General features: G+C 43.2%; 4 protein-coding genes and 1 non-coding gene across 6 annotated transcripts; 3 read left to right on the top strand and 2 right to left on the bottom strand.

Annotated features, from left to right (window-relative positions):
* Positions 1–42330: 42330 nt before the first annotated feature.
* LOC123728339 (U7 small nuclear RNA) lies at positions 42331–42385 on the bottom strand. The gene has a single exon (XR_006760225.1). It is a non-coding gene; the product is annotated as a U7 small nuclear RNA (small nuclear RNA).
* A 1762-nt stretch (positions 42386–44147) lies between these two features.
* LOC106575200 (cAMP-dependent protein kinase catalytic subunit PRKX-like) lies at positions 44148–65000 on the top strand. Its single transcript, XM_014151536.2, has 8 exons — positions 44148–44894; positions 49586–49754; positions 50295–50558; positions 52631–52750; positions 58148–58243; positions 61133–61190; positions 62698–62775; positions 62955–65000. Exons 1-8 carry the CDS (start codon positions 44735–44737, stop codon positions 63078–63080), a joined length of 1071 nt encoding a protein of 356 aa, XP_014007011.1. The 5' UTR covers positions 44148–44734; the 3' UTR covers positions 63081–65000.
* Positions 65001–87067: 22067 nt separating this feature from the next.
* LOC106575240 (immunoglobulin superfamily member 10) lies at positions 87068–104135 on the top strand. The gene is made up of 11 exons (XM_045698811.1): positions 87068–87693; positions 87892–88114; positions 88686–88815; positions 90487–90725; positions 91028–91179; positions 91394–91877; positions 94267–98129; positions 98383–99340; positions 101015–101201; positions 101476–101618; positions 101788–104135. Exons 2-11 carry the CDS (start codon positions 87921–87923, stop codon positions 103379–103381), a joined length of 7944 nt encoding a protein of 2647 aa, XP_045554767.1. The 5' UTR covers positions 87068–87693; positions 87892–87920; the 3' UTR covers positions 103382–104135.
* Positions 104136–114504: 10369 nt separating this feature from the next.
* Positions 114505–119099, top strand: cssa17h10orf53 (chromosome ssa17 C10orf53 homolog). Its single transcript, XM_014151548.2, has 3 exons — positions 114505–114919; positions 115089–115208; positions 118160–119099. The coding sequence occupies exons 1-3, from the start codon at positions 114826–114828 to the stop codon at positions 118222–118224; spliced, it is 279 nt and encodes a 92-aa protein (XP_014007023.1). The 5' UTR covers positions 114505–114825; the 3' UTR covers positions 118225–119099.
* A 527-nt stretch (positions 119100–119626) lies between these two features.
* On the bottom strand, positions 119627–143924 carry cd99 (CD99 molecule). Of its 2 annotated transcripts, XM_014151544.2 has the most exons (12): positions 143428–143924; positions 137422–137451; positions 136950–137003; positions 135995–136039; positions 135745–135780; positions 133802–133852; positions 133554–133643; positions 132744–132779; positions 132555–132587; positions 128360–128482; positions 128096–128149; positions 126309–127668 (listed from the first exon to the last, which is right to left on the bottom strand). In XM_014151544.2, the coding sequence occupies exons 1-12, from the start codon at positions 143486–143488 to the stop codon at positions 127640–127642; spliced, it is 642 nt and encodes a 213-aa protein (XP_014007019.2). In that variant the 5' UTR covers positions 143489–143924; the 3' UTR covers positions 126309–127639. The 2 variants fall into 2 exon arrangements, with proteins under 2 accessions (XP_045554766.1, XP_014007019.2); XM_045698810.1 differs by lacking the exons at positions 128096–128149; positions 128360–128482; positions 132555–132587; ... (6 more) ...; positions 137422–137451; positions 143428–143924 and adding exons at positions 119627–120648; positions 121618–121764; positions 122314–122946; ... (4 more) ...; positions 125231–125369; positions 127767–127796 and having other exon boundaries at positions 125614–127668.
* Positions 143925–144179: the final 255 nt, after the last annotated feature.

The raw sequence follows: 144179 nt of genomic DNA, 5'->3' as shown, positions 1-144179 counted from the left end.
TCGCTTCTACGATGAGTCCCAATAGCTTGTGAGTCCTTGCTGGTACACAGAGATGACGGCTCTTGTAATTGTGCCAAGGCAACACGGTGTACAATCTGACTCATGTCATTGAGAGTGGGTAGTGGGTATGTACAGTACTACAAATGCAGGGGTAAGCTGCTTAATTGGAAGTCTAAGGTGAGAGAAAGAATTAGAGCAAGACAGAGAAGGAGGGAGGACGAGAGGAAGAAAGAGGGAAAGCGAGAGGGAGAAACAGAGAAGGACAGAAAGGGAGAAAGAGACAGAGAGAAAGAGAGAGAGAGACACGTAGAGACCTGGCCACTGCAGCTAACTCTGTACAGTAAAAACAGTGGTTTCAGTCCACTGCTCTTCAAAAACATTCCCTGGCTGCTTGATATTCCACTTGATTTATGTGCCTGTCACGGATGACATGCATCGACCCCTGAGCACGCCGATTCAATATTCATATCTTTGTTGGGCACACCAGCGTACGTCATTGCATCTGTCCTGACTATTTGCCTCTCCGTGAAATGTTGACTTCCCTCGCTCTCTTTTATTGTTTACAATAAATAAATAGCACACCGGCCGCAGACCAATGTCCTGTTGGAAATAGATGTCCAAAAGCTTTGTTGAGAAATCACAATAGCCCATGGTTTTTGGACACAATGTAATGTGTTTAAATTAAGCCCCATTTGGTGTGCAGGAATAATAATCTTATGGTTCTAATTAGAAACGATTAACAAAACTCAAAAGTCAAGGCTATGTTAAATGTGTTTGAAGGAAGGTAAGGGATCAAATAATAACCGACATTTTGATTATTATACACTATATACTGCATCAACTGAACATAATGTTCCCTCAGAAATGTGTTGGTCAGAGACTAATTATGATAAGTGATGTGATCATTTTCTTCTACTGTAAAGAGCAATCACTAATGTGCAGATACAATGATCAGGGGTATAGTGGACCAGCCATGTGTTAGATAAACTAAATGTATTTTTAACATTTTTTTTTAAAGAATCTATTAAATAAGCTGAGTACCATGTATTTCATTCCCACTGTTTAATAACTGGAACTACAGAACCTCATCTGATATCCATCTGCCTCATTACATCTACCATAGCTAAATGTATCAGTCTGGTAACGCGAGTTCACTTATTTACACTTCAGTAAATAGACATTACAGAGTCAGATCTTTGTTGCTGCATCTTTTATCAGAGAGATGAATTGCCTTGTCATAAGTGGATCATTTCATTGGCTAAGGGGGCCAAAATAAAAGAAAGAGAAAATGGAAGAAAGAAAGAGAGAACTGAAGAAAAAAACTCAATTTAACTATTGAACAAACAGCATGACACTTACAAAGTGTTTAAACCACTAGATTTAATTAATTACTTTAAAAAAGCATAGGGGGATTTGGAACTATGACACATGGCTAATGCCTGGAGTAAAGGGAACTTGTGTTAGCCAGATTACATGACAATGTGAGTGTATTTTTTTCCACCCTAAATGTAATCTATTCTATAGTATACTTTCCTTGCCAGCCGCCAGGGCACAAAGGTTTAACACACTAACATGGAATTACACACACCGCCACTGCTGTCTTAACAAGTAGAATTTCTGACCTGTCGCTCCACATGGTTTGCCAATGTGACCCCCCCCCCCCGCTTTCCAGTGGGGTAGGACAACTGTATATTAATAGCGTTTCAAAGGCATTGTAGAGGTGTGTGTGGGTGTGTGTATATGTGCGTGCCATGTAATTGTGTATACGTGTGTGTGTGTGTCCATGTGATTAAGGGTGGACATAGACAGAGAGAGAGAAAGAGAGAGGGAGAGGGACCAGGAGAGAGAGAGAGAGAGAGAGAGAGAGAGAGAGAGAGAGAGAGAGAAGGGAGCAAGAGAGAGCGAGAGCAAGAGAGAGAAAGAGGTAGAGAGAGAGCAAGAGAGAGAGAGAGAGAGAAAGGGAGAGGGACTAGGAGAGAGAGGGAGAGAGAGAGCAAGAGAGCAAGAGAGAGAAAGAGCAAGAGAGAGAAAGAGAGAGAGAGAGAGAGAGAGAGAGAGAGAGAGAGAGAGAGAGAGAAAGGGTGATTAATAGGACCATAAAATAAACTCAAGGGGAATGTTGAGTTGTGAAGGCTCTCCTTGAGAAATGGCATGAAAGATACATAAGGACAACATCAACCCATCATCAATCACCAGACTAAGACTTGAACATACATTTACACAAAGCCAGGCCTCTCAAGCAATCCATGGATAAAGCCGGTTCCTCTTGCATTCAAGGTGTTAGGATTTATGGCTCAGAAAGACTAGTCATCGACAAGTTATGAAAATGCACCCTATTGCCTTTATGGTGCACTACTTTTGACCGGGGGCTGATAGGGCTCTGCTCAAAAGAAATGCATTATATAGGGAATAGGGTGCTATTTGGGATGTATCCTTCACCTACCAATCAACAAGAGTTGTATTTATTGTGAGGAGATGGAAATGAACGTTCCAGGCCTCCACTCCCCCTCCCTCTGTCCATCTGCATACTGCCTGTCATTTGAAGCATGATGGTGAGTGCTGGACTGTACAGTATGTGGTCCCACAGGGCCTTTGCATGAGCATTATAACAATAATAATGGTCTTATCTAATTACCATCAACAATCCCAGTTCCCAGGCCTGTCTGACCTACACTGGGCTATACGTCACTGTCAAGCATCCAGCCGCAGCAATTAACATGAACAGAGCTCTCGCTCTCTTTCTCTCTATCTCTGCTTTCCCTCTCTCTCTCTGCTCTCTCTCTCTGCTCTCCCTCCTGCTCTCCGTCTCTCTCTCTGTCTCTGCTCTCCGTCTCCGTCTCTTTCTCTCTGCTCTCACTCACTCACACACTCTCTCTCTCTGCGCTCCCTCTCTGCTCTCCCTCTCTGCTCTCCGTCTCTCTCTCTGTCTCTGCTCTCCGTCTCCGTCTCTTTCTCTCTGCTCTCACTCACTCACACACTCTCTCTCTCTGCTCTCCCTCTCTGCTCTCCCTCTCTGCTCTCCGTCTATGCTCTCCGTCTCTTTCTCTCTGCTCTCACTCACTCACTCACTCACTCACTCACTCACTCACTCACTCACTCACTCACTCACTCACTCACTCTCTCTCTGCTCTCTCTTTCTCTCTTGCTTGAATGTTGCTGATGTCTGCGTATGTAACACAACATATTAAAGGTGTAGGGTATGAGTCTATTTTGAGAGAAGCATCAAAGCATGTGTCTCGTGTGTGTCCTTGCATGTAGTTCTGTGTGTGTGCCTGCCTGCTTGCCTATGTACATGTGTGTGTGTGGGACACGTACAAACACACTTGACTTGCTGTGTGTGTGTGTGTGTGTGTGTGCCCATTTAATTTTTTCTGGGGAACCTGTGCCCTTATTTAACATTCCGAGCAGAGGTAGTACATATCAGGGATCAAGGTAAGTCCCAGATGCAGACTGTCAAAGTAACAATGTTTATTGTAGCAATAGGGGCAGGCAAAGACAGATCAAGGCAGGCAGTGGTCAAAAATCCAGGGTAAGGCAAAGGTACGGGACGGCAGGCGGACTCAGGGTCAGGGACAGACAGAGTTCAGTAAACCAGAGGTGGTGCAAAGGTACAGGACGGCAGGCAGGCTCAGGGTCGGACAGAGAGGTCAGGCGGGCGGGTACAGGGTCAGGACAGGCAAAGGTCGAAAACCAGGAGGACGAGGAAAGAGAGGCTGGGAAACGATAGGAGCTGACAGGGAAACCACTGGTAAGCTTGAACGAACGAGACAAACTGGCAACAAACAGACAGAGAACACAGGTATAAATACACAGGGGATAATTGGGAAGGTTGGGCGACACTTGGAGGGGGGTGGAGACAAGCACAAGGACAGGTGAAACAGATCAGGGCGTGACAGTACATGAGTGTTGGTCTCTGGTTGTCACCCTGTACACTGGTCACTCTGCTAATAGTGAATTATATAGTAGCCTATTATCAAGAACAGATGCTACTGGTGAGAGGCCCAGAAAACACTTAGTGTTTGTCCCAAAAGGCACACTATTTCATTTATAGTGCACTACTTCTGACCAGGGCCCTGATCAAAAGTAGTGCACTATTAAGGGAATAGGGTGCCATTTGGGACACCCCCCTTACACACTAGACCCACTCCTTATGTGCTGTGTTTCTGAAGGTCACGGTTAATTAATTTGTACTGCAAGTTCAAAAGAAACTGATTAATGGCACCATTTCAATTCAGAAATAATGTCAGGATGTAAGCATTGTCCACTGCACTTGGCTTTAACCGTTTTCTACACAATGGTAAGATTTATACTCATGAGAACAGTCCATTGCCATTACCTTATTAAGGCTTGAAGATGAATGTAATTGTTAACAGTTGTCCTAACTAACAATGTACCATATGAACAGTTCCCTCTAAAACAAAGAGTCGAACACAATGGGCTTATGTGATAGTGCTACTGTAATGAATAACCGTGATGCTCCTGTATCTCCCTCACACTGTGTCGTGTGGCTGATGTTTTCACTGATGTGCCACTTATCTTACTTCCACCCACGTTATACAATTAGCATCTGCTTGTGTATTTTGAAATATATTTTGTACATTTTGGTCTAGTGATATTTTTCAGTGTGTAGAGAGCTCTTTGAACTGCTGTATGAAAAGTGATATACAGATAAAGTTCTTACTAATATTATAAACAAAAGGCTTAGGTTTACAGGATAGTTTTAGTTCAATATATTACAGATCCTCAATTACCCACGTTAGGCGGAGTACTGTATATCATTTTTTTTTATACATTCCCAACAACATATTTATAGAAAGAAACAAAAATTCACGAGGGAAACGTTGTACTGTATTTCCTGTCATAGTGGCATCCCATGACCACCTGGTAAGAGATTAAATGACAGCAATACACTGCTATTGAGTTAGTATAGTCTAAGCAGACACCATTGAAAACCACAATATTTACAATGCTTTGAGCTGAGGTGGCATCGCTCTCTCTTCTCTCTCTCTTCTCTCTCTCTTCTCTCTCTCTTCTCTCTCTCTTCTCAGCTCCCTCTCATTCTCCCATGGTTTCAGTCAGGAGAAGAGGAGGATGGCTGGAATCGATAAAAACGTTTCTCCCAGAGTCCTCCAGTAACTGACTTGGCTTTCTCTGTGCTGTGCAGACAGACATTCAATCTCGGTGGCACTTTACGAAAAGAACTCTCATGCTCTCCCTGCCTTCCTTTAGAAGCGCTGAATGTCAGGAGGCTTTATTACACGATTGTGGGGGATCTCCAAGCGGGTCCAGGATTCTTCCTGGTCCTCCCCTTCCCTTCAGCTAACTTCTAAGTGACATATCAGTGTGTGGTGTAAGGCGAGCCAGTGGCAAGAGGAGGTAATTTCGCACCGTGCTAGCTATCGACCTCTACTGAACTTTAAACCAGCTTCACTTACACTGTGGGCAGGTTGTTTCATTTGAGGGACCAGGTCTTCTAAAGTGCTTCCCTATTCCCAAACTATTCTCTTTATTAGTTCCTCTTCACAGATGGAATAGCAAATAGCCTGCCAGTTGCCCTAGTTGTGCTCGCCAGTCCAATTGCCTTCTAAAGTCTATTCTGGTCCTGCGGTCTCATCTTGAGGTGTGATGAAAAAGCCTAAAAAAGCCTATCTGTGTAGATATCAGTGAGTAATATATCATATCATCACCCACTGTTAGTTTGCTAAATCATTTGAGACATACGTAACTAGCTGATGATAACTGTTGGGATATGTATTTAATGAATGTATCATATGAATGTTTTGATTTCGATACAGGATCGCCTTTATACAGTACGCAAAAAAACACTTTCTAGACTCAAAGCTCGGTTTTGAAGCACAGGCAATTCCACAACAAAAACAAAACAAAGAAATCCCTCTTAAGATAAAAAGTCATTACAATCTGCCATGGTGGTTCTTCAATCACTTAGAGGCAACGCTCCAAGCACCCTAACACTACACATTTCCAATGTATTTAACATTCATGCGAGCACATGAATATGATCATCCAGTTAGCTCTCCCATGACTGAGTGAGTTATACATTTTCATGAGCAGATCACAGGGAAAGCATATCATAGAACATGCAATATTACCAGCGCCAATGAATTCTCAAACCCTCTCTCACATTAACATTTAATGGAGGATCTCAAGATGAAATGTGACTAGCAAAGCCTTACTCACACTATTCTCAATAGGCAAGCAATAGGCCTGTACATTAGAATTGGAATTTCAAAACCGCTATTTATACCAGTGATCTACCCACTAATTGATAACACCAAGCTCCTTATGTTAAATCAATGTACCTCTGTTTGGTATAGCTGTTACCCTGACATTACGTCTAGCATTCAAACACTGTTTATTTTTCAGAATGGTACATCGTTATCCTCGTCCTCCTTAAAACCTACAAGAGCCTAATGAATTAGGGATCTAACAATCACAATTTGAGTCAATTGGGGATATTTTCCCTTGAACTATGTAGCAATATTAAAGCTTCATACCCATGTTTTCACGCAATATCACAGTTGTGTGCCATGGGCAGTTTGATACATTTGTATGAGGCATAGATGCACGTAGAAAGAAACCAATTACCGGCCACGCTTTGCAAATGAAATTTGATATGTTCTGTACAACCTCAGAGTACTGAGTGAGAACATTGTAAAATGTATTAGCTAGTGGGCCATCTATAAAGTGAGACACCACTGCTTACTGCAGATTGCTGCGCATGGTGGTGACTATGCATCAGTCAACAATAAAGCAGAAGCAACATTTAGCATCCATATTCTGGGCCCTGGGCCATGTAACACCTGGCCGCATCCCGAACGGCACCCTATTCCCCATATAGTGCACTACTTTTGACCAGGGCCATATGGGCTTTGGTCAAAAATAGTGCACTATGTAGGGAATAGGGTGCCAGTTGGGGGCACAACCCCGGAGAATGGATAAATAATCCCTCCTCGGACTTTGGAGAGGTTCGTATTTACAGTCGGTGGACAGCTAATTCAGGAATGTATGCTACAGCCCATCAGTGGAGGTCAGTCCAGCAGTGCCTTATTAAATGTCATCGCACTGCACACAATATTGTGTGTGAGTGCGTGCGTGTGTGTGTGTGTTACAAACAAACTGACGGAAGGAAGGAAGGAAGGAAGGAAGGAAGGAAGGAAGGAAGGAAGGAAGGAAGGAAGGAAGGAAGGAAGGAAGGAAGGAAGGAAGGAAGGAAGGAAGGAAGGAAGGAAGGAAGGAAGGAAGGAAGGAAGGAAGGAAGGAGTGAAGCACAGCTGTTCTGATGTGTGTCGGTACCATCTACAGTACGTCCATTGGTCAGGCAGGCAGGCTCAATATTTTGGCTCTTGCCGAGACGGCTGTAGAAATCTGGCCCAGATTTCAAGCCAAACAGTGAGCACCATTTCACTCTCCATTCCAAAGTTGCCGCAATGCATATTTCATGAACCCTCTGAATTAAGAGGCAATGATTAGATATTTGATGACAGATCATCTGAGTCAAGAACATTGCATAGCTGAATGATGTAGTACATGAAGGACTCTTCTCCCTAGGGTTTCCCTTCCACTGCAAGATCTGTAGAAACAGAATAAATGAAGTTCTGTCAATAACACAGGAATCTCTAGGAATCTCAGTTGCATTTATAGTTGCCATAAGTTTGATCTATATGGCCATGGACACAGAACCAATCTATGTTATCCTTCTACGTAACGTCACTCTAACTTTGGTACATTATTGTGAGTGTAGCGAAATGCTTGTGCTTCTAGTTCTGACCGTGCAGCAATATCTAAGTAATATCTAACAATTCCACAGCAACTACCTAATACACACACATCTAAGTAAAGGAATGGAATAAGAATATAAACATATAAATATATCCAATTATACTGTAATACTCTATATGCAAACCCCATACATTATCATTCGCCTCTACACCCCTCCTGATTTAATTGCACCTGTAGGGCTCCTGCTGGATGCTCACTCCTCTGAAATGTCTCCACTGATCTCTTCATCTCCTGGCAGGCTGAAGGATCTGCTCTTCATTCAGGAGAGGATGGAGATACCAGGGAATGAGGATTTCAGTTGCACAGCTCCTTCTCAGAAAGGCAGAGGGAAAGCTTGCAGTATCCAAAAACAAGTGTATAATCCACAGACTACAAAAGATAGTCTTGACTTTAGTTCTATTTATTCTTTGCTGTTTCATTTTTTGTTTTTACTAAATCTGACCAAAAGGAGTGCCAATCAATTACTAAATACAACACTATGGTCTTTGTTTTGCTCAATATATGACTTCCTTGGATACATACTATTTTGTACCCGATCTGATGCAAGAAACATCCTTTGTTGTATCAGTGGCAAAACTAGAGATTATATATTTCCAAATAGAAATAGAAAACACCTGTCACGACTTCTGCCGGAGTCGGTCCCTCTCCTTGTTCGAGCGGCGCTCGGCGGTCGACGTCTCCGGCCTTCTAGCCATTGCCAATCCACTTTCCATTTGTTTTGTCTTTGTTTTCTACACACCTGGTTTCAATTCCCCCATTACATGTTCATTATTTAACCCTCTGGTTTCCCCCATGTTTGTGTGCGTGTTTGTTCTATTGTTCAGGCTGTTACTGACGGCTGGTAGTTTGTTGCCGGGTTTTGTTATTACGCCCGTTTATTTTCGTGGTACCGGTATTTTTTACGCACCGCAGTATTGTGTTTATACTGGTGTTATCTTGTATTAATTACCTTGTCCACGCATCTCAGCTCTCCTGCGCATGACTCCTTTCACCAATTACCCACAGCCTTGACAACACCTGTTAGTTTGGTTACTGCCAGTACTGTCGGCTGCAAGGGCAACACAAATAACAGAACAGGAATGGTGGACCAATTAGAAGAAAGTGCAAGTCATCTTTTCTGATGTCTAAAGTAATACAATAGAATGAGAACTAAATGAACCAGACACTTCGTATTAGCCAAATCAGTCTAGTAATAATGATTTATTTACCTGATTATAAATTCAGCTGATCATTCCGTGACTGGATACTGAATTGCCACAGACACGATCAATAGCATTATATAATATCAATTTGAAAAAGAGAGTGGGAAGGAGAGAGAGAGAGAGAGAAGCAGATATAGAGATAAGTAGAGAGAGAAAGGCTATATCCCTTTCCTTGTCCTTCCTTTACTTTGCTCTTGTCCTTCAATAGGAAGCCCGTCCCATGAGACATACTGTAGGTGCAACTGAAACACAGTCGGGCACACAGGTCCACCAAGGCCTCACTAGCTTGTAATCTCAGAGGTTGCCAAGATAGCACAGCATCCTACTCTTCCACAAACCTTCTCCTCCTCCAACCCTCATCTCCATCCTCCCTGCCTCCCCTCCTCCTCCCCCACACCATACTCCCCATGGTTTTGAACAGATTTTTACTCCTAAGATCTTGAGAGCCAATAAAAAAAAAATCTATGGACATGCAGGCTTTTGTTTCTGTTGGTTGTGCTTTCAGCACTAATTTATCACAGGAAGTATCGTAATGATAGTTTCTGTCATGTCATTACAATGTGTCAGCCACAATTTTCCTCATCACGCCGCAGCCCACGTGGAAAACACCCCATAATAGCCCACTTAGCATACGAGATGAGTTTGCTCTCCAAAGGTACGGTAACTTCAAATTTAACGTACGTCATTCAACCACAACACTTACAATCTGAGTTGTGGTGGACATGCTTCCAATACAACTGCAGTTGCACTATTTTGAGGAGAAGTGAGTGGATTTGGTCTGAAACACGACATTGTTATGTATTGCTGATATTAACCGGTGGTGCCTGGATATGTTTGTGTTTTTAACCACACAGTGAGATGAGATGGTCTGGCTGTCAGGCCTGCTTTGGCTGCACTATTCCACCTTCTATTTACAGCAGTGAGTGCAATCTGTCTGCCACATCATCCGGGAAAAACACACTGTCAACTTTACACAACGCTGCTGCATGGTGTGTGTGTGTGTGTGTGTGTGTGTGTGTGTGTGTGTGTGTGTGTGTGTGTGTGTGTGTGTGTGTGTGTGTGTGTGTGTGTGTGTGTGTGTGTGTGTGTGTGTGTGTGTGTGTGTGTGTTTAGGTGGCGGGCGGCATCAGCAGGGAAAAAGCATATACAGTATATTATACGACAGGTCTCTCCTGAGCCGTCAATGGCAATATTGATAATCTGGATTCATTTCCTGTTTGCCTGAACGTCAGGAGGACTTAAGTGAAGGCTCGCTGCCTGCCGGAGTGTTTCTTACCAACGCATACCGACGTCAAAAAAGATAAACCTAATGCAGTGGCACTTTGGAGAAAATGTGTGTACATATGATTTATTGATTTACCCTTGTGGAAACACAATTGAATGTCGAAATTCATAGAAGCACAGATGATATGTTTATTGGGTGCGAACACACACACACACATCCTACTATATGCCAAGACAGGTTGAGTTCAAAATACATTTCCTGGGTGATGTCCAGTGAAGGCAGCCATTGTGGAAACGGTAGAAAGTAAAAAGCTGTCTGAACTGAGCTTTAGCTTCTGTACCAACTCTCTGAGGTATGACACAGTAACACACACCCTTTCTGAGTTTCAAACTCATTAGTGTAACACTTCGACAGTCAGAGGAGTCCTCCCCACCATGACTCAGAGACTCACAGTCCTGCAGTGCCTTTATCCTTGAGCTTGTGTGTGTGTGTGTGTGTGTGTGTGTGTGTGTGTGTGTGTGTGTGTGTGTGTGTGTGTGTGTGTGTGTGTGTGTGTGTGTGTGTGTGTGTGTGTGTGTGGGGTTTCAAAGCTAGCGGTAATTTACCAAAGTTACTTTCATTTTCATGTAATGATTATTGTAATCTATGGTAACTTTGGTAAAGTATACTTGAATAAAAAAAATGCATTCATATATATTTATTCATTTGTTATATTGAAAATAGCCTAATGCAGTTTTTTTAAAAGCATCTAATCAGCAATGGCATTATATTGAATTAACTTTTCCAACTATTGACCTTTTTACAACTGCCACCAGTTTGGTGTCAAAACATTAACAAAGACATATTGTCACGTCCTGACCAGTAAAAGGGGTTGTTTGTTATTGTAGTTTGGTCAGGGCGTGGCAGGGGGTGTTTGTTTTGTGTGTTTCGGGGTTTTTGGTGTATGTTCTATATTTTCTATTTCTATGTGTTTATCTGGGTTTTCTATTTCTATGTTGGGGTTTTGGAACGACCTCCAATTAGATGCAGCTGGTTGTCGTTGCCTCTAATTGGAGGCCATATTTAAGTGGGTTAATTTTCTCTTGTGTTTGTGGGTGGTTGTTTCCGTGTATAGTCTGAGCACCTTACAGGACTGTTTTCGTCGATTGTTGTGTGTAAGTGTTTGGCTTTTCTTCAATAAAAGGAAGATGAGCATTCACATACCTGCTGCGTTTTGGTCTACATATGACACATATTGGCATAGACAAATAAATAAAAGTATGTAAACAAAATATATAAAGGATATGTCATGCTGAAACCTTCATATTAACACCAATGGTATTCATTAAGTTGATGGTTTATATTTAGTATAATGGTTTACAGCTTTTTATCGTCTTATTTTATTATTTTCTTTATTGTCACGTAATAGGCTACACAGAGGGACAGAGATAATTACAGACACCTGTGATAATCTGTACCAAAAACTGTCATTAAATGTCATCTTATAAAATTCCTCCCAAAAACTTGAAAGCTACCAAAATTCTGGTAGTTTACTGGTAAACTTTGAACATTTCCAGTAATATATCCTCCCTTTGCAATGTATGTGTGCGCGTGTGCGTGCATGCGTGTGTGTGCACTCGTGTGTGTATCCTGTGTACTGAAGTGTCAGACAGACTGCCATTATTGTGAGTGCTAGCTAGGACTCTAGGATGCGGGGGCAGTGTGAGGGAGTGTGATCCTGAATTTGAACTGGGCTCAATTTAAATGGATTTGTGAGTATTCACTGAGTGCAAGTGTAGGTTACAGGGAATAGCCTTCAAAATAGGACAGGTGCATGTGATGTCAGATGTAGTAAAACAAGGCATGTCCTACGTGTGAGGGTTAAAAGACCACGTTTGCATCCCAAATGGCCCCCTACTTCCTATATAGTACACTTATTTTGACCAGAGCCCTATGGGGGATAGGCTGCAATTTGGGATGCATATCCTGAGTGTGTCGAAAAAGGTGCAGTTAGACCAGTGATATGATTAGTTGGAAGCCTACAGGTTAATAATACCCTTCACTGATCTGTCTTAGGGCCTGCCATTAACTCCGTGTAAATATATTTCGCTGGTCTCACACAAAAAAAAGACGGTGAAGAGAGAAGGTTCGCTGACTGGTTCAATCACAGTAATTAAGGTGAGGCATTCCACTGACTATTTGCATAAATGAGCTCTTCTTCGATCATCGTTCACAGGATTTGTCCGTGCTCAACGGTGGGGGGGAAACTTCCTCTGCAGCATTTTTTGACAAGCCCCGAAATCAAAGACTCGGCAGCGATTTACAAAAATCTATAATACTTTGAAGGCTTCTTGCCACTGGTTGTGTCCCAAATGGCAACCTATTCCCTATATATAGTGCACCACTTTTGACCAGACCCCAATGTGCCCTGGCCAAAAGTAGCGCACTACAAATGGAATAGTGTGTCATTTGGTGCCCTCTGATTCCTAATTAGGATGACAGTGTTACCCTATCCCACTCAATAATGTGTCTAAGTGTGCATACAAATGTGCGGTGGTGTGTGAGATCGTTTGGGTCTAATGAGACTGCAACATATAGTAATTAAAAGGACCAAAGGTAGGATCTGATGGATAAATATCATGGCCTCAGGTCATGTAAAAACCACACAAATCACTAATAATGATACGGCACGTTTAGACAGCTCTGTCAGATCAGTCTCATAATATACTAGAATGTAACAGACGTTGTGGGGTTAAACAATAATTACTGGAACTACCAGCAAAGTCCATCTTTCTTGCTGTCTTCTTGCTAGCAATGTTATTCTCAGTATAGTGGAACATGGCGTGAATCTTGTGTTGTGAGTGGGGGTGGTCACAAATGGCTAACTCCTTCCACGACTGGTGCCAGAGATTAGAGAGAGCAGACCTGTCCCAAGATCAAAGCTGAAGCTTTATCTCCGATCCCAGATCTGGGCTCAACACTTCTCCCAAACCTTCGTCAATGAGATAGGGATCTTAAATGCTCTCTGAGTGTTCTCCTTTAATCTGGAACAGCCACTAATATGCCTCATTACTCCAGCAGTCTGGCGAGAAGAAAAAGATAAATGGATTGGAGGGGACCGACCCTTCCGGTATTCCTTTTGAACCATCTTGCCTTTTGTTTTCAATGATTAAACAAGTCAAAGATGGTATCAGGGTCAGAGATATGTGGTGTATCATGACAGCAAGATAAGCTTGGTTGTGGGCTAGAGGGGCCCGCAACAGTAGTCTGGTGGTACCTTGCTCCGGTAGCCTAGACATAGAAAAAAACTGCTTGGCTCACGGAAGTGGTAGGCTAGAGGAGAACATCGTACCGGTGGTGACAAAGGAGGCGGGGAGAAGCAGTAGAAAGAAAGAACTTACACGTCTGTTCCAAGTGTATTCCAAATGTTTTCTTTGTGAGCGAGCTCACTCCCGGGGGACTCTGAGAGACTCTCTCACCTTGGCGCGTCCCAGGGGGGTGTTGGAGATGGAGGGGAGCATCACTTCGACAGGTGCAAAAGCTTGTTTCACACCACGGTGCACAGCTAATAGGCATACTGGAGTTGGGTGTGTGTGCTATGCTGGACATGAACTGATGGCACGCAAAATGTAGTACAGTCCCCATCCCCCATTCCACTCCACGGCTGAACAACAGATGGTACGGTAGCCTATGGGAACCTGTAATTCACCGTTCATCAGAGGATGCAGGGCAGAGCAGGCAGGCCAGCCCATCCTTTAAAAAAAAACTAGATTGAAGCTCTTAAGCTATAATAAACTGCAAAATAAAAAATACAGGCGACACCATGGACTGGAACTGTTGTCGTTTGGCATTCAAAGAAACTCATTTGTTCGATCATAAATAAATCATTCATTGTCCTCTACGAGAGCTTCTAAATTGCTACGGTCTATCTCCTACCATTATTTAAACAAACCCTTGCAACTAGGAGTAGGACAGTAAAAAAGGTATAAAATATTGCCTAAAATGGAGCATTTAAAATGGAGCGTTTGCTTCCTATGTTAGCAAAGGAAGAAAAGCCATACCTGATGCCACTAGGCCTGTGTTTGCTGGAGCATATATATTTTCTGCATACAAACTAAAATAATAAAATGGACTGCTGAACCCATGCATGACCTTGAGTCTGAGCCCTGGCACCTAGCTTCTTGCCTTTGAGTGAGAAACCCATTAAAATGTAGCTGTCTTCTGAAAATAAATGTTGTTTCAAGGTGCTAATGCATCACTAGACAGGTGTTAGGGTGGCTCCCCGAGGTCAAATCTACAATGCTAATGTCTTCAAAAACAACAAACTGGTCTTGTGGGTCCTTTTGGAGGCTGCAGCCTGTTTATCCCATGTTGGTTCCAAAAGAACCCAGCAGAGGTTTGGTCGGTAATAGCTGCAATCAATAATTGAAGGTACATCTCCCTCTATGTGAGCACCAGGCTCTGGCACACCAGCACAGAGGCAGACAACACGATTACTGACTGCGTCGCAAGACTTGTTTTCCATCTGCTGCAGCGAAAGAAAGTAGTACAGAGGAAACAAGAGAGATTTATGCTGTCATGGCTGTGCCGTATTTGGCATATATATAGCTGATGTATCACTTATGACTTGAGCTCGCTAGTTTTGATGACGAGGGACCTCTTGTAATTAATCTCAGTTACAGGAGATACGCTCCGATAAGTTAACTGTTCGCGAACATCAGGCTTTATGTAGTGAAGATGAAACGGAGCTATCACAGGTCACTGGACCGGAGAGAGAGACATTAACTGTAATTTTACAACACTATGTCTCTATGACGAGTTGTCAAAATGAAGAACATGTGAATTGTAAACAGATTTTTCAAATGGTACAATTTCAATGGCTGTTTGTACGGCTCTGCTAACAATACAGTTGACTTAAGGCACCCAGATAACTGACAATGGCTCAACCCAATACTGTAGACCTTGTCCTTGGTAACCTGAAAGAACAATGATAGGTTAATAGAAGAGCATGTAAACGCTTAGAATAAAAGGTTCTATCTAGAACCAAAAAGGGTTCATCGGATAACCCTTTGAACAACCCCTTTTGAGTTCCATGTAGAACCCTTCCACAGAGGGTTCTACATTGGGACCCAAAAGAGTTCTACCTGGAACCAAAAAGCTTTCTCCTATGGGGACACCCGCAGAACCCTTTTGGAGCCCCTTTTTCTAAGAGTGTAGAAAAACAACATATGTTTTTGAAAACTGGACACACACTGTCACACATGCACGCACACACATATATATATATATATATATATATATATATATATATATATATATATATATATATATATATACACACACACACACACACACACACACACACACACACACACACACACACACACACACACACACACACACACAAAGACTTCAGACACGCACACACCTTTCTGCCCCCCTCAAGGTCATCCTCAGCAATAGCTTAGCACTCATAAAAACAGAACACGTGAACTTGGTTGCATCAGCAGCAGAGCTCTGATAATCACGGCCCTGGGTATTCTCTTACAATCTGACTGACTGTCCACCATCCACTTACACACCATCTGTAGTCAATACGCATCTGAAAGCTCACTCTACTCGAAAGACCTTTCTGAATGTCTGTGCTTCTTTAGCCAGTCAATGACAGGTGGGCGTAGCTTTCCACGACGCTAATGGGTTGTGGTGTTCTAAAAATGATCTAGGGCTTGTATGAGTCACTCTCAGAGAAGGGGTACGAAGAAGAAGAAGAAAAAAAACTCATTTATATGGAACGCATAAACAAATTAAAATGAAAGAGAGGACTAACATCAACATTTGTTTTTACATTTTAGTTGTTTTGCAGATGCTCTTATCCAGAGTGACATACAGTAGTGAGTCCATATATTTTTATATATTTTTTGTACTGGTCCCCCGTGGGAATCGATCCCATAACCCTGGTGTTGCATTTGCCATCCTCTACCAACTGAGCCACATGGGACATATTAACATCCCGACTCCTATCCCCCCTCTCTATAACAGCTATAGTGAGAGGACTAGCTAACATCCCCCTTCTCCGATCTCTAATTCCCTCTTTTCTATAGCAGTCATTTATCCACCAAGGCAGTCAGCCATCATGCAGTATTGAACTGTAATTTGGTAAATACTGTTGTGGGAGTATTGTCTTGTTTAGTTTTTTTTATTGTCAAATTAGATAATATCCACTAGTAGCCTATATAACCGCTGTTTAACACATAAATACAAGTTAATATACACCCAATCTTCTGTGACTGTTTTCAATAAAGATGAGATTACATCCAAAAGTATAGTGGAACCCACTCTCTCCCACAGTGATGTGCAACAAGCAAGGCTTTATTCTAACTAGTCGCTCTACAGTAGGAATTACCAAACTGGGGGTACGTGCAATGCCGTCGGCGGCACGCCAAATAAAAATGTGATACACATTTTCAAACAGTCCATTTAGATTTTCCAACAGGGCTATACATTTGGGTGAGGTTTTTTTCTCGCCTGAGTAGCCTCATTTCACTGCCCAAAATAAAATGAAACCATCTAGTGTTCAGCAAAATAACAACACAATGTCAAATACAGGTAGCCTAGTCAAATAATTAACATCCAATCACATTAACCGTTACTGTCTCGCGGGAATGCCACTAACGGTCCGTATGTAGCCAAACGTAGCTGCTGCTCATGTTGGTATCTGTACTGATGATGCAAAAGCCATGACAGGGAGACATAGTGGAGTGGTAACGCGCGTGCAAGCAGTTGCTCTCGACGCCACTTGGGTACACTGCAGCATCCACCGAGAGGCTCTTGCTGCCAAGGGAATGCCTGACATCTTGAATGATGTTTTGGATACTACAGTGAAAATTGTTAACTTTGTTAAAGCAAGGCCCCTGAACTCTCGTGTATTTTCTGCACTATGGAATGATATGGGCAGCGACCATGTAATGCTTTTACAACATACAGAAGTGTGCTGGTTATCAAGGGGCAAAGTATTGTCCATTTTTTTTCAATTGAGAGACGAGCCTAAAGTTTTCTTTACTGACCATAATTTTCACTTGTCTGACCGCTTGCATGATGACGAGTTTCTCACACGACTGGCCTATCTGGGTGATGTGTTTTCTCGACTGAATGATCTGAATCTAGGATTACAGGGTCTCTCCGCAACTATATTCAATGTGCGGGACAAAATTGAGGCTATGATTAAGAAGTTGGAGCTCTTCTCTGTCTGCATTAAAAAGGACAACACACAGGTCTTTCCATCATTGTATGTTTTTTTGTGTGCAAATGAACTCAAGCTTACAGACAATGTCAAATGTGATATAGCGAAGCACCTGAGTGAGTTGAGTGAGCAATTATGCAGGTACTTTCCCGAAAAGGATGACACAAACAACTGGATTCTTTATTCCTTTCATGCACTGCCCCCAGTCCACTTAACGATATCTGAACAAGAGAGCCTCATCAAAATTGCAACAAGCGGTTCTGAGAAAATTGAATTTAATCAGAAGCTACTGCCAGATTTCTGGATTGGGCTGCACTCAAAGTATCCTGCCTTGGCAAATCGCGCTGTTACGACACTGATGCACTTTGCAACCACTTACCTAAAGTCAGCAAAAAAAGAAACGTCCCTTTTCAGGACCCTGTCTTTCAAAGAAAATTCGTAAAAAATAAACTTCACAGATCTTCATTTTAAAGGGTTTAAACACTGTTTCCAATGCTTGTTCAATGAACCATAAACAATTAGTGAACATGCACATGTGGAACGGTCGTTAAGACACTAACAGCTTACAGACGGTAGGCAATTAAGGTCACAGTTATGAAAACTTAGGACACAAAAGAGGCCTTTCTACTGACTCTGAAAAACACCAAAAGAAAGATGCCCAGAGTCCGTGCTCATCTGCGTGAACGTGCCTTAGGCATGCTGCAAGGATGCATGAGGACAGGGCAATAAATTGACGGACAGCTGATTGTCCTCGCAGTGGCAGACCACGTGTAACAACACCTGCACAGGATCGGTCCATCCGAACATCACACCTGCGGGACAGGTACAGGATGGCAACAACAACTGCCCGAGTTACACCAGGAACGCACAATCCTTCCATCAGTGCTCAGACTGTCCGCAATAGGCTGAGAGAGGCTGGACTGAGGGTTTGTAGGCCTGTTGTAAGGCAGGTCCTCACCAGACATCACCGGCAACAACGTCGCCTATGGGCACAAACCCACCATCTCTGCACCAGACAGGACTGGCAAAAAGTGCTCCCCACTGACGAGTTGCAGTTTTGTCTCACCAGTGGTGATGGTTGGATTCGCGTTTATCGTCGAAGGAATGAGCGTTACACCGAGGCTTGTACTCTGGAGCGTGATAGATTTGGAGGTGGAGGGTCCATCGTGGTCTGGGGCAGTGTGTCACAGCATCATCGGACTGAGCTTGTTGTCATTGCAGGCAATCTCAACGCTGTGTGTTACAGGGAAGACATCCTCCTCCCTCATGTGGTACCCTTCCTGCAGGCTCATCCTGACATGACCCTCCAGCATGACAATGCCACCAGCCATACTGCTCGTTCTGTGCATGATTTCCTGCAAGACAGGAATGTCAGTGTTCTGCCATGGCCAGGGAAAAGCCCGGATCTCAATCCCATTGAGCACGTCTGGGACCTGTGATGGCTAGGGCCATTCCCCCCCAAGAAATGTCTGAGAACTTGCAGGTGCCTTGGTGGAAGAGTGGGGTATCATCACACAGCAAGAACTGGCAAATCTGATGCAGTCCACGAGCAGGAGATGCACTGCAGTACTTAATGCAGCTGGTGGCCACACCAGATACTGACTGTTACTTTTGACCCCTCCCCCCCTTTGTTCAGGGACACATTATTCCATTTCTGTTAGTCACATGTCTGTGGAACTTGTTCAGTTTATGTCTCAGTTGTTGAATCTTGTTATGTTCATACAAATATTTACACGTTAAGTTTGCTGAAAATAAATGCAGTTGACAGTGAGAGGACGTTTCTTTTTTTGCTGAGTTTATGTGAGAGTGGATTCTCGGCCCTAACTAGCATGAAAACTAAATACAGGCACAGACTGTGTGTGGAGAATTATTTAAGACTGAGACTCTCTCCAATACAACGCAACATTGCAGAGTTATGTGCATCCTTTCAAGCACAACCTTCTCATTAACCTGTGGTGAGTTATTCACAATTTTTGATGAACAAATAAGGTTTCATATGTAAGATGGTTAAATAAAGAGCAAAACTATTGATTATTATTATATTATTGTTTGTACCCTGGTCCTATAAGAGCTCTTTGTCACTTCCCACGAGCCGGTTTGTGACTGAAACTCACACTCATTCTTATGTTTAATAAATGTATCGTATAGTGTGTGTGGCTGGCTTACAATGATGGCAAAAAACATCATTTGAGAGTTCGCTGACCCTGGTGCTAGAGAGAGTACGCAGCTGGAGGTTGAATGTTTGAAGGGGTACGGGACTATAAAAAGTTTGAGCACCACTGCTCTACAGGAACACCTAAAAGAGATTTTAGAGAGATAGTCAATTCCCCCCATAGGGTAATTTTGGGAACACCACAGTAATCAATGCATTTGCCTTAGGGCATGTAATCAGGTATTAAGATGCAGCATGTAAAATATATTTTTTATTCTATTTTAAACCCCCTCTTGCCAACTGTAGTCTCTGGATGATTAGGACCAGAATAACTATGCTAATTGTTCAATAAGAGCACTTTGCTCCGCTTCAAAGCAGAAGATTTTTGCATAACATTTCCCTGCAAGTTCAAAGCTATCGTTATGCCGAACAAATGGCCTTGACTATGGGGGCTGGTTTAAACGACGCACCGAAGAGAGGGAAGGCGGTTGTGAGGCGTCCATGTAATTGCGTACTTAAAACAAGGCTATCATAGAGTAGACCATTTTGTTATATATTTGTTGTAAAAGGCAATACTACGTGCTTTCTAACTGATCTTAATTGGGTATTCGTGTCAAGTGTTTAAGCGCTATCTCATGTTGTGTCAAAATATGGTAGGCCTATTAGCGCAATTTTGTGAGCAGGACTTTCAAAGCAAAAGCACTGCTTTTCCATATAGTCAGGCACTTTCAATGTGTGTCACCAGACCAGCCTGTCACGCCCTGACCTGAGAGAGACGGTTTATTTCTCTTTTTGTTAGGTCAGGGTGTGGGGTGGGCATTCTATGTTTTGTATTTCTTTGTGTTGGGCCGAGTATGGTTCCTAATCAGAGGCAGCTGTCTATCGTTGTCTCTGATTAGGAATCATACTTAGGCAGCCTTTTCCCACCTGTGTTTTGTGGGTAGTTATTTTCTGTTTTGTCTTCGTTACCTGGCGGAACTGTTTGGCTTTTCGGTTTGTTTCTTTGTTCTAGTGTTTTCATTGTTTAAATAAATATAATGAACACTTACCACGCTGTGCTTTGGTCCCCTCTCTACGATAGTCGTAACACAGTCCTTCAAACCTTTCCAGTACGGCAGATTCCCTCAAGGAGGTAAAGGCCTTTCCTTTCCTAAAAGTTTGTTTGAACAGAGTCCCTAAACTTAGCTGTATGTGGTGGGCTTGGCATTTTGCTGAAAAAACTAATCCAAGATTGTGTCACGTTCGTTGTTAGAAATGGACCAAGGCGCAGCGTGAGTAGCGTTCCACATCTTTAATATATAGTGAAACTAAGCAAAATACAAAAAACTAAGAATAAACGAAACGTGACGACAATGCAACTACACATAAACAATATCCCATAACCCACAGGTGGAAAAACATGCTACTTAGTATGATCCCCAATTAGAGACAGTGATTACCAGCTGCCTCTAATTGGGAATCATACACAATCACCAACATAGAAAAACAAACCTAGAACCCCACATAGAAATAATAAACTACACTAACCCCCCAGTCACACCCTGACCTACTCTACCATAGAAAATAAGGACTCTCTATGGTCAGGACGTGACAGATTGTCGCTTTAATTAAGGTTGAATCTATCGTTCCAGGATGACATGTCACATCAACGCCTCAAAGTTCTGCTGGCCAAGTTTCAGTCAATCCAAACAGTCTTCTGTCATAGAGCACTACAACGTGCTCTCTCCGATCCCCAGAGTCTGACAGACAGACAGCTACATGAAGCAGCCCAGGAAGGAAGCAGGATTTGAGTCTGACAGACACGGCTAAGGCCCTACCTAAGAAGCAATAACCCCTCCGAGGGCCGAGTGGAATGGCAGTCAGTCGGCAAGGTCATGATAGCAAAAGGGGGCTGCGTGCCTCCCAGCACTGCATTAATCCATCCACAATGTCACCGAGCTGCCTCACCGAGTCACTGCCACCTCAATCACCACCACCACTCCTGACATTTTCGCTGTGTGTGAAGCTCAGTTGTATCACACATCTGTTGTACATTTGATCAATTATTTGTTTGGTTTATTACTGTATTATTTCATTGAAAAGACCTGAATACATTTTATTGAATATTTTTGTATAAATATATATATATATATGTCCACGTTGTCTTGGCTTTACAGACTGTGGGAAGACAGGCTTGATCTTACTGCCGATCAAATCAGGTTCACTGAAGGTTATTTGGATGTAAAGAGAATTTAACGTTATCCCAGATTGCTTCGATTTGGGATTTATCTTGCATTGTATAATATGTATCTGGTACAACTTGGTTGGTGCCAAAATCGTTAGCATTTTCTGGAACAAATCAGCAATGAATGTGGTATGCGGTATGTGATCCTGGACGTGGTGGATGTGGAATGTTGTGATAAAGAGAGCTGCATACTAGACGGGTTATTCCATGAAAGAGTGCCTTTTTGCGTCCATTGATTTTTTTAAGTTGAAATTGTGCACCAATATCTAATTTTAACAGCCTGTTATATTAAATGAAGACAGCAGGTGTTCAAACTGTAGAACCCAGTTCCTACATTTGAATATAAAAATAGATTTTATCAAACAAAACTATGCTATCTTTTATCTCTGGGACCCTCAGGATGACAAATCAGAGCAAGATTACTGAATGCAAGTACATTATTTCCCTTCAGAGGTGAATGTATCAAACCAGTTGCCGTGATAAAGTTGTTTTGTTGTTGTGCACTCTCCTCAAACAATAGCATGGCATTTTTCATTGTAATAGATACTGTAAATTGGACAGTGCAGTTATATTAACAAGAATTTAAGCTTCCTGCCCATATAAGACATGTCTATGTCCTGGAAAGTTGGCTGTTACTTACAACGTCATTCTAGTCACATTAGCGCAAGTTAGCAACAACCGTCCCGGTTAAGGGACACCGATCCCATAGAGGTGAAGAACACCTGCTCTTTCCATGATGTAGACTGACCAAGCTATGATCCCTTACGGATGTCACTTTTTAAATCCACTTCAATCCTTGACACAATTGAGACATGGATTGTGTATGTGTGCCATTCAGGAGGGTGAATGGGCAAGACAAAAGATTTATGGTAGGAGGTAACAGGCGCACAGGTTTGTGTCAAGAACTTCTGCTGGGTTACTCACACTCAACAGTTTCCTGTGTGTATCAAGAATGGTCCACCACCCAAAGGACATCCAGCCAACTTTACACAACTTTGGAAAGCATTGGAGTCAACATTGGCCAGCATCACTGCGGAACGCTTCCGGCACCTTGTAGAGTCAATGCCACGACAAATTGAGGCTGTTCTTTGGGCAAAAGGGTGGGGGGTGCAACTAAATAGGAAGATGTTCTTTGTACACTCAGTGTAGATCTGGCTATCAAGGTATGTAGCACATCACTCTTACTTTGGTACATTAACACCCTCTTGCACACTCTATCTCTCAATTTCTCTCTCTCTAGCTCCCTCGTCTCTTTCCATGTCTTGTTCTTTCTCTCTCTCCTCTCTCTCCGTGTCTTGCTATTTCACTCCCCCTCCTCTCTCACTAGCTTCAATGTTTAATGTTTAATTTATACCATCACTGCAAAGTAAAATCAACAGGGGGCTGCATGCTGTGTGGAGCAGAGACAGTTCCACAGTGCCCCCAACTGGTTATCTGGGGGAAGTGTCTCATTGATGGGCGCAGCATTACAGAGCTTTCAAAGGCAACATCAGGCTGTTTATTAAAGCAGACAGAGCTCAGCCATATAGCCAAAGGTGTTTTGCTATGTTTAGCTAAAATACAGAGCCTCAGAAGATATTATGTAAGCCTTCCTTCATAACATACTCCATCCATTTCACAGAAAGCTAGCATATAAACGTACTGTCAGTTGGGTTGGGTAAGTTATTTTCTAAATGTTATCATTTACAGTTACCTGTCCAAAATTGTCATCAATAATGTAACTTTTGGATTATCAAAAGTAATCTGATTACTTTCAGTTACTTTCAAATTACTTTCCTGTTAAGAGACATTAGAAGAAGACAAAAAGGATACATCAAACACATTTGGTGTGTCATCATAGTGGTCTCTGACTTGTGGTCAGACTCGTTCAGGTGGAACAAACCTAAACTTGAGGCTTATTCAATGCTGAATTGAATGACACGGAGAAAACAGAAAGGTGATGTGTTTTTTTGCAAACATCCTTTCTGAACTTAAAAGTAATCCAAGAGGAAATCATCTAGTTTTTCAAAAGTATCTGTAATCTGATGACAATATTTTAGCTGGTAACGTAACTGATTACAGTTACTGTGTTTTGTAATCGCATTACATGCAACTGATTACATGTAGTCAATTACTCCCCACCCCAAGAAATAGCAGAGACAGACAGAGAGACGTTATTCTTTGCCTTTGTCATGGTTAGAGAGAAAGAGAGAGACTGGTTAGCCTACTTCTGCGTGGAATGATGTCAGTGCCTTTGTGGTCTAGTAAGACAGGCACAGCCTGACAAACAAGTCTTTTTCACGGTTACATTTTCTGGAGATTGTCTCTTATATATATATTTTTAAATTGTACCTCCTTTTTTCCCCCAATTTCATGATTACAATCTTGCCTCATCACTGTAGCTACCCAACGGGCTCAGGAAAGGTGAAGGTCAAGTCCTCTGCGCCCTCTGAAACATGACTCGCCAACGCTCGCTTCTTAACACCCAGTCACTTAACCCAGAAGCCAGCTGCACCAATGTGTCAGAGGAAACACCGTTCAACTGATGACCAAAGTCAGCCTGGAGGCACCCGGCCCGCCACAAGAGTGCGATGAGCCAAGTATAGCCCCCCGGCCAAAGCCTCCCCTAACCCGGACGATGCTTGACCAATTGTGCGCCGCCCTATGGTACTCCCAGTCACGGTAGGTTGTGACACAGCCTGGGATCGAACCCCAGGCTGTAGTGACGCCGCAACACTGCGATGCAGTGCCTTAGACCACTGCGCCACTCGGGAGGCTGATTGTCTCTTATTTTATCCCCAATTAGTTTGGAACACTTTACTTGACACCCAGTAAACACTTTACTTGACACCCATAACCATGTCATAACAGCTGACATAACTTGTCCTAACCTTTCGTATGGTCATAACACTATAATGACCCATATATTTACACAATGTGACAATATCAAGAAGCATTATGCCCATCATAATCATATAGCCAGATAGGCCTATCATGTACATGCCCTCATATCAGTCATCAGTCAAAGAGAGGGTGTCTTGTCCTGCTCCTGAAATCTGCTCCTGCATTCATCCCAGTCATCAGCAACAGAGCATTGGTGTAGGTCCATGTCTAACATCAATATGTGCACAATTACAATGACAATTTAGTATGGTCAATTTACGTACTGTTGACACGTAGGCTTTTCCCAAAACACGTATGTTTTGCCTTGTGTGGTAGGTTTTGTGGGTTTTGACACTCATACTTTCAGGCTCCCGAGTGGCGCAGTGGTTTAAGGCACAGCATATCAGTGCTATATTTGTCACTACAGACACCCTGGTTTGAATCCAGGCTGTATCCCAACCGGCCGTGATTGGGAGTCCCATAGGGCAGCGCACAATTGGCCCAGTGTCGTCTGGGTTTGGCCGGTGTAGGCCGTCATTGTAAAGAGGAACTTGTGTTGTTTTATATTATAAAAACACTACACCGTAAATGAGATTGAGGTTACAACTCGAGTATAAGATTCTGTTTCGTTACAGAAAGCAGATGCTAATTAACGAGAGGGCAGTTTAGGTCTCTCTCCTTTATGGAGAACCAAAAAAATAGTTTGTTTGTGTACAGTGAAACTGTATTTTTGCCTACTAAGGGCTTGTAAGTAAGCATTTCACAGTAAGGTCTACACATGTTGCATTTGGCGCATGTGACAAATAAAGTATTTTACTTCTGTTTCCATTATCAAACCGTTTATAACTTGTTATCTCAATGACACACAATGCAGCTGATAAGCACAGTAGTCATGACAAAGACTTGTTATTCTTTGACAAATAGATTTTGTACAAACATAGGTCAATTTTATCGAAGAGTGTCTCTTCCATGGGAGATTAAGGATTAAAAAAAGAACATCAAGGCCCATAACCCATAACGCTCCCTATCACTTAGAACAAGCATCAGAGGCTGAGTAGAATTCAATAATCTAGAATAAGGAAGTCATACAAAGTAGCAGGACATACACACAAGGCATGCGTACTCCTGCTCCCCTCTTAGCTTTTCAGTTACATTTTGTCTCGGTGGACGCTGGTCAGTGGAAAGTCTTTCAGGGCACTCTGGGGTCTACATCTTATCAGTTAGACCTGCCACCAAATAATGGAGGGAAAAAAGCTCTCTGTTTGAGATTGATAAAGGCAGGAAGACCGTTTACCCATCAAACGCTCAGGCTTATCAGTAATGCCAGTCTCGAGAGGTCGTCTGCGCTGCACTTGTGTGCTCTGAAGAGCATATGTGTCTGTGACTGCGTCCAAATTGGTACCATATTCTACAGACCCTGGTCAAAAGTAGTGCACTAAATAGCGAATAGGGACACAGTCTCCGGAGCCTTCTATCCCAGCTTTATGACTCTGTTTATTGATGCATCTTGGATTGTTTTCATTAATACCAGAAGTATCTTGATTGAAGATATGCCTATCAATTTTGTTTGCTCATAGTGTTTTATGACAATATATCTGTTTTTTGTTTGTTTGTACGTACGTGTGTGTGTACAAGTGTATGTGAGCGCATGTACGAGTGCGTGCGTGCATCTGTCTGTCTGTGTCGGTCTGTTTGTGGGTGCCGGTGCATGCATGCAAGCGTGCATACGTGTGTTTGCCATAAGGTCAGATGGTCTCCATTTTCTCATGTCACAATACTGTGGTGCAAAGTTTTCTACAATACCTCAGTGTCTTTCCCCATTTCAAACACCGGCCAAACAGCTGCGGAGCTCTCTCTATGCAGCCCTGACACCCCAGTCATGTTGTGTCTACAGAGTGACAGAAACACAGGCCATCATTGTGTAACATGCTGCAATTTGAGTTCCTGGTGGCAGTGAGCCTGCCAGTGTTTCCAACTATCAAATAAAATCAAAGTTTATTTGTCACGTGCGCCGAATACAACAGGTGTAGACCTTACAGTGAAATGCTTACTTACAGGCTCTAACCAACAGTGCAAAAAAAGGTATTAGGTGAACAATAGGTAAGTAAAGAAATAAAAACAACAGTACAAAGACAGTGAAAAATAACAGTAGCGAGGCTATATACAGTAGCGAGGCTATAACAGTAGCGAGGCTACATACAGGAACCAGTTAGTCGGGCTGATTGAGGTAGTATGTACATGTAGATATGGTTAAAGTGACTATGCATATATGATGAACAGAGAGTAGCAGTAGCGTAAAAGAGGGGTTGGTGGGTGGCGGGACACAATGCAGATAGCCCGGTTAGCCAATGTGTGAGGGCACTGGTTGGTTGGGCCAAATGAGGTAGTATGTACATGAATGTATAGTTAAAGTGACTATGCATATATGATAAACAGAGAGTAGCAGCAGCATAAAAGAGGGGTTGGGGGGACACACAATGCAAATTGTCCGGGTAGCCATTTGATTACCTGTTAAGGAGTCTTATGGCTTGGTGTAAAAACTGTTGAGAAGCCTTTTTGTCCTAGACTTGGCACTCCTGTACCGCTTGCCATGCAGTAGTAGAGAGAACAGTCTGTGGCTGGGGTCTTTGACAATTTGAGGGCCTTCCTCTGACACTGCCTGGTGTAGAGGTCCTGGATGGCAGGCAGCTTAGCCCCAGTGATGCACCGGGCCGTACGCACTACCCCCTGTAGTGCCTTGCGGTCGGAGGCCGAGCAATTGCCGTACCAGGCAGTGATGCAACCAGTCAGGATGCTCTCGATGTTGCAGTTGTAGAAACTTTTGAGGATCTGAGGACCTATGCCAAATCTTTTTAGTTTCCTGAAGGGGAATAGGCTTTGTCGTGCCCTCTTCACAACTGTCTTGGTGTGTTTGGACCATGATAGTTTGTTGGTGATGTGGACACCAATAAACTTGAAGCTTTCAACCTGCTCCACTACAGCCCCGTCGATGAGAATGGGGGCGTGCTCGGTCCTCCTTTTCCTGTAGTCCACAATCACCTCCTTAGTCTTGGTTACGTTGAGGGATAGGTTGTTATTCTGGCACCACCCGGCCAGGTCTCTGACCTCCTCCCTATAGGCTGTCTCGTCGTTGTCGGTGATCAGGCCTACCACTGTTGTGTCGTCTGCAAACTTAATGATGGTGTTGGAGTGGTGCCTGGCCATAGAGTCGTGGGTGAAAAGGGAGTACAGGGGACTGAGCACGCACCCCTGGGGGGCTCCAGTGTTGAGGATCAGCGTTGCAGATGTGTTGTACCTACCCTCACCACGTGGGGACAGCCCGTCAGGAAGTCCAGGATCCAATTGCAGAGGGAGGTGTTTAGTCCCAGGATCCTTAGCTTAGTGATGAGCTTTGAGGGTACTATGGTGTTGAACGCTGAGCTGTAGTCAATGAATAGCATTCTCACATAGGTGTTCCTTTTGTCCAGGTGGGAAAGGGCAGTGTGGAGTGCAATAGAGATTAAGTAATCTGTGGATCTGTTTGGGTGGTATGCAAATTGGAGTGGGTCTAGGGTTTCTGGGATAATGGTGTTGATGTGAGCCATTACCAGCCTTTCAAAGCACTTCATGGCTACGGACGTGAGTGCTACGGGTCTGTAGTCATTTAGGCAGGTTGCCTTTGTGTTCTTGGGCACAGGGACTATGGTGGTCTGCTTGAAACATGTTGGTATTATAGACTCAATCAGGGACATGTTGAAAATGTCAGTGAAGACACCTGCCATTTGGTCAGCACATGCCCTGGTAATCGGTCTGGCCCCGCAGCCTTGTGAAATGTTGATCTGTTTAAAGGTCTTACTCACGTCAGCTATGGAGAGCATGACTCGAAGCGAGCATAGAAGTGATTTAGCTCGTCTGCTAGGCTCGTGTCACTGGGCAGCTTGTGGCTGTGTTTCCCTTTGTAGTCTGTAATAGTTTGCAAGCCCTGCCACAAAGACGAGCGTCAGAGCCGGTGTAGTACGATTCAATCTTATCCCTGTATTGATGCTTTGCCTGCTTGATGTTTCATCGCAGGGCGGAGCAGGATTTCTTATAAGCTTCCGGGTTAGAGTCCCGCACCTTGAAAGCGGCAGCTCTACCCTTTAGCTCAGTGCAAATGTTGCCTGTAATCCATGGCTTCTGATTGGGGTATGTACGTACTGTCACTGTGGGGACGACGTGTTGAGCTGTAGCCTATGTCACTGTGTTGGTGTTTGTCTGCAGTCTATTGCAGACAGAGAGCAGAGTTGCCACTGCCACACCCACATAGTGGGCACGGCAGAGGGAGAGAAGTGGGGAGGTGTGGTACTGTAGTAACCAAGCATACGTAAGGGAAGAACTGAGACAAAATGTTTATGATTTTGCATTGTGTTTTGATTAAAGGGACGTGTATGTTCTATTGTCTCCTGCTCTTATAGCATATGAATATAGAAGTTGGAATGCACTGTGCCTAATCAGGTCACAGTGAATAGGCTATGTTATGCAAACGTCATCAGCCTACATTGTAAAGTGCATGTGGAAGGTCAAAAGCTAATGTGGCCAGACTTGTGGCTTGGACTTCAACCTTCAATACTAATGCTCATCCTAAACCCTTGGTTATAAGCAAATGTTGAACTCTACGTGAGCCCAGTGTAGTAAAGTCAACATCTTTACCTTCTGCAAACACTGAGCACACAGCACCAGTCCATTGGCAAATGTTTATTACCCATTAACCTTCAATGATAGAAGACCTTTTGGCTGTAACGTACATATCAGCCTCACTGACTACTTAGTCTACTGAGGTTGAACCGCCAATGATAATTTGGTTGAATTTACTACAAGTGAAAGGAGTGAATGTTGCAAGGTGATGCTATGTATGACACACACACACATACACACACACACACACACACACACAAATATGAGGGATCTGACGTTGCATATTACACATAATCACATGAATAAGATGTCTTCCGAAGCTTGAAATACACCATATGGGACTCTTTCCTTCTGACTAGAGCATATACAGTCAGAGAGAGTGCATGAAGCTTTCTCCATTCTATCAGTTCCAGCCACTGGTTGCAGCAACCAATCATAACCTCAGGAGGTCTATGGGGAGATAAGAAGACAGACTGGTTTGGTACGCATTGTTTCTACAGACAGACTGGTGTCTTATGGGGGGGCAGGCAAGGTGAACTAGAGGTAGAAGTGCTGCAGGTAACTCTAACACTGCGGCCAATACAGACACATAGTTGGACATTTTTGTCTCAGATCAATGCTTGATTATATTGGATGAAAAGAGTAGCACATTACTGCAGTTTCTAATATTCCATCTAGGGGGCAACAGTATTAACAACAACACAAGTTACATAACTAAACTAACATATGACTTCTTCCAGACACAACCAAGTCTGAAGAATCCAGGAGACACTCTCATAAGACGCTTAATCTCTCTCGCTCACACACACACATTCACAATCACACACACAAAGACTCGCGCACAAAGACTCACACACACAGACTCACACACAGACTTACAGCAAGCTAGTTTAAGATGACAAACGACACATTCGATTGGCTATATTATCAGTGAGAGGGATTTGAGAGAGGAGGGATAATTGCAGTAATTTTAAACACTGGTGGCTGTCCTAAAAATCACTTTAGGAATATTATAGTGAATCTTATGGGTATTTATGGGAGCTTTCAATACAAACCCACAAGTTGTTCTTAGTGCTAGTATTGGTCAGAGTAGGAGTGCTGATCTAGGATCAGGTCCCCCTGTTCATGCAATCTTATTTGTTATGAAAAACTGATCCCAAATCAGCACTCTTACTCTAAGATGATTTGTATATGCAGCCCCTGTTCTACTGTATGGTGACCTTTTGTTTTGGAAAAAAGCTCTATTCCCTGCAGGATATTAGGCCCTGAAGAGAAGGGAGATCCCAGCTCGCTCTAGTTACCTTAGATGCAGCTCACTACTGTTGACTGTAACAGACTGTTGTCAACATGTGTTCCTCTCTTAATAAGATTCATCAGGTGAAGATATCTCTAACAACTACTGTTATCGGGCGAAGTGGTTCTCCTCTGCTTCCTTGTACTTGCAGGAGTCTTTTTACAAACCTCAATCGTGACAGTACAGGAGATCATTTTCCTGCTGGTTAGCTCCCTTTCTAGACATGCAAGGTCGTTCCTTTACCCTACTTGTATTTTTCCACCAGTTTTTGATCCTATAAAGTTTTACACTGTGTTTGTTTATCTATAAAATTCCTGTCTATGCTTGCATGTTTGAAGGCTACCTACTGTAGCATTCCGCTCTCCATTCCAGAGCCCAGTCGACATGTCATTGTTGTTATACAATAACACAGTGTGCTGTCTTGCTATGCACTGTATATTTCCAGTCCCTGAAGGGTGAAAATTACTCAATGATGACAGGGTCTCTCTGTTAGCTCCAGCATGACCTCACCATGCACTTTTACGATGCAATTGTTGTTACATTGTTGCTTTTACTACACCAATGCAAACACACTGGGGAATACAGTAATGTGTCACGACTTCTACCGAAGTTGGGTCCTCTCCTTGTTCGGGCGGCGCTCGGTGGTCAGCGTCGCCGGTCTTCTAGCCATCATCGATCCCCTTTTCATTTTCCATGTATTTTGTCTTGTTTTTCCTCACACCTGGTTTCAATACCCTCAATTACTTGTTGTGTATTTAACCCTCTGTTCCCCCCCATGTCTCCCCCCACACACACAGGGAAACACCACGATCTTGGTCGTTGTGGATCGGTTCTCTAAGTCCGGCTGTCTCCTCCCTCTGCCCGGTCTCCCTACGGCCCTACAGACTGCGGAGGCCTTGTTTACGCACGTCTTCCGGCACTACGGGGTGCCTGAGGATATAGTGTCTGATCGAGGTCCCCAGTTCACTTCGAGGGTCTGGAAGGCGTTCAAGGAACGTCTGGGGGTCTCGATCAGCCTTACCTCGGGGTTTCATCCCGAGAGTAATGGGCAGGTGGAGAGAGTGAACCAGGATGTGGGCAGGTTTCTGCGGTCGTATTGCCAGGATCAGCCGGGGGACTGGGCAGCGTTCGTGCCCTGGGCCGAGATGGCTCAGAACTCGCTCCGCTACTCCTCGCACCGGGGGACCGGGTCTGGCTCTTGACCCGGAACCTGCCACGCCGCCTGCCCTGCCGGAAGCTGGGTCCGTGGTTTGTGGGGCCATTTAAAGTCCTGAGGAGAGTGAACGAGGTTTGTTATAGGTTACAGCTTCCTCCTGATTACCGTATTAACCCCTCGTTCCATGTGTCTCTCCTCAGGCCGGTGGTGGTTGGCCCGCTCCAGGAGTCTGAGGTGCGGGAGGTTCCTCCGCCCCTTCTGGACATCGAGGGGGCCCTGGCGTACTCCGTTCGCTCTATACTGGATTCGAGGCGTCGGGCGAGGGGCCTTCAGTACCTCGTGGAGTGAGAGGGGTATGGTCTGGAGGAGAGGTGCTGGGTTCCGGTGGAGGACGTGTTGGACCCTTCAATGCTGCGGGAGTTCCACCGTCTCCGTCCGGATCGCCCTGCGCCTCGCCCTCTGGGTCGTCCCCGAGGCCGGCGTCGGCACGCTGCTGGAGCCGCGCGTCAAGGGGGGGTACTGTCACGACTTCCGCCGAAGTCGGGTCCTCTCCTTGTTCGGGCGGTGCTCAGCAGTCGGCGTCGCCGGTCTTCTAGCCATCATCGATCCACTTTTCATTTTCCATATGTTTTGTCTTGTTTTTCCTCACACCTGGTTTCAATACCCTTAATTACTTGTTGTGTATTTAACCCTCTGTTCCCCCCATGTCTTTGTGTGAGATTGTTTATTTTATTGTAAGTGCTTGTGCACATGTTGACTGGTGCGCGACAGTTTTTGTACCCATGTCCTGTTACTTTTTATGCCGTTGGTTTTTGCTATTAAACTACTTCGGCTATTACTTAGTTCTGCTCTCCTGCGTCTGACTTCCCTGCCACCGGTTACGCACCCCTTACATAATGTCTATTGTCCCCTTTCGTTTGTATCTGCGTATTAGTATGAGGAAGGAAAGCCTGTAGGCTGTCAGAAAATAGGTCTGTCAGAGAGCCAATAGTTTAATGTGTTGGACAAATATGACAACTGTTTGTTTCTCATGTACCAAGTTACCTGGATGTTATCCTGATGCTGTTGCAGGGTATACTAAATTAATAGAACTTCTTACACTGATCTGTGGTCAGTTTAGCATTGTCACGTCCTGATCCTAGTAAGATGTCATTTTCTATAGTAGAGTAGGTCAGGGCGTGACAGGGGGTGTTTTTGTGTTTTTCTATGTTTTCTATTTCTATGTTTAAGTTCTAGTTTTTCTAATCCTATGTTGGGATTGTTTGGGTTGATCTCTAATTGGAGGCAGCTGACCCTCGTTGCCTCTGATTAGAGATCATATTTAAGTAGGGGTTTTTCTTCCTGGGTTTTGTGAGTAGTTGTTTTCTGTTTAGTGTATGTTCACCTGACGGAACTGTTGTCGGTTGTTTTGTTCTAGTGTCTTCATAATAAAAGTGAATATGAGCACTATACACGCTGCGCCTTGGTCCCCTTTATACGACCCGCATTACAAGCATTTCCCGTTTAATGGTTAAGTTTGGGATTGGGGAGGGAAAGCTGATCTGAACTGTGTTGATTCTTTGTTTTTTTTGGCGTTTTTTCTTTGTTTGTTTTGTGTGTTTTAGGTATTAGTACTATCATTGTAGAGGCCACTGATGTTGGCCTATCATTATTACATCATCTAGAATGTTGGCATATTGATATTTGCTCAAGACCGTGCTTTTCAGAAAAGCTTTCAAGAACCTCTGCTAATTCTGTTCTCATGTCCTCTGGATCTGGTGACACCTGTCTACAGCTTTGATTGTTGTCTGTTCTGTGTTTTGAATTATTATTTTCTATGTATTTACTTTGCACCTTGGGTCTGCGAAAAGCTCTTTACAAATTAAATGAATGATTATTATTATTTGCAATTCCAGAACTGTGATGACGTCACAGATATAAATCTATCCTGATTTACCTCTGTGACATGACCATTTAAATTGGCAAGGGATGGTGTAAACATTCCAATGTTACTGCTACCAAAACTATCTACTACTATTTGCGAATGCCTGCAAAGTATTCAAATCTAATTTGATTTGTCACTTGCTTCGTAAACAACAGGTAGACTAAGAGTGAAATACTTACTTACGGGCCCTTCCCAACAATGCAGAGAGATGTTATTTTTAATAATAGAAAAATAATAACACAAGGAATAAATACACAATGAGTAACGATAACTTGGTACCGAGTCGATGAGCAGGTAGATTGAGGTAGATACAGTATGTACTGTACAGGTAGGGATAAAGTGACTAGGCAACTAGACAAAATATTTAAGTGCCTTTGAACGGGGTATGGTAGTAGGTGTCAGGCGCACCGGGTTGAGTGCGTCAAAAACTGCAAAGCTGCTGAGTTTAACACTCAACAGTTTCCGTGTGTATCAAGTATGGTCCACCACCCAAAGGACATCCAGCCAACTTTACACAACTGTGGGAATCATTGGAGTCAACATGGGCCAGCATCCCTGCAGAACACTTTCGAAACCTTGTAGAGTCCATGCCCCAACTAATTGAGGCTGTTCTGAGTGCAAAGGGTGTTCCTAATCTTTTGTGCACTCAGTGTTTATCGTTTGTATGGTATTATTTCTTGACCATGAAGGGGAGGTCGTGGAGGCAGACAGTCTAAAGTCAGTGTCAAGTTTCTGTATTTTACTTTATGTTTTCTACTTTGTGTATTTAGTTTCTAAACTGTTAGTTAAAACTACTCCATTATATTATTAGACCAGGTATTCCCAAACTGGGGTACACACAATGCCGTCGGGGGTACGCCAAATAGAAATGTGATTCACATGTAAAAAATATTTATATTTTCAAATAGTCCATTTGAGGTTTTTTTCTCGCCTGAGTAGCCTTGTTTCTATCAGGTGTGAAGGTAAGACCCAGATGCAGACAACGTCGAATTAACAATGTTTTAATGATCCAACAGGGGCAGGCAATATACAGGTCAGGGTAGGCAGAGCTCAATAATCTAGAGGTGGCGCAAAGGTACAGGTCGGCAGACAGGCTCAGGGTCAGGCAGAGTGGTCAGGCAGGTGGGCTCAGAGTCAAGGCAGGCAAGGGTCAAAACCAGGACGGCGAGAAAAAAGAGAGACTGGGAAAAGCAGGAGCTGAGACACAAAAACGCTGGATGACTTGACAAACAAGACGAACTGGAAACAAACAAACAGAGAACACAGGTATAAATACACAGGGGATAATGGGGAAGATGGGCGACACCTGGAGGGGGGTGGAGACAATCACAAAGACAGGTGAAACAGATCAGGGTGTGACAGTTTCACTGCCAAAAATAAAATTAAACCATCAAGTGTTCAGTGAAATAACATCACAATGTCAAATACAGGTAGCCTAGTCAAATAATTAACATCCAATCACATTAACTGTTACTCTCTCGTGGGAATTCCATTCCATTCGCTCAAAAATTGATAAAAGGTTGAAAAAAGTAAGGCCAGCGTCCATAGAGACACATACCAGCTCTACTGGTAGTACTGCTACTACCAGCAGTACTACACCTGCACCCAGGGGCGCCGGCAGGGATTTTGGGCCCCGTGAAAAGATAACACATTGAGACCCACCACCACAGGCCACACCAACCCTGCACAATTGCTGTAACCACATACCTCCAGAACCCAATCGACCCATTCAAAGCTTTAATAACTCTACCTTTGCAGGCTTGCAACTCTCTTGCAGTCCAATATTTACTGTACGATATTTATTGACAGTGAGCTGTGGAAATTTAACACTGTGCAGACATGCATGCAGCATTCTGCATACAGTGGAATGTGGAAAGACTGATGCCCTCTATAAGAAATGTGCTAAAGGTCATTTTTTACAGTCTAAATGTAATTTTAATTATACAATTCTTGAATAGAAAATGTATGAATAACTTAAAATAAATATAACTTAAATATACATTAACCTCTTCAATTAAAATACATGTACATTATCATCTATAGAATGATATAACAAATAAAATAATCAAATCAGCAGCAGATTTTTGAACAAAGTATACATACCAACTAGAAAATAAGCAGCTGTAAAAGTGGAAATGGAAAATGGAAAACAAAATGGAAATGGAAATGAAAAGAACTGTTGGTGGCGCTAGAGGAAAGGTCAAGTGGTCACCAAATCAATAGGTTTCTTCCACTTGGGGTCTTGATTGTGCACAACAAATTATATGGCAATCCAGCCATTACTTTGAGATATATCTTGTTCTCAGTCTGTTCTCAGTCTTGTTCTCAGCCTGTGGGCATCATGTGTGTAGTGATCCAAAATCCATAGCCATGTCATTTAACAGTTATCACTGGCCCTTGCTCAGCCTTACTCACCAAGAGCCCAGCGCTGAGTTTTCTTGCTAGCAAAGTCACTGATCAAGTCTTTGAAGTCCAGCTTTCCAGCTAACTGACTGCAACGCCTATCCTGGGACATAGTGGACCTCAAATAGTTTTAGCTTACTGAAAGCTCTCTCGCAACCAGCAACAGTCACAGGCAGTGTGCAAAATATATGTAAAGCAATGCACACTTCTCCAAAAATGCTTTGCAGCTACATCTTACAAACTGCATTCAGGAGACCAAGAGGGGACAAGTTAGGGGGGAAAGTGGCAACATATACAGTGTTCAGGTGTCTAACTTCATTTTGAAACACAGGTGTAGGATCTCTGGAATACTTCATGTAACTGACAATTAACCTATCAGTCTGTGTCATTGTTTTTTGTTTTAATTGTTTATGCATTCGCTAAGCGAGGGAAATTGTAAGACAAGCGGAACTACGTGGCTAAGAACTGTTGTAAAGGGGAGCATTTAGTGATGGGTCGTTCGTGAACGAGTCGGCTCTAAGAGCCAAGCCAACTCAGTCACAGTCAGAATTTGTGTAGAATTTGCCAAAACAAAATCTCATATAAAGCCGGTTCTACACACAACCTACACCGGCATATGCGAACTGTGCACCCAACTGTGAAGCTAGCTGTAGCGGAGCTTCGAGAAACCAGCGGGCCTGCTAGTGATAGTGGTGGAGCCAGCACCTCCACACATGGAGCTGTATCCACTCAGTTAAGTAGGCCTACTCTGCGACCCACAGCAACGCAGTCGTCTATGGACCAGTTTATGCCAAAGTCTGTCTGTAGCAAAACAAGGCCAAATTGATATTGCATTGGCTAAAATGATTTCCACCAATTTCCAGCCATTTTTGATCGTGGAGGACAGAGGTTTTAGAAATTATAACAATAGTCTAAATCCAATGTACACAATTCCAAGCAGGAAAATTTTAAAATGGACCCATCATCCATGTCTTGCCCACGCAATCAACCTGATTTGTAAGAGATGCTCTGAAGGTGATGAAGCTCACTGTGGACAAAGTGAAAGCAGCTGTGGAATACTTCCACTGGAGCACAGTAGGTGCTGAAAAACTAAAGTCTACACAACGCCAGATGGGGATGCCTGAGCTAAGGCCTAAACAAGACTGCATTACAAGGTGGAATTCCTTTTTATATGTTGAAGCAGTTTCTTGAGTCAAAGGATGCCATCATCGCTACCCTGGCTATTGTCAATGCACCTGTTGATGCTCTGACCCAAGAGGAATGGGAGGCGGTGGAGGAGGTGTGCAGAGTCCTGGTGTGCAGGTCACTGTGGAGATCAGTGGAGAGATGTACAGTAAGCAGTTATTACTACATCACTATTTAATCCAGTATTATATATGTATATGAGCAGCAGATGAGAATGTAGTATATAGAGGCTCTCTGCATGTTTACTTTTTGCCAAAAACAAGAAAAGAAAAATAAACTTTTGGTTTTATTAGTACATTGTAAATCAAATATTATATTAATAATGAAAGGTTAATAATTGAATATTGAAAAACGTGTACCTAATGTTCTAATAATTTTTTAGGGCCCCATCGGTCACAGGCCCTTAGAATCGGTCTAACTTTTCCCCCCCATACGGCGCCCCTGCCTGCACCTGTTGACGACACAAGTTGTTCTGCTTCCTCGAGCACATCCAATGCTAGCATCAGTAATTCTACATTTGTTGTTAGCCAAACTTGCATGGACACTGACAGTTGGGAATTTGATGCAGCCGAAGAGCTACTGCCTCCTTACCCGGGAAAGCTCCGAACAACAGACAGGGATGATCGAAGAGGCGCAAATATGATGAGAACTACATTCATTTGGGGTTCACTTATATTGGGAGTAGTACCTTTCCTCAGCCACAGTGTGTTATATGTGCAAAAGTACAAAATCTCACAACTCGATGAAACCTTCACTCTTGCGCAGACATTTAGAAACAAAACATTCCAATTTGAAAATAAGCCACGGGAGTTTTTGGAGCAAGAATTAAGACTTTTGAGTAGTAAGACATGTATAAAAGAAACAGATACCATTAATAAGAAGGGGCTATAAGCATCTTATATGGTGAGCTACCAAGTGGCTAGGACAGGCAAGCCACATACTATTGTGGAGGACTTCATTCTTTCTGCTACCACGGATATGGCTGGGACTGGGGCCCAAAAAAACTATACAGATAATGCCTCCATCAAACAACACTGTTTCACAATGCATCAGTGACATGGCAGGAGATGTTTTGAAACAATTACTGCTTCGCATACAAGCCAGTGAATTCTATGCATTACATGCTGACCACACCACTCACGTCCTGTGCGCAAGCGTCGCAAAATAAATGTACACATACATGTTATTCAATCATTGCACCCACACTGCTCACACGTGCCAACGAACGTCTGCATTGCCAAGCGCTAAAATAGAAGTCAGTTCTATTTGTGACTCTGAACACAGTGCATGTTCTGCCTCTCCCATCTCCTCATTGGTTTATAGAAGCAGATACCGATGTGCCATCTCCTCATTGGTTATACCGACGTGGGTAATTGAAAGATTAACTGAGGTCGGTCGGTCATGGTAATACACGTTATTATGAAAGTTAGATGCCAATCGCCATAAAAAGTTCAAAGACGAAAAGGCCTGGAAGGAGAAGAGATGACTAGAAACAATTCGGTTGACCGTTTTATGTGTGGATTAATTGTCGGAGTACAGGACCTTGTGCATTTCAGGTAAAATAGCAACTCAACGTTTATATCCCAGGACAGATTAACTAGCAACAGCAAGCTAGCTAAATAGGACAAATTAGCTAGCAACTGCAAGCTAGCTAGCTAAATTGCCATAAATGTTTAATGCTTTTCGACCTGTCCCCAAATCAATGTAATTGGTTCAGAGAATGTTTTGGTATTTCAATCTGCGTGTCGTGATCGCATTTGGTGTGAGGGGACAAAATCAATTTGCACACGATGGCGCACGTGCAAGTTCGTTTTGGGCATGGTGTCACAGCTGGATGAGTCAACAGACTTGACGGGCCTGGCACAGCTCCTGGTATATGTCCGTTACGTTTTTGGGGGGTCAATTAAGGAAGACATCTTCTTCTGCAAACCACTGGAAACCAGGACAACAGGAGAGGATCTTTTTAAAGTACTGGACAGCTTTGTGACATCAAATGGACTTTGGTGGTCAAGATGTGTTGGTATCTCTACTGATGGTGCAAAAGCCATGACAGGGAGACATAGTGGAGTGGTAACGTGCGTGCAAGCTCCCGACGCCACTTGGGTACACTGCAGCATCCACCGAGAGGCTCTTGATGCCAAAGGAATGCCTGACAGCTTGAAAAACGTTTTGGACACTACAGTGAAAATTGTTAACTTTGTTAAAGCAAGGCCCCTGAACTCTCGTGTATTTTCTGCACTATGCAATGATATGGGCAGCGACCATGTAACGCTTTTATAACATACAGAACTGCACTAGTTATCAAGGGGCAAAGTATTGACATGTATTTTTTAATTGAGAGACGAGCTTAAAGTTTTCTTTACTGACCATCATTTTCACTTCTCTGACCACTTGCATGATGACGAGTTTCTCACACGACTGGCCTATCTGGGTGATGTGTTTTCTCACCTGAATGATCTGAATCTAGGATTACATTACTCTGCGCAACTATATTCAATGTGTGGGACAAAATTGAGGCTATGGTTAAGAAGTTGGAGCTCTTCTCTGTCTGCATTAACATGGACAACACACAGGTCTTTCCATCATTTAATGATTTTTTTGTGTGCAAATGACCTCAAGCTTACAGATAATGTCAAACGTGATATAGCGAAGCACCTGAGTGAGTTGGGTGCGCAATAATGCAGGTACTTTCCTGAAATGGATGACACAAACAACTGGATTCGTTATCCATTTCATGCCTTGCCTCTAGTCCACTTACTGATATCTAAACAGGTGAGCCTCATCGAAATTGCAACAAGCGGTTCTGAGAAAATTTAATTTAATCAGAAGCCACAGCCAGATTTCTGGATTGGGCTGCACTCAGAGTATCCTGCCTTGGCAAATCACACTGTTAAGATACTGATGCCCTTTGCAACCACTTACCTATGTGAGAGTGGATTCTCGGCCCTCACTAGCATGACAACTAAGTACAGGCACAGACTGTGTGTGGAAAGTGAGACTCTCTCCAATATAACCCAACATTGCAGAGTTATGTGCATCCTTTCAAGCACAACCTTCTCATTAACCTGTGGTGAGTTATTCACAATTTTCAATGAACAAATAAGGTTTTATATATAAGATGGTTAAATAAAGAGCTAAATTATTGATTATTATTATACTATTACTTGTGCCCTGGTCCTATAAGAGCTCTTTGTCACTTCCCACAAGCAGGGTTGTGACAAAAACACACTCATTCTTATGTTTAATAAATGTATCGCATAGTGTGTGTGGCAGGCTTACAATGATGGTAAAAAACAACATTTGAGAGCGCGCTGACCCTGGTGCTAGAGGGGATACGCAGCTGGAGGTTGAATGTTTGAAGGGGTACGGGACTATAAAAAGTTTGGGAACCACTGTATTAGACTAATGGTGGCATGTTCCTCATCATGGAAGCATGTTGGTAGCAGACCTGGGTTAAAATAGGCCTAATATTTGAAATCTTTCAAAAAGCGTTTACTTCAGCCTGTCTGGAGTGCCAGATGGGTGGAATTTGCGCTTCTGTGACTATTTAATTTGTTCCAATGGGCCAGGCAAGCTTAATCAAGCACAGATTTGAACCCAGGTCAGATTGTTACATAGAATTAGAATGTTTCATTCTACGGGTTCTTTTCTTTTTAATTATATATTCTATCCCACTACAATCAACCCATAGAATTAGCATAGTTCATTACATGGGTTCTATTCATTACAATTCTATATTATATCCCACTACAACTATCAACCCATAGAATTAGAAGGGTTCATACTGTAGGGCGGCAGGTAGCCTAGCGGTTAACAGTGTTGGGACAGTAACTGAAAGCTCGCTGGTTTGAATCCCCGAGCCAGCTAGGTGAAAAATTGGTCGATGTGCCCTTTAGCAGGGCACTCAACCCTAGTAGCTCTGGATAAGAGTGTCTTCTAAATGGAAAAAATGTATGGGTTCTATTCATTCTTATTCTATGGGTTGTTAGATGTAGTGGGTTTAAATACTCATTTCATATACTGGCTGAGGAGAGGAAGGAGGCGTCATTTGATATAAAGAAGGTGGAGGAGGACAGGAGGGAGATTGAGAAGAGGGAGGTGCAGGTGGAGAGGAGGGAGAAGACTGTGGGAAGAAAAGAGAAGATTATAAGGAGAGAGATCAGATCGTTCTGAAAAGCGAATGACTGATGGAAGAGAGAATGGCTGTCAGGGAGGAGAATGAGAATGTTCAGATCTAGGGGGGAAAGGAGGTGGAGAAGGTGAGAGTGCAGCTAGAAAAAGAGAAGGAGAATCAGAGGCTGAGGGCCGGAGTCCATGTTGAGGAGACTGAGAGAAGAGGACGCTCTTGCAAAACTCCTGGACATAAACAGAGGAGAGATAGAGAAGCTGATCAAAGACAAGGAGTGGCTGAGGCAGGAGTTGGAGAGGAGGAAGGAGGAGTAAGAGGCGTTGGTGAAAGAAAGACAGAGACTGGTGAGTAGGATGGTCGAGAATTAAAGAGACATAAAACTGTACAGACAGTCGCTACGTAGCATTAAGGTCAGGAGTAGAACATTTTATAGCCCTAACCCAACACATAATCAATATATTCTAACTGTAACCCCTCACCTTTGACCCCAGTATTAACTGTAACCCCCATATGTCCTGTTTTTATTTTGTTGCAGCTCTCAATTGGTTGTTCTACCACCTTCCTCTTCACCCTTAGGTCCCCAAGGGGACCCACCTCCAGCAACTGTAAAACCAACAGCCAACTACCTCTCCTCTCCTCTTCTCTCCTCACCTCTCCTCTCCTATGCCCATCTCTTCTCCCCTCTCCAAAAATAAACATTTATATTTACATAGAAAATGTTGTTTGTGATTGCTTTTGAAATAAATAGGTGGTCTAGATAGATCTACTGTATGTTCTAGTTCGATGTCTACTAAGTTGGTCTAGATTCTAGAACTTGAGATAGCAAGCTAACAAGCTTGTGAGTGCAAAGCCGCACCAGAATTAAAAACACATATTACCATTTTGTAAATATATCTTTTTTTAAATGCTTTCTATTTCAGAAAACATCCTGGATAAATACTAAAAGAGCATATTTTCCATAAGATGTAGGTAGAACTGTGGTCTAAATGGATAGTTCAGAGCTTCTGCACTTGTCTATAACCTATAGGAAACAATATATGGTCTATACTTGACTGGGGGTTTCTCACTTTCGGGTGACACAAATTGCAATATGGAGGAGGGGAATTGGCAGGTATATGCACATTTAATAGTGTAGTATTTACTACAGGTAAAAAGTGTAGTGTTTTTGCAGACATTACTGTAGTATTTACTATAGTATTCTACAGATACTACAGTTTACTATATAATTATATAGGAAGTACTGTAGTATTCTATAGTAAACTGTAGCATTATATAGTAAACTGTAGTATTCTATAGTAAACTGTAGTATTCTATAGTAAACTGTAAATCAAATCAAATGTTATTGGTCACATACACATGGTTAGTAAATGTTATTGTAAGTGTAGTGAAAGGCTTGTGCTTCTAGTTCCAACAGTGCAGCAATATCTAACATGTAATCTAACAATTCCACAACAACTACCTAATACACACAAATCTAAGTAAAGGAATGGAATAAGAATATATACATACATATGAGATGAGTGATGCAAGATATGTAAACATTTTTAAAGTGGCATTATTAAAGTGACTAGTAATCCATTTATTAAAGTGGCCAATGATTTCAAGTCTGTATGTAGGCAGCAGCCTCTCTCTGTGTTAGTGATGGCTGTTTAACAGTCTGATGGCCTTGAGATAGAAGATGTTTTTCAGTCTCTCAGTCCCAGCTTTGATGCACCTGTACTGACCTCGCCTTCTGGATGGCAGCATTGTGAACAGGCCATGGCTCGGGTGGTTGTTATCCTTGATTATCTTTTTGGCCTTCCTGTGACATCGGGTGCTGTAGGTGTTCTGGAGGGCAGGCAGTTTGCCCCCGGTGATGTGTTGTGCAGACTGCACCACCCTCTGGAGAACCTTGCGGTTGTGGGTGGTGCAGTTGCCGTACCAGGCGGTGATACAGCCTGACAGGATGCTCTCAATTGTGCATCTGTAAAAGTATTTTAGGCGACAGGATTTTAGGTGACAAGCCAAATTTCTTCAGCCTCCAGTAGTATTTTATATTAAACTGCAGTGTTCTATAGTAAACTGTAGTATTTTTTATGTGGGGGAAAAAGTAGGTGCAGACACTTATTGCTTCTATGATACTTGTGGGTAGAGGTAGAGGTGTATCATACATAACTGTGTGTGTGTGTGTGTGTGTGTGTGTAGTAATCTGAAGCCCGGAAACAGCTGTTCTCATTTGGGTATTTTGACAGTAGGTCATTAGCAAACATGTCTTGGGTTTTCCTCTGAAAATTGAGAAGGCAGTGAGGCACTCCACCAGTCTCTCTCCACACCCCAGCATCTCATCCCCACCCTCCCCACCACAGCCCATGAGTAAATATTACACACCCCATTACTCAGAGCTTTCAGTTTTTACTGTATCAAGGGTTTACAGAGAGAGTGGAGTTCAGTCCGCTATCTAAAACCTCGCCATTTGATATTAGGCTACATTTAGCTGGTGCTGTGTACTGGCACTCTTTACTGTCTGTATCAATTCAATCTCACAGTGGAAAGCAGACCGTGTTTCATTTGATTGGCATGTCTTCAAACTGTACATGTGGAAAGAACAGTTACGGCTATTTTCCAGCTGTCTGTCAAACGGGTCTCCGCCCCTTTAATCATACCATTGGTCAATATGCACATGGGGTGTTTACTCATTGGTCGTTTTTTTGTCAACACAAAGCATTCCCCACCTCTCCTTTGCCCTGTATGTGTGTTGTTGAACTGGGTGAGGTTCTGCTTGCGAACGAAGCGGAGAAGTAAATAATTTAAATGTCTCATATCTTTCTTGCTAGCCAACTAGCTTCCTATGAGGGGAGTTCAACTAGCGAGATAACACGAGACCCCCTAGCTGCTCAAGCGGAAATGGGCAGTATCCGTTTGTAGTTTGACATTAGCTAGCTATAGGTGGTTGGTCATTCATTCAGTCGCTAGCGGTGGGATGGTTTTCTTTTGTGTTCGCTATATATTGCTAGCTACTCTGTTTGCTATGGCTAGCTAGCTTCTGCATTTGACAGCAGTGACCGCTCGAGATACATCATGCGATTCCGCAAGGATACGATCGTCACCTGTTTTCTAGCTATCAAGACAAGATGCTCGCTTGTCCAAGGGAAGTAGCAACATTTGATTTAAAACCATAGTTGGTATTAGGGAATAAGGCGGATACTGATCTTGAGAATTGGCTACTGTAGCCGTCATTGGCTATCTATCCTCGGCGAAACCGGTTTGGTAGCTAACTAGTTGGCTAAAGTGATTGCTAGCATAGCTACATTTGGATGCATACGGAAAATGGCATCGGCAAAGGTTGGGATAATTAATGAAAGCAACTCCATTCGTGAGAGTGCCAAGACCTGCGCGAGCAGTCCCATGTTATTGGCCGGAGCAGCATCGTTAACGTTGAATAACAGGACATACTCACTCGATGACCTGGACACCATTGCCACAGTTGGTAAGTTTAGGCAGCAAGCCAGTATGTTGCAGTACACACACTGGTGAAACTGGTCTGTCTATCACAGGGCTTCTCACACCATCCTGCCTATCAACTAGGCTATATTGGGCATAGGCTACTACTACTGGTACATGTTTGGCTCGTGCACAACAGCACAAGCAATGAAAGCCAAGGCGACTATGTGATCAGCCATTCCATGGGATATGAGATCATGACGTGGTGATGTGCTGAACATGAAACATCATTCAACTATGGAGTCAGAAGATAGCAGTCTGCTACTTCATCTGTCAGCCGGATGGGGACAAAGACGTTCTCCATTTCAGTCATGCCCACCCAAAGGTTTAAAGTCCACCCTGTGGCCCAATCATTGAGGAATTCATCATCCCACACAGTTGCTGGGATGGTCAACATTTTCTTGACATGACAATAGGGGAAATATCTGTGTACATCTCAGGGATCAAGCAGGAGAAATGGCCACGTTGCAAACATGAAATAACCAGCTTGAGAAGTGAAAGCTTAATGGAGGAAACGTTTACTTCCCTCATTATCAGAATTTTGCAACATTGAAACCCTTTCGACTAGTTCAGAGAGGATGAGTATAAATTATTTGTAAAAAAATAATAATAAAGGAAATGGCTTTATTAGTAATGCAGGTGTCAGATGTTCCTGTTATTGTGAGCAGTGCCCTGTGAATGTCAAAGGAATGTCAAAGTTCGCGTTTGGCTCTGCTCACTCTTGTATGGGCATGTAAGGCCTTTCACTGCATGGGTAATGTGTCAGCAGGCTCAGCTGTTGAACAGTGTGTTTTTTTCACATGGGTGGAGTCCTCTGTGGTGAGTCTAATGCCAGAAACCAAGAATGTTAAACAACATGCGCTACTTCAACACTGAACACAGGCTACTGATCACGAAAACCACTTCATCTTTTACAGCGCTCTCATATTTCATTCATGACAAGGAGGACACTTAGCTAATAGAGAATTCCCATCATTCTAAGCCCACGCGATCAGGGAAAGGATGAAGCTTATAGGCCGAAGATAAAATCATCCAATTTGCAAAACCTTTTGTTAGATGATGATGATGATGATGATGAGAGGGATTTACTTCTTATGACAAATCAGTTGTATGTCTTGAGGACTGCTTTTGTCTAATGGTCATTGAAATAATGAGGCACCTTGCTCTCACGTGACATTTGAAGCTTACAGTCATTACAGGCATTTTGCCCGTCTTTCATGCATAGGAAACGTTTTTTGTTGATGAGGCAAAAATGGTGGGGCCTGAGCCTACATCAAGATACGTGGCCACTGGCCAAGTGCATTGAGTAGCCAACAAGCTAGGCTCTTATCAGTCCACGTCTGGCCTTGTTCCGTCAAATATGTAGTGTCAGTCAAATAAAAACACGGGCCTATCTATGTCTGCTCCCACAAAATTAGAACAAGAAGCATTCTGTAGTCTATTCAAATACATGTAGGCTAGCATCCAGCAAACCAAGAATCTGACCAAATAACACACCTTAAGTGTCGCTGGGAAAACAGGTGTCACTGTTTCTCACTCTAATGGATTCAGTTCAGTTGTGGAGCAAAAATAGGTCAGTCATTTCCCCTTCACTTTTCCAAGTGATCTAGACCTCTGGTTTGCTTCCATGCAAAATACCTCACATTGTTGTTGAGAGAAACATCCATTTTGTGCCATTTATTATCATAAAGCCTAGCTGTTTGAATTTTTTTTGGAAACACTATTCAGTACACCATGCAAGTATTCAGTGCAGTATTTGGTGCATATCCCTTTGCCTCAGGCGTTGCTGTATTGGAGAGAAAAGGAGAAACCAGGCTTGACCCACTTGCAGGGGTAAACCTATGTCACATTGCCAAATTAAATCACGGGACATTTCTGGTGGTAATCACTCAATATAATGAAAATAGTATATACAGTTGAAGTCGGAAGTTTACATACACTTAGGTTGGAGTCATTAAAACTCATTTTTCAACCACTACAAATTTCTTGTTAACAAACTATAGTTTTGTCAAGTTGGTTAGAACATCTACTTTGTGCATGACACAAGTAATTTTTACAATTGTTTACAAACAGATTATTTCACTTATAATTCACTGTATCACAATTCCAGTGGGTCAGAAGTTTATATACACTAAGTTGACTGTGCCTTTAAACAGCTTGGAAAACTCCCGAAAATTATGTCATGGCTTTAGAAGCTTCTGATAGGCTAATTGACATCATTTGAGTCAATTGGAGGTGTACCTGTGGATATATTTCAAGGCCTACCTTCAAACTTAGTGCCTCTTTGCTTGACATCATGGGAAAATCAAAAGAAATTAGCCAAGACCTCAGAAAAACAACTGTAGACCTCCACAAGTCTGGTTCATCCTTGGGAGCAATTTCCAAATGCCTGAAGGTACTACGTTCATCTGTACAAACAATAGTACGCAAGTATAAACACCATGGGACCACGCAGCCGTCATACCGCTCAGGAAGGATACGCGTTCTGTCTCCTAGAGATTAACGTACTTTGGTGCGAAAAGTGCAAATCAATCCCAGAACAACAGCAAAGGACCTTGTGAAGATGCTGGAGGAAACGGGTACAAAAGTATCTATATCCACAGTGAAACAAGTCCTATATCGACTTAACCTGAAAGGCCGCTCAGCAAGGAAGAAGCCACTGCTCCAAAACTGCCATAAAAAAGCCAGACTACGGTTTGCAACTGCACATGGGGACAAAGATTGTACTTTTTGGAGAAATGTCCTCTGTTCTGATGAAACAAAAATAGAACTGTTTGGCCATAATGACCATCATTATGTTTGGAGGAAAAAGGGGGAGGCTTGCAAGCCGACGAACACCATCCCAACCGTGAAGCACGGGGGTGGCAGCATCATGTTGTGGGGGTACTTTGCTGCATGAGGGACTGGTGCACTTCACAAAATAGATGGCATCTTGAGGAAGGAAAATTATCTGGATATATTGAAGCAACATCCCAAGACATCAGTCAGGAAGATAAAGCTTGATCGCAAATGAGTCTTCCAAATAGACAATGACCCCAAGCATACTTCCAAAGTTGTGGCAAAATGGCTTAAGGACAACAAAGTCAAGGTATTGGAGTGGCCATCACAAAGCCCTGACCTCAATCCCATAGAAAATGTGTGGGCAGAACTGAAAAGGCGTGTGTGAGCAAGGAGACCTACAAACCTGACTCAGTTACACCAGCTCTGTCAGGAGGAATGGGCCAAAATTCACCCAACCTATTGTGAGAAGCTTGTGGAAGGCTACCCAAAACGTTTGACCCAAGTAAACTGGGAATGTGTTGAAAGAAATAAAAGCTGAAATAAATCATTCTCTCTACTATTATTCTGACATTTCACATTCTTAAAATAAAGTGGTGACCTAAGACAGGGAATTTTTACTCGGATTAAATGTCAGGAATTGTGAAAAACTGAGTTTAAATGTATTTGGCTAAGGTGTATGTAAACTTCCGACTTCAACTGTACATGCACACATCTAAAAATGCAACAGGAGCTACAAAATCAGCGGAAGAAAAATGTCAGTTTGCTGCGTCCACAAGAAGATTAGGCTACTTGAGGGAGCAACAAACGGTGATTGGAAAAGTACATTACCGTATGTCTTTACTGTGCCGACAGGTACTAGGCCTAACCTCCCTAGACGGTTGGCTTCTGCAGCAGATTCCTTCTGAATACAAACAAAATATTGATTGAGCTGTTGCCTAAAGACTACACACATGTCATTATTAGTTCACTTATATTGAGCAAGGTGCTCACTATGTTTGCCAAAAGATTTTCTCTTGCTGTTTTTGTGCTTTAGTAGTGTATGCCTGAAGCCTGCTTGTTGGGAATCTCTAGATAAGTAGTACAAGGCCCACTAGGAGAGGACAAACATTTGTAGAATATCCATCTGATTGTGCTGACCTTACAAGAACACATCTGCCTTGAGGCGAAATGTTTTCAGGTATAGTTGTACAGTTGAGCTCAGAGTCAAACCTGACAGTTATCTAACCTCTGTCTTATGATATGATGAAGAAGACAAAGGAAGGGTTTGGGCTTTGTTTGCTTGCTCCTATTAGATTACTATGGAGACTGAGAACAGGGAAGGACAAAGATCCCTTGTATGAGGTAAGCCCAAACGTGCTAGAAGCCAACATTCCATGACTCTATCGGGGATTGTGAGTCCATCTCTCGGTTCTCTCTGTTTGTCTACTCCCTCTCTCCTTACTCTCAGTGAAATATGACTAAACATAGGGTGTTATTTTGTACTCCTCTTGACCTGGGGATGGGAATAGAGAAACAATCTGAATTGTTGACCGAAATAATGAGCTCAGACTTGTAAAAGAGTGAGAAGACAACTCAAGAAATCTTGGACAGTTCTTCCAGGTTCAACCTCTTTAATTGTTGGAAGGGTGGAAGACATGTCAAAAATAAATATGGCATTCTGATTTCATGAAATAACTTGATCCAGAGATCTATTCCTGATTATCAAATGTTATTTGTCACATATGCCGAATACAACAGGTGTAGACCTTACAGTGAATGCTTACTTACAAAAAAATAATGGTGGTTGATTTGTAGCAGAAATAATCTGAATTTAATGTTGCTCTATGACCTTTGGGGGGGTGAGAGAGAACTTAACGCCTTGTCTAATGACTGTTCCTCTCTCTCTCGCTGCTTCAGGCACAGGGACTTTTGGCAGGGTGTTCCTGGTGAAAGACAAGAAGAGCAGGGCGTTCTACGCTCTGAAAGCTATGAAGATCCCCGACGTGATCCGGCTGAAGCAGGAGCAGCACGTCCACAACGAGAAGGAAGTCCTGACCGAAGTCAACCACCCCTTCCTCATCAGACTGTGAGTGTCTGATCACCTCAACGACACATAACGTAACAAAACATAGCCGAACATGGCTGTCATAACATCAAGAGAAGGAAGTCCTGATCGAAGTCCACCTCCCCTTCCTCATCAGACTGTTATTGTCTGATCACCTCAACACCACCGCCATCGTCAGCCACAGATCTGTTGGAAGTGGATTTAATATATAAATAATATATGCCATTAAGCAGAAGTCTTTATCCAAGGTGACCTCCCCTACAGTGAGTCTATACGTTTCTAGAATATGTATGTGATTAGGTGTGTTGAAACCCACGACCTTGGTCTTGCTAGCACCGCGCTCCTACCGACTAAGCCACACAGGGCCACTTTCCACTTGTCCTCCACAACCGTTTTGACAAGGCCCATGCCACATACTGTAAGCTGAGCAAACACTGACCAGACTACTGTGTGGTCCAACTCTCTACATCCAACCACTGTTACCCGACCAATATTTGCGTTTGGCTAGAGTCACCTTGTTCAAATGTACCGGTGTGTTTATTTCCTGTTTATACCTTCCAGGTTCTGGACCCACCATGACGATCGTTTACTGTACATGCTGATGGACTACGTTCAAGGCGGGGAGCTGTTCAGTTACCTCCGTAGCCGCGGGCGCTTCAGCAACACCACGGGCCTCTTCTACTCCACGGAGATCGTGTGTGCCATCGAGTACCTCCACTCCAAAGAGATCGTCTACCGAGACCTGAAGCCGGAGAATATACTGCTGGACAGCGAGGGACACATCCGCCTCACGGACTTCGGCTTCGCTAAGAAGCTCTCGGACAGGTACGATGTAATGCCGTCGAGTACAACTTTATTGTCCTTTCGAGAAACGGAAATGTGTCTTTGGACTGTGTTATTACGTTTCCAACTTTCCTGAGACCACACACACACACACACACACACACACACACACCCTTGAGACTAGAAGCAGCACTGGGTCAGCCGCAGAGCAGCGTCCCAGTATGAGCTGTTCGTCCCCACAGGTATCATCCCATCTGGGAGCAGGTGTACTGCACAGCTAGGACATCCTTAATTGTTAGACATTAGGCCCCCTAACAAGTCATTACCAGGATATTATTAGACTGCCATGTTAATTGTGGGAGTGAATGCTGTTTGTTTTTCTGTCTCATTGTAAGACTGTAACACGTTTAGGAATTGTAGCCGTACAGACACATTTGCCTGCTTGGTACAGTAGGGATATAGATATCCTTCCTGAAGTTGTCATTTTACACGTCCATATAATATTCAGAGTGTATGGAGGGGAATCCTCGCTCTATCTAAGATGGAATCCAAAAACATGAGAAAGAATGCAAAGATGAGATGGAAATTGCCATTATTTTGTTTTTATATTAGCGTTCCAAGTAGCTAGTCCTCTTCAGTAACCTCCGTATAGGATTGGAAAGCTGCAGCACTGCAGTAGTGTAGTGATACTGCAGTAGCACTAGTGTTTTGCAGGGAGCCTCGCTGAACACAAACCTGACCCACTGACATGTAAACAAAATGGACTAAGATTACATTTTCTCTGGCCGGGAGAGTAAAACAGATTTGGAGTAGATGTGTCTCTGATGTGCAACTTGTGACCCACTTAAAGAAATGGAAGGCAAAAGGAATTGCCTCGACTGCGGCGTGGGTGTGAAGAACAAACGAATGAGCGAGTTGGCTGGTGGTGTTCCTCGTCTGTGCGCGTGCTTGCCTGTGCGCGTGCTTGCCTGTGCGCGTGATCACTTTAGAAGGTGAACCACACTGTTGATGCTTCCACAGTGCCACCTAATGGCAAAATGGACCCGCTTTGGTTCTAGGATGTGCTCGGAGGTTACCGGTTTATTAGACTAGCTTTGCCAGTCGTAGAGCAGCACTCTGTTCAGAGAGTACTCTTGAGTCTGAGGTAGATATGCCTATCAGATAAAGGTTGCATGCCACAAAGAAATATACAACTACAACGCAAGCGGCGTTTTCCGCGTTGCGACCGGTGTCCCGTTGTCGTTCACATCAAAATCTATACCAATGGTGGAAATGTACGAATGAAATCAGGGACCTCGAGCCTGCTCCTTAAACAGAGTAACCATTTGCATACAAATGAACCATCACCACGGCAACTGACCAAGTTATTTTCCAAAGGGCCAGTTTTTTTCCTTCTTCAGAACATAAAAAAAAAATCTGATTTAAAAATGACCATTTGTTGTGTCATATTCTGTTCCCCACTTCAGATACCCTCCCTGCTTGCCTGAGAATAGTGATCCAGGGTTGTGTATGTCCTCCGAACAGTGTTAATCAGCTGTACTATTGAACCAAAGACATTGATCTACCAATAACACAACCAGAACCAATACTTCCAGCAAACTAAAGCTCTGTCACTCTGTTGGATCCATATACCACCCGTTAGTACTGTGAGGCTACACACGCCGTATTAGTTACACCACGTCAGTGTACATACTACTGTGAGATCAGCCTGCGTAGGCTACACTACCACTGACTGAAGGACCAGTCGACTGACAGCTGATACTATTGTGAGAGCGACCTACATACAGGACACTACTATAAACAGCAGGGTGATTACTTTAACAAGACTGGGGTTGTCTTTCCCTGTATGTAACGGAAGTCTCTTCTCTAGGGGTAAGTTCATTGGAATGTGCAGTGTGTGCTGCGTACAGGGTGACCCTTGGGGAAACCTAGGCTTGGAAGGATCGTCCGTCAGTTATTATTGGCTACACATCCAAAATAAACGTTGTACATGTGTGCATGTTCCTGTGTTCTGTTGTAGTAACGTAACATCTCTAATGTAAATGGTTCAAACCTAATATTGTTTCTCTTTAATGTCTCTTTCTCCTTCGGTCTCTCTCCATCGCTCCATTCAGGACGTGGACTCTGTGTGGAACCCCAGAGTACCTGGCCCCAGAGGTCATCCAGAGCAAAGGTCATGGCCGGGCGGTGGACTGGTGGGCCCTGGGGATCCTCGTCTTTGAGATGCTGGCTGGGTGAGTAGTCGTGTCCTGTCGTCTGACTGAATGGGAAGGACTGGTTTTGAGCTGAACGCTAGTGTCATGAGTCCTGACTGGGCAGGGGTTTAACTGAATACTGTAATGTCTCCTGACAGGGCAGGGTTGAACACCAGGGGGCCCCAGTCCACCAGAGGACAAGATGACTGTGTGGTAGTAGCAGGGGTTGGGGTCAATTTCATTTATATTCAGAAAGTAAACTAACATTCCAATTCTCATTGATTTTATTGGAATCGGAATTCCAGTTTACTTCCTGAATTGAAATAGAATTGATCCCTTGCTAGTGTAGTAGTATGTATGAAGAGTGGCTATCCTCTATGGACAGTGGGCTCTGTCTATGAACAGTGGGTAGTATCAAGCAGAATGTCTGTGGCGAGTCAATGGAGAGACAAGTGTGCTGTTATTCAGAGAGTTGACCTTATGAGGTTACGTCACTCTGTAGTGGGCTTAATTCCAAGACCAGTCTGCCTTGTGTTTCTGTGATGACAGAGGTGGACGGTCTTAAGGATGAAAGGAAGGTTACAGATTGAAGAAAGGTCAAAGGTAACTTATTCTGACACATTCCCACCTGTGTGTGATCTGTGGAGACCAAGGTTTCATAATAACAAACTCTGGTGGCTTTAAGCTATGCTCTCTCGTCTGAGAACCCCGCTCAGTCACTCATTAATTCAAGGCCTACAGAAGCACTGCTGAAATAGGATTTCTATAGACAGGCCGTAGTTGTACCATAGCTTAACGACGCCTGTTCTGTGTTCCAAATGGCACCCTATTCCCTATGTAGTGCACTACTTTTGAACAGAATCCTGGTCAAAAGTAGTGCACTACGTAGGGAATAGGGTGCCATTTGGAAGACAGACAGTGCCGCCGGGCCGTTTAGCTATGGTACATCTGCGGCCTGATGTCTATAGAAATCTTATTTCAGCAGTGCTTCTGTAGAGTACACTGGCCTTGAATGAATGATTCACTGACTGAGTGGATGTCTGCTAGCAACATATAGCATCACTCACGTGGCCGGCTGCTCTTCCGCTCCTCTTTGAGATGAGGAAACCAAGTTAAATGATTTGGTCTACATAGCCCAGCCTACACATGAGTTAAGTGCTTGCTTTTTGCTTATAATCCACATGCATTTCTGCAGGCGTCACATAGGCTACACCCTACATATTTAGCCTATGTATGTATGCATTCACTGAACTGTGAGTCGATCAAAGTGTCTGCCAAGTGCCATATTACTAAGCAATAAGGCACGAGGGGGTGTGGTATATGTCCAATATACCACGGCTAAGGGCTGTTCTTAGCCATAACACAACGCGGAGTGCCTGGATACAGCTCTTAGCCGTGGTATATTGCCCATATATCACAAACCCCTGAGGTGCCTTATTGCTATCATAAACTTGTTACCAACATAATTAGAGTAGTAAAAATAAATGTTTTGTCATACCCGTGGTATACAGTCTGATATACCACAGCTGTCAGCAAATCAGCATTCAGGGCTCGAACCACCCAGTTTATAATATTACATAGACAATGCATTGGCTCACACAATCCATGGAAGCAAGAGAGAAGGGCTCTGATAGTGTACTGAACATAACGCTATCACAGAGGTTCCCAACCAGGGGTACTTGGCCTATCCACGGGGGGGTACTTGGCCTATCCACGGGGGGTACTTGGCCTATCCACGGGGGGGTACTTGGCCTATCCACGGGGGGGTACTTGGCCTATCCGCAGGGGGTACTTGGCCTATCCGCAGGGGGTACTTGGCCTATCCGCGGGGGGTACTTGGCCTATCCGCAGGGGGGTACTTGGCCTATCCGCAGGGGTGTACTTGGCCTATCCGCAGGGGTGTACTTGGCCTATCCGCGGGGTGTACTTGGCCTATCCGCAGGGGTGTACTTGAGAAGACTCATGAGTCCATAGGCCTACTGGTAAAATACTCATGAGGGGGTAAATCAGGGGTACTCCAGGCCGAGCAACATTCAGTTGGTGGTAAAGTAACCGAATAAAGTTTGGGAACCACTGCCTAGCATGTGAATTAGCCGCCGCTAGAGGGCACTAGTTATTAGAACCTCAGGACAGTACACAGGGTGGGTTTGGGTGTGTATTGTTTGTTGTAAAATCAGAGATTTGACTTCATATCTATGCCTTTTGAATAAAATGAACATTGATAGACCTAGTATTTAGCAGCTAGACGTTTAAAACAATCACTCTGCTTTTCTTCACTACATGGCTGAACAGTTGGGAAAATATCATCTGTAACATGAACTCGATTTATTTTCATTTTTTTATTTGCTAAATTATTTTTGGTATTTACCATATTGATTAAATCTGTATGAATATAGAACCGTGCGTGGTAGTGAAGTTGTCAGCGAATCAAAAGTCTTTCTGTACGTGCCTCCTCACATCACCCTAGTATATTCATGTCCCAGTGGGGAATTCAGTGGCCTTGGGCTTCTAGTGAAGCAAAATTTGACCTTCTTCTTAGCATCCATCACACTGGTCTTTGAAGTGTGCGCGCACACTCCGCGCTCCAGGAGACAGAAGATCCCTTCAGAACAACACGCCCTAAAGGTTGCCTGCCGGGTAACTGTTTTGTCAAAGGTCCTGTATCTTCCGTAGTGGAAGGATGCAGAGGGGGGGCTACTGAAAGTTCCGTGGTGTGGTAGGTTTACACACTCAGACATCCATCCGCCCCAGGGTCCTTCCTGACTTCTGGGAATAATCATGACGAGGTCACCTGTGCACTGAGCTCCACACACACTCAGTCCAGCCCAGTCCGCCTCTATCTTACACACACACACTGACACACACACACTAACACACACACACACAGACAGTCCAGTAGGCTTGTATCATCCTGTATCTAATCCTTCCTAGAGGGGGAGCCTGCTCTCCTTAATGAAAACCGCCCTGTGTGTGTGTGTGTGTGTGTGTGTGTGTGTGTGTGTGTGTGTGTGTGTGTGTGTGTGTGTGTGTGTGTGGTCCTCCCTCCCACTCACGTCACATCTTCTCTGGTCAATGTAGCCTATTCCAGTTCCAAGCTAACCAGAAACCGTTTTAATTTCTGTTTTCTCTGCAATATGTGGAAGATGAGTGTTCTTGTCGATTGTTACTGTAGCTGTGCTAGTTTTAAATCTACTCCTAAACACCTAGGCCTACTCCTGCATACAGACGATCCTAACTCCTACTGCTAAACATGTTAGTAGTTCCCTGTTTTGATTTATCCTGTTTTCACCATTTCCTTCATCCGTTCCGCTCCCCGTCCTCCTTCCCTGTGGAATCTTGGCGACACCTCAGGTGTTACGTAAACCGTAGGTTAGTGTTACATAAGAGGAGCCGAGTCTCTAGTCTCTCACTTTTCATCACTGGGGACCTAGACTAATCTACCGGCAGGCTGGCGGGGGTGCCTGGGGGAGCGGGGTGGGTAGCCTGCACTTGGCCTCCCTCTTTACCATCCAGTAAGAGGAGGACCCATCAGGAAAGCAGCTCTCCGTTGATTCATCCTTTGGCTCCCCTCGTATTCTACCAACGCCCAGACTCTTCCTCTTTTTCCCCCTCCCTTCTGCTCTGACATTCACTGCAGAGACCTGTCCCTGCTAAAGACATTACATTCCCCTTGGAAACCAGCTTTTCTGAAGGACTTTATTCTGATCTCAGGCCATGACCAAAAATCATTACCGGGCATTATTTCTCCCTTCCTTATCCTGTCCGTCTTAGTCATTTCAGTCTATTGACAGGTTTTGACTGATGTGTGCCGTCATCCACTGATGCCGTTCTTGTTTTGATAGTGGTCTTATCTGGCTTTCGTCTGACCGTCTGACTTGAATTAATCTATTACACAATTCTCTGACCTTTTACATAAAAGAATATTGGTCTGTGTTACACATCTAACAGCCTCCAGGCCTCCATTCCACAGTCAAGAGGTTTCTGTCTCCATTTTGACTGGCTCAGCTCGGCAGCCCCTGTGACAAACTGGTGTGATTATCCGGCTCTCTGCTGCATGTGTAATGCGTTTAGCTAGGCTGGCCTGGCCCATTTATGTAAAGCAGCCTGCACGGTTAATGGTTTGTCCAGGCTGGAGCAGTGCTGGGAAAGGGCTCACCATTAAACCATCGGAGTCACCAGAATGCAGCTGACTGGTCTGAGGAGCTAAAGCTTTGTACTACACAGAGACGTGTAGGCGAGTGTGTTCACACACATGCATGTGCGCAGACACACGCACAGAGTCAAACAGGACACACAGGTCACCAGATGAGTTATTTAAACTGTAGGGTCATGTGTTTCACTGCGTTGTGTTGTCGTTTACTTTACTGCAGCCCTTTCAATTTCCTGTTTTATAGCTAGGTTTACATCCATCAAAAATCTGCATAAAAATATGTGCATTTTCCCACCACAGATGTGTTTCCATCAAAAATGATTTGTTGCGCATAAAAAGCTGTGCTTTTATCAAAAACCTTTTGTGGTTAAATTCCCATGTACCGAAAAATAAATACTAGTAAATGGGTTTCCATCGCATTTTCAACTCTACTGATGGTTTTGTCACAAAAAAATTGTGTTTTATATAGCAAATGTGCCCACTCTGGTCTTGGCACCTGGCCCCTAGTCAACAGCTCTCAGATACAGTGTGGGTAGACTACCTACATTTATGAGATTATTATGGATCGAAAAGCGAGATGATTTGTCAAACAGCAGCCATGCATTGATCATCATGTCACCATCATGTTCATCAGCGTGCACTTTCACCACCCTGTGATGTTCATCACAACTTATTTCATCTGTAGCCTAATAAACTGCATGCTTTCCCATGTCGTAGTGGGAGGACGTTTTACATAATTTAGCAGACGATCCAGAGCGACTTACAGTAGTGAGTGCGTACGTTTTCATACTGGACCTCCGTGGGAATCAAACCCACAACCCTGGCATTACAAGCGCCCCATGCTCTTCCAACTGGGCTATGCAGGACCACACAAAATATAATTGTGTGACACTAAGTTTACTTCAATATAATGGTTGTCAATATTTGCGCATGAAAGGCATTTCTACTGCCATTTCTTGCATTATCAATTTTACATAGACAAAAAGATCCCCATTTTGTATAGTGTATTTTTCTTGGCGGGCAAATGTCCGTTTAAAATATAAAAAAATTAAAAAAATAAAGTTTACCGACAAACTTGCTGTTTCCATCATGCCTGTCGTGCCATTTTAATCCGACGTGCTTGGCTCACATAAATAGGTTGGATGGAAACCTGGTTTCTGAATCTATTTTTACACGGTGATTTCATTTTATTAGTGTTTGCTAATAGGAACAAACATTTTGAAGGAAATCACCGGTTGAGGAGAGATGACTGTTTTTCTGACGTGTTTTTTTATTTTTCCCTCCAGGTACCCACCGTTTTTTGATGACAATCCCTTTGGTATTTATCAGAAGATCCTCGCCGGGAAGCTGGAATTCCCGCGGCATCTGGATTTTTATGTAAAGTAGGTTGTACACACACACACACACACACACACACACACACACACACACACACACACACACCCAAGCACAGGGGATTGTGGGTGAAATAATGGAGGGAAAGTCTCCAAAGTCTACCACTAACTCGGCACAAACGTATTCCATTATGATACATAATATATGATAAGCCATCTTATAACATTTTGACTTGTGAGGAGAATGTATGGATGTTGGTTTTCACATCACATTTCAATCTGATTTTTAGATTTAGGTCTTGATGTGCAGGAAATCAAATGTTCCTGAGATAAGTCCTCCAGACTGTTATTGGAAACACAACCGCATCCACCTCCACACTCTCTACCCATAACAAACATAGTGTGTTTTGGAAATGCATTACCAATACTCATGATTAGGACCTGACAATTGGAATTTGGCAGGGCTGCATTGTGAATACCTTTTAGTTGTGTATGTGCATCTAGGAATGTACCAAAACCAATATTTAACCTATCTCTCCAGTGCGTGCATGTGTGTGTGTGACCACCGCATGTGTGTGCCTGCCTGCGCACGCAGACAATGTGCGTGCGCGTGCGCGCTAACGGCTGCGTCACACAGTGTAACCATCCTCCCAAACGGCAGGGTCAGGGTCAATCAGCCTCCCGTGCAGAAGATGAAGAGCTAGCTACGCTGAATGTCGGATGCGGGCCCTCGCTAATGACACACTCTGCTGAGTTGGAACTCGTCCTTTAAAACCATCACAACCATCACACTGCTCCTCAGAACAGCTGGAGGCTGGAGTAATGTTAGGAGATTACCGGCTTTAGAAGGAGAGGAGGACCTGGGCTGCACTCAATCAGCCCTGACACACTGGCCCAGCCGGATACCTGGGAGAGGCCACACACATACAGTGTTACCTAACGCACGCGCACACACAGTCCCGCTGCTACATAACACACTAACAATAGAGCCCCAAACACTTAAGCCATCTATCTTTTGGCCCCAGACAGACAGAAGGGTTTTCTTTTTAAAAATATTCCCTCCAGCTATATCACTGTCACTTTGACCCACTCCCATCCATCAGAACTGATGGGTAGAACCTGAGTTGTCTGTCTCTGGCCCTGTCCGTGTTTGTCTCTCCATTGCAGTAACTCTTTTCTATCGCAGAGAAGACGTGTTACAGTATTACTGAACAGGTGTAAGACCAACTTGTTGTAAAGTGTTATATGCCATTCAAATAGGGGGCGGCAGGTAGCCTAGTGGTTAGAGCGTTGCGCCAGTAACCGAAAGGTTGCTTGATCGAATCTCCGAGCTGACAAGGTAAAAATCTGTGGTTCTGCCCCTGAACAAGGCAGTTAACCCACCGTCATTGTAAATAAGTTGTTCTTAACTGACTTGCCTAGTTATTTTTATTTATTTTTTTATAAGTATGCCATTCAGAATATACTGTATTTAGTAACGTCGCTGTGCAGGGCTTTCTGCATAGAAAAGTCTCGGGGGTCTGCCTTAGTCCAAACAGAAAGAAAGAAAAGTTAAACAACTAAACCAGATATAAACTATGAAGAAAAGATAATGGGCCTTTGTCATGGCGTTGGGCCCCGCAGATTTTTTTTTTAGGTTTGAGTCACTCCGATAGCATAAAGACATGCATAAGTCATGGCAAAATGTGTAGATTTGCAGGAAATGTGCTTTAAAAAAATAAATAAATAATGATCTCCACCAAAAGGCAAAATATGTAGAATTCCACAAAAATGTTGGTTGGTGACTTCACCATTGGCCACGCCCCTGCCATTCCCACCACCCCATTTTGATCCAGAATAAAACTCTGCTGTGTGCTATATTTCCATAGAAATGTACAGTGACATTGTTTATCGCTTACATATTGCTTAAGACAGAACTGTCTCAGATTGGGCAATCAATTGGAGTTAAGGAAAGTTGTATTTCCCATCAACGTTTCGTAACTCAGGCTTCATGACCATGTTTTTATTTAACCAGGGGGAAAAAAACATTGATGTTAGAAATGTCTTTTGTGAGGGAGACCTAGCAAGAGGTCAGCAGGAAGTAGCCAGTGGTGTACGTACAATTACAATGGTCAGTGACCTTTTCTTTGACCAGAGCTTTAAACTCAGACACTGTCCTCCAGTTTTAAAGTCTTTTGTAGTTCGTTCCAGGACCAAGGAGTATTATAGGAGTAGGATTGTTATTATGTATTTATTTATTTTTCTTCTGGGGGGGGGTGTGTTTCCCCATTTCAGTCCTTGCCCTAGGAACTGTAAAAGAGAGCCACTGAATGAGGACGGAGGCTGTATAATTGTGAAGTTGATGTTACTTGGGAGGGTTTAAGACACTAAAATGCAGACTCAATATTCGGCTGGTATATTTCCGTCTGCGCTGGCAGCTCGTTGGTTTGTGAGATACGGCAGCTTTATTGAAAAGCTCACTCTGTCAGCGCCCGGCCGCATATCATCGGAAAACTTACACTGTCATTTTTAAAGGCATTGTGAATCATCCCGAATTCATCCCTAAAGTATCCCAACGTCAGCATGTTCGTAGTTGTGAAAACTTTCACTTTAAAACCTGTCACTTTCCCTCAGTTAAAAGAGGGAGCGGGAAAGAGCGAGAGAGGATGTTTCTGTCTGGATGAACCTCACACACATATACACACACACAGGATGTACCTCTCTGTTACCCCATGGCACCTTTATGAGTCTGTCAGTTTATCTGTTGTTCCAATAGCCAAGCTCATCTATCTTGTCAGCTTTTGGACGGAGACAGACCTCTTGACTTCTGACTGAAACTGCAGACCTGCAGTCGATCTGCTGTCTGAACACACACACACACCACTGCTGTCTGGAGACAGTCACAATGAGTTCACACTAACAATCTGTCTCCCTGACTGTCTTTCTGTTGTTTTCCAGAGATCTCATCAAGAAGTTCCTCGTCATTGACCGAGCCAGGAGGTTAGGCAATATGAAGGTGAGTTTCAAGATCCAATAATTATTGAGCTTTAGAAAGGTTTATTGTCCCAAGCTATACTAAAACATTACACAAGAACAGATACACAGTACTAATTAAACCAATTTTAAAGTATTTTGTTGACTCGGGCAGGTTGTGGAGTGAGTCTTTTGCAGTTTGACGTCACGGTCTCAACACTGAGACAGGAAAGGGCCTAGGGAGTGACTGAATGTCTGCATTTGGTTCCAATTAGTTGGATACGCAGAGGAAGTTGCTGTAGAGGTAGTTTGCACCCTTAAAGGCGTGGGAGGGGGCAGCAGGGGTTTAGGGTGGATCACAGAGAAACATGTTTCCCCTGCACTGTCAGTGAGTCAGTTTAGTAGTTAATCACATGGTGTACTGGTTCATTACTTAGTCCTGCCATTAAAACATGACTAGGCATTCTATGCTAATATCAGTTCCATCTTGCTGAAAAGATGCTCCCTTTTGGTAGCCAGGTTGTCCACTGTAGTAGTAGGAGTGAAGCCAGTATGCACAAGCCATCTGCACAGGAAATGTTTTTGCACAGCGAGAACTGGAGTCTCCCTCCACAATGAACACGGTCTCTTGGTAACACCGTATTCCCTTTTATAGTGCACTACCTTTGAACAGGGCCCGGGGGGCTCTGGTCGAAAGTAGTGCACTAAGTAGGGAATTAGGGTTCCATTTGGGACGCAGTGTCACTCAGTAGAGTGATCTGTAATTCCTCTTGAATAAATGAATTTCTTTTTACACCACTGTGATGAAATGGCTCTCCGTCATAACAGGAGGGATTTTATATTTACTAGACACTTTATTTTCTACTAGACACTGAGCGGTCCAAAGTAGGCGCCATGCACATCTTAACTCTCATGGCGGACTGATTATTCCTTGTTTGCTTGCCTCCATTGTGTACAGTTTGTATGTGTGCCTCAGGAACACTGCAGGCCTGGCTTTTACTCAGCCACCAAAGATGGAAAGAAAAAAAAAAACAAGTGTTTATCTGTTTCAGACTTCTCGTCCCTGTAGTCTACCGCAATTTTATGATTCATTCATTGGAATCATATATGTATCTGGCACTGACGTTCAATCGAAGGATGAGTTCTGAGTGTTTTAAATTATACTGTTCAAAGGCATAAGAGTCCATGTGGGAGTATATGATGTCTCTTTTCAATGAAACAAACTGTTGGTAAGCACAATGATTTAAATACACATAATTCACCACACGGTCTGTTATTAACTTGTGCCTCAAAGGGTTTTCTGAGGAAAATGCGCTAGTTAGCTGACTAGCTAGCTGACTCAAGGAGTGGTCTAGCTACACACTCCCAGTATACAGGGAGAATCACCACAGACACCACAAAGTGTTTAGAAAGAATGAAGTGTTTTGCTCTAATTCTTATTATTTCAAACCCTTTATTCCAGATGAGAAGAACGTTATTTATCTTGATTCCAGTGTGTGTTGAATAGAGCGCCCGCAGACGGCTCTGATGCACAATGTCTTCTCTTGCAGAATGGAGCAGACGATGTGAAAAAGCACAGATGGTTCAAGTCTATAGACTGGGATGGCGTACCTCTGAGAAAACTGAAGGTCTGTCACATTGGCTATATTACACACATCAATGGGAACACACGTAAACGTACACTTTATTTTCAGTATATACTGTTTTCATTAAACTCACCATTTAGAGTTGATGTACTTTTGAAAAAAAAACGCCTGCTTTTTAGCTGTTTGACGTATTCAGCGTCACATTATTTTTGTTTCCTCAGCCACCCATAGTTCCCAAGGTGTCCCACGAAGGTGACACGTCTAACTTTGATGCCTACCCCGAGGACGAGTGGAAGAAAGATGCCCCTGTGCCTGCAAAGGACTTGGAAATCTTCAAGAACTTCTAGAAAGGCGGAAGTAACGACAGAAATACTTCCGAAAACATTTAGGTCTTGTAGAGAGATACTCAAGAACTTTTAGACCTTGGAAAAGGTGAGTCAAACTTCTAGATGTTGAAAAAATATCCTTGCTGGATAACAGAAAGACTGGTAAATCACCTGAGATGTCACCATTCTATGGTCAACAAGAGAACTTCCAAGCGTCCAAGTCCCAGAACGTTATCTTGCTTGAAGACATTGAAGTGTTCCACATTGGGTGGAAGAGCAGGACAGAATTGACCTAAAAAGAACTAAAAGCGCCATCATATCGCCACGATATTTATCTAACATTCATTTCCTTTCGTTTGAAAAAAACGAAAAACCTCAATCCTCAGTTTCTTTGTTTCTCTGAGCCTTCTACTGTTATGCAAAAAATAAAATGATGGTCCTCTTTGAACCAAAGGGCATTGTTACTGAAATGAATATGTTTAAAATGCAATAATCAGGAATTTTATATTTTTTGGGGCCAAAAAGGTTCCAGTTTTCTTTGTTGGAACTTGTAGGACTCAACCAACCGAGCAAAGGTTATGATCCAAAAATGATCACGCGTACAGTAGACTCAGTATTGAGCTGTACATTAAGTGGAATTTAGATATGTGGTTACTATATCCTTAGTATATTGTACTGGATATTTGTCAATGAGAAAGTATGAAACTTGTACAGGAACGTACTACAATATCATGCCAAGCAAGCTTTGTAATATCATTTTATTGACTGGCCGCTAGTCAAAGAGGCTGTTAAACTTGTCATTTTGAGCTGTAAGTACTTGGCTATCTATCGGCCAGACATCCTTGCATGTGTGCATCAAGGCCAGACCAGAAAGCACTTGTAAAAAGGTGCCTTACTTACTTCAGGATCTTGGATGTGACATACTATACGTCTTCTTCTTTTCTCCTGACAAGCTAGTGGTACTTTTTCAACTTTTATTTATAGAGCACACACTGTTTATACTTGAGCTGTGCTGTTGAAAACGTTGACTGTTAATAATAATATATGTGGAATAATTGTTGTGTGGAAGAAGTGTAGCTAGCTACTATATGTGGAATCTGGTTCCTCCCGTCTTTTTCTGATGTCCACCTCGTCCTATTTTGCTGTTCACACAGTAACAAAAAATGACCCTGTATATTGACTGGTATGTCTATCTTTGTCTCTTGGTCTCTTTCACGTACTTTAAAGAACTGTAGAATACAGATCTCCAGCTGGTTTCATGTATAGCCAAGCAGGAAGTAGTCTCAGCAAGATGCTTGTCCATCTGTTTCAGGCAGCCAATAAACTCTTGTCTTCTCTCCACCAATCATATCACTGGCTAGTAGAAAGCACATCATGAATAGACACGTCATGAGACAATCACAAACTGTCTTTCGAAAACGTACTTAGTAACACGAAGTCATTTGTGTCCCTTTAGTCAACTTAAATGATTTGAATTGAACAATTTGATTGCTTGTATGTCATGTTTTATGTAATTTTCTTAACCAATCATGGAACAAAACTCAGTGTGAGTTTATTTAGTCTGTTTGTATTGTTTTTGTTTTTTTTACATATTTTCTAATTTTTTTTGTGTGTGAAGTGTGTTTCTAGGGAATTTGCTTTACAATCCTCAGCCTTTTGCCTTTTTTGTAAGATGTTTATGTATTAGCAAAAAGAAAACAAATATGAAAGAAAAAATACTGTACTTTTAGGTCAATACAAGCATATTTTATACCCAATACCATTTTACCAATGCCTTTTGTCAAAGTGTATAGATTTTTTTTTATTATTATTTAACAGCCTACCTTACAAACTTTGTATGGCCTTTTCATATTGTTAATGTTGCAGTATTGTATTTAACTTCTTCAGATACTGTTTAAAAGATCCACACAACCAGGATTAAAAACACCTCCTATCCACTGACTCAACAACTGATTCTCTTTCCTCTCAGAAGTGTGGTTGTAATGTATTAATAGTGTTAACAATTTGGTAGTTGCTATACTTTGCTTACTGATAGGCTAGGTGGAATTGTCTCCATATTGCAATGTAATCGTTTCAGATATACCAGAGTACTTGGGGTGGTAGGAGCCAGGGTTAGATTTCTAATTCGGCGTAGGATGTCATTTTCTATTTCCACATTGGTATGTAAATGTAGACAATATGTAAGTGATGTGACTGACTGTTGTCTGGTTGGCCAAATGCTATCAGAGTATCAAAACCTATAATCTTGTCTATGATTCAATAGCTCTTAGCTGGCCTTAGTAGTGTTAGCTACCACTATTTCAAGTCATCAGACAAATTTAACTTTTCGGAGTGTTTCCGTCGGTTGGTAATTTGTCTACAAGTTCACCGGCCTAGTCTGTATCTACCCAACATTGAAATTGAGTTGTGTGTGCATGAACACTTTAAACCGCACAGCAGTCATCGATTCTGGAGCTTCATTATCCCCTCTCTTAAAGGCTCTCATTCATCCAAATTCATCTAAAAGGTATAGTTTGGTCTTATGTACGAACTACAAGCACCAAGGTACCATTTTAAAGGTGCCCTATTTCAAGAAAGTCATTAGTGTTTACAGTGGAAAGTGACTCATGTGTTGTCTGGACCTCCTTGTGTTGCCTGCTGGGTGATGACATCCAAGTCTGCTCCAGAGACGCACAGCAGAGTGGAGCAGCCTCTGTAATAACTGACTAATGAATCCCTTATGATCAGAGAGACTCCACTGAGACTCTGCGGCTGTTTTTCAAGTGGCACCCTATTCCCTATATAGTACACTACTTTTGACCAGGGCCCATAGGGCTTGGATCAAGAGTAGTGCACTATATAGAGAATAGGGTGCCATTTGAGACACTTACACTCTTTCCCTGACATCCCAGGAAAGGGTGTGTGTGTGTGTGTGTGTGTGTGTGTGTGTTCGTTCGTTCGTTCGTTCGTCTGGGAATATCACATCTTCCACCTGCTGCACAGTGCAGCTCATGTCCTGTTATTTACTGTAATGGATGTTTGTACATCTGTGTTTACCATTTATGTTTCTGTGTTGTTCAGCAGATGCTAACGATGACTCATGTTTGACTGGGGAGAGGGGGTCCAGTCGGCCACAATGACTCAACCATATCACAGTCTTACCATAGACGCCCATTAGGCATGGAAGGTAATTAACTCTAAATCATTCCTCATTACGAGTGATTGAGAATAAGTTAATTGAATTAAACCCTTTTACAAAAACGATTACGTTCCGAAAATTCAAATTCAAGCCTTAGGACAAAAGTGCTGTGAGGTACCTCTGCTCTGTCATTGGCACAATGCTAGAGCCCTAACAACACGCTTTAGTGTTAACCTCTCACCAGCGGGCGGTCGTAAACAGGAGCCCCGCCTGGACGCCTGACCACCAAGTAAAAGACTAGTCTCTCCTCCGAGCATCCCCCACCCGCCCCTTAATGACAAGCGGAGGTCCGTTCTGACGACACTTTAAACATTGTTGTTATGTCAGATTGTCAATGGCACCTGTCATCAGTTTGGCATTGCCTTGTGACACTGCCTTGTTGAGAGGTGCTAACAGGTACATGTACCCTCAACGCTATACTTGACTCAACCACTGAATGAGCGCATCATGGAGACTAGGTGACAGTCAGCGACTGATAGGTTTTGACTTCAGCGTCTTGTCTCTCTCTCTCTGGGGATGGCAGCCTATAGTGGTGCACTCATTATGACTTAGCGTCTCCTATTGGTGGATGAATGCAGAGACAGCAAGTTGTGAAAGAATACCTGAGACGGAGGACTGAGCTAGCAAATGACCTTAATGACAGGGGTCTTTTAGTGGGAGCATGGAGCAGGAACCACTTTAATTTGAGAGGTAGCGTATGTCTGGGCCAATAGCCAAGGGGTTAATGACCTAAGAAGGGTCTGGATTTCAATTACATGACATATGTTCCCTACAAGGATTCACCACCCAGGTAGTATCACTATTCAGAGGTTGGTGGATAAAAAAAATACTGAACAAAAATCTAAACTAAACATGCAACAATTTCGATGATTTTACTGAGTTACAGTTCATATAAGGAAATCGGTGGAAGAGCTGGGACATTTTCAGCTTCCAGGAATTGTGTACAGACCCTTGCGACATGGGTCTGTGCATTATAATGCTGAAACATGAGGTGATGGCGGTGGATGAATGGCACGACAATGGGCCTCAGGATCTCGTCACGGTCTGAAATTGCCAATGATAAAATACAATTGTGTTCATTGTCCGTAGTTTATGCCTGCCCATACCATAACCCCACCGCCACCATGGGGCACTCTGTTCACAACGTTGACATCTGCAACGCTCGCCCACACAACGCCATACACGTGGCCTGCGGTTGTGAGGCCGGTTGGACGTACTGACAAATTCTCTAAAATGACGTTGGAAGCGGCTTATGGTAGAGAAATTGGCATTAAATTCTCTGGCAACAGCGAGCGTGGTGGACATTCCTGCAGTCAGCATGCCAATTGCACGCTCCCTCAAAACTTCAGACATCTGTGGCATTGTGTTGTGTGACACAACAGCACATTTTAGAGTGGCCTTTTATTGTCCACAGCACAAGGTGCACCTGTGTAATGATCATGGTGTTTAATCAGCTTTTTGATATGCCACACCTGTCAGGTGGATAGATTATCTTGGCAAAGGAAAAATGCTCACTAACAGGGATGTAAACAAATTTGTGCACAATATTTTAGAGAAATACGTTTTTTTTGCGAATGAGACATTTCTGGGATTATTTATTTCAGCTCATGAAACATGAGACCAACACTTTACATGTTGCGTTTATATTTTTGTTCAGTAGACACACCGTTTTTTGCTTACTGCATAGTTTGAAATCTGGCCATATTTAGTGATATTTATATACTCTCATTCTCTTCTTCACGTTTGTTCCTATCCTAACAAAGTGACAGAGAGGGGTAGAGGAGATAGAGAGCATATTTGTAAGTTTTTGAACTATTTTTCCTAACTCTTTCACTAGTAAATGGATACATATGCTTCCCAAAAAATCATCCATCAACATAACAGCTGAACAGCTGGATGTGATTGTGTCTCACAAAGTCTTGTCCCTAAGCTACGTCCTCTGGTGCTGAAGGCCCATATTGGAGCGCTTCACAGGGCTAAATCATTCACGACTCCAAATACCTCACATCTCAATGTGTTTAGAAATATTGGCATATTCTTCCAGCACAGTTATCCTTATTAGTTGAGGTCTATTTTTGATTAGTTTTGATTGGTTATTTTATCCGTTTTTACGTTAGACAGTGCTCAGACAGCAGCTGTAGAAATGTTTGGTTGTTCATACATGCTTGTTGCAAGTTAAAGCTGTGTAGTTTTTTTTAACCTATTGACACACTAAATAAGAAGTTTTGGCTGCCGCCCTGTCATCGGTGCAATGTTGAAATGTCAAGCATGATTTGGAATCATCTCCAAGATACATCTTTCTGGCATGGAGGAAGGAAACATTAAACAGAGCCTGATGGCTGGAAGACAGCCGGGAAATGTATCATCCCTCAGGCAAGGAACCGGTCCAAACACAGCCTGCCTGGCCTCTCTTCTCCTTCTCTCCTCTACCGCTGTCTCTCTCAAGCTAAGCTAACATATGGAATTGTTTTAATGTGATCATACCATGGATCATTTAGCTGTTTGATTTGGAATTTTTGGATCCCTTTAGCTATCCCCAAAAGATGATGAACATTATTTGATAAAATATTGAATTTGGCCATTAGTCCTATAGCCCATTGAAACGCATTGAATAACACATTCATAAATAGGAAAAAGAAATCATAAGGAATAAGGTTTTGAAGTGTCTGTCCTATGTCTAGGAGATATAACCGCAGATGTAGAAGGGCGTCATAGGAGGATGCGGTGGATTGAGACGCAGCCCATGCAAAAATCTCTAGTCTAAACTGACGGATTTTGTTGGGGATAGTTTTTTTTATGTTACATAGATTTACGCATGGGTGTGTCAATAGACTTAATTACTAACCAATGACGGTAGTAAACGTCCCTTTTTCAGAACCCTGTCTTTTAAAGATAATTCGTAAAAATCCAAATAACTTTACAAATCTTCATTGTAAAGGGTTTAAACACTTTCCCATGCTTTTTCAATGAATAATAAACAATTAATGAACATGCACGTGTGGAACGGTCGTTAAGACACTAACAGCTTACAGATGGTAGGCAATTAAGGTCACAGTTCTGAAAACTTAGGACACTAAAGAGACCTTTCTACTGACTCTGAATAACACCAAAAGAAAGATGCCCAGGGTCCCTGCTCATCTGCGTGAACGTGCCTTAGGCATGCTGCAAAGAGGCATGAGGACTGCAGATGTAGCCAGGGCAATAAATTGCAATGTCCGTACTGTGAGAAGCCTAAGACAGCGCTACAGGGAGACAGGACGGACAGCTGATCATCCTCGCAGTGGCAGACCACATGTAACAACACCTTCACAGGATCGGTACATCCTAACATTACACCTGCGGGACAGGTACAGGATGGCAACAACTGCCTGAGTTACACCAGGAATGCACAATCCCTCCATCAGTGCTCAGACTGTCCGCAATAGGCTGAGAGAGGCTGGACTGAGGGTTTGTAGGCCTGTTGTAAGGCAGGCCCTCACCAGACATCACCGGCAACAACGTCGCCTATGGGCACAAACCCACCGTCGTTGGACCAGACAGGACTGGCAAAAGGTGCTCTTCACTGACAAGTCGTGGTTTTGTCTCACCAGGGGTGATGGTCGGATTCGCGTTTATCGTCGAAGGAATGAGCGTTACATTTGAGGCCTGTACTCTGGAGCGAGATTGATTTAGAGGTGGAGGGTCCGGGATGGTCTGAAACAGTGTGTCACAGCATCACCAGACTGAGCTTGTTGTCATTGCATGCAATCTCAACGCTGTGCGTTACAGGGAAGACATCCTCCTCCCCCATGCGGTACCCTTCCTGCAGGCTCATCCTGACATGACCCTCCAGCATGACTATGTGATCCAAGATGGCGTAGCAGTCAGACGTCTTTGTCCTTCGTCTTGTCGTGTCCCGTGTGTGTGTGTGTGTATGTATGTATGTGTATATATATATATATATATATATTTACATCTTTTCTTCGCATATCTTTTTATTTAAAAAAAATCTAAAAACTCAACCTCAAAACACTCTCCTACAACACGCCTCACCAATAAAAAATAAATACAATTAAAAAAAAGTATTTACCTCAAATCTGAAATCCACAACAGAAGCTAGCCAGCGGTTGGCCAGTTCACTGGCTAACGTTGGAGTTCAGCTAGCCACGGTTGGCGGTCAGCTAGCCACGGTTGGCGGTCATCAGCTATCCCTTAGCTCGAAAAGCTATCGCCAGTTTTGTACAGCGTGACTCAGACCAGAGCATACCGGACCTATTTTCTCTCCATATTTCCGGATTTCTACCGAAGGCTCTGGACATTTACACCTGGATCTTGCAGCTAGCGAGCTGCTACCCGAGTGACTATTGGCTAACGTCGGTCCCGGTGCTAACATCAATTATTCCGGAGCTAGCCAGCTGAAGAGTTCCATCAGCCACTCCTGGGTTACAATCACCTATCCGGACCCGTTTTACTGCCGATGCGGAGCCCCATCAGGCCTTCACGACTGGACTACCGACGTTATCTGCCCGAGGGAGTTATCCAACTGGGCCCTCCGTCGCGACGTAACCTGAACGCCCATCTGCGGCCCGCTAATCGTTAGCTGTCTTATCGGCTGCTATCTGAATAGGTCTATCGGACAATTTTCTTGGGACACTATAACTATTTTGCCAATTGGACTGGTCCCCCCTACCACACTGAACCCCACTAATCTACAGACGGAAACGCACGAGGTGGCTAAAAACAGACCTCCCTCCATCTTCTGCCAGCTTTCTACCTATGGCCCGGCTAACTGTCTGAATCTCACGGGACCCTTATGATCACTCGGCTAAGCATGCCTCTCCTTAATGTCAATATGCCTTGTCCATTGCTGTTCTGGTAAGTGTTTATTGGCTTATTTCACTGTAGAGCCTCAAGCCCTGCTCATTATACCTTATCCAACCTTTCAGTTCCACCACCCACACATGCTATGACATCTTCTGGTTTCAATTATGTTTCTAGAGACAATATCTCTCTCATCATCACTCAATGCCTAGGTTTACCTCCACTGTATTCACATCCTACCATACCTTTGTCTGTACATTATACCTTGACACTATTTTATCGCCCCCAGAAACCTGCTGCTTTTACTCTCTATTCTGGACGTCATAGACGACCAATTCTCATAGCTTTTAGCCGTACCCTTATCCTACTCCTCCTCTGTTCCTCTGGTGATGTAGAGGTGAATCCAGGCCCTGCAGTGCCTAGCTGCACTCCAGGCGCTCTCCCCAGGCGCTCTCTTTTGATGACTTCTCTAACCGTAATAGCCTTGGTTTCATGCATGTTAACATTAGAAGCCTTCTCCCTAAGTTAGTTTTATTCACTGCTTTAGCACACTCTGTCAACCCGGATGTCCTAGCCGTGTCTGAATCCTGGCTTAGGAAGTCCACCAAAAACTCTGAAATCTTCATCCCTAACTACAACATTTTCAGACAAGATAGAACGGCCAAAGGGGGCGGCGTTGCAATCTACTGCAGAGATAGCCTGCAGAGTTCTGTCCTACTATCCAGGTCTGTACCCAAACAATTTAAACTAATACTTTTAAAAATCCATCTCTCTAAAAACAAGTCTCTCACCGTTGCCGCCTGCTATAGACCACCCTCTGCCCCCAGCTGTGCTCTGGACACCATATGTGAACTGATTGCCCCCCCCAATCTATCTTCAGAGCTCATGCTGCTAGGTGACCTAAACTGGGACATGCTTAACACCCCAGCCATCCTACAATCTAAGCTTGATGCCCTCAATCTCACACAAATTATCAATGAACCTACCAGGTACCACCCCAAAGCCGTAAACACGGGCACGCTCATAGATATCATCCTAACCAACTTGCCCTCTAAATACACCTCTGCTGTTTTCAACCTAGATCTCAGCGATCACTGCCTCATTGCCTGCATCCGTAATGGGTCAGCGGTCAAACGACCTCCACTCATCACTGTCAAACGCTCCCTGAAACATTTCAGCGAGCAAACCTTTCTAATTGACCTGGCCCGGGTATCCTGGAAGGATATTGACCTCATCCCGTCAGTAGAGGATGCCTGGTTATTTTTTTTAAATGCCTTCCTCACCATCTTAAATAAGCATGCCCCATTCAAGAAATTTAGAACCAGGAACAGATATAGCCCTTGGTTCTCTCCAGACCTGACTGCCCTTAACCAACACAAAAACATCCTGTGGCGTTCTGCATTAGCATCGAACAGCCCCCGTGATATGCAACTTTTCAGGGAAGTTAGAAACCAATATACACAGGCAGTTAGAAAAGCCAAGGCTAGCGTTTTCAAGCAGAAATTTGCTTCCTGCAACACAAATTCAAAAAAGTTCTGGGACACTGTAAAGTCCATGGAGAATAAGAACTCCTCCTCCCAGCTGCCCGTTGCACTGAGGATAGGAAACTCTGTCACCTCCGATAAATCCACTATAATTGAGAATTTCAATAAGCATTTTTCTACGGCTGGCCATGCTTTCCACCTGGCTACCCCTACCGCGGTCAACAGCACTGCACCCCCCACAGCTACTCGCCCAAGCCTTCCCCATTTCTCCTTCTCCCAAATCCAGTCAGCTGATGTTCTGAAAGAGCTGCAAAATCTGGACCCCTACAAATCAGCCGGGCTAGACAATCTGGACCCTTTCTTTCTAAAATGATCTGCCGAAATTGTTGCAAGCCCTATTACTAGCCTGTTCAACCTCTCTTTCGTGTCGTCTGAGATTCCAAAGCAGCTGCTGTCATCCCCCTCTTCAAAGGAGGGGACACTCTTGACCCAAACTGCTACAGACCAATATCTATCCTACCCTGCCTTTCTAAGGTCTTCGAAAGCCAAGTCAACAAACAGATTACCGGCCAAGGGTTCAATTCTTGGGCCAACTCTTTTCTCTGTATACATCAATGATGTCGCTCTTGCTGCTGGTGAGTCTCTGATCCACCTCTACGCAGACGACACCATTCTGTATACTTCTGGCCCTTCTTTGGACACTGTGTGTTAACAACCCTCCAGACGAGCTTCAAAGCCATACTACTCTCCTTCCGTGGCCTCCAACTGCTCTTAAATACAAGTAAAACTAAATGCATGCTCTTCAACTGTTCGCTGCCCGCACCTGCCCGCCCGTCCAGCATCACTACTCTGGACGGTTCTGACTTAGAATATGTGGACAACTACCTAGGTGTCTGGTTAGACTGTAAGCTCTCCTTCCAGATTCACATGAAACATCTCCAATCCAAAGTTAAATCTAGAATTGGCTTCCTATTTCACAACAAAGCATCCTTCACTCATGCTGCCAAACATACCCTCGTAAAACTGACCATCCTACCGATCCTTGACTTTGGCGATGTCATTTACAATATAGCCTCCAATACCCTACTCAATAAACTGGATGCAGTCTATTACAGTGCCATCCGTTTTGTCACCAAAGCCCCATATACTACCCACCACTGCGACCTGTACGCTCTCGTTGGCTGGCCCTCGCTTTATGCTCGTCGCCAAACCCACTGGCTCCAGGTCATCTACAAGACCCTGCTAGGTAAAGTCCCCCCTTATCTCAGCTCACTGGTCACCATAGCAGCACCCACCTGTAGCACACGCCCCAGCAGGTATATCTCTCTGGTCACCCCCAAAGCCAATTCCTCCTTTGGCTGTCTCTCCTTCCAGTTCTCTGCTGCCAATGACTGGAACGAACTACAAAAAATCTCTGAAATTGGAAACACTTATCTCCCTCACTAGCTTTAAGCACCAGCTGTCAGAGCAGCTCACAGATCACTGCACCTGTACATAGCCCTTCTATAATTTAGCCCAAACAACTACCTCTTCCCCTACTGTAGTTATTTATTTATTTATTTTGCTCCTTTGCACCCCATTATTTCTATTTCTACTTTGCACTTTCTTCCACTACAAATCTACCATTCCAGTGTTTTACTTGCTGTATTGTATTTACTTCGCCACCATGGCCTTTTTTGCCTTTACCTCCCTTACCTCACCTCATTTGCTCACATTGTGTATATAGACTTATTTATCTACTGTATTATTGACTGTATATTTGTTTTACTCCATGTGTAACTCTGTGTTGTTGTATGTGTCGAACTGCTTTGCTTTATCTTGGCCAGGTCGCAATTGTAAATGAGAACTTGTTCTCAACTTGCCTACCTGGTTAAATAAAGGTGAAATAAATAAAATGACAATGCCACCAGCCATACTGCTCGTTCTGTGCGTGATTTCCTGCAAGACAGGAATGTCAGTGTTCTGCCATGGCCAGGGAAAAGCCCGGATCTCCACGTCTGGGACCTGTGAGGGCTAGGGCCATTCCCCCCCAAAGAAATATCCGGGAACTTGCAGGTGCCTTGGTGGAAGAGTGGGGTATCATCATCTCACAGCAAGAACTGGCAAATCTGATGCAGTTCATGAGGAGGAGATGCACTGCAGTACTTAATGCAGCTGGTGGCCACACCAGATACTGACTGTTACTTTTGATTTTGACCCCCCCCCCTTTTGTTCAGGGACACATTATTCAACCATTCATCCTCTGAATGGCACTCATACACAAGCCGTGTATGAATTATCTAAATGCTTAATCCTTCTTTAACCCGTCTCCTCCCCTTCATCTACACTGATTGAAGTGACATCAATAATGGATCATAGCTGTCACCTGGATTCACCTGGTCAGTCATGGGAAACTCAGTGTATATTGTCTATTACTTATAATACATGGAGAAAATAGTACATTCTATGTTTCCTCCTTTAGCTTGTAGCAAGCTGTAACATACCGTGCTGCCAACTCTGTAACATCAGACCTTTCCCCAAAAATATACAAAGTGTCTCTTTGTTTGATTGTTCTGTGAATGTAGAACTTTTCATTTTGAATGTGGGGAAGGAGTCTTTAATTAATAGATATTTGTGGCAGGTGATTAGAAAATGTTCTTCACTTTTTAATCGCTCCTGATACAAAGGGATGACAACCTGTCCTCTCTGGCTAACAATGTGTTTTTGATGGTGTCCTGTTTCAATTGCCAGGCTATGATCACTAATTCTGTATTTGGTTAATGTTTTTCTTTGTTTGGGGTCTTTTACACGGGTTAAGTATTCACGGGTGAAGTGAAGTCTCTTTCCATCCACCTCTGGCCTGCTGGCCCCCCTACCTATGAGGAAGCACAGTTCCCGCTCAGCCCAGTCAAAATTGTTCGCTGCTCTGGCACCCCTATGGTGGAACAAGCTCCCTCACGACGCCAGGACAGCGGAGTCAATCACCACCTTCCGGAGACACCTGAAACCCCACCTCTTTAAGGAATACCTAGGATAGGATAAAGTAATCCTTCTAACCCCCCCCCCTAAATGATTTAGATGCACTATTGTAAAGTGGTTGTTCCACTGGATATCATAAGGTGAATGCACCAATTTGTAAGTCGCTCTGGATAAGAGCGTCTGCTAAATGACTTAAATGTAAATGTTCGGTAGCATTCCAACTTTCTCTGACCTTTTGACCTCACTCCACCAATAGTTGATATATGCATTCTTATTATTCATCTCCAGCTTCTCTTAAGTGTTGCCCTTGGGGCCAGCTCACTTGTGCTAATTTCAATCTTGTGTTTTTGGGCCAGTTTTGTTAAGGGGTCAGTCACTGGGCAGAGACTGTGATGCATAAATGCTATTTCTCTCTCTCCGTCTTGCTCTCGCACTCTCTCTCCCAGTGCCTTTGAGGAACTAATGTTCACTTCAAGATTTCTTATCAATCCTGATTGAATCAACAAGGTTTCCATGTCATTTCAACAGCAAAAACAATTATGTGATGATGTTGAATCAACATGGAAAACTGTTTGGATTTGCAAAAAGTCAGCATACAATTCCTTTATCTTTTAACCTAAATCCAATGTCATGGTGAATTTTTTGGTTGATGTCACGTTGACTTCATGTTAGTCGTGAAGTGGGCACGACAAAGCCTATTCCCCCGCAGGAGCCTGAAAATATTTGTCATGGGTCCTCAGATCCTCAAAAGGTTCTACAGCTGCATCATCGAAAGCATCCTGACTGTTTGCATCACTGTCTGGTATGGCAACTGCTCGGCCACCGACCGCAAGGCACTACAGAGGGTAGTACGTACGGCCCAGTACATCACTGGGGCCAAGCTTCCTGCCATCCAGGACCTCTATACCAGGCGGTGTCCGAGGAGGGCCCTAAAAATTGTCAAAGACTCCAGCCAGCCACCCTAGTCATAGACTGTTCTCTCTGCTACCGCACGGCAAGCGATACTGGAGTGCCAAGTCTAGTTCCAAAAGGCTTCTTAACAGCTTCTACCCCCAAGCCATAAGACTCCTGAACAGCTAATCAAATGGCTACCCGGACTATTTGCATTGTCGTCGTCCCCCCACCCCCTCTTTTATGCTGCTGCTACTCACTGTTTATTATCTATGCATAGTAACTTTAACTCTAACTACATGTACATATTACCTCAATTACCTGGACTAACCTGTGCCCCTGCACATTGACTCTGTCCCGGTACCCCCTGTATATAGCCTCACTACAGTTTACTGCTCCTCTTTAATTAATTGTTATTTTACATTTTTTACTTATTTTTTACTTCACTTATTTTTCTTACAACTGCATTGTTGGTTAAGGGTTGTAAGTAAGCATTTCACTAAGATTAACACCTATTGTATTCGGCGCATGTGACAAATAACATTTGATTTGATATGATAAGTTGTAAATAGACGTTGAACTGACGTCTGTGCCCAGTGGGATATCAAACTGGAGAAAATGTAACGTATTATAATCCTTTACAAGATGTTATAAAGGTTCATACATGCTTATAACAAGTAATAAAGCATTAACCTGTCAGCTGTAAATGAAGTGTTACTCTCCATCTGAGGGCTATTCGTAAGGCCTCTCTCTCTCTCTCTCTCTCTCTCTCTCTCTCTCGGTGGTCCCACAATCCTCTTTCCATATGCTCACCCATCAGTGTTCCTCAAGCGGTATCCTCCCATGTGGCCATATTTTAAAAGGTGCATCTGTTGTGGTCCCCATGCACCGGGCTCCTATTCGATCAGTCTTTTTGGAATCACCTATTTTATCATGAAGCGCTGTATCAATGTGTTACTGTTATGGTTATGCAAGCGATGCTGTGTCAAGACAACCGTTCTGGCTTGGTCTCTAGCTCTTTCTTTTCCAGGAGTGGGGCTTTAAGCCAGACCCTCCCTCTATAGCAATGCAGAACTAGCTTCTAATGAAGTTTAGATACTCTGAAGAACCCAGCTTAGAGGAAGAATGACCACACTTTAGATTTACTTAGAGAAAGGTTCCATTCATGTTCAGTTGCCATCCGTTGGCCTATCCCTCCACCACTCTACTCACATGACACATACTGCCATACAGTCGTACATTCATGTAAACACCACATGAACACTCCACAAATCTTAAATTACTGTCACATTATAACACACTGCATACAATTGTCTGTACTGTAACAACATCATTTATTTAGCAGGCTGGTTCAGTAGTTTAGCAGAGTCAGTGGTAACTTGGTGATCAGGCTGTGCTCCACATGGTAACAGCTGGAGAGTTAGTTAGCCCTGCACGGTAGCGTCTCTCTGTCTGTCATTTTTCTAATGTTCCCATTACCCATTAGGTAGTGTTCCATTGACCTACACATGTTTCTAGTTTTTAGTTATATTAGTATGCATACAGTATGTACTGTACTGTCGTCTATGTGCGAGGGCCTTTGTTGCCTTTTATGATTCCAATTAGCCAGTAGCCTACATTGTTTGTGGAACTACAGTACCAGTCAAAAGTTTGGACACACCAACTCATTCAAGGGTTTTTCTTTATTTTGCCTATGTTCAACATTGTAAAAAAATAGTGAAGACAACAAAACTATGAAATAACACATATGGAATCAGGTAGTAACCAAAAAAGTGTTCAACAAATCGAAATATATTTTATATTTGAGATTCTTCAAAGGAGCCACCCTTTTCCTTGATGACAGCTTTGCACACTCCTGGCCTTCTCTCAATCAGCTTCACCTGGAATGCTTTTCCAACAGTCTTGAGGAAGTTCCCACATATGCTAAGCACTTGTTGGCTGCTTTTCCTTCATTCTGCAGTCCAACTCCTCCCAAACCATCTCAATTTGTTGAAATCGGGTGATTGTGGAGGCCAGGTCATCTGATGCAGCACTACATGACCTTCCTTGGTCAAATAGCCCTTACACAGCCTGGAGGTGTGTTGGGTCATTTTCCTGTTGAAAAACAAATGTTAGTACCACTAAGCGCAAACCAGATGGGATGGTGTATCGGTGCAGAATGCTGTGGTAGCCATGCTGGTTAAGTGTGCCTTGAATTCTAAATAAATCACTGATAGTGTCACCAGCTAAGCACCATCACACCTCCTCCTCCACAGTGGGAACCACACATGCGGATATCATCCGTTCACCTACTCTGCGTCTCACAAAGACACGGCGGTTGGAACCAAAAACCTCAGATTTGGACTCATCAGACCAAAGACAGATTTCCACTGATCTAATGTCCATTGATCGTGTTTCTTGGACAAGCAAGTCTCTTCTTCTTATTGGTGTCCTTTTAGTAGTGGTTTCTTTGCAGCAATTTGACCATGAAGCCCTTATTCACGCAGTCTCTCTGAACAGTTTATGTTGATGTGTCTGTTACTTGAACACTGTGAAGCATTTATTGGGCTGCAATGTCTGAGGCTGGTAACTCTAATGAACTTATCCTCTGCAGCAGATGTAACTCTGGGTCTTCCTTTCCTGTGGCAGTCCTCATGAGAGCCAGTTTCATCATAGCGCTTGATGGTTTTTGCAACTCCACTTGAAGAAACGTTCAAAGTTCTCAAAATGTTTCCGTGTTGACTGACCTTCATGTCATAAAGTAATGATGGACTGTCATTTCTCTTTGCTTATTTGAGCTGTTCTTGCCATAATATGGACTTGGTCTTCTACCAAATAGGGCTATCTTCTCTATACCACCCCTACCTTGTCACAACACAACTGATCGGCTCAAACGCATTAAGAAGGAAAGAAATTCCACAAATTAACTTTTAACAAGGCACACCTGTTAATTGAAATGGTGATTACCTCATGAAGCTGGTTGAGAGAAGGCCAAGAGTGTGCAAAGCTGTCATCAAGGCAAAGGGTGGCTACTTTGAAGAATCTCAAATATAAAATATATTTTAATTTGTTTAAAACTTTTTTGGTCACTACATGATTCCATATGTGTTATTTAATGGATTTGATGTATTCACTATTATTCTACAATGTAGAAAATAGTTTCAAAAAATAAAGAAAAACCCTTGAATGAGTAGGTGTATCCAAACGTTTGACTGGTACTGTACATACTGTACCGCTAACAGGTAAATGGGATGCGTTATGGTTGTACTGTACAGTGTAGCACAGCTAACAGGTAAATAGGATGCTTTATACTGTATAGTGTATACAGCTTATTGCAACATTTCTTATCAAATAGTTTTATTTTCATCTCTCGCCCCCTCTCTCTAGTCCTCTCTCCCTGACCTCAGGTCACCTACCCCAAAGCCCGAAGGTTTTCACAGCCATTACTCTGAACAGTATCAGTTCAGCAGCTTCAGTTCCTTCCGTATTAAACATTTTCCCTGGCCGACCAACCTGACTCAACCAGTTTGCTTTAAGAACGCTGATATTTTTGTTTTCTTCCTCCTTAAAAGCTTTCATTAACGAGGCTCTTGCTGCTAACCTCCTTCGCTAGGCAGAGATGGAATGGGAGTGATGCATCAAACCGCCATTCCACAGATGGTCCTCATCGTGTTGTGTTTTTCATTATCTCAGGTGTGGCTCCCACCTCCCCGGGCCAGTTCATTAGCAGTAAAAAAAAAAAATGATCGTAGGCAGACCCACATGGTCGGTTACACACACACACACAGAGACACACACGTGCACGTACGCACAGACACACACAGATGTAAGCATACATGCTCACGCATGCACACACACACACATACACACGCATACACAAAGGTGGAACTTAATCTGAGTAGGGGCTGGAGGATGAGGCTTGATATCCCCTGCCTCTTTGAACCACCAAAGGTCGTTTGACGACCCTCTGTTCTCAAAACAACAGAACCGATTACCTCGGGCGACGACAGGTTAAAGCTTGCGAGGCACAACCTTAATCACGCGACGGAGAACCAGACCGCCGCGCCACATACTGTGTTCTGTATTGCGCGCCACATAGAATGATTACATCTTTCTGCGAGCCTGAAAACCAATAGTTAAATCATAAGCTTTGAAAACAGGCACCTATTACTGTAAGCCTCGAGCGGTACACGGTTAAGTGAAACTGTCGTCCCTGAGCTATGATAGAACGTTGAGGGTTAGTCTCCAGAGGGGAATCAGTCTGTGATGCAGACAAATCAGCCTTTGGAGGTTTCCCATCCATAGTGAGGGGAATAGAGGCGCTGGTACACTGGGGACGATAGATGGATATATAGAAACTCAAAGCTATAGACTGTCTGCTCTGAGGGAACTAGAATTATTAACAGGGTAAAGTCTAGGGGGAATCTGTGTCACTCTGAACTTATCCATCCGTGGTATTGAGATGAAAAATGACTGTGTGTAGAAAGGGAAATGTGAGATTTGACTGCAGACCAGAAATTTTATGAAATTGTAACTCTGTAGTTTGGATGTAGGACATTTCAACTGTAGTTGAACCTGTTAAAATGTAGGACATACTGTACTCACATGCGCGCACTAACCACACACACACACACACACACACACAGATGGTTCCCTGTTTTTTAGTGTAACATAGGGAGCAACAATTAATTTAGACTTTGAACTCACTTCTTACTTGATGTATGATATAATTTCCCAACATGAATATAAATAATGATTTATCTCCATGATAATGATGGATAGGCATTATCACTATTGTCCCCTGTGTGTGGCTCTGTATTGGAACGACTGACAGCTGTGGGTGGGATGGCTCCCTGCACATATGATTCATAGATCCCCTGGTGAAGGGAGACTACTGACATGTAACTGGCTCCCATACCTGGCAGCTAGTGGGGTGGACGCTGCCTCAACCTCAGCTGGGGCTGAGACTGGCCCCCAGCCTCAGCCTGGGCTTCAGCCTCTGCCTCAACCCCCTCAGGCCCAGCCTCTGCCTCAACCCCCAGCCCAGCTCCAGCTTCAGCCCTACCCTATCCTCCCAGCCACATCCTCGACTTTATACCTCATCCCCAGCCTCAGGTGGTGTATCCGCCCATCCCGTCTTGAGCCGAGGAGAGCACAGCTGCAGCCCAACAGGCTGTTGTTACTGCTGAGTGGTCCCGGCCGACAGCCATGTGAAGTAAGCAGGGCTCTGGGCCAGTAGGAGTAGACAAAAAGGAAAGAGGCAGTAGTTCAGTCTAAGCGTGTGTCCCAAATGGCCCCTATCCCCTCTACAGGCACTGGTCGAAAGTAGTGCACTATATAGGGAATAGGGTGCCATTTGGGATGTACACTGACTCAGAGCTATGGAATGACTGACCTACAAACCTGTCTGTCTTCTCTCCACAATAAATATCCACCACAAATAATTTTCATCTGTTTATTAGTTATTATAGCACTGGTAATAATAATCTGCATATGAATCGAGACACAACACTAGGTGCATTATGTCATGGGTGCAAGAAAAGCATACAGTAACGGCTTGAATGAATAGCTGCAATATTCTTCGGTTGTATATTATTGGAGAATGGATGGTGTTTATTATTTCTGAGCCGTGTGGTTGGTGGGTCAGATCATGGCAGAAGATGTCTCCCCTGAGGGAGGGCATAGCATGTGTTAAGTGGTTGAAAGTCTGGGTCTAGGTCTGGCTCAGACCTTGGTTCAAGCAGTATTTGTTTTTTGTCAAATGCTTTGAGCGTTTGATCGAGCTGTCTGGAGTGTCAGATAGACGAGGTTTACGTTTGGAACTACCCCGTTGGTTCAATTGCGCCACGCCAGCTCAATCAAGTGTAGCTTAAACATTGAAAGAAAACAAATACTATTTGAACCCAGGTCTTCCAGCTCATAGAGCAGTCATAGAACCCTGCCTGTTGTGTGGAAACTTTACCATTGTCTGACAAAAGAAGGGGGGAATGAGAAACACGTTGAAAGGTTTTAAGAGACACTGCGTGTGCAGGAAATCGAATTAGTCACTGAATACCGTGAATGCATTAGATTAAATAAGGAGTAGTGCTAATTAAAATGTGATAGAAATAGTTTCCCATCCAGTAAGTTTTATTCAACAAATATACTCAAAATTAGGTCTACATTGTGTTACATTAAAAAAAAGCAAGAGCATTTCACTATTGTAAATTGCTTCTTTATTTAGTTAATTATATTTACTCACCAACCGGGTTAGAAGTAGTTTTAACTAAAGTCATGTGGAATGGTTGTTTTTAAACATACTGAGGTGCATTCCATCTCTGAGACTAAGTAGCATGTCAAATGGAAATCCTCTCAGTCAATTTAGTGCAGCCAGGTAACACAAAGCAGCTCCCTGTTCTGAATGACACCTGTCAAACCCCATTACACCTGGACGTCGTTGGGTGGTTGGTAAAGGTTTACCGCTCTACATGAGGTCACAACCGTCATAACCCCCAAACAGGAAAGAAGTGAGAAATTGAATCAGTCCTGGGATGTTTCTGGACCTTTCTGGATGAGGTAGAACACATGTTGAGCAGGTGGACGTTTATGCGAAAGTCTTCCTGAAACGTGAGGAGGTCAGCAAGAGTTTTCCACTGATCTATATGGTTCTGTTATCTCCATGATTCAAAGGCTGTTTCTACTACATGGCAGGTTTACGGAGAGTTTACCTTGGCTTCTGTAGCTACTTGTGCTTCTTCACAAAAATCACATCGCTCTTGCGTACTCAGACTTGCAGACGGGCTCTGCAGACGGGCTCTGACTTATATAAAGGTTTGAGTGTCTGAAGAATGGTCTTCCCTGTGGCTCAGTTGGTAGAGCATGGTGTGTGCAACGCCAGGGTTGTGGGTTCGATTCCCATGGGGGACCAGTACAAAATGCATGAAATGAAATGTATGTATTCACTACTGTAAGTCGCTCTGGATAAGAGCGTCTCCTAAATGACGTAAATGTAATGTAAATGTAACGGTGCCCTTTGTTAAAGTCAACTTAACTCATGGAAGGACCTGCCCCGGTCAGACCTGGGTTCAAATATTATTTGAAATCTTTCAAATACTTTCAGCGTTTGCTTTAGCAAATGTTCTATTGTTTTCATTGAACCAGGCAAGATCAATCAAGCACAGCTATACAGTGTTGAACCAAGGTCTTGCCTGGACCCAGTTTCAACCATACACATGGTCTTTCCCTGAAGATCTACTTCAAGACTTGAAGGATAGAACAGGCCATAGATCACTTTCTCCCCTGTCAACATCATGACATTGGAACAACGAAAATGTATGAGACTGCAGGATTTCATGTCTCTTTCCAAGCATTCGCCTCCCACCCCTCTCCCCTGGTGTTCGTGTAATGTCCGAACTCAATCCAAACATTCAGTAGCCTCTAAAATAATTATTCTGCTCTAACAAGACAAAATCTCACCCTATTACCTACAGTATAGTGCGCTGCATTTGGCCAGTGCCTATGAAAGACTTCTAGTTCTAACAGGCTTTTTCCATGCGTTGACAGTGTCAAAACATCACCCTATTCCTAAGGCCTAGGCTCTGGCCAAAAGATCTGCACTGCTCTGGCCAAAATAAGTGCACAATATAGGGAATAGAGTGCCATTTCAGACACGCAGCCAGTGAGACACAAAGATAGCCTTATTTCCGAGTACTGTAACTAGGACACATACGAGAGCCATATGTCCCGGTGAAAAAGACACTCCCCCTTGGTTTATGTTCTGGATCGTTCGTCATGGTGCCTTGGTGGGTACAGTACGCCCGCTCATTCACTGTACCTCTGTGTATCCATCCACACTGCTGCCATGGCGAGGTACGAGGAACTAGAATAGTCTGGCGTCCATCGGATCCTAACTCTCTCTGTGAGTCTATTCAACACACAAACACAGTCATGGTGTATGACTGGTCTAGCTCAGTTGACCTCTACGCTCCTATGGGTATCTACCAGGGTGAGAGATATAATTCCCTTACTTTTTTATGGCCATCGTATGGATGGAGTTTTTTTAACCTATTGCTGGCTCAGTAATATGTGGACAAAGCTGAAGACTAAATACCAGGGTAGACTGATTTTAATTCAGTCAAATCAGGAAGTGAACAATTCCAAACCAAGACAACAGAACATACATGAGAACCCCTTCACGTGCCTGGCACACTGCTGTATTGTCATGTCAAATTTGGCATTGACAATAACTTATTTGTTGCCAATCTGCCTCGATTTGTAAGCTTGGTTTATTCATTATAATGCTATAATGCTAATCATCCCACTGTGCTTAATGATAGGATATAAAGGCCTTTACGTTTGCTACTGGGTTTTCTTCAACAAGTTAAAGATTTCCCCTCTCCTTAATAACATCTTAGTTATTCTATAATTAACCATCATTAAAGCTTTCCGTAGGGGTTCATGGACTCTATCTCAGGGTAGATGTTGATGTTGTTTACTCAGCTAACTGAATGCCTGTTGTGGTCGATGCTTTAGCGCGAGAGCGAGCGCGCGCGGGAGAGAGAGACTAAGGAACAAGTCCCGTTTCAAAGATTAAACACTGTAAACACAATTAACCCACTTGGGGTTTCTTAAATAAACACTATTATTATAATTAAACAAGCAAAATAGCTTCCTGCAGGAGATTTCTTTCTGTATCATAAATACAGTGTATTTCCCCCACCTTCTGCATAGCACTGCATCATAAAATGAAAATGCCAAATACAAGTTATGAGTTTTAATTATGCTGTATCTGCCTCTACACTAGAAAGCCACAAATAATATTAATGGCATGTTAAGAGATAACACTTTGTATTAACTTGCATAAGGCAAAGTAATGCAAGTGTATAGCCATAATTCACAATGATATCTTTCCACTCTTGGCAAAGGGTATGGACCAGTAATTATTCTATGAGGGGAAGGTATAATTTTGGTGGCAGGCACAATCGCCCTCAATGAAGTATTTCCAATATTAATTTCATGATACATTTCTCATCTTGTTTTACAGATCTCCAGAGCAGAAATCCCAGAACATTAACCCTCATCAAATGGAATCTGCTATATGTGTATGCATGCTCTTTAGAGGATATCTTGCACAAGCTGTCTGACTTTTGGGCCAACTTGTTAAGATGACGCAATGTGTGTGGTACTTGACACTGTACTTTAGGTCCCCCTCTTGGCACTTTGATATTGGCCGTACCTACATGTGGCTTTGGTGCAGCTGTGCGCTATTGGCTGTTGAAGTGGCATGATGATGGATGTCAGGACAGGATCACGGTCTGACATATATCTCAGGCGGTTGGTCGAACACACAGCCTTCTCAAGCTCTCTGACCCCCTGGGAAACGTTGAACTCTTCGCTCCTCAAGGTTGACATGATCACACACAGCAGGTCAACAGGGTCCGCTGCCTCCCTCAGCCACAAGGCTTCCCGCTGGTGGGTTAAAGGACTATTGTGAAGTTAGTCCCCAGGGATCCGGTTTTGTAAGCTTGATTTATTCATTATAATGCTATAATGCTAATTATCCCACTGTGCTTAATGATAGGATATAAAGGCCTTTACGTTTGCTACTGGGTTTTCTTCAACAAGTTAAAGATTTCCCCTCTCCTTAATAACATCTTAGTTATTCTATAATTAACCATCATTAAAGCTTTCCGTAGGGGTTCATGGACTCTATCTCAGGGTAGATGTTGATGTTGTTTACTCAGCTAACTGAATGCCTGTTGTGGTCGATGCTTTAGCGCGAGAGCGAGAGCGCGCGGGAGAGAGAGACTAAGGAACAAGTCCCGTTTCAAAGATTAAACACTGTAAACACAATTAACCAACTTGGGGTTTCTTAAATAAACACTATTATTATAATTAAACAAGCAAAATAGCTTCCTGCAGGAGATTTCTTTCTGTATCGTAAATAGTGTATTTCCCCCACCTTCTGCATAGCACTGCATCATAAAATGAAAATGCCAAATACAAGTTATGAGTTTTAATTATGCTGTATCTGCCTCTACACTAGAAAGCCACAAATAATATTAATGGCATGTTAAGAGATAACACTTTGTATTAACTTGCATAAGGCAAAGTAATGCAAGTGTATAGCCATAATTCACAATGATATCTTTCCACTCTTGGCAAAGGGTATGGACCAGTAATTATTCTATGAGGGGAAGGTATAATTGAAATAAACACACAGGCTTCTCAAGCTCCCTGACCCCCTGGGAAACGTTGAACTCTTCGCTCCTCAAGGTTGACATGATCACACACAGCAGGTCAACAGGGTCCGCTGCCTCCCTCAGCCACAAGGCTTCCCGCTGGTGGGTTAAAGGACTATTGTGAAGTTAGTCCCCAGGGATCAGGTTTTCCGAACTTTTATATAGACCTCACCCTACAAGCATGCACACACACACACACACACACACACACACACACACACACACACACAGACTTGATCTGATTTACATGTTCTAAAAGGCTGTCCTATTAACTCCAAATCAACTAAGGGGATATGGGGATAGATTGGCCAGTGTGACATACTGTTTGTGGTTCCTGGAATGCTTGCAAATGACACATGTGCTTGCTGATACAGTACTGTGTGTGTTGTGTGATTGAGGGGGAGATGTTAAATGACAGGGCTGTAAAACCAACATAAACTTTACCTTGGTCTGTCTGCTCCCTTCACTTAGTAGGTTACCTCACATGATGGTCTACAGCAGAGAAGTACAACAGAGAAAAGAAGTAGCCTGTGGTATCTCCCTTCATTTTTTATAAATGAATTCATGAATTTAATGAAGATAAAGTCTCAAAGCAGCGATTCCTGGAAGTGGCCAAGTGTCAATGTGATGACACAATGATTATGCACGTAGTTGAATGGAAAAACGATATCCTTATTGTAACGACCTACTGTAGCCGATTTCAGCAGTTGCCGTCTCTTACCTCTCTCTCACTTTATTACCCCTCCTTGGGTCCTTCTGCTTCTCAAGACTAACTGTAGCCATTCACTCACCCCTCGCTCGCTGTCGGTGGAAGGCGCATCCTGCACTGTACAGTTTTGGGCAGAAGTTAAATTTTATTTGCAAAGTTTCTCAAGGGGCTACACACGAAACAAAACGGATGCTTCAAACAGTCTATCGAAGCCCTGTGTGCATTTGTGTCTACGGATATTACATCGGAATTTCTTGTAACTATTTTATTCTTTGGGGAGTTTGTCATTATAGGACTGTATAACTATGGAGTTATGCGCTTCGTGAGGAGTGGCGTTGAGGAGACACCAAAGCCATGGTAAAATGGGATACAGTGAGTGTGGATCTAAATAAAAGTTTATAAAAAAAAATCTAAGGTGAGATGTTTAACATTTTCCTTTCGGTTCAGGTCATACCATGTTTGATGTGCGTAAAGATGCGTTCATACAGAGGTCACTAATTTCGCGCATAGTCCAACGATTTTCTCTACAGTGAAGTGTTTTGTCAGAGCTCGCATTTTCATTTGTGTTTGGGTACTACTGAAATGAGCCTATAATGAATCTGTAACCCTCCAGTGATAGGAGGTAGCAACACTTTGTGGTGGATGGATGCGCAGCTGAAGATGGACAGTCCCGCCGCATTCATATTGATACTGTCTGTGCTGATGGTGCCAGTTACAAGTCTCCCCTGCCCGCGCCAGTGCACATGCCCTCAGGCCACAGAGGTGCACTGCACGTTTCGTTCCCTGCTCGCGGTGCCCGCCGGCATACCCAGACAAGTGGAGCGCATGAACCTGGGGTAAGCCTGGTGGATTGACTTTATTCAATGACCCGCAATGAGACCATAGGCCTAAAAAACAAGCGTCATGCACAATAACTTATCCCTATAGACGTGCAGTATGTGTAAAATGGGAAGTGCATAAAGTATACGATTTGCATTTATGCATGTACATTCCCTTTTCATTAGAGGCCTTTAGAATTGTTTACAGTTAAGTACATGTGCTGAGCATGCGCCTGAAATTAATCTCTCTGCATCTCACAAGTAAATGTGCATAATGCAATATGCCTAAGTGAAGTCTTATTTAATCTTATTATATGCTTATTATATACCCCATGCTTTTTACTGAGTCATTTTACATATGAGCTTTAGCCCCCTCTTAGAACTAACAGAAAGGCCCACCCACTGTATATGTTCCCAACTGCCACCTTTCTTGACAATGTTTTGATCCCGAGGTCTTAATAAGTTCAGTCAGGTCTTTAGCCATTTCTTCTTATACAGTCAGAAATGAAGGCACTTTGCTCCACAAAGAACAAGTCAAGTAAGTTAATAGTCAGTCATGAATTGCTTGTGTCGTTGTTGTTTCCTGTAGGTTTAACACCATAAACCACGTGACTCAGACCTCTCTGGCTGGGTTGAGGAAGCTGGAGCTTCTGATGATGCATGGGAATGATCTCCACGGCATTCCCAACGGGGCCTTTAAGGATCTCATGTCCTTACAGGTACAAATCAAATCAAATGTTATGTGTCACATGCGCTGAATACAGCATTATGCCTTACAGTGAAATGCTTACTTACAAGCCCTTAACCAACAATGCAGTTTTAAGAAAAATAAGTTAAGTAAAAAATAAAATAAAAAAATAATTAAAGAGCAGCAGTAAACTAACAATAGCGAGTCTATATACAGGGGGTACCGGGACAGAGTCAATGTGTGGGGGCACAGGTTAGTCCAGGTAATTGAGGTAATATGTACATGTAGTTAGAGTTAAAGTTACTATGCATAGATAATAAACAGTGAGTAGCAGCAGCGTAAAAGAGGGGGTGGGGGGGGGGCACACACTGCAAATAGTCCGGGTAGCCATTTGATTACCTGTTCAGGAGTCTTACTGGGCCGTACGCACTACCATCTGCAGTGCCTTGCGGTCGGAGGCTGAGCAGTTTCCAAACCAGGCAGTGATGCAACCAGTCAGGATGCTCTTGATGGTGCAGCTGTAGAACTTTTTGAGGATCTGCCAAGTCTTTTCAGTCTCCTGAGGGGCAATAGGCTTTGTCATGCCCTCTTCACAACTGTCTTGGTGTGTTTGGACCATGATAGTTTGTTGGTGATGTGGACACCAAGGAACTTGAAGCTCTCAACCTGCTCCACTCCAGCCCCGTCGATGAGAATGGGGGTGTGCTTGGTTCTCCTTTTCCTGTAGTCCAAATCATCTCCTTTGTCTTGATCACGTTGAGGGAGAGGTTGTTATCCTGGCACCACACGGCCAGGTCTCTGACCTCCTCTATATAGGCTATCTCATCGTTGTCGGCAAACTTAATGATGGTGTTGGAGTCGTGCCTGGCCATGCAGTCATGAGTGAACAGGGAGTACAGGAGGGGACTGAGCACAGATCCCTGAGGGGACCCCGTGTTGAGGATCTGCGTGGCAAATGTATTGTTACCTACCCTTACCACCTGGGGGCGGCCCGTCAGGAAGTCCATTATCCAGTTGCAGAGGCAGGTGTTTAGTCCCAGGGTCCTTAGCTTAGTGATGAGCTTTGAGGTTACTATGTTGTTGAACGCTGAGCTGTAGTTTTGTCCAGGTGGGAAAGGGCAGTGTGGAGTGCAATAGAGATTGCATCATCTGTTGATCTGTTGGGGCGGTATGCAAATTATGGTGGGTCTAGGGTTTCTGGGATAATGGTGTAGATGTGAGCCATTACCAGCCTTATTAAGCACTTCATGGCTACAGATGTGAGTGGTACAGGTCGGTAGTCAAAATGTCATTGAAGACACTTGCCAGTTGGTCAGCGAAAGCTTGGGGTACACGTCCTGGTACTACGTCTGTGAATGTTGACCTGTTTAAAGGTCTTACTCACATCGGCTATGGAGATATTTGATTAACATGAAATATCACCTCAGTACTGTAAAGTAGGTTATACAGTATAGTACCAGGCAATTGTTCCATTCTATTATTATATTCTACTCTATTCTACCATAATCTATTCCAGAGTTACCCAAACTCGGTCCTGCACCCTGGGGCCCCCCTGGGTGCACGTTTTGTTTTTTTGACCTAGAACTACACAGCTGATTTCAAATAATCAAAGCTTGATGATGAGTTGGTTATTTGAAGTTTGAAACCCTCCTCTATTCTATTAGGTTGATAACTCACTAACCTCTGCCTTTCTTCCCCTCAGATGCTGAAGATGAGCTATAACAAACTGAAGGAGATCAACAGACACACTCTCCAGGGTCTGTGGTCTCTGACCAGACTCCACCTGGACCACAACCGTCTGGAGATCATTCACCCAGACACCTTCCAGGGCCTCACCTCCCTACGTCTCCTACAGCTGGAGGGGAACAGACTGCAGCAGCTCCACCCCTCTACCTTTTCCACCTTCTCCATGATGGGACACTTCCATGTCTCCACCCTCAGGTGAAGCCGAGCATGATGAACTACAGTACCCATAATCCTCTGGACAATATTTGGTTTTATCTTAGTATCTGGCAGTTTCTCAATTCATCTTTCCTCGATTCTTTGCGTCCTCTCTCCTCACTGCCTTCTCAAAACCCATTGTAGGAGAAGGTCAGAGGGGCGGGACCTTGTACCTTCTCTAATGCAGTTGAAAATGAGGCAAGGAAATGTGAGGAATCACGGAAAGAGGAATTGAGATGGAGCCAAGATGTTCCTGAAGCTAACGTTATAATGTCCCTCCTGTCTCCTTATCGATACATCAGGCACCTGTACCTGTCGGAGAACAGCCTTACCTCGCTGCCCCAGAAGCTGCTGGGAGGAATGCCCCAGCTAGAGAACCTCTTCCTGCATGGGAACCCCTGGACATGTGACTGCAGGATGAAGTGGTTCCCCGACTGGGACAAAAACTCACCAGGTTATGTATTTTATTTACCAGCTACTCAGTGAATGTACGCATTTGTCAGTGATGGCAGATACAATTGGATCAATGCTCAAAGCATAATGTAGCTGTCATTTTACACATTTGTGCCTTGAAAATGTGTGTCCAAAACCTAATCAAACTTCACACTCGGAATTCTAAACATCGAATAATGATGTTAATGTTCCCTCTCGTCTTCCTTTCTTCATAGGTGTGCTGAAGTGTAAAAAGGACAGGGCCTACCCAGGAGGTCAGCTCTGCCTTATGTGTTACTCCCCAAAGAACTTACGAATGAAAGAAGTCCTGGGCCTGGACACACTGGGCTGCTCCAGCCCTGTTATCACCTCCCCTGATCAACCTACGACCCCAGAGGACACAGAGACAGAGGTCATGACCCTGGAGGAGTTCAAGGGGCCATTTGGCAACATTACCTTAGGCCTGACGGACGAACATGGGAACAAAGTGGATCTGGAGTGCAGCGTCGGAGAGCCCCGCAGAGAGCCGTCTAAGGTCAGCTGGGAACAGGTCAACCCAAAGCAGCTGGTCTCTAATGTGAGTATCTCCGTGGATCTGGAGTGTCCCATCAACAGGGACAGTTATGAGAGACTCTGGAGGCTGATCGCCTACTATAGCGACACGCCCGCTCACCTGCAGAGAGAGATCATGCTGACTAAGGAGCCGGTGCCCAGCTACAGGTAGGCTGGATTAAGAAACCGCTTTTTATCTGATCCATTATGGGCCAAATTCCAACTTCTACTTGAGTAACATTTTGACTTAGTCATGCATTGAGATCAATGCACGTGAACGTTTGTAGAAGTTAGGATTTGCCCATATGTGATTATGTGATTTTATTTGTTCATTTCAGAGTGGTCCTCAATACAGAGCACAGTTGTCAAACTCATTTTCCCCAAGGGCTGCATTCAGTCTTCACTGAGGTCCAGAGGGCCACTGTCACGTCCTGATCAGTATAGAGTATATTTGGTTATTGTAGTTTGGTCAGGACGTGGCAGAGGGGAGTTGATGTATGTTTATGGGGTTTGTCACTGGTCTATGTCTGTGTTTCTATGTCTAGTTAATTGGGGTTGGACTCTCAACTGAAGGCAGGTGTGTTGAGTTGCCTTTGATTGGGAGTCCTATATAGTAGGGTGTGTTTGTCTTTGTGTTTCGTGGGTAGTTGTTTTTTGCACTGCTAGTTATAGCCTGCGAAACTGTCTCCTGTCGTGTTGTCTGCATTTGTTTTTTTCGTGATCAACGTGTTTAATAAACATGATGTTGAGCACACAACCTGCTGCGTATTGCTCCACGTTCTCCGACAGTGATTTCGCGATATCGTCAGAAGACGAGGAACGTGACAGCCACACTTAAAATGTATTGTATTTCCTTGCCATCAAAATGTGAAAAAAATTGTCCTCTATTTTTCGATGCTCCCTGACTGTCTAGCTTTCGTTTCGATGACTGTTAGCTAGCTGGACAGAGTGAAGAGACTGTAAATGTAGGTCCATTACAAAAATGAATAAATATACAGTACCAGTCATAAGTTTGGACACACCTACTCATTCCAGGGTTTTTCTTAATTTTTTACTATTTTCTACATTGTAGAATAATAGTGAAGACATCAAAACTATGAAATAACACATATGGAATCATGTAGTAACCAAAAACCTGTTAAACAAATCAAAATATATTTTATATTTGAGATTCTTTAAAGTAGCCACCCTTTGCCTTGATAACAGCTTTGCACACTCTTGGCATTCTCTCAACCAGCTTCATGAGTTAGTCACCTGGAATGCATTTCAATTAACAGGTGTGCCTTGTTAAAAGTTGATTTGTGGAATTTCTTTCCTTTTTAATGCGTTTGAGCCAATCAGTTTGGAAAATTTCAAGAACTTTTAAAGTTTCTTCAACTGCAGTCGCAAAAACCATAAAGCACTATGATGAAACTGGCTCATGAGGACCGCCACAGGAAAGGAAGACCCAGAGTTACCTCTGCTGCAGAGGATAAGTTCATTAGAGTTACCAGCCTCAGAAATTGCAGCCCAATAAATGCTTCACAGAGTTCAAGTAACAGACATCTCAACATCAACTGTTCAGATGAGACTGGCTGAATCAAGCCTTCATGGTCAAATTGCTGCAAAGAAACCACTACTAAAGGACACCAGTAATAAGAAGAGACTTTCTTGGGCCAAGAAACACGAGCAATGGACATTAGACCAGTGGAAATCTGTCCTTTGATCTGATGAGTCCAAATTTGAGATTTTTGGTTCCAACCATTGTGTCTTTGTGAGACGCAGAGTAGGTGAACGGATGATTTTTCATGTGTGGTTCCCACCGTGAAGCATGGAGGAGGAAGTGTGATGGTGTGGGGGTGATTTGCTGGTGACTGATTTAGAATTCAAGGCACACTTAACCAGCATGGCTACCAAAGCATTCTGCAGTGATACGCCATCCCATCTGGTTTGCACTTAGTGGGACTATCATTTGTTTTTCAACAGGACAATTACCCAAAACACACCTCCAGACTGTGTAAGGGCTATTTGACCAAGAAGGAGAGTGATGGAGTGCTGCATCAGATGACCTGGCCTCCACAATCACCCGACCTCAACCAAATTGAGATAGTTTGGGATAAGTTGGACTGCAGAGTGAAGGAAAAGCAGCCAGCAAGTGCTCAGCATATGTGGGAACTCCTTCAAGACTGTTGGAAAAGCATTCCAGGTGAAGCTGGTTGAGAGAATGCCAAGAGTGTGCAAAGCTGTCATCGAGGCAAAGGATGGCTACTTTGAAGAATCTCAAATATAAAATATATTTTGATTTAACACTTTTTTGGTTACTACATGATTCCATATGTGTTATTTAATCATTTTGATATCTTCACTATTATTCTACAGTGTAGAAAATAGTAAAAATAAAGAGAAATTAGTAGGTGTGTCCAAACTTTTGACTGGTACTGTATATATTAAGAATAATCAAACCACCCGCAGGCCGGATTGAATGGGCCTTGAGTTCAATACGTGATATAGAGCATCTAATTTCATACTGCTATGTTGTGTGTTTTTTTCCAATAAACTCAAACTTCTTGATCGCCAGGTACAGGCAGGACAAGGAGAGAGACACGTTGTATTACACAGGGGTTAAGGCTAACATGGTAGCTCAACCATCCTGGCTGATGCAGAGCTCTGTGGACCTGCGGCTGAACAGGCCCCAGTCCACTGGGAAGAGTGTCAAGCTGATCCTCAGCACCCACCTCACACAGACTGTGGAGCCTGAGCTGGAGCGCAGACACCGCAGGACATGGGTCATGATAGAGAACAAAAACACTACCAGGACGGCGCTGAGTGTTGTAGTGGGCAGCCCTGCTGTGATAGACTGTAACGTGTTGAGCTCAGGAGACACGGTGGTTCGCTGGATGCTGCCAGACGGGACCCAGCTGGAGGCACCGTACAGCAACCCAGACAACAGGGTGTCAGTGTCGAGCACCGGCAGGTTGGATATTAAAGCTGTAGGACACTCAGACTCAGGGGTATATTACTGTATCGCCCAGGTCTCTGACGACCTCAGTGTCCTCCCTTTCCGCCTGACGGTCGAGGAGTCCTCCAGTCCTCCTCCTCTTGGAGGGGATGAAACGGCGCCTACCCTCGTAGAGGGGTTCACCGGTGTCCCTCTCACTCTGAACTGTGTCGTGTCTGGCTCTCCTGACCCTGAGATTAACTGGATCCTTCCTGACAGCAACATAGTGAGTCACAGAGCCAACTCTTCTAGAGCGCTGGTGTATTCCAACGGAACTCTGAGAGTCCCAGAGAGTCGACTGACAGACAGTGGATATTATAAGTGTGTGGCGATGAACCAGCATGGTGTGTATTCCCTGGCTACTAAGGTGAGTCTTACCAGACAGTTAGGAGCAGAGATGCGACCACTGAGGAGAATGAGGCCACAGTCCGCTTCAGGGGTCAATACCAGGGTCAAAGCCCCCATGGAGGACACTGAAGAGTCATCAGGGGACAATGAGGACACACAGGAGGAAGTCCCCTCCTCGTCTTCCTCCTCTTCATCCTCATCCCCGAGCCGTGTGGAGCTAATGAATCGGCGGAGAGGTCAAAGTTCAAACAGGGGTGGTGGACATCCATTTAGAAACACATGGAGGCGACCTGCTGTACCTAGAAAACCAACCACGACAGGGACAAATGATGATGACAAGAAAAACACAGTGGAGACGAGGAGGAGGATTAACGTGGCAAACAAAAATATAGACCCAGAGAAGTGGGCGAACATTTTGGCCAAAATCCGTGACAAGAACGGACAGGGTAACACTATCATAACACCCAGCTCAAGTCACCTCACCACAAAGAAGAATCAGGAGTCAACGACAACAGCCAGCGCTACGCAGACAGAGTCTCCGGACAACGTAGAGGGATTAATAGACGTCCTCCACGAGGAAGAGGAGAAAGAGCTATACACACCCACTATTATACTGCATACACCCACTCAACACACTACTTACACCACAGACTCCGATGCGGATACAGGCACAAATCATGCACGTTTCACGCAGCCAGTCACAGAGTCTGTCACATTTGTTCCCCAGCAGCTCAGTAACACTGTCACACACACAAAGATGCAAGGCAGGCACATAGTCACACCCACACACTCCCAGACCCTGGGCCAGCTGCGTGTGAACGTCTGGACCAGTTCTTCATACCACGATTCTTTACAAGGAGAAAATCAAAGCACCACCCCCACCCCTTTGGCTACAGACGGTGACGCGGTTACAGAGTCTGATATCTCACCCCCGTCTGAGGACAATCAGGGGGCGGAAGACGCTAACGAACCCAGTGTTGTTAACAGCTATAATGAAGGAGGCGAGGCATATTTAGACAGAGCTGAACTTGACCCGTCACTCACCACTGCCACAGTCAGAGGGTACTCCAAATCGGAGACAGAGAGCGATGAATTTGATCACTCTCTCACTGAGACTCAGAGCACAACTGCTAAACTAGAAACGCGCACGCGGCTAAAGCAGCATACTACGTCAAATATAACCCATCTTCCGCTCACCACACCCTCTCCCAGAACCGAGCTCACATCAGCTGTGAATATGAGGAAGGAAACTCCAGGTGAGGTGGCTACTCGACTCAGGAACCAGAACTCCAGGAGGAGGAATGGGGGTGGGGGCAGGAGAAGATGGCCCAATACGGGTAGAAAGAAGCCAAAGCCTAATAATCCGTTGAGAAGTGATTTTGCAAACGCAGCCACACCTAAGGACGCGCTCCCAGCAACTACCAAGGCAACCACTGCCACATGGATTAAAATAGAAGCATTCGACAAGGCCAAAAGCATGACAGACGGGTTTAATACCGCAGTTCCATCGACGGGCAGCCAAGCAACGTCATCAGGCAGAGTGAGTCACGAAGAGAACACAGGAGTCTCTTTATACCAAGACAGGATTGACCCTTCAGTGAAGCCTACAACTCGAAAGGCCACCCTTTCACCACAAGCCAAACCACTGTTCAGGGGCACAACAGCCCTACCGGCGTCTCCCACAACCTCTTTAACAGAAACATATAAACATTCATCCCAGAGCAGCCATCACAGAACAGCCCCAGAAAGAGCCTCTCAGACTCCGAACACTCAGAGCCCAGTCCCAGAGCACTCGGATGTGCACACGACAGCCAGTCAGGGGAACTTTACAAGCATCCCCCTTCCTGCAGTTAAACCAACCGAGACAACACAAAGGGGAGGCAGCGTTACTGTAGACCTTCACCCCGTTCCAAGTCCTGACAAGTCCCCGGAGAATCGCAACACTCGCCCGGGAGTGCTACCAGATGGACAGCTCAACACACCAGACAATCGATATACAACAGGTACGACTCAGGTTAAAAAGGTGCCGGTCAAAGAGATTGACAGCGTGTCCCCATCTATCCGGCATGAAATAACAAGTGCACACGGCACAACACACGCCCCGGGGGCCTCAACAAAAGAGCCCTTTCATGAAGAGGCAGAACATGAGAAGGCTCGGGTTAGTACCACTGAAATACCGTTGACATCTGAAATCTCTTATCACGGATCTGATCCCGCTAAAACAGTCACTGTTAACCCCGGAACAACCTTTGATGGGCACTATAACATCAGAGAAAGCACTTCCACCACAGGCAAAGACCTAACACCATTGGATTATGTTGCCGTTTCTGTTGCTGCTACTACAACAAAGGATGTTACTCCAACTATGTCACCTGTCACCTACACATCAGTTAGGAAATCCATAGTTATCCCCTCTAGGGTGAAGCCTCAGATCCCTGTACTAAACACTCCATCCACTAGGGTCAGGATCCAACCTTCATCCAGAACAGTGCAGGCTCCCTCCAACTCAAACCATATCCCAGACAGTCACAGAGAGAGAGTCCTCATCTCTCAACCCGACCAGAGGAACAACCCGATCCTCAACAGAGGAGACTCCATCCTAATCACCAGATCTGACCCCAACAGACAACCACCACCAGCCGACTCCCACACCACTACTAAACTAGAGTCAACTGACATCAGACCTGACCCAGTCACCGGTGTTAAACCAACCACCACAGAACCCAGAACACCCCACAGGCACAGGGCAGTCACAAACACAAACACCCAGATGGTCAAACAGACGACCACTACAACCACTCTCACTCCCACAATGAGCATTTCTCAGACTTCATCAGTGTCTTCATCGAAGCCTCAGAGTCCATCTAGTGAGGGCCAGAGGACGGAGACTCCTACCCAGACACAGGGGTTATCAGGTGGGGTGTCGGGAGGTGGTCAGAGACCCTCCGTAGCAGGACCTGTTGTAAGAGGGAAGCCCCGGATCACCAATGTGGATGTGCGGACAGTGACAGTGAATGCAGAGATGGATGCACAGCTGCCCTGTGTGGCTGTAGGGGAGCCCAAGCCTTTCCTCTCCTGGACGAGAGTCTCCACTGGTATGTATAACAGTTCTTCCTTTTCTGTTCTCCCCTCTTCATAGAACATCCTCCTTCACTCTCTGTTACAAAATTACACAGCTGTATGTAAGCCTGTTAATGTAACAAAAAAGGAGAACCCTATTTGTAATGATATAAGCTATGCTCTATTCTTATGTGTTTCCACAGACAACATGTTGTAGAAATAATCCTTTATTGGCATTGTTTTAATCTACTCGATGTCTTCAAACATATGTTATTTTCATTCATGCAGGAGCGACAGTAGCCCAGAACACTCGGATCCAGAGGTTCGAGGTCCATCCCAACGGCACGTTTATCATTCGTAACAGCCAGCCCCAGGACCGAGGCCAGTACCTCTGTATGGTCCAGAACCAGTATGGCGTGGACAAGATGGTGGTCTCCCTGATGGTCCTGGCCCAGCATCCCAGAGTGCTCCAGCCGCGCTACCGCGATGCTACCGTGTACCACGGAGACGGCATCGATCTGGAGTGCCAGGTACAGGGACATCCCATTCCCCGGGTCACCTGGGTGCTGCCTGACAGGGTCCACCTCACTGCCCCCCCAGCCCCGGGCCCTGACAACCCAGCCAGTGGCCCCCAGCCCGGCCCTCAGTCTGGCCCCAATCGCGTGGACCTTCTCGGTAATGGTACTCTCCGGATAACCCAGGCCAGCTACACAGACAGAGGGATCTATAAATGTATCGGCAGCAGTGTGGCGGGAGCCGATACAGTCTCTGTCCGTCTCCATGTGGCAGCCTTGGCTCCAGTCATCCAACAACCTCGCTATGAGAACATGTCCCTCCCCGAGGGCAGCACGGCCTACATCCACTGCACCGCCAAAGGAGCCCCTACGCCCATCACCCGCTGGACCACGCCCGACGGAGTCCAGCTCCTCACCTCGCAGTTCGTCAACGGCCGTAATCTCTTTGTCTTCCCCAACGGGACCCTGTACGTCCGTGGGCTCGGCCAAGGCGACGCGGGGAGATATGAGTGTGTGGCCAGTAATGCGGTAGGAGCCTCCAGGAGAACCAGCATTCTGACAGTACTGAGACTCCCATCCTCCACCAAGGCCAGGATTACCTCTTCGTCTCCCCAGAGGACTGACGTGGTCTATGGGGGGCTGCTGAGGCTAGACTGCATTGCCACAGGAAAACCAGAGCCCAGGATTGTCTGGAGGACTCCCTCTAAGAAACTAGTGGATTCCCAGTACAGGTATGCATCTTCTGGCATCTTGTTCACTCACTGTCTAATATGCCCTTCGGGCCATTGTCTGTATGTACAGTGCTTTGTACAGTACTTTTTCCACATTTTGTTTTATTACAGCCTGAATTTAAAATGGATTAAATTGAGATTTTATGTCACTGGCCTACACACAATACCCCATAATGTCAGCGTGGAATTATGTTTATAGACATTTTTACAAATTAATTAAAAATGAAAAGCTGAAATGTCTTGAGTCAATAAGTGTTCAACCCATTTGTTATGGCAGGAAAAAGTCACTTAATAAGTTGCATGGTCTGTGTGCAATAACAGTGTTTAGCGTGATTTGTGAATGACTGCCACATCTCTGTATCCCACACATACAGTTATCTATAAAGTCCCTCAGTCCAGCAATAAATTCAAACACCGATTCAATCACAAAGACCAGGGAGGTTTTCCAATGCTTTGCAAAGAAGGGCACCTATTAGTAGATTAGTAAACATTTAAAAAGCAGACCTTGAATATCCCTTTGAGCATGGTGAAGTTATTAATTACACTTTGGATGGTGTATCAATACACCCAGTCACTACAAAGTTAGAGGCGTCCTTCCTGCCAGAGAGGAAGGAAACCGCTCAGGAATTTCACCATGAGGCCAATGGTGACTGTGATAGGAGAAAACTGAAGATGGATCAACAACATTGTATTTACTCCACAATACTAACCTAAATTACAGAGTGAAAAGAAGGAAGCCTGTTCAGAATTAAAATGTTCCAAAATATGCATCCTGTTTGCAAAAAATGTGGCAAAGAAATTCACTATGTCCTGAATACAAAGCGTTATGTTTGGGGAAAATCCAACACAACACATCACTGAGTACCACTCATCATATTTTCAAGTTATGATAGAAAGAGATGGAAATAGAGCTAACCACAGGCAAAATCCTAGAGGAAAGCCTGGTTCAGTCTGCTATCCAACAGACACTGGGAGACAAATTCACCTTTCAGCAGGACAAATATACACTAGAGTTGCTTACCAAGACGGCATTGAATGTTCCTAAGTGGCCTAGTTACAGATTTGACTTAAATCGGTTTGAAAATGTATGGCAAGACTTGAAAATGGCTCTCTAGAAATGATCAACAACCAATTTAATAAAGCTTGAAGAATTATTGAAATAATAATGTGCAAATATTGTATAATCCAGGTGTGTAAAGCTCTTATAGACTTACCCAGAAAGACTCACAGCTGTAATCACTGCCAAAGGTGATTCTAAAATGTATTGACTCAAGGGTGTGAATACTTATGTAAATGAAATATGTGTGTATTTTATTTTCAATATATTAGCAAAAATGTCTAAAAACATGTTTACACTGTCATTATGGGGTATTGTGTGTAGATGAGTGAATTTAAAAAATATTTTATCCATTTTGAATTCAGGCTGTAACACAACAAAATGTGGAATAAGTCAAGGGTATGAATACTTTCTGAAGGCACTGTATGTCAACTATCATAATCAGATGTTATCATGAATGAGAAGGTTTACTGTGAAATCACACAGGCACATTTTCTATTCCCTAAAGGTTAGCTGAAATACCATTAAAAAAAGACCTAAAATGGTTGCTATTAACAGCAGGATATACTGTTATTCACAAACAATAACAACTTGTTTATGTTGGGGGGGGGTTTCAGCTTCGACCCCAGAATAAAGGTGTTCACCAACGGTTCTCTGGCCATCCAGGCCATGACAGAGAAAGATGATGGGGACTACCTGTGTGTGGCCCGAAACAAGATGGGGGACGACTACATGCTTCTGAGGGTTAACGTGCTGACCAAGCCGCCCAAGATTGAGCAGAAGCAGCTGCTGGCCAGTCAGAAGGTCTGTCTTTTGTCTTAGGTTTCTATGTAAATAATGGGGCACATCTCAAATGGCACCCTATGCCCTGTACAGTGCACTACTTTTGACCAGAGCCCTATGGGCCTTAGTGAAAAAGAGTGCACTATATAGGGGTTAGGGTGCCATATGGGGCAGGAACCTTGGTGTTCTTAATGTGATATTTGAATGTGTTGCATGTGAGTGTCATGCAAATATTTCGGTTGATTTTCTGTCTAATGTACGATTAGATAGACAATAAATCTTTTTGGATCTGAAGGTGATGTATGGAGGAGACCTGAAGGTGGACTGTGTAGCGTCTGGCCTCCCCAACCCTGAGATCCGCTGGGCTCTGCCGGACGGCACCATGATCAACACACTGAAACAGACGGATAGTAGGGCTAGAGGTGGGCGCACCCGCAGGTACTTGGTGTTTGTTGAACCACATCAACTTCACACATACCGTAATATGTTATTGAATCACATAATACAGTATGTACACACAATCTGTTATTGAATCACATTAACTGCATAGTCGATAAGGATCACAGTACAATTTTCAAACAATCACCCAACCCCTCCCACCCCCCAGATACGTGGTGTTCGACAACGGGACGTTGTACGCCAACGACGTGGGGATGAGAGAGGAAGGACACTACACCTGCTACGCTGAGAACCAGATAGGGAAGGATGAGATGAAGGTTCACGTCAAGGTGGTGGCAGACCCTCCGATCATCAGAGACAAAACTCAAAGCCCTGAAGTCATCAGGGTTCTTTATGGGGAGACCGTGTCGCTGAAGTGCAGCGCCAAGGGAGAGCCGACCCCAGTCATCACGTGGCTCTCCCCCACTAACCGGGCCATTGCCTCCTCCTCTGATAAGTACCAGGTACATAATGATGGTACGTTAGTGGTCCAGAAGGCACAACGCTTTGATGCTGGTAACTACACCTGCACAGCTAGGAACAGTGCCGGCCAGGACAGCAAAGTCACCAGGGTGGACGTCCTTGTGACGCCGCCGACCATCAACGGACTGAGAGCTATGGTCAACACTATCAGAGTGACGGCTATAAGGGACCAGCGCACCATGCTGACCTGCGAGGCCATGGGGACACCCATCCCCCAGGTCATGTGGGTGTTACCGGAGAACGTCATCCTCCCGGCGCCATACTACGGCAGCAGAATGACGGTGCATCGTAACGGTACGTTGGATATACGTTCGCCGAAGGGGACCGACTCGGCTCAGATGGCCTGCATCGCACGCAACGAGGGCGGGGAGGCCAGGCTGATGGTCCACCTGGAGGTTAGAGAGATGGTAGAGAGGCCGCAGCTCAGAGGGCCCAAAACAGAGAGCCTCTCTCTAACGGTAGGCGGTACCATGACCCTGAACTGCTCCTTTGAAGGAGGCCCAGCACCCCCAACGGTAACCTGGATCCTCCCTAATGGTTCCCCCCTCATGAGCGGTGCCCAGTTCTCCAAGTTCTTCCACCGACCTGACGGCTCCTTGGTCATCACTAACCCCTCTGTCTCTGAGAGTGGTATGTACCGCTGCCTGGCGAGGAATGTAGCCGGGCTAGTGGAACGTACTATTACTTTAGCCCCGGAGAGGAAACCAGAGATCAAGAACCGCTACAACTCCCCCATCAGTATTATGAATGGGGAGAGCCTCCAACTCCACTGTCTCTCCACGGGGGACCCCCTCCGGCTGACGTGGACCCTGCCCAGTGGGGTGGTCCTGGGGCGGCCACAGAGAGCCGGTCGCTACGCCGTCCTAGCCAATGGGACGCTCGCCATCCAGCAGGCGTCCGTCTACGACCGCGGCTCCTACGTCTGCCGAGCGGCCAACGAGTACGGCAGCGCCCTGCTCTCCGTGCCCGTCATCGTCATCGCGTACCTGCCTCGCATCACCAATGGCCCGCCTCCCGTGATGTACGCTCGCCACGGCGTGGCGGTCCAGCTGAACTGTGTTGCCACGGGGATCCCCCGAGCTGAGATTGCCTGGGAGACGCCGGATAGGACGCGGCTAGTGGTCAGTGCCCAGCCACGCCTCTTTGGCAACAAGTACCTCCACCCACAAGGCTCTCTCATCATCCAGAACCCCACACAGAGAGACCAGGGCTTCTACAAATGCACCGCCAGGAACGTGATAGGGGTCGATACTAAAGGCACCTATCTACATGTGTTCTGATTAGCCTTAGACAAATAGGTTTTCGTCATATGCCCAAGAAACTGCCAAAGGAGCTGAGCACAGCCAATGCTAATCATCCATCCACATGATGTTGGAGAGCCTTTGAATCACTGTCAATGCAAGTAAAGATACATTTTCCAATCGGTAGCTAAACAAACAAGCTACTGTGTATGCAGTAGCTGCTCTGTATCTGTCCTGTGACATCATTCAAGGCCATGTTTCAGCTGCATTTCAACAACCATTTTGTGACAAAAGCCATTTTTCACTCATCAAAAAACACTTTGCTATGAAGGACTGTAAATCTTCTGCGCTGACAATGACAATTTATGTCAAACTATTTTGATAAGCATAGCTAAATATCTTCTTATGTTCGATTAATGAAAATATTCTAAATGATACAGAAAATAACCAATATTGCTGAAATGAGGACGATTTTAGAGGCCTAAGCAACAATGGCTGGTGTTTGAATAACTGCTTCACAACCATCCATATCATTTTACTATCTTAACCAAAAGTATTTTTAAGGACTTGTAACCCTGCTATTTACAGGAGAGACTCACACATTACCGCTACTGTGATGATTGTACATGCAATATGGTTTAGATCTGCTTGCAACCCTCATAGGTGTCAATATCAGCACATAAAATAATACTAATATGTTTTTACATGCCCTCATTATTAAATTATTTGTCTTTAAAAGACTCTGATGTATAGGAATTTTACACATTTTTAATAAAGAGAAGCTCAAAATCCATCGTAATCTTGTAGAATATTACTTATAAGTTTGAGACAAGACTATGGATGCATCCCAAATAATGCACTATATAGGAAATAGGGTGTGATTTAGGAAACAACCCTAGTTTATGGGCCCTGGTCGAAAGTAGTGCACTACAAAGGGAATAGGGTGCAATTTCGGAAGGGGGTAATAATTTAGAACTAGGTCAGGACAGATTAGGGATCTGTCTTCCAAGAGTAAACATTTTCAAACGTAGCTCTGGGAATTATTATACAGTCATGGTCCCTCTCTTGCTAAAAGGAGAACCATCTGGTTGTGTGGGGGGAAATCCCCTGTTAGTTCACTGGTTTCCCTCTGAAAGAATTCCCACTTTAACTATACAGACTTCATTGTAATCAGCTTTCATGATTTATGAAATCCACTCACAACTTGAAGTGGTGCAGTACCGCTGCAAGAGGGATGACATAGAACATGTGTTTCTTTGACTATTGATGGACCTGCTCTTCAGTAAATGGCCCGAATAAATCTTCCCTCTTTTGTTTCAGATAATCGAAGAAATAAAGGCTTTAGCTGTCTCTCACTGACCCAGTCCCAGGTCAAACACAAAGCAGAAACCACCCAGGGCCGCTGCTCACATCTTGGACACACCTGTGGTCCTGTCTGTCCCAGTACTATAGAAATGAAGTTGTCCATTTACCATTACAGTACCATATTGTCATCAGCACTAAGTACTGCGGTCTTGCTGTGTTTATATGAACTATTTATTTCCATTTCCACCTCCACTCTGCTCTGTCTTTAACATAGTTAACGTAATACCCTATTATGCAGATAGTGAGACTGATGACATCATAGGAGAGAGAGAGAAAGACAGAGAGAGGGGATGAGAGAAAGAGAGAGAGGTAGTGAGCTCATGGGCTCCTGAGTTCTTCTGCAAAAAGATAGAAATAGAGTTGGATTCATGTAGATAAACTAGATTTTTTTTGCAAGGACTTATACAGGATACTAACCTCAACATCAAAACCTTCAATCCAAATCAAAATTCCATACCTAAAACCTTGATTTTGGACAAAATTACCTGAATTAACTATTACAAGAAAGGACTTTGACTCGGTACCGGTACCCCCTGTATATAGCCGCATTATTGTTATGTAATTTTCTTGTTACTTTTTGATTATTATTTTTTTAAATTCACTTTATTTACTAAATATTTTCTTAATTCTATTTATTGAACTGCATTGTTGGTTAAGGGCTTGTAAGTAAGCATTTCACGGTAAGGTCTACACCTGTTGTATTCGGCGCATGTGGCAAATCAAATTTGAACAAACCAAAACCTGCAGAAGAAACACAGTGGAACCTGGAAATACCATCCAAAACAAAACTGAGTGAGTAATGTTCAGTCTGAACCTACTTCTGAAGCCAAAAAATTCAAAGACTATAATCTCTAGGTAATTTTGTTATATAAATCTTAATAAATAAGGCTAATAAGTGTAACATTATAGCTTCCGTCCCTCTCCTCGCCCCTACCTGGGCTCGAACCAGGGACCCTCTGCACACAGACAACAGCCACCCTCGAGGCATCGTTATTGCTCCACAAAAGCCACCACCCTTGCAGAGCAAGGGGAACAACTACTTCAAGGTCTCAGAGCGAGTGACGTCATCGATTGAAACACAATTTGCGCGCACCCCGCTAACTAGCTAGCCATTTCACATCAGTTACACTCACCCCCCTTTTGACCTCCTCCTTTTCCACAGCAACCAGTGATCCGGGTCAACAGCATCAATGTAACAGTATAGCTTCTGTCCCTCTCCTCGCCCCTACCTGGGCTCGAACCAGGGACCCTCTGCACACAGACAACAGTCACCCTTGAAGCATCGTTGCCCATCGCTCCACAAAAGCCGCGGGCGGCCCTTGCAGATCAAGGGGAACAAATACTTCAAGGTCTCAGAGCGAGTGACGTCACCGATTGAAACACTATTAGCGCGCACCCCGCTAACTAGCTAGCCATTTCACATTGGTTACATAAGCTACCAAACTGCAAAGACAAAACTGACCTGGCAATTTCAATTAGCACTTAACAATGGCAGGAGAGATTCACAGCCAGCAGAACAGCCCACCTCAGACCCGGACCACAACCTCAACACCACAATGGGACAGACAACACAGGACCCACCAACCCTACAGACCCCACACCCTCCTAACAGGCCCCCTGTGAGCTCCCCTGATAGCTCTCTTGACAACCCCCACACATCCACTGAGGACACACAAAAGCCAGAGAATGTGCTCCTCATTGACTCAAATGGCAAATACATTCAAGAGGATCAACTTTTTCCCAAACACAAAGTGGCTAAACTCTGGTGCCCAAACACTAGGCATGCCCTGGAGCTGTTGTCAGAGGACAGACTAGGGTCCCCCAGCCACATCATAATTCACACAGGCATAAATGACCTGAGGGCCCAGCATGAAAGGGTGGCCACAGCACTCAAGGGAGTGATTGAACAAGTGGTTATTTCCACCCTGCTACCACGAATATACTTTCACCCTGCCACCATACAGCGGGTGAATGCATGAATTTCGTGAGACTGTGCCTCAAACCTAATCTACCTGGCCCACCACTCCACCCTGTATTTTAACAGCCTTTATGACCAGGTCCACCTCTACAAGGCAGCAATCCCAACTTTTGCCAGGACCGTGAAGGACGTCAACCTTAACCGTAGCCCCAGCACCTCAGAAAGGAGCAACAGAGCAACAGACAAACCTCCCAGACCAGCGAGACACCATCCCAGACCTGCAAGACCCCCTCCTGAAGGACCTGCACAGAGGCCACAGCATCACCAGCCACACCCAAGACCACCCCAAGCAAACCCTGGCCACACCCTATATACAGTTTAAGTCTGAGGTTTACATACAACTTAGCCAAATACATTTAAACTCAGTTTTTCACAATTCCTGACATTTAATCCTAGTAAAAATTCCCTGTCTTAGGTCAGTTAGGATCACCACTTTTTTTTAAGAATGTGAAATGTCAGAATAATAGTAGAGAGAATGATTTATTTCAGCTTTTAATTCTTTCATCACATTCCCAGTGGGTCAGAAGTTTACATACACTCCATAGGTATTTGGTAGCATTGCCTTTAAATTGTTTAACTTGGGTCAAACGTGTTGGATAGCCTTCCATAAGCTTCCCACAATAAGTTGGGTGAATTGTGGCCCATTCCTCCTGACATAGCTGGTGTAACTGAGTCAGGTTTGTAGGCCTCCTTGATCCCACATGCTTTTTCAATTCTGCCCACAAATGTTCTATGGGATTGAGGTCAGGGCTTTGTGATGGCCACTCCAATACCTTGACTTTGTTGTCCTTAAGCCATTTTGCCACAACTTTGGAAGTATGCCTGGGTTCATTGTCCAGTTGGAAGACCCATTTACGACCAAGCTTTAACTTCCTGACTGATGTCTTGAGATGTTGCTACAATAAGCCACATAATTTTCCATCCTCATGATGCCATCTATTTTGTGAAGTGCACCAGTCCCTCCTGCAGCAAAGCACTCCCATAACATGATGCTGCCACCCCCGTGCTTCACGGTTGGGATGGTGTTCTTTGGCTTGCAAGCCTCCCCCTTTTTCCTCCAAACATAACGATGGTCATTATGGCCAAACAGTTCTATTTTTGTTTCATCAGACCAGAGGACATTTCTCCAAAAGGTACGATCTTTGTCCGCATGTGCAGTTGAAAACCGTAGTCTGGCTTTTTTATGGCAGTTTTGGACCAGTGGCTTCTTCCTTGCTGAGCGGCCTTTCGGGTTATGTTGATATAGGACTCATTTTACTGTGGATATAGATACCTTTGTACCTGTTTCCTCCATCTTCTTCACAAGGTCCTTTGCTGTTGTTCTGGGATTGATTTGCACTTTTCGCACCAAAGTGCGTTCATCTCTAGGAGACAGAATGCGTCTCCTTCATATAACAGACTGACCCTAGCCCCCCGACACATAAACTACTGCAGCATAAATACTGTAGGCTGAAACAGGAGAGGTCGGGGGACACTGTGGCCCCATCCAATGATACGCCCGGACAGGGCCAAACAGGCAGGATGTAACAAACATACACTTAGGTTGGAGTCATTAAATCTAGTTTTTCAACCACTCCACACATTTCTACTTTGTGCAAGTAATTTTTCCAACAATTGTTTACAGACAGATTATTTCACTTATAATTCACTGTATCACCATTCCAGTGGGTAAGAAGTTTACATACACTAAAATGACTGTGCCTTTAAACAGTTTGGAAAATTCCAGAAAATGATGTCAAAGCTTAAGAAGCTTCTTATAGGCAAATTGACATCATTTGAGTCAATTGGAGGTGTACCTGTGGATGTATTTCAAGGCCTACCTTCAAACTCAGTGCCTCTTTGCTTGACATCATGGGAAAATCAAAAGAAATCAGCCAAGACCACAGAAAAAAAATTGTAGACCTCCACAAGTCTGGTTCATCCTTGGGAGCAATTTCCAAATGCCTGAAGGTACCACGTTCATCTGTACAAGCAATAGTACGCAAGTGTCCTGTGTGAATTTAAGTGTGCTCTTTCTAATTCTCTTTCTTTCTCTCTCTCTCTCGGAGGACCTGAGCCCTAGGACCATGCCTCAGCACTACCTGGCCTGATTACTCCTTGCTGTCCCCAGTCCACCTGGCCATGCTGCTGCTCCAGTTTCAACTGTTCTGCCTGCGGCTATGGAACCCTGACCTGTTCACCGGACATGCTACCGGTCCCAGACCTGCTGTTTTCAACTCTCTAGAGACAGCAGGAGCAGTAGAGATACTCTGAATGATCGGCTATGAAAAGCCAACTGACATTTACTCCTGAGGTGCTGACCTGTTGCACCCTCGACAACCACTGTGATTATTATTATTTGTCCCTGCTGGTCATCTATGAACATTTGAACATCTTGGCGATGTTCTGTTATAATCTCCACCTGACACAGCCAGAAGAGGACTGGCCACCCCTCATAGCCTGGTTTCTTCCTAGGTTCTGGCCTTTCTAGGGAGTTTTTCCTAGCCACCGTGCTTCTACATCTACATTGCTTGCTGTTTGGGGTTTTAGGCTGGGTTTCTGTACAGCACTTTGTGACATCAGCTGATGTAAGAAGGGCTTTATAAATACATTTGATTGATTGATTGATTGATGTAAACTTCCGACTTCAACTGTAGGCCCCCACATATCAGACCTAAGCCCCTTCTGCCCACCCCATGCCCCCCCGCCCCCGCCCCTGCGGCAAGAACCTCAACATAACAGCAGGACATATGCCCAGGCCGTGAGCAGAACAACAGGCCCAACCCCCGCCCACCCAAGCTCCATCCTGTGACCTAAGATGGAACACAAAGCTTTTACTATCTCATCCTGGAATATACAATGTCTGAGGTCATCTGCCTTTGGCCTAAAGAGAAGGAACCTAGACTTCATCAAAGAAATTGAAAATACAGACATTTTCATCAAACAACAAACATGGCATAAAGGAGATGGACCCACTGGTTGCCCTCTAGGCTACAGAGAGCTGGAAGTCCCATCCACCAAACTACCTGATGTGAAACAGGGAAGAGACTCATGGGGTATGCTGTTTAGTATAGTGCAGACCTAACCCAGTCTATTAAATTAATAAAAACAGGAACATTTTACATCTGGCTAGAAATTAATAAGGAAATTATCTCTACAGAGAAAAATGTCCTCATGTGTGCTACCTATATCCCCCCAATAGAATCGCCATACTTTAACGATGACAGATTCTCCATCATAGAGGGGGAGATCAACAATTTCCAGGCCCAGGGACATGTACTAGTCTGTGGCGACATAAATGCCAGAACTGGACAAGAACCTGACATCCTCAGCACACAGGGGGACGAACGCCTACCTGGAGGTGACAGCATTCGCTCCCCCATATGCCCACCTAGACACAGCTACGACAACATAACCAACAAAAATGGGTCACAACTCCTGCAGCTCTGTTGGACTCTGGGTATGTACATAGTTAATGGTAGGCTTTGACGGGACTCCTATGGTAGGTACATATATAGCTCATCTCTTGGCAGTAGTACTGTAAACTTCTTTATCACTGACCTCAACCCAGAGTCTCTTAGAGCATTCACAGTCGGTCCACTGACACCCCTATCAGATCACAGCAAAAGCACACTCTACTTGAACAGAGCTATGCTCAGTCATGAGTCATCAAAGCCAAAGGAACTGAATAATATTAAGAAATACTATAGATGGAAGGAAAGTAGTGTGGAAAGCTACCAAAAAACAATTAGGCAACAACAAATCCAATCCTTTCTAGACAATTTCCTGGACAAAATGTTTCAGTATAACAGTGAAGGTGTAAACTTGGCAGTAGAAAACCTAAACAGTATATTTGACCTCTCAGCTTCCCTATCAAATCTAAAAATGTCAAGCAGACAACCTAAGAAAATTTATAACAATGAAGAATGCAAAAACCTAAGAAAGAAATTGAGAAACCTATCCAACCCAATACATAAAGACCCAGAAAACCTGAGCCTACGCCTTCACTATGGTGAATCACTAAAACAATACAGAAATACAATACGGAAAAAGAAGGAACAGCACGTCAGAAATCAGCTCAATGTAATTGAAGAATCCATCAAATCTAACCACTTCTAGGAAAATTGGAGAACTCTAAACAAACAAAAACAACACGAAGAGATATCGATCCAAAACGGAGATGTATCGATAAACCACTTCTCCAATCTTTTTGGCTCTATAATAAAGAACAAACAGCAAAAACATGTACATGATCAAATACAAATATTAGAATCAACTATTAAAGACTACCAGAACCCTCTAGATTCTCCAATTACATTGAATGAACTACAGGACAAAATACAACCTAAAAAGGCCTATGGCGTTGATGGTATCCTAAATTAAATGATCAAATATAGAGACCACAAATTCCAATTGGCTATACTTAAACTCTTTAACATCATCCTCAGCTCTGGCATCTTCCCCAATATTTGGAACCAAGGACTGATCACCCCAATCCACAAAAGTGGAGACAAATTTCACCCCAATAATTAGAGTGGGATATGTGTCAACAGCAACATTGGAAAAATCCTCTGCATTATCATTAACAGCAGACTCGTACGTTTCCTCAGCGAAAACAATGTACTGAGCAAATGTCAAATTGGCTTTTTACCAAATTACCGCATGACAGACCACGTACTCACCCTGCACACCCTAATTGACAAACAAACAAACCAAAACAAAGGCAAAGTCTTCTCATGCTTTGTTGTTTTCAAAAAAGCTTTTTACTCAATTTGGCATGAGGGCCTGCTATACAAATTGATGGAAAGTGGTGTTGGGGGAAAAACATACGACATTATAAAATCCATGTACACAAACAACAACAAAAAGTGTGTGGTTAAAATTGGCAAAAACACACATTTCTTTCCACAGGGCCGGGGGATGAGACAGGGATGCAGCTTAAGCCCCACCCTTCTTCAACATATATATCAACAAATTGGCGAGGGCACAAGAACAGTCTGCAGCACCCGGCCTCACCGTACTAGAATCTGAAGTCAAATGTTTGCTGATGATCTGGTGCTTCTGTCCCCAACCATGGAGGGCCTACAGCAGCACTTAGATCTTCTGCACAGATTCTGTCAGACCTAGGCTCTGACAGTAAATCTCAGTAAGACAAAAATAATGGTGTTCCAAAAAAGGTCCAGTTGCCAGGACCACGAATATAAATTCCATCTAGACACAGTTGCCCTAGAGCACACAAAAAACTATGTATACCTCTGCCTAAACATCAGCCGCACAGGTAACTTACACAAAAGCTGTGAATGATCTAAGAGACGACCCAAGAAGGGCCTTGTATGCCATCAAAAGAAACATATAATTTGGCATACCAATTAGGATCTGGCTAAAAATACTTGAATCAGTTATAGAACCCATTGCCCTTTATGGTTGTGAGGTCTGGGGTCCATTCACCAACCAAGATATTCACAAAATTGGACAAACACCAAATTGAGACTGCATGCAGAATCCTGCAAAAACTATCCTCTGTGTACAACGTAAAACACCAAATAATGCATACAGGGCAGAATTAGGCCGATAGCCCGCTAATTTTCAAAATCCAAAAAGAGACGTTAAATTCTACAACCACCTAAAAGGAAGGGATTCCCAAACCTTCCATAACAAAGCCATTACCTACAGAGAAATTCACCTGGAGAAGAGCCCCCTAAGCAAGCTGGTCCTGGGGCTCTGTTCACAAACACAAACAGAGCCCCAGGACAGCAACACAATTAGACCCGACCAAATCATGAGAAAACAAAAAGACAATTACTTAACACATTGGAAAGAATTGACCTGACCACTATGATTGACCCAAAATTAAGGAAATATTTGACTATGTACAGACTCAGTGAGCATAGCCTTGCTATTGAGAAAGGCAGCCAAAGACAGACCTGGCTCTCAAGAAAAGACAGGCTATTTGCACACTGCCAACAAAATGAGGTGGAAACTGAGCTGCACTTCCTAGCCTCTTGCCAAATGTATGAAAGAATTCGAAAACAAATCCATTTTTGATAAACATATCTATTGGGTGAAATACCACAGTGTGAATCACAGCAGTAAGATTTGTAACCTGTTGCCACGAGAAAAGGGAAACCAGTGAAGAACAAACACCATTGTAAATACAACCTATATTTATGTTTATTTATTTTCCCTTTTGTACTTTAGCTATTTGCACATCATTACAACACTGTATATACATATATAATATGACATTTGAAATGTCTTTATTCTTTGGAACTTTTGTTAGTGTAATGTTTACAGTTCATTTTTAATTGTTTATTTAACTTTTGTTTTATCTATTTATCTTGCTTTGGCAATGTAAGCATGTTTCCCATGCCAATAAAGCCCTTAGAGAGAGAGGGCAGAGCGAGAGTGCGGAGAGAGAGAGAGAGAGAGAGAGAGAGAGAGAGAGAGAGAGAGAGAGAGGGCAGAGAGAAGACAAAGACAGAGAGAGGAGAGAGAGGAGGGAGAGAATCTAGACAGATCATTGGTATTTCCAGAGGCAGCTTTTACCCAGATTATGTTGATGCTACAGAATCAAGTGGATAGTGATTTAGGAAGGTCTTTCCATGATCTGATTAAACGCTAAAGATGTGGAGCACATTGTGAAAAGATTTTAGAGATTAACTGGGTTGAGTAAGGAAATTACGTGTCACTTTACCTGCACTTCCCTATGCTTATCAATGAAATATTTTATTAGATACAAATGATTTTAGAGAATGAATAGGGAAGACTAGCGTTAGAGGTTCCTCAATCTGAAAAACAAAATCAGCAACATATTTACAAAATGAGATCGTTTTGCTGTGTTGTGATTGTAGAATCATAAATGTGACTTCATTTTAAAGAGAATCCAAGTGATCGTCTGTGTTCAGAACAAATCTAATCACAGGAGACAATCACCCTCAGTGTCATGTGTTTTAGAGTCATGGGAACAGAATACAGGCCCTTTGGAACAGGCTGTGAATGCTAAATTCCACAATGATGAAAGCTGGAGTGTACTAAAACCCTCTTCCTCCCCTTGGTCTCTTAGATGTTGACAAATGCTGCTCTGTGTGTGTGTGTGTCGTGTGTGTGTGTGTGCCTGCGTGTGTGTGTGTGTGCCTGCGTGTGTGTGTGTGCCTGCGTGTGTGTGTGTGTGTGTGTATGTGATGATCATGCACATGGGGGTTGTGTGTGATTCATATAGGCATATGTGTGTGAGATTTATGCCTCAGAGTGTTTTTTGTCACTGCGTGACTTTGCTTATTCATGAAATTGAGCCAAAGGTCTCAATCAATTCAATCTCAGGACAAGCGGCATCCCTCAAAAGTGTTCTCATGATGCATTTGCCTGCCTCACCCACAGACAAACCCAAAGTCAACTCAAAAGACTGCCTGGGCAGTGATGTCATTCGCTCCTATGGCTAGAGCAGGAGGTGTTTGGGAGTGTGGTGTGTTCCGTTGAGGTGTGACCAGAGCACCTTTATAACTTAAGTGTCTTAGCTTGCAGGATAGCATATGGCCCATAGATTACTTTAGTACCACAGGGTAATGTAGCACCTGTAAACACACAAACCTCTTCAGTGTAAAATGTAATCACTTTACCATACATAACATGACATAAGGTAATTTAACCAAATTGAAGTGTTTAACCAAAGACTCAGTAAAGGGTATTTCAAAAGAGGACCGCAACATCCATATGCTGATAACGTTGTTGATTATGACGTACAGCCACTATGCTGTCATAAATGCGTTAAACTCTGCGGTCTACGCGTAAACTAAACTATGATTTTATAACTCATACTGTAACTTGCAGGCAGCATGTGTTATGCCGCGTTCATGTGCTAGTCTTATCTAGGAAACTCGTACATTCCCGCCTTGCTAACTGAATGAATGCGGCATGTGTGTGACTACAAACAGTTAGCAAGTCTGAAATTTCAGAGTTTCCTTGTTTTGACTAGTTAATAAACGCGGCATTACATTGAGCGGTGACTTCTCTACAGAAGGGCTTCACGGTGACGTCACACCAAACCAGCAAATGACTTCCTTGGAGATGACTGTCGCGTCCCGTCGTTAGGAACACTGCTGTGCGTGACACAGGCCGGCGATTAATCCAGGACATATAAGAGGTTTAGTTGGTAATAGGCGTAATGCCTCGAAATGCAGTAGTTATCGTGCGCTACGGCCCTTATAAATCATGTGGCATCGTGGATCACAGAACGTTCCGTCTGATTGGCCTCCAAGGTAGATATAATCCTTGGCTACATTCAAATAAGTGTGCCTATTGCAGCGTCATAAAGTGGCTTGTGTGCATTTTTAAAGTGCGTTTTAGTTTTATATAAGGGAGTAGTTTGTAGCCTACCATTTGGTTTTCCTGATAATATCACTCATCCATGTATTCTCACTTTCCTAGCTGCATTGAAAGAGAATGGACATCAAAGTGTCTTGGAGAAAATGTCCGATTGGAACAAGGTGGAACTTGTGGTCAATGGAGAATGTGTCTATACATGCAGCATAAAACAGCTGGAGTTTGGTAAATTCAATGTAGATACTGTAGATTACTCTGTCAAATTGTACAGAATCTTACCTGTGGTCAATTGTGACATGTATCGTTTTCATAGAGTGAGGTAAGCATACTGAAACTGAATGCACATGGATTTAACCGTTATCCACTCTCTGATTGTGACCTCATCTGTGAAAAACCTCATTCTAGAGCAGGGGTATTCAACCTAGAGTCTGCCACCACTCTAGGGGTCCGCGAAAATATAGCAATATAGCAACAAAAAAGTAGCTAAATTTCTTTTCTGAATATTGCTAGCAACAACAAAATACACACATTTTGAATTACATACCTACAGTAGGAAATAGGACAATATGTTATTTCTAATGACGTCAACTTTATTTCTCAACTGCCAATTACACATAGGGGAGAACTGTGACGAAAGTAACGCTTTTTGTTTTAGTTTCTAATTACTCAGAGATCGATAGAGCTAGAGACACCATATTGTACGACAAACAACTTATGTGTCCTCTACCATTAGCAACTGTAATTTCATTTCTATGGTAAATGAGTTGAAATTAAACAGACTGAGAACAGAACGACCGCAATGTTACTTTTGTACTTGCCTGCGGGACGGGAGTAACAGCTGGCGAGGAGTGCACAATATTTGTCTCGTCTCCATGTTTCTGGGTTGTAACGCTCGTTCATTTCTACCAATGTACTACCAGCCATAAGTTCATGTGTGTGCCGATTTGAGTAAGTCATGCTATATAGGTTCGACATTTAGGAAAACGAACCATGCGTCAACATCGCAATTTTGCGAAACCACAATTGTTTGCCTTACAATATTAATCAGACTGAATTGGATCACATAATAGCTATATTAAGCATAATTGTCTAATCTAACTTTAATGAGAATGTAGTAGATGATTTTCAATTACTAGTCATGCTATGCTCCAGTTGTCCTTGTCATGCGCGCTCCTCGTGCCTTGATAGAATCAATGTCTTTTATTCTCTTCTAAAAAGGCAAACTCATCATGCTTATCACATTTCCATGGCTTGATACAAGGTTATTGACCCCCAGAATCATAAAGATATATATTTTTAACCACTAACCTGTCGATAAAAGCTTATGTGAGAAGCTGATCCACCAAGCCAATTAATTCTAATGATGTCATATATCATTTTCAAACATTCAGTCACTTGTTGATATTTTTCTAACATTATAAAAGCAATATGAGCTGGAGGAGACAATGACCTGTGCTTAAAGTTATTTTATTGTATTCCAGGTCATCAGTTTACATTGTGTTACTTTCATCCCACCCGTCTCTCCTGTAACTTCTCCTAGGCGTACACCCAAGACTAGCTAGCATGATACTTGAAACCAATGCTGTTAATTTAGTCACTAGATGGGTTAAGAAAATGACATACACGACAAGACCAAAAGTATGTGGACACCTGCTCCTCGAACATCTCATTCCATAATCATGGGCATTAATATGGAGTTTGCTGCTATAACAGTCTCTACTCTTCTGGGAAGGCTTTCCACTAGATGTTGAAACATTGCTGTGTGGACTTCCTTTCATTCAGTCATAAAAGTATTAGTGAGGTTGGGCACTTGTCACATGTGCTCCCTCTCCTGCCTGTAGGTCACCAGGCTGCTCGTTATGGCGCACACCTGTCACAATCGTTACGTGCACCTGCACGTCATCATACTCACCTGGTCTCCATCACCTCCCTGATTACCTTCCGTGTATACGTCACTCTCTTTGGTTCCTTCCCCAGGCGTTATTGTTTCTGTTCCTGTGTCAGTTCTGTACATTGTTCGTGTTTCTTATTTTTGTGTTGTGTTAATTTATTAAAACACTCACTCCCTGAATTTCCCTCCTGACTCTCAGCGCACATCGTTACAGCACTGATGTTGGGCGATTAGGCCTGGCTCGCAGTCAGCATTCCAATTCATCCCAAAGGTGTTCGATGGGGTTGAGGTCAGGGCTCTGTGCAGGCCAGTCAAGTTCTTCCACACCGATCTCAACAAACTATTTCTGTATGGACCTCACTTTGTGCATGGGGGCATTTTCATGCTGACACAGGAAAGGGCCTTCCCCAAACTGTTGACACAACGTTGGAAGCACAGAATCGTTTAGAATGTCATTGTATGCTGTAGCGTTATGATTTCTGTTCACTGGAACTAAGGGGCCTAGCCCGAACCATGACAAACAGCCCCAGACAATTATTCATCCACCAAACTTTACAGTTGGCACTATGCATTGGGGCAGGTAGCATTCTCCTGGCATCCGCCAAACCCAGATTTTTTTTCCCGTCGGACTGCCAGATGGTGAAGCGTGATTAATCACTCCAGAGAACGTGTTTCCACTGCTCAAGAGTCCAATGGCGGCAAGCTTTACACCACTCCAGCCGATGCTTGGCATTGCGCATGGTGATCTTAGGCCTGTGTGCGGCTGCTCGACAATGGAAACCCATTTCAGTTCTTGTGCTGACGTTGCTTCCAGAGGCAGTTTAGAACTCAGTGAGTGTTGCAACCGAGGACAGGCAATTTTTACATGCTATGCGCTTCAGCACTCAGCTGTCCTGTTCTGTAAGCTTGTGTGGCCTACCACTTCGCAGCTGAGCCATTGTTATTCCTAGACGTTTCCACTTCACAATAACAGCACTTACAGTTGACCGGGGCAGGTCTAGCAGGGCAGACATTTGACAAACTGACTTGTTGGAAAGGTGGCACGTTGAAACAAGACGTGACAAAACATTTTTGCTAGCGTATGATGGGGATCCCTGGGTCGCCAATTTGCCTGGGAGGGGGTCTCTGGGCAAGAAAAGATTGAAAACCCCTCTTCTAGAGCCATCTGCCATCTTCATAGAGTGTTCTGATTTATCAGATTGTCAAAGTCACTGATTATGAAGTCACAATAGCATTGAGTACATTGTGTTTATAGAGTAACAGTCCTTTATTCTGCCTTCCACAGGAGGAGATGGGAAACTGGACCCCCTATGCAAGGAGGCCGTCAGTGCTGTGCAGAATGCATACTGAGATACACCCACACTCTACCAGGAGATTGGTCAAGGGGATGAATCTAATCTAGTAGTAAACCTGAAGAGAAACACAGCAACAGACACTTTTTGTATTTTTTTGATGACAAGCATTATAGTACCATACAATAGTATTCTCCAGCATTAAGTCAAGTGTTGTTGTATTTATTGCTACATAATCTCGGAGACCCAGAATCAAATGTGCCGTGTATGCTGGTCATCTCAACAGTCTGTCGTGAGAGACTGCAACATGCTAATTGCGAAATGTAGTCATTATAGTTTCTTATGATTTTTATTTAGTGGTGATTGACTGTGCTATAGTTACTCTATCATTGTCAATATTGCCTCAGACAATTTTGTGTCTGGTCCCTGTCTGAAAACATACATTACAAAATCCAAATAATTCCCTTAACCTTTGGCATACAACCATTCTTAGATCTGCTTCCTGTGGTCTCTCTCCTCATCTGAATATGATTACTTCTGCAATCCATTCTCAATTAGCCTTATGGGAGGGATTGTGCACTAATAGAATCATACCCCATCGGTCAAACCACAGACCAAATTAGCAGACCAAATTTGCACTGCAAGCAAAATCCAAACAGTCATGCAAACACTGCCACACAGTCACAGTCTGGCCGCGTCCCAAATGGCACCCTATTCTCTATGCGGTGCACTACTTTTGACCAGAGCCCTGGTCAAAAGTAGTGCACTCTTAAGGGAATAGGGTGCCATTTGGGACGCTACGTCTGAGGCTAGGCTCAATGTCAGCTTCAAAGTTAACCAAAAACATATGGAGGTGCTTATAGGGGTTCATGGCACTTACCACATTTCATTTCAATGCAATCAAGCCCCCCCCACACACACACACACACATATAAATACAGTACGCCTCCTACGTGATTGTCCTCGAAACGTTATTAATGCTTTATTACTAAAACAGCCAGCTTGGAGGACTTTCTTTTTGGAAGAATATCAGACAACCAAAAGAGAACCTTGTCCCCCATCTTCTGAAAGAGCCGAGATGATTACCTCCGTTTCTTCCTGTGCGGCATCAGTGTATACATCCCAAATGTCACCCTATTCCATATATGGTGCACTACTTTTTACCAGAACAAGTAGAAGTAGTGCACTATATAGGGAATAGGGTCCCATTCGGGACGCAATGTCTAGCACTGAAACATATTTAAGGGGGAGTAAACAAAAAGAAACAAACTGAAATATACTCTCTGTTTCTCTCCTCGCGCCTCCACCCTCCTAAACTATTGCCTAAAGCTCCTGTTTTTAACAGCTCTTTAACAGTTTGCTAGATTTTCAACCTGGCTAGGTGGATAGCACAGTTAATGTACCTGACAGCGAAGCTATGGAATTCAGAGAAAACATCTGGGTGTCAAATAAAAGCAATTGTCAAAGCAAATAGACTCAGGCAGTAGTGAAATCCTTTAGGAGGGTTATTGTGATGTCAATGCTATTGAATAACTGGTAGAGAATACAGCCAGCTGGCCCCACTTGCCTGATTAAAGGTGTGGCTGATTAGTCAATTTAAGTGCAGCCTTAAGTTACTTAAGGCTGCTGCTGTTCTCCAAATGGGAAGATGAAGGACTGGAACGGACTGGACTAGAGAGATAGTGAGATGGAAGGTGGAATGGGAAGGTGGGCTTGTTACTGGAAGTAGCCTATACGTTTTGGAATAAGTTATTATTCTATTCAGTTTGAGTTTGTATTTAGTCTTTCAGGATAGCGTTAACAGTTCTGTACTGACCTTATATCTCCTTAGCCTTGGTAGGCCTACACAGCCCTTCACAGACCCTCACAGTGAGGGCTACCATTCTCTCCTAGGACAATAGTGGTGTACAAGCCTATAGATTAATATTGCTCCAACAACATATATGAATAGGATCCCTGAGGCCAATATTACTTATTCTTTCCCTAGTTTCCCTAGTCTCTGGAGTCTATGCAAGACTATCATGACCCCTATTGGGCTGTTGGAGTTGAGTGTAACTGACCAGGAAAAATGCTTTATTTAAAAAGCCACAGTACCCTCTAGTGGCAACATAAAGACAATTAAAAATCTTCCAGATATTTCCAGCATAACATCAAAATAAGGAATGCATCTCAACTTGAATTCTATGACCACATTTCTTTATGAAATTGGAATCAAGTTTATATATATATTTTTACAGCAAAGGGACACAGAAACCCCTATTAGAGTGGTGGCCTACACTAGAGACATGACACACTTAAACATGAACATGAGTATACAATACTATTGCTACAGTATCTTGCCACACAAAACAAGCTACAAATATAAGAATCGGTCCAGTTTTTTCTGGATGTTGTCGAAGGCGTCTTTGCCCAGATAGTCAGCCTGGCCCTCCTCCCACAGCCTGCGCTGCTCCAGATCATCCTCCTCTGCCTTTGCAGCAGTCTACAAGGAAAAAACCGAGATGTTCAAAAAATACATAGGAAATAACCAAGATGATAAAAGAGATTCAAAATAACCAAGATTATATAATAGATTAGGAACCAAGATGATAAATGATATCAGTAAAAACCAAGATAATAAAAAATCAATTGATTAGGCAGCCATTCCATTCACCATCAGTCAGAAGAGTAATGAAAAATGAAAGACGGAGACATGAGGAACATTAAAATAAATCACTAAGGAATGGTTACCGGGAGGCCTTGAAGCAATATGAAGTGCGATATTTTGTTGTTAAGGTCAAATATGTTAATACTGCTGTGCACCAGCAGAGGGTGTTACTTCAGTAGGAATTTGTATTTTGCCATCAATTTCTGTAATGTTGATCATTTAAACATGGAATGATATATCGATAATTTCTTAAATCAGTTCCTAATAGTAGGCTTTAAATATACACTGAGTGTACAAAACCTTCGGAACACCTTCCTAATATAGAGTTGTAAGAACAGCTTCAATTCGTCCGGGGCATTGACTCTCTACAAGGTGTTGAAGCGTTCCACAGGGATGCTGACTCCAATGCTTCCCACAGTTGTGTCAATTTGGCTGGATGTCCTCTGGGTAGTGGACCATTCTTGATACACATGGGAAACTGTTGAGTGTGAAAAACCCAGCAGCGTTGCAGTTCTTGACACACTCAAACCGGTGCGCCTGACACTTACTACCATACCCCGTTCAAAGGCACTTAAATCTTTCGTCTTGCCAATTCACCCTCTGAGTGGCACACATACACAATCCATGTCTCAATTGTCTTTAACCTGTCTCATCCCTTTCATCACTGATTGAAGTGGATTTAACAATTGACATCAATAAGAGATCATAGCTTTCACGTGGTTTGACCTGGTCAATCTATGTCAAGAGCAGGTGTTCCCAATGTTTTGTACACTCAGTGTATATTAGTGTAGACAGGTGGCGTACAGGTTCAGTGGCAGGATCCTCCATGGGGTTGAAGGCCGTGTCAGTGACCTCTGACCCTTCCCCACTGGGTCCAGGTGGGTCCTGGTTGGCTGTTCTGTCTCCAGTTCCTCCCTCCTTCCCCGGGGATACATCCTGACGTTGGGTACGCTGTAGGACAGGGACCAATCACACATGGAGTTAGTTATAGGTCGTTCCACAACAACATACAGCTAGAGACACCCAACTAAAATTGTAAGCATTTGACAAGCATCCACATTAATATTTGTTATATATAAATTATATATATTTACTATTAGTGTGGGTAATTGGTACCCACTGATTTGTTTACACCAGGTTGCAAGTATTGACAGCAATGGCTTCAATCATATAGGTCCGTGAGTCAGATTTCAATAGGTGTTGAGAAATCATTTCAGTCACTTTCTCACACTGTTCCTTCCTATGACGCATTGAGATTGGCAGGGTGTGCACAGCCTCTAGAATCACAACCTTAGGGGGGGCCACTGCGATAACCTTAAATTCTTACTCGTTGTGCAAAATCCCTCAAGGTGATCGGAATTCGTAACCGGGTTAAAGAGCTATCAGAATGAACAACTAATACTTACTACTTCCAAAATCCCTCAGACACTTAAGTCATACCTAACTAATAATCATAATGCAGAGGCAAAAGCTCGATATCATCTTTTGTTAAAGACTAACCATTTCTCCAGGCTGCGTGGGTGAATCAAGCCTCTTCTTCCTCTCCTCTGTGAGCAGAGTGACTTTTCGGAGTAATGATTCTGTGAGGTCCTCTATCAACGACACTGTTGCTCCTCTCCCCTTTGGCTTAACTTCTCTTCCCTTTGGCTTATCTTCTTTTCTCCCCTTTGGCTTATCTTCTTCTCTCCCCTTTGGCTTAACTTCTTCTCTCCCCTTTGGCTTATCTTCTTCTCTCCCCTTTGGCTTATCTTCTTCTCTCCCCTTTGGCTTATCTTCTTCTCTCGCCTTTGGCTTATCTTCTTCTCTCGCCTTTGGCTTATCTTCTTCTCTCGCCTTTGGCTTCTCTTCTTCTCTCGCCTTTGGCTTCTCTTCTTCTCTCGCCTTTGGCTTCTCTTCTTCTCTCGCCTTTGGCTTCTCTTCTTCTCTCGCCTTTGGCTTCTCTTCTTCTCTCGCCTTTGGCTTCTCTTCTTCTCTCGCCTTTGCCTTCTCTTCTTCTCTCGCCTCTGCCTTCTCTTCTTCTCGTCCCTGGCTCTGTGAAAGAAGTGTGATGGTCTGTACTGTTGAGATAGGTGTGTAGAGAGGAGAAGAGTAGGGGGCAAGAGTGCTGGACTCTGATCTCTCTCTGTGGTACTTCTGCGTAAGAACAACAGACATAGGAGAAAACACACATGTTCTCTATAGGATGTACCTTGTAGTCCACTTACGCAGTCTATCAAATGCAAATATTTACCTAAATGTTCAAATGTTGTATACACTCTGCTGTGACGCAGTATGCAGTACATAAAACTGCAATTTTATGACATTTTCACTTTGTTTTACATGTGGTTATGTTATAAAGTGCATATACAGTATGAGAAAAATACATGAGTCAATTCTACAGCGTCTTACATGTTGCTTTGGCCCAGCATGCTGGATTGGCACAGCAGGTTCTTGATGGGACATTGTCTTTATAAGGAGATGTAAGTAGGAGTACTCCATCCACCACTGGTAAACAAACTCTTCCAGGTGGCTGCTGGTGTGCTGATTGGTCTGTGAGTTAGAACGTAGATTCCATGGCTTGACCGAACCCAGGAAGTGGACAATCTTTGCATTGTGACCATATCTGTGTGGGACCAGGATAACAGTACAATATGGTCAACATCAGGCAAAATAACAGTAGCAGGGGTGGGGTCAGGCTTGTGGTCAAAATATGCTTTTCAATCATGGGAATGTCATATTTACTGAAATGATCCATTTGAAGTTAAATATTACTCACTCTTGATAAGCAGGCAGATAGGTGTAGACTGTGATGGCACTGAGGTTGTACACAAAAGGCAGGTGTTTACTGATATCTCTAACAGCCCAGTCACTGAAAAATGTGTTCAAGAGGCCCTGGTCCCCACCTGAAAACAGAGAGGGCATACAGTAGAGTTACTGTCAGCTCAGATCATAAGGAAGAGCCAATGAAGAAGTAAAGTAATTTATGTAATATTGTTGAGATAAGTAAAATTGCTATGCAAATTGACAATTCTAATATGGCATTGCTAGTATTCTCAACTGCTGGTAGAGCTCTATAATTTCCTAAATGAACATCAAGGTGTGTTTTCCAAATGTTTTGCAAGAAGAGACAGTTAAAGTGCTAGGGTCAGGGATGAACTGGGATGTGGACTTGAAGCAAGAGTAAGGGTTCTGACTGACCGTCGAAGCTGCCGTGTTGTCGCGCATGCTCCAACAGCCTGCCGTAGGTGATCAGAGAAGGCCTGAACACAAACACCCCTGAGTTAAAACAGTCCGGCCAGCCAGGATCAGGGGCCGCAGACAGCTCCTCACGCTCAAACAGCTCGTCCACGTTACACAGCACCTACAGGCCAGGGAGTCAACAGGAAACAAGAGGAAGTTAGTTTCTAATGCCAGTGGTACAGAGTACATATATTGGACATTTTCTGCGACATGAACACCGATTTTATTAAAGTCAAGATCCGGATCAAGTGTCATGATGCCGTTTCTAGCTACTGCACATACTTGTGGATGTTTTCTATAATGAGAGTTCAGATTTATTGTATGGTACTGGATGTGCTCATTCTGTTTTTATTTTCAGCTGAACTTCCTACATAGCCCTCTGACCAGTCAGGGCTCTATTTGCTTGGTCTTGACACTCAAACCAAACACACCCATATCTGCAGCACGTAAAAAGCGCTCTGTACTTGTCTTTACAGAGCAAAGAAATGACGGTTTGTCCCAATGGCGATTGTAACATTCATGTTAGGTACTGATTTACCTTTCAATAACTATGTTTGGGTCCATGTTAGTTACAGATACATATTGCACAACTCAAAACATTCAAATTGATTTGCTGGTAAAGATCAAGCTTTGACATTGTAAGATTTGGTTCCTTGGTTTTAAAACAAATTGATTATTGAGTGGGTGTATACATTAGAGACAAGTGGTGTCTTGGGAGATTTCAGTACACTCACGAGTGTGTCTGCATCCAGGAACACACATTTGCGGTATTGGGTGAGGGTCCAACAGTGGAGCTTGGTGAAAGTGACCCCCAGTTCTGGTCGTCCCAGCCAGGATAGATGTGCTTGGTCTCCGCTGTCCAGCACGTCCACTACCAGGACCTGGTCAAACACATGGCCCAGGGCAGCCCTATGGGGAGAGAACACGGGATTTACTACAACTACAGTCAGATTTTACTTGACTTCAATACACAAAAAATACACTAGGTCCGCAGCGAACCCAGGACTGCAAAAGACCCCATCCAGTGAATCTAATAGCCCCTTAACTGAGGAGACAAAATACTTCATTTGTCAGATCTTTTTTTTCAGGGACCTCTGTCACCGAGTATAACTTTCATTCACATTCTAATAGGTCATGCATCACTCTCCTTGACTCAGTGATATTATATTTCTGTCCGAGATGCAGGGACTTCTCTCACCGTGCCTGGCTAGAGACATTAGTGGAGACCATCACAACAGTCTGGCGTGTGGTCCTGTGTCGTCGTAAACACTGTCCTACCACCAGAGCCCCCATGCAGTAGCTGTCTGTGGTGGCCAGGGTGACAAAGGCCTGGTTCGCTGGTGGCACAGGAAGGAAGAGTGGGTGGTGTAATTTATAGAAATGGATTACAAACAGTTTTACAGTGCCATCAGCATTATGTTCTTTACGAGTTAAAAGTAGTTAATTTCTCAAGTTTTTCTCCAGTCAAGCACTTCCTCTTTTCCTCTTGCTTTAAGTTGGAGAGTGCAAGAGAGTGATGTCAATCAACTTGACACTGACAGGTTATATTAAAATGGTTATGATATAATGATGAGAACTTACCTGGCATGGTGTGTGACAGCGACTCCTCTAAATGAATAACAACTTGAGGCAGAGGTAAAAGTGATAGATGGTAATAAAAGTGTCAAAGTGATCGATCAGGTCCCGCACCACTGGCAGAGAGGACTTGGCAGAAAATGCACTGGTTTCCCCTAAAATGAAACTCCAATATGTTGATCGTGCAGTCCGACAGTCCAGCGAGTCCAGCGGTAGTAACTGTCCCACAAACAACAGATACAGAATGATCATTATAAAGTCATCTTTTATTTTTTTTATTTTTTTTACAGCTATTTAGATTGCCTTTATGAAACTTATAGTAGTATTAGTTGTAAATGTACTATGAGAGGTTATATCTAAAGCCAGGGGTTGTAACCTCAAGCTGGTAGATATACAAATAAATCTGCCGTTTTTAGTCCAAGAGCAAAATCAGAGTCTCTGTTTGAGTTCTCGGTCATGTGTCACTGGTCATTCAACTAAAATGAAAACTTGCAGAGTTTAAGCAGGACCTTCGACAACTGTGCTCTATAGTCTGCAGTAGTCCAACCCCTGGAACTAAGTGCATAGTACTACGTGCAGATATATTCAATTCACTGTAGACCCGTTAGTCAATCTTCATGATATGCAAATTAATGCTACTATGGACAACAACACTGATGTTTAAACTTGATGGAAAACATACATTAAATAAAAAATACCAATCAATTGTAAAAAGTGAACTTTATTGATAACAATAAGGTACATTACTGACAGCCTTCAAAACACACAAAACAACTAACTACAATCAACTAAGCCAACAAATGATTTCCTGTATTTGTAAAGAACAAGCAGTAACACTTCTTCAGTTGCAGTTACTTAAAAGGTTTTAATTACATGTACTGAAAGTTAAAGGAGAACAAAAATGGCATATATCACACAGCAAAAAAGCAGCAGCGCTTTTATACGCATTCTTCATTAGTATTTACAGCACAAGTGACATGGTAGAATATGCTGACTTACTAGTTTGGTATCAACCCCAGGTTTCAATTTCTATTCTTATCTGTATTGCATCAGAAATCAAGCAATCATACATACAAATCTTAAACAAGTATAACTTAAAACATACAATAACCACTTCTCAGTGTAAATGTTGTTTTGCAAAACATTTTTTTTAAACATTTATGTCTATTTATCATGTGCATTTATGGTATCTTTCCTCACATAAACACTAACGAGTGGCTTGCACCCCAAACAATTAACTTACTAGAAGACAAAACGTGATGCAGCTAAAAGTTCAGCTTGAAACCATTCCTCACTCCAAATAGTACCCTACACATTCTTTTTATATCCACCAAAATAATCCCTTTCTCTAAGGCACTTTTTTTCATTATACCTTCATCTATACAAAAAGTTCTAAATCCTTCTATTAAATTTGAATCCAATTAATAATGACATGAGTGTGCCATGTTATAAAAGCATCCTTTGTGTGCATGGTTTGTTTTGATTAGTGTAACTACAGACTCGCCTGGGTTATATTTGAAAAACAAGCGCTGACATTTGATGAAACGAGAGATCCTACTGCCAATCAGAATTGAATATATGTGGAGACAGTTAAAGTAAAACAAATACAACAAAAGCTATGTGCAATGTAAGCACTTGTTTAGTTGTAAACAAGGTCAAATGTACAATGCAGTTATAGATACTAGCTTGGCCTACTAAAGTATGAAATGAAAATGAAATGACAACTGATGAAAAATCACATCAGCATGTTGAACGACAATTGTTTGGTACCTAACAATATACAATGAAAATGATCAATGCAAAAAAAAAAAACATGTATTCAAGTTGTAAATCTAAGTGTCTTTACACAGCTAGATAAACAAAAACAAATAACTAACATTCTCCAAAAGTTCAATTCCAAATGAAAAAAAATCTATATATTTTATTGTATTTTTTTGCCCACTGATGTCCCCAGCAGACAGTTGATACCTGCTGATGGAAGAAGGTGTTTCTTTGCTAAAGGTGAGGTTCCTCTATGATGACCTGATCGAAGTTAGGATGACCTGAGCAAGTTGCTCATCACTGGAATCAGAGGAAGCACAGAAATAATGGTTATGTTAACAATATAAAAAAAACAATGCATTGGAATTTAAAATAACTTAAAACCCTTCTCAGCAGACCTTTTTCCGAGGGTTCCCTTGCCCTAATCTGCAGGAAAGAAATGGAGGACAGAGAGAAGTAAAGAAACAGAGAAGCAGGACCCACCCAGTGAAAAGGCAGGAAAACCGAACAGGAATACTAGAATGAGATAGTAGGTAGGCAGTATATAGTAAGGTAGTAGATAGTGTTGGTAGAATATTGGAGTAGTAGATAGAATACTGGAGTAGTAGGTAGGTAGTATACTGGAGTAGTAGGTAGAATACTGGAGTAGTATATTGGAGTAGTAGATAGTATATTGGAGTTGTAGAGAGAGAGAGACTAATGAGATCGTGTAATAACTAGTGCTTACCTTGGGGATCAGACTGAGCTCCATGTGCGTTCTTTCCACTTTCTGGGTCTTCACCTGAATGGAGAAATTACATAAGCATTTGCATTTAAGAACATGTTATGTGCCACAGACAACTTCATAGTAGGACCTCTAGACCCTTGGATCTTGCCCTGAGACATGGCTGTAGACTTCTATTAGATGCCCTACAGGCGTCTACAGCCAGGGGAACCTTGTATCCACTACTACACATACTGTACTGTACGTATCCCAGTCCCATTCACTCACCTCCCTGAACCTTGAAACACAGTTTCTTCTTCTGGTAGGCAAAGTAGCTGGAGGCAGCACCAAGGAGGGCCACTCCTATTCCACTCACTATGCCAGCGATCTGACCAGATCCAGCTTCTCCTTCTACACAACAAAAAGATCCATTGTGGATGTTTAGTTGATAAGGTTACGCTAGATGTTTTCCCTCTGAGTGATTCTTAGAAAAATATATTAAAGAAAGTGTGTGTGTGTGAGTGAGGCTATTATTCATGTTGCATAACGTGCCTTTTTTTTCAAAAACATACGGCTCTAGTCTAGTTGCACACCAATGGAAAACATTTTGGAACTATACCATAATTCCACAAGGTGGTGGTCGAGAGCGTTTTTATGACGGCCTCTGGTTGTAATGTGCTGGCAAAGTATTTCTGGGTGGAAAATAGTGCAACAACAGAATACTATGGGGGCTGAAACAGAAATATTCCAGAGTTTCTATTTAAAAACATCTTAAAACTATCTTGACAAAAGACATGAAACCATGAAACCTCAGAGAAAGCCACAACCCAGTGATACAGTGAAGGAATAACACAAACCCAACTCCCAAGGACACAGAAAGTAACAAAGAAAGAAATACACCATGGGATTACAGTGAACAAACACTTGAATTTTGATGAATCAACCTTACAAGTAAAAACGGGATTTTCCCATAGAGAACCACTGTGAGTAACAGTGTATCATGCATTGAAACAGGGCGGTGCCCAGGGTAAAAACTGGATGAAACCCCAACAAACGGTGACTTACTGCTGAAGAATGCAACCTACCGCCTTTGGCTACAATCGTACAGTTCAGTCCAATAACCTTCGCTCACAGTCACACATGCAAGCTACATTCTTCAAGAGCCGGTTGCATGGATTCCATCAACAGAAAGCACGCTATGTGTTATAGGTCCTCTGCAGAACACCATAAATCAGAACACCGTTCAGCTTTATTAACATCTGAAGGAATACAACAACAGACAAAGAGACGACAATAGCAATGTGTTGATAGCTAACCTCTCTGTTGTAACACGCACATCGTACGAAAAAGAAGTAGCCGCGTGCTTCTAACATGGAAAGACACGTTGTAATGGAAACAAGATTTTGTATTTGAATGCAAGTGGCCAAAGAAACGTACCCCAATGAAAGACAACTTCCAACCTTACAGGAACATTTACCACGATACATAAATCATTTGTAAACGCACAAGATTTTTTTTTTTTTTTAAATTCGTGTATAACCCCTACTGGCTTAGCACATATATCCTTCAGTGTTTCAGAATAAGTAATTAACGTAGTCAATATTGGAATATGAGAGAACTGCATGTCAGGTTGTTCTAGAACACATTAGCACAAAAAAAGAGTTTTAACCAAGTGCTGTGAAGTTTGGCTATGCTAGGAATGTGTTCTGACTAGGCCTCTGTGAGGGGCTGTTAGGACTAGGCTGCAAAAGCCTTAGTAAGTAACAGGCTTAGGGTACAGTAACGATGGGCATGTTATGACAAGATGCGACACAGGAAGGACATTCAAACAAAGACCTTCCATGAGTGTCAGACATCTGTTTTACATCTGGACTATGACCAATAATTCTCAAGATTTGTAAACATAGAGGGCTTCTCTAGCCTTTTTATATCATCATTATTTTTGCATTAATTGCACCAGTGTGCAGTCCAGAGTATCCGGCACCAGTGTGCAGTCCAGAGTATCCGGCACCAGTGTGCAGTCCAGAGTATCCGGCAACAGTGTCTAGTCCGGTACCGAGGGAGTCTGCCTGTGACCCGGAACCGAGGGAGTCTGTCAGCGATCCGGTACCAAGTGAGTCTGTCTATGATCAGGAACTGAATAAGTGGATAATTAACTATGAATTAACTGAGTCTGCCTACAGTATGGAACTGAAGGAATCTGCCCACGATCCACAACGGAGTGAGTCTGTCTGCGACCCGGACCCCAATGAGTTTGCATACAACCTGGAGGGCAGGAGGCCAGAACCAGAGCCACCTCCAGGATAGGTGGGTTGGGGAGGGGGGGGTGTAGCACAGTGCCGTCGTTGACGGCAGCCACCCTCCCTTATTGTTTAGGGGGTATTTGTTTTTGTGGTTTTGGGGGATTTTGTGGTTTCTTTTTTTAGGTGCATTCGGGGTATGCACCTTTAGGGGGGGTACTGTCACGTCCTGACCAGCAGAGGGTGTTGTGTAGTTTTGGTCAGGACGTGGCAGAGTATGTGTGTTCTGGGTGTTGTATTTCTATGTGGGTCTGTGTGGCTCCCGATCAGGGACAGCTGGTGATCGTTGTTCCTGATTGGGAGTCATATAATTAGGAGTATGTTTGTCACTTGGGGTTGTGGGTGGTTGAGTTAACACTGCTATTCGTTTTGTTCGTAAGTAGCCTGTTAGCCTGTCGTGAGTGTTTATTGTTTTCTGTGTATACTTTACTTAATTATATTAAAAGATGAGTATCCACATTCCGCATGCAGTTTGGTCTCTTCTACACGGCTTCAACATTTGTGACAACAAGAAGGAACACACATATGAAACAACTACATGCAATGCATAAGAATGCCTCAAAAACCATTCTAACAGTGGAAAATGTGGTTTCCACTGGCAAGTGGCCAAATATGCAGCCCAAAAACAGGGGGGGGACAATAAAAATAACCTTGATAATATCAGTAACCACTATCTTTAGGCTTATAGCTGTAACATTTTACAAAACAGAATCCCATAAGCTCAACACACAGGAATGATTCAGAAACTGACTTCAGAAAGTATCCCATAAGCTCAACACACAGGAATGATTCAGAAACTGACTTCAGAAAGTATCCCATAAGCTCAACACACAGGAATGATTCAGAAACTGACTTCAGAAAGTATCCCATAAGCTCAACACACAGGAATGATTCAGAAACTGACTTCAGAAAGTAAAGAGAAAGGTGGGGTGTCAGAGGGGATGAGAACACACCCACTCCTTAAGGGATAAAACCTCTGAACTTTGTACTAACCTTAGCTTTAACCCAGTGAAAACTGGAGCATAAACTCAGGAAAAAAAGGATCTGTCCTATAGGAGAATCCTGTTTGGTTCCAGGTAGAACCAAAGAGTTCTACATGGAACCCAAAAGGGTTATCCTATAGGGACAGCCGAATAAACCTTTTGGAACCATTTTTTCTAAGAGCGTACAAATCATTGCTTTGTAAGATCAGCCCTTATAGGTGTTTTAAAGCACCTCAAACACCATGGAAACAACTAATCAGAACACTCCCTCAGATCTGAGCACCAATCAGAACATAGGTGGATAGATGTCTCCCTGATTCCTGAAAGTCACTGGGGGCTCCTTCATTGGCCCACATTCAAAAGCTCCATGGCCTTCTCTAACAGAGGCACCACTGCTTGCTTTATGTTGGATATCCAAACATGGAAGCCCTCTGGCATGTTAGCATCTAGCATCTTCAGGAATTGGGCCCACAGTAGGTCTAGATCTACAATGACACAGAATCGTACCTGGGTTTTAGGCTATGGCCAATAGTGTGCACCCATTCAAGCCAATCAGAGTTAATTCCCCTTTGTATTCCAAACCAATAGCTCCCAATGTTCCCATAAAGCTTACTGTACTTGTTTACCCAGAAGTTAAACTATATTTCTTGCTACAAGAAATGGCCATCCTCAAGCCTCCACTTGCACTATTTGATCAGGGAATCCTCAAAGCGAAGTTAGGTTTCAACACATTTAGTTTGATAGACCTCCTCTCAGCGCAGCCCTTTCATTAGTTGTATTATTCATTTTCAGAATCTGTGCTGTGTTTGGATTGGCAACAGGAAGTATAAAACAACATAATCCGACCGTGAGGAGCACACACTAAAACCAGGGCAATCAGCCAACTTCCTCTGAGACAGGAGACAGATATGACTATAAAAGCACAGAGCTTAGTCCCTCAAAAGGTGTGAGAAGAATTCACTGTCACTGAGATTCTTCATACTGCAGGCCTTTGACATCACGGTAAAGATGAGTGGTGAGAGTTAAATGAAAAGACTTGGTGTGGGTACAGTGGGCGAATACAGACTCTAAAGATTCCACCTAAATCTGGTGCGAAATAGCCGTTCAACTTGACAAAACGGCACCCCATATAATTCCTCCTCTGAGACGCTTGATAATTAACATTATTTATTGTAGAAATAAATGGATTGATTGTTTTACCTTGAGGTTGATCTGCAGGAGCACCACCTCCTCCTGAAGAGGGAAAAATAAAGTGAGAAAGTAAGCAATAAGTCCATAAGTTTGTGTACTTTGATTTTGCAGTAATACTGTTTTGAATCAGTTTTACTAGCAGCACGCAAGAACTTCAGACAAACTTCAGGCAAACAGAAAGTGCTATAAATGTCGTACCATTGGGATCTGAGGGAGCTGGGTCAGCTGCACGTGCTATATATAAACAACAACAAAAAAACAGCAAAGTGAGACACTTCTACTCCCTCTGTAGTATATACTTCTAGACATACTGTACATAGAAGTAGCTAGATAGGTCTGTGTGTTCTATTTACATGTACGTGCAAATGTTCATGAAGACTTCAGAGATTTATTGTATAAAGTCTTCATAGAGTTGGTCAAAATATTTCCAGACTCCTTTCAAACATGTCGTCTTTAACTGTGAGGGCTGAAACCGTCCCCTTACACTGAGTTTAATGACAGGTTATTTCAGTTTGTTTCCAGCTCCTCTGGACTCTCCACAGTATCATGCAGTGATAGCATCAGACTAACAGGCATATGGCACTAATTACATTGGTAACCATGAGGGGTTTTTCCCTTCCCTATTTTTGCTTTTTTTCTCTCTTTTGTAAAGAACAAGTAATTACTTCAATTCTACGTGACTAAGAGGAAAAAGAGAAAGGAAATGTGTATACAGTTTTAAAGACAGAACGGTTCTGTTTTAGTCCACAGTGAATTTAGCACTGCAATTAACTTCAATATGGCAACAATGGACAATTTCTGTCGGGTCCCCAGCCTCCCCGACATACTCTATTGTGTGTATTTTGACTTATACTAGTCTAAGTAGAAATGACTCTCCCTCAACAGTAAGATTGCAGGCCTACTGTTGGAAGTCAAACCCATTAACTAATTTGTATGAACAGCACCCTTTGTCTTGCTTGTGACACTGCTTCTAAACTTATTCAATAATAAAAGCCTTAAATGTCCTACCTCCTCCTCCACCTCCCTTGCCGGGATCAGGCTTGTAGTTATCGTTATCGCTTATATCAAACAGGTCATTGTCTCCGAAGGACCCGCCACCTTCCAGATGAAAACAGTATAGCAACAGGTGAGTCGGTAACAATTACCACTGCTTTCCAGAGAGTCCTGGGAGTCCATAATAACAATTCACAGTAGCACACACATAGTATATGATCATCAAACAGAGGAAATAAAGGGATATATCCAATGCTTAGTACCGGTGCCTCCATCTTTAGGTGGAACAACAGCTGGTTTACCCGGTACGGGATCTATGGATGATAGACATTAGAGAACAAGGGAGAGGAGTGGGAAGAGGACCATTATTTATATTACATTATTACACGTTATAATAACATTATAATGTGTTTTCACACTGGGAAGCACGCCACTAGTCCCTCATATCATTTCTTCCGACATTAGATGTGAAAACATCAGCACCTACAATCACTTAAGCTCTTAAGTGAAAGTGACAGTCTGGTTTAGCAGGTTTTGAAAGCTCAAGAGGCCAAGCTTCTTATTAAGAGAGTGTGAGAGTGTGAGAGTCACTGGACGCAAAGCAAAGGGAACCTCCTTTACATACCCAGCCATCACCATGTCTCAAGACATCTCAAGACAAAAGGTGCTTGCTGGGTATGTAAAGGCTGTTGAGGTAAAGATTAATCATAGATAGCAGTGGGTATGATTCATCACAAGCCCGTTTTTTTTATTTTTTACCTTTATTTAACTAGGCAAGTCAGTTAAGAACAAATTCTTATTTTCAATGACTACCTAGGAACAGTGGGTTAACCGCCTTGTTCAGGGGCAGAACGACAGATTTTTACCTTGTCAGCTCAGGGATTCAATCTTGCAACCTTTCGGTTACTAGTCCAACGCTCTAACCACTAGGCGACCTGCACCCCGGCTGATTGCTTGATTTGAATGATTTATTAATTGTTTGTTTGTCTGATTAATTGATCGATTGGGTTAAGTAAACAGGGAGTTAGGGACAAAGAGAGAATCCCCAAAATAGACCTGCACAAAATAGAAAGACTTCTTCCCAAGACTGAGCACCTAACAATAACTCTGACTTTACCTGGACCCAAGGCATCAGACAGGTCAAAACCCATCCCATCTATGAAGAGAAAATATAACAGAAAACATATGGATTCTATGACTGTATCATTTACAATGGGTGACATCTCCCATCTTGAGGTCAATATTCGGTTTGCTTTAGGTATCAGAACCAGGGCCTAAAATTGACTGTTTGGTCTGCAGCCACTGTGGCAGGTACCCGCCTCTCAGATTTTTTACCAGCCAAAACATTTAACATAAAAAAAATAAAAATTACGGATGACCATGCCTTGTAATGTTTCCAAAACAAGAAATGCATTAGTAAGAAGTAATGTGGTATATTGCTCAATTTCACAAAATGTTTGTAACCTGAGTCTTTTAACCAAAATATCAGATGAGACATATTTTTCAGCTGCCCCTTTAAGGGCGAGAGGTTACCTTGGTAAATGCGACACCAGAGTTGTGTCATGTGCTTTGTGTGTGTGTGTGTGAGATTTGCGATCTGACTAGGGCTATCATTTGAAGCAGCAACCTCAAACTAACGTTTTAAAACAACTGAGCTTCTGAACTAAACAATGTAAATAGCCAAGAAACACAAGGACACTGTCTCACTTTATAGACTTTTGAGTAAATTAGACCAACTTTTATGCCTGTGCGCAGCACCTCCAAAAATGAATCTATCAGCACTTCACACAGAGCGCACAGCTCTCCTGCCAGGCAGTGTTGCTGCGTGAGGTGGGATATAGGTTTCATATTTCATTGTGCAATTAGGAGCTATGAAACAAAACAGCAGAAATACTTTGAAAACAGCTACTGCAGCACTTTTCTGCGATAAATTTCAACTCACACTTTTGACTATTTTATTCACAAATGTAATGCTCGCACTCTAGAGACCTGCAAATTGAACACCGTGGCTGGTGAAATAGACATTCCTACCCGCCAATACCTAAATCTACACGCATCTGGCGGGTGGCGGATGTTCATTTTATGCACTGATCAGAATGTCTTCCTGGGTTCTTTAATCTGATTGCTAGAACCCTGATCAAATAGGATGGATACTGTAATTATAAGGGATCAGAGTTACTTCAGCTGGTTGAGTTAATTTACTTACCCTCAGCTGTTTTTTTGGGATCTACAGGTTTGGGATCTGGAAAGGGCATCAAGTATATCAACTATAAGAGCATTGTATTTCACGTTGGGCAAATGATTGGACAACATATTTAGTTAAGAACACATTGATGTAAATAAACACATTGACGTATCCAGAAGATCTAAATCATCTGAGAACAGAAATAACATCTTCGTTGAAATACATGTGAGCTATCCATTCATTTGACATTTGTCGGCCATAGATGCCTTACCAGTTCCACCTTCTTTAGGGGGGATCCCAGCTGGTTTCTCAGGCTCTAAGGGGAGGAAAGGTGAATCAAGGAAGATGGATTAAAAAAGCCTCAACTTTAAACCATAATTCCCAGGATTTTCACCTTTGAGTCTTACCATTTTAAAGCCAGGAAAGGAAAACTTTAATTAGAAATATAGAATAAGTGAATAAGGGGATCCATATTGCGATTTTCTGAAAGGGATGGGTGTTTAATTTAGCCAGTTATTACTGGTTGAATATAACTGAATACCACAACAGTATAACTATACAATTGTATGCTGTTATAAATCTATCACCCAAATCGCAAACTGGATGAACCCTTAAAACTAATCAGTGAAAAAGAAATCCGAGACGAGGAACGATCCAATCTTATTATCCCAGCACCAACACAGCTATCTGTTGATTTGAGAAGGGTAACCAAATGTAAGTCTGATATATAGAAAGGTTCCAAGAGGAAAACCAACACCAGCTTAGACAAAGAGGGAGCCATATACACCTATTACTGTGTCATTTTACCTTCTGGACCAAGAGCATCGAATAGATCCAAACCACCTCCTGGAGATTAAGAAATGTAATGACATTTATTTATGCTTATAGCATGATTATAACACTGTCAACACAGAAGAATCTGGTCAGGTAGAGGGGTATTTGAAGAAGCGTGACAGAATGCGGACGGAGAGATCACAGAGGAAGACAACACAAAGGAAATCCTTGCATAGAGTTGATAAGAGTCCCTTCGGGGGCTGGGCCACCCTGCAGTCACATGCTGGGCTCATATTCTGTTTCTTTAAAGTGGTTATTGATGTGGTTCATGTTGAGTCATATGAGTTGTGACTAATAAGTTGTCTATGTTCCCTTGCTAGTGGCTTCTTGTTGACTTCCAGAGTTGGTTTCATCCCACAGTCAGTGTAATATTATGTGAGAGGTTTCCCTACCTGGATCCTTTGTAGGTTGCTTTGGCTGTTTTGGAATAGTAGTTATAGCGTCATCTAAAAAAAGAGAGAGGTTTTTTTTTGCCTTTCATAAAATCATTCATCACATTTTAATCTATAAGGCTGGAGATGTCACGTTATATAAAAAGAAATCTGTATTATAATAACAGGATCATCATGTGTTATGAGTATTGCGAATTAAAATGGTCATTTCTAATCCTATATAAAATATTTTCAAAAGGCTTAAATTATATTTGGACATGAACTCCTGTTCAGTAATAACTAATTAACCAATTTGCATTATGCAATATGCATTCAACTGAGCCAGACAGCGCCGTGAGCAGTGCTACAGATAGGCAGAGGAGGAAGACCTGAATATTGTGAGGAACAGCCATTACACCTGCTTCATCATTATGTACTACATCTACAGTAGGCTTACTTATCAACAACAACAACAAAATATCAAGAAACTTACCAAGATCAAAGGCATCAGAAAGATCGAAGTCTGTGGGACAAAGATGAAACACTATTGGTCAGGCACACGACAACATCATCACACCCACAACACTGGCTGTCTACGCATCTTAGTTAGCACCACTTTCTACTCAACTAACCAAACTAGCTTCTTTAACTGTGTGCTAAAAACGTTCCATGGAACCACCAGTTGCTATGTGCGTGACTTTGATATTGTGACAGTGTTTGTGCAACTTAACAGCAGGTAGTACATCCTGTATTGGTTGCCTGGTGTGGTTTTGTTATGAGGGAACTGGCCTTGCCAGGCATACAGTCTGTCTGTTGCCACTACTGTGAGTTGCGGTTTGATGGTTTGAATGACTCATAGGCAGCTGAAACCAGAGAGCTGTATCCTAGAGCACTCTATTTCTCTACTCTGCCTTGGCTGTAGTTAAACCTTTGTGAATTAACCAAGCTAAGACTGAACTAGCACACTAACTAATGAACCAATTACCTAATTAGCCAACCCACTTAAAATAGAGGCCTCCCAGTTTGAATACATTTGCTTACTGCGTCTGAACCTTAGACTGTATAAGAATAAGGTCTCAAGTGAAACTGAGCAGAAAAGTCAGATAGTTGCTTCTGACACTGTAAAACCAAGTGTTTAGGATCTGAACACATAACACAACTAACACTTTTCTGAGACACTTTTTAAGGAATTTATGAATTTTGATGAAAACACATCACAGTGTTTAGATTGTAAACACCAGGGCATGTTTATTCATTGTAACACTTGTTAACCACATGAGCATGTTTATTCCGCACAAGGACTTTAGGTTTTAAACTCTAAACACTGGGGGTGTTGTTTTAACACTGTAGGGTGTAAAGCCGTATTTGCATATTTCCAAGCATGCCTCTCGAGTGAACGTGAGAAATGCCAACCCATGACAGTGTTTGTTAGTGACAGAGACATGGTTGTTGCAATAAATTCATTTTCTGAAACGTTCACCTAGTGACTGCCTAAGTAAAGGTATTTCAATTAAAGTTCAACCCTTTATGATCACATACTATACATTGAGTGTATAAAACATTAGGAACACATGTTCTTTCCATGACATAGACCGACCAGGTGAAAGCTATGATATCTTACTGATGTCGCTTGTTAAATCCACTTCAGTCAGTGTAGATGAAGGGGAGGAGAACAGTTAAAGAAGGGTTTTTAAGCCTTGAAACAATTGAGACATGGATTGTGTGCCATTCAGAGGTTGAATGGGCAAGATAAAATATTAAAGTGCTTTTGAACGGGGTATGGTAGTAGGTGAACTACAACGCTGTTGGGTTTTTGACGCTTAACAGTTTCCTGTGTGTATCAAGAATGGTCCAGGACATCCAGCCAACTTGACACAACTGTGGGAAGCATTGGAGTCAACATAGGCCAGCATCCCTGTAGAATGCTTTCGAGACCTTGTAGAGTCCATGCCCCAACACATTTAGGCTGTTCTGAGGGCAAAAGGGGGTGCAAAGCAATAATAGGAAGGTGCTCCTAATGTTTTGTACACTCAGTGTACGTTTCACAAGGCTTAGTTAACTTCTACATTGTAGTCTGAAAATCTTGGCTTATGTGCCACATAAGACCTGCAAGTCACAGTACGCTGGTTTGTGCTGTGAATAGTAATTCCCATCAGAATCCAGCCAGCGGGAGGATATCCAAGAATTTGAAAATTGTATCACCCACAACCTGCACTCCGAATGACTGCTCTGGTAAAGGACTTAATAAACAAGACAACCTGAACCAGTGGTTCCAACCAGGGGTACTAGGAGGACCCCTGGGGCTACTTGGACTATCCAAAGGGACTTGAGAAGACTCATGGGCCCATACTGGTAAAATACTCTTGAGTGGGTAAATCAGGAGTACTCCAGCAGAGCAAATTCTGTCAGTGGTACAGTAACTGGAAAAGGTTGGGAACCACTGACTTAAACCATCTAAACTAAAACAACCATCTCAGTAACGGGTGCAATAAATCCAACCCCAAACAGATTGGATTAGTTCTTTTTTAAATGAATTTATTTATCTTTGAATAGTTTAACATCAATTAATCAATCAATGTGTATAGATTTTAAAACAAACTATTCTAAGACTCAACCTGCAACAAAGCATGCTGGGAAATATGATAATGAGGTTTAGGTCAGTGGTTCCCAACCTTTTGCAGTTACTGTACCACTGACAGAATTTGCTCTGCTGGAGTACTCCTGATTTACCCACTCAAGAGTATTTTACCAGTATGGTCCCATGAGTCTTCTCAAGTCCCTTTGGATAGTCAAAGTAGCCCCTGGGGTCCTCCTAGTACCCCTGGTTGGGAACCACTGGTTCAGGTTGTCTTGTTTATTAAGTCCTTCACCAGAGCAGTCATTCAGAGAGAGTTAACAAAAATGAACTCAACACAGTCGATTAACAACACCATGCAACTGAAAAGATTTCTTGAATCAAATATCCTGTCCAGTAAGGTGACAGACATTACTAACACTGATCTGAAGAAGGCATGGAAAGTCACATCAACTTCTAATGATGAAATGCATGGGAAAGTAAACAGCAGTGTTCAAAATCTGAATACTTAAGAAATATACAGTTGAAGTCAGAAGTTTACATACAGTTAGGTTGGAGTCATTAAAACTGGTTTTTCAACCACTCCACACATTTCTTGTTAACAAACTATAGTTTTGGCAAGTTGGTTAGGACATCTACATTGTGCATGACACAAGTAATTTTTCCAACAATTGTTGACAGACAGATTATTTCACGTATAATTCACTGTATCACAATTCCAGTGGGTCAGAAGTTTAAATACACTATGTTGACTGTGCCTTTAAACAGCTTGGAAAATTCCAGAAAATTATGTCATGGCTTTAGAAGCTTCTGATAGGCTAATTGACATCATTTGAGTCAATTGGAGGTGTACCTGTGGATGTACTTCAAGGCCTACCTTCAAACTCAGTGCCTCTTCGCTTGACATCATGGGAAAATCAAAAGAAATCAGCCAAGACCTCAGAAAAAAATTTGTAGACCTCCACAAGTCTGGTTATTCCTTGGGAACAATTTCCAAACGCATGAGGGTACCACGTTCATCAGTACAAACAATAGTACGCAAGTATAAACACCATGGGACCAGGCAGACGCGTTCTGTCTCCTAGAGATGAACATACTTTGGTGCGAAAAGTGCAAATCAATCCCAGAACAACAGCAAAGGACCTTGTGAAGATGCTGGAGGAAACAGGTACAAAAGTATCTATATCCACAGTAAAACAAGTCCAACATCGACATAACCTGAAAGGCTGCTCAGCAAGGAAGAAGCCACTGCTCCAAAACCGCCATAAAAAAGCCAGACTACGGTTTGCAACTGCACATGGGGACAAAGATCGTACTTTTTGGAGAAATATCCTCTGGTCTCATGAAAGAAAAATAGAACTGTTTGGCCATAATGACACTCATTATGTTTGGAGGAAAAAGGGGGAGGCTTGCAAGCCAAAGAACACCATCCCAACCGTGAAGCACGGGGGTGGTAGCATCATGTTGTGGGGGTGCTTTCCTACAGGAGAGACTGGTGCACTTCACAAAATAGATGGCATCATGAGGATGGAAAATTACGTGGATATATTGAAGCAACATCTCAAGCCATCAGTCAGGAAGTTAAAGCTTGATCGCAAATGGGTCTTCCAAATGGACAATGACCCCAAGCATACTTCCAAAGTTGTGGCAAAATGGCTTAAGGACAACAAAGTCAGGGTATTGGAGTGGCCATCACAAAGCCCTGACCTCAATCCTCTTGAAAATGTGTGGGCAGAACTGAACAAGCGTGTGTGAGCAAGGAGGCCTACAAACCTGACTCAGTTACACCAGCTCTGTCAGGAGGAATGGGCCAAAATTTACCCAACTTATTGTGGGAAGCTTGTGGAAGGCTACCAGAAACGTTTGACCCAAGTTAAACAACTTAAAGGCAATGCTACCAAATACTAATTGAGTATATGTAAACTTCTGACCCACTGGGAATGTGATGAAAAAAATAAAAGCTGAAATAAATCATCCTCTCTACTATTATTCTGACATTTCACATTCTTAAAATAAAGTGGTGATCCTAACTGACCTAAGACAAGGAATGTTTACTAGGATTAAATGTCAGAAATTGTGAAAAACTGAGTTTAAATGTATTTGGCTAAGGTGTATGTAAACTTCCGACTTCAACTGTATGCGTTCTCCTGGTTGGAAACTGACTGGAAAAACCTGACTATCATGTTTAATCTTGCATTCTAAATGCCTTTGTTTAAAATGAGAACTTTTATTGGCTAATCTAAATGCCTAATGTTTAAGTTTTTAACACTGACATTTAGGTTATAAACGTGTCACATGTTTCATGGTTTTACAGTGTACTTTCAGAAGAAAGACCAACAAACTATTAACTGTATCAACTAACTAAATATAACCCACTCGTACTAATTATTTTCACTGTGTACTGGACACTTGAGGCAATGATGGGGTAGTATAAAACAGTCTTTCATCAGTTCAGTCTGGCTTTTAAATCTAGGCATCACATGTGTCATCATGAAGACAGCGTGCCCATCTGGGTAGGGGTTTGGGGCTGCATGCCTGTGGTCAACTCTAGCCAATCCTGGAGCAGCCTCACATATGAAGCCAAGAGACACAGCCATTCACAGGATGGGATATATATTTAGAATGTTATGTTCACTGGGTGCTGAGTATAACTCACAGAGGAGCTATACGGCTGAAAATATTTCCAAGTCCAATATCTTATAGGCCTACAGATGTAGGATCTTAATTTGAGCCAGTTTTCTACAGCAGGAAAATAATCCTGCAGCAACAGGAAATGTGAATTATTATGTGGATTATAATTAATGGACATTTTGTAGGGGTTGATATATTTTTCGTAAAGGAAAATCAAGTCTGAAATTTCTAGTGGAAATTACAAGCTTCAGAAGCCTTTTAAAACCTCAAATACACTACAATTTTAACATTTCCTGCATTGCAGATTAATTAAGATCCTAAACCTATATTGTAATTTTTTTCAAAATTGCATTGTGGGAAAGAGGATCTGAAACATTGGGTTGAGGCAACAGTATCTGATAGTATCTATCAACTAATATCTATCAACTATCAAATGTATTGGCAACTATTCTTTTTCAACTGACACACAAGTACAGAGAGCCTACAAAGAAAATAAGGATGGCAGAGGGTGCCTTGGCTTGAAAGTGTCTTGAAAGAAACACTTCAGTGAGAGTTGTTAGTATGCAGTACAGGGAACTGTGTTCTGCAAACCCCCCTTACCTTTCAGCAATTAAAACCTGCGAGAAAACAAAACACTCTCTCTGTGCCTTTCAAACTTGCTTTTCAAAGTTGTCCCCAGTTGTGCCTGTTAGCATTGCATGCACATCTGCTTCCCTATGAGCCAAAGACACTAGCCTGGATTATAAAGGGCAGACTAGACACACCCTTGAGTCATATACTACCACACTAAAATGAGTCAGAGCTCTTCTGAGAGCAGTGATTATAAAACTGTACAAGAAGTACACAAGTGTTGTATTAGCCTACAAGTTTGTAACAGTGTTATACTGCCTTGCTGCTAAGGTAACTGCGTATCATTCTCAACTGTGCAACTAAAAACTGCACGGATGACTGAGATGGAAAACAAATGCATGCAACAGGCACGTGCCCTAACACAAATAGACATAACTCTTAACGTGGGGGAGGGGGACGCAGACATGGAGTTTCCCCGTCTATTTTCTTGCCTAAATCTATCTAAATCTACTACAACTTGTAGGCCAATCTTGTGTGTATCTTGTCCAAAGGATAGGCCTAAGCAAGACGTATAACTTTAAATAGGCCATCAATATAAAAAAAAAAAGTTACAAAAAAGTAAATAACAACAATAATAGTAATGATCATCATTATCATAATAGCTAATCATAATTGGCCTAATAATGGCGTAGTTATGCATCTTGGGTGGGGGAAAAAACGTACCTTGTGCTTTCGTCCCTATAACAAGAGTTACAAGCAAGGCAATCCATAAGCAAGATTTCATGTCTGCTGAATAGGAAAGAAAACAACCGTTTCCCTGAATTATCCGATGCTGGATCGATATGGTTATTTTAACTAATTCCTTGCTCGGAGTTCTTTGTCAAAATAAATCGGTAACTTTAGGGTGTGTCAATGTGCGGTGCTGTCCCCTCGTTGCCTACCAGCACTCGAGTGTTCTCCAGTTACAGATTGGCAGTCAACTTTCCAACAGAATGAAAGAGCAGTCAGGGTGGGTGTGCTGTGGTAACGTCCTAAAACAAAGGCGTAACCCTGGCCGCGCATCAGGTCACAATCTGAGAGAAGTGAGGCGCATACGCCTAAATTTACATTACTCTTGTTGCCTATCGCCCATCAATTGATTGAAAATGAATGTAATTATCGCTATCTGAACGGTCTCTATTCAAGGGAAATCGTTATTTTATCAGCATATGCGTAATAAGCTACACAAAAGGTATTTTGCATCAATTTCATGTTTATGGTGTAATATAATAGAAAACGGCACACACGTACGTTTAATCATTTCCCAAACACTGCTCAGCAGATCTAAATGTGTGGTACTCCGATAACACGTTGGCTATTTGAATTGGGCGATTGTGCCATCTAGCGAGTTGTCATGGTTTTCACTTTAATTTGTAACGTGCCTTTCCATTTTGTGCGGTGCGCGTAAAAGCGAAGAAAATGTGGCAGCTGGGCCA

Source organism: Salmo salar, chromosome ssa17 (assembly GCF_905237065.1).
Source record: "Salmo salar chromosome ssa17, Ssal_v3.1, whole genome shotgun sequence".
In the NCBI taxonomy this organism is placed as follows: Eukaryota; Metazoa; Chordata; class Actinopteri; order Salmoniformes; family Salmonidae; genus Salmo; species Salmo salar.
This window is presented reverse-complemented; position numbering and strand designations above follow the sequence as displayed.

What these genes read in the sequence shown, in the direction of transcription:
- cssa17h10orf53 (XM_014151548.2), top strand. Translation starts at nt 114,826, where the DNA reads ATGCCTCGAAATGCAGTAGTTATCGTGCGCTACGGCCCTTATAAATCA. An exon ending in CCGTCTGATTGGCCTCCAAG is followed by an intron (nt 114,920 to 115,088) that starts GTAGATATAATC and finishes TCACTTTCCTAG; the next exon opens with CTGCATTGAAAGAGAATGGA. An exon ending in CATAAAACAGCTGGAGTTTG is followed by an intron (nt 115,209 to 118,159) that starts GTAAATTCAATG and finishes TGCCTTCCACAG; the next exon opens with GAGGAGATGGGAAACTGGAC.
- cd99 (XM_045698810.1), bottom strand. An exon ending in ACAACACGGCAGCTTCGACG is followed by an intron (nt 123,696 to 123,990) that starts GTCAGTCAGAAC and finishes CTCTGTTTTCAG; the next exon opens with GTGGGGACCAGGGCCTCTTG. An exon ending in AGGATCCTGCCACTGAACCT is followed by an intron (nt 120,649 to 121,617) that starts GTACGCCACCTG and finishes TTTTCCTTGTAG; the next exon opens with ACTGCTGCAAAGGCAGAGGA.
- LOC106575200 (XM_014151536.2), top strand. Translation starts at nt 44,735, where the DNA reads ATGGCATCGGCAAAGGTTGGGATAATTAATGAAAGCAACTCCATTCGT. An exon ending in GCTAAGAAGCTCTCGGACAG is followed by an intron (nt 50,559 to 52,630) that starts GTACGATGTAAT and finishes CGCTCCATTCAG; the next exon opens with GACGTGGACTCTGTGTGGAA. An exon ending in TACCTCTGAGAAAACTGAAG is followed by an intron (nt 62,776 to 62,954) that starts GTCTGTCACATT and finishes TTGTTTCCTCAG; the next exon opens with CCACCCATAGTTCCCAAGGT.
- LOC106575240 (XM_045698811.1), top strand. Translation starts at nt 87,921, where the DNA reads ATGGATGCGCAGCTGAAGATGGACAGTCCCGCCGCATTCATATTGATA. An exon ending in AGGATCTCATGTCCTTACAG is followed by an intron (nt 88,816 to 90,486) that starts GTACAAATCAAA and finishes TCTTCCCCTCAG; the next exon opens with ATGCTGAAGATGAGCTATAA. An exon ending in CTGGACGAGAGTCTCCACTG is followed by an intron (nt 98,130 to 98,382) that starts GTATGTATAACA and finishes TCATTCATGCAG; the next exon opens with GAGCGACAGTAGCCCAGAAC.